General features: G+C 39.5%; 1 protein-coding gene across 7 annotated transcripts; it reads left to right on the top strand.

The window, feature by feature from the left end:
- Positions 1-18,018: 18,018 nt before the first annotated feature.
- Positions 18,019-118,117, top strand: FLRT2 (fibronectin leucine rich transmembrane protein 2). Of its 7 annotated transcripts, none has more exons than XM_078335564.1 (3): positions 18,714-19,104; positions 86,909-87,375; positions 111,346-118,117. In XM_078335564.1, exon 3 carries the CDS (start codon positions 111,720-111,722, stop codon positions 113,700-113,702), a length of 1,983 nt encoding a protein of 660 aa, XP_078191690.1. In that variant the 5' UTR covers positions 18,714-19,104; positions 86,909-87,375; positions 111,346-111,719; the 3' UTR covers positions 113,703-118,117. The 7 variants fall into 7 exon arrangements, with proteins under 7 accessions (XP_054096219.1, XP_078191690.1, XP_035117109.1 ...); XM_035261216.3 differs by lacking the exon at positions 18,714-19,104 and adding an exon at positions 21,727-22,528; XM_054240244.2 differs by lacking the exons at positions 18,714-19,104; positions 86,909-87,375 and adding an exon at positions 18,019-18,131.
- Positions 118,118-144,179: the final 26,062 nt, after the last annotated feature.

Below are 144,179 nucleotides of genomic sequence, written 5' to 3' on the forward strand. Positions count from 1 at the left end.
GGTTGTCTACTCTAGCACTTCCTGGAAACTTTGCTTAGCTATTTGCACATTGTGACCCTTCACATTGCAAGTATATTTGCTTAAAGAAATTTTTCATGGCTCATACACAGAAATGTGTTCCAAAGAACACTTCATAAGAAATGTAAGGTAAGATTTAGGGGGAAAAATGACAATGGGTTAATCTAAGCGCTATTGGAAAGATAGAATTAGCTTTTAGACTTTCAGCTGAGACAATGAACAGACAGTGATACACAGGGAAAATCCTTAGGGATCAAGATGTTCTTGTCACATCAATATAGGCCTGGAGGTAGGAAGTAAAGAACTCTAACAAAGTGCCAGAAGAAGGATGATGCTTAACGCATTTGCCAATCTAACCAATTATTATAACTGGATGAAATGCTGGATAGAGAAAGATTCCAAAGTTTCACCAAGAGTCAATGTGAGCTTACATGAATCTAGTTATACCGTATTATTCTGTTCTCACACTACTTTAAAGAAATACCGCAGACTGAGTAATGTATAAAGGAAAGGGATTTAACTGACTAACAGTTCCCCATGGCTGGTGAAACCTCAGGAACCTTACAATCATGGCAGAAGGGGAAGCAGACACCTTCTTCACAAGGCAGTGAGAGAGAGAGAAGTGCCAGTGAAGCATGCAGAGCCCCTTATAAAACCATGAGATCTCGTGAAAACTCACTCACGATCACTAGAACAGCATGAGGGAACCGCCCCAGGATCCAATCACCTATGTTTCTCCACTTGTGGGGATTACAGATCGCTCCGTTGACACATTGGAGATTACAGTTCAGGATGAGATTTGGGTGGGGACACAAAGCCAAGCTGTAACAGAAACCTTCCATGGAGGCAAGGAAAATAACAAGTAGTGCACCTGTCATATGTTTGTCACATATGGACCAGAGGTACCCAGTCCAGGTAGTTTGTGTAGTGGTTTAAAACATTCTTAGCTCATGAAAACTTTCTTCAAAAGAAACTTCACCTAGAAAGGTAAATAGAATAGATAAAAGTGAAACTGCCTATGTAATGTCTAGTCTGGATACTCCACCTGCTCTATTACTTCTTTCTGCTTTCCTCCCCACTGACATTACTATTCATGATAGCTTCTGCAGTTAATTAACTAGTTGAGAAAGATAAGGTTAGCAGATGCTCAGGAAAGCTAGATAGGACCAACACACACATTTCTACCTTATCAGGGGAAATACTTCTGTTTTTCTTTTCTTTTCTAGCATTTAGTTCCCCTTTGTTCTTTATTAATATTCAGTAAAGATTTGGGGAATTTCCAGAGTAATTCAGTTTTACCAATAGACAATTAAAGGGAGGGATTTTGGTTTCACATGTGGACATCAAGATAATAGATTGGAGTGTACAGCTAAGGGACCCAAGTAATGCTGAGCAGTAGGTTGGCTGCAGTAACTGAAAGTAGGAAAACCCTGAGAGGAAGACGTATCTGTGGTAAGCAGAATCAGGGATCTCCTCTCTCTCCCTCTGGCAATTACCCTCGCTCAATCTTAGAGGTTTTGTGATGTATTTAGTTACTAGAAAATTATTTCTTAACATTATCATCTGTCCTATAAATTCACAGTGAAGTACAAAGCACAGGCTTAACATGTATTAAAATCATATTTTGTCTCGGAATCAACCAAGATATACTGTAAGAATAATTTGTCACTTTGACAAGCTTCCGATAGCTAATGAAACTGGCAGACACCTGGTTTTTAAAAAAAGATTAGCTCTAGAACAAAAGCAAGCCAATAATTTGGAGTAGGACAATAATTGACAGGCGTTATCTGATACATTCTTGTCAAGTGAAGCAACTTAATATTCTCTTCTCTAGTGGCAACCAAGTAAATTCTGAAGGCTCACAGCTAGGACAGCTTCCCCTTCAGTTTTGCATCTTCGACACCTAGCATAGATGCTCAGCACACATGTAGTAGGTTCTCAGGTTATTATTTGCTGATGAGAAGTTACTGTTTTCTGAGTATGTAGACAATGTGCAACAGCTATCTTACTTCTGAGAGATTTAAACAATAAGGAGGATGGAAAACTCTAGTCCTCTTCTTGGAGGCCTTGTAGAAACATCTGAGAGTATAAAATCTGTGTTCAGGTAGCTGCGAAGTCCAGAAAGCATGCAAACTCTGCCTTCTGACAGTTTTTGAGCAATGGAACTAGAAATGTTACTCTCAATGCATTTCTATCCATGGATTGGTGTGATTAACAAAGAAGATGGGGTAGTTTTTGCTAAATTATAACTTCCAACTTATTATAATACAGATTAATAAGCATATTTTAGGAAGTGATCTCTGAAGATTTTCCACAGGACTTGGGTAGTTATTTGCTGAGAGATGACTTTTTAAAATAGGTTTTTTTTAAGCATTGATTTTTTTTTTGTTTCACATTATCTAAAATGTATTCTGTGCACTGTGGCTATGAAATTTTGAGGAGGTACAATTTTGATTACTTACTCTGGATTTGTTTTGGCCAAAGCAATAATTAAAAAAAAACTAATTGTAAATATCACCTTTCAGTGGTTTTAATGAACCTAATAAAAAGATATAGCTTGTCTGCTCTATACAAACATTTAGCTATGAAAACATTAAGAATGAAGCCATATTAACCCTCATTACTAAGTCAAACTCGGTATGTATTTGTATAACTTAAGACAATAAAACAATGTTATATATGAATCTTCATATTTTTTGAAATGAACATGTGATAGCCTTTACAGTTATATTTTAGATGCAATAGATGGGATTGTTCCTTATACTTTGAATAGGATGAACCATCTGCAGGGACATTTGGACTTGAACCTGGTTAGACCCAGCTTTATTCTAACAATATACTAGGTAAGAAGCAGACACTCTTTCCTTCCTTTGTGTGTGTATGTATGCCCTGTTTTATTACAATGAACCCTGTCATTAAAGAAAAAATTCAAGAATATGTTGTTAAACCTGTGTAGTTGTGTCTACATGACAGACAGTATAACAGGATCTTTTAAAGTTGTCACAATAATTTTTAAAAACTAGTGAACCCTAGGTTCCAAAAGGCAGAACCTAGGGTTCACTAGTTTTTAAAAATTGTTTTTGCTCTCTGGACAATGGATCCCTCTGAAAATATAAATCACTATACACACACACACACATCACTACACACACAAACAAACTCTCCAAATAAATAGCCTTCAACTGTATGCCTCCACGTTCTTTTCTGGACACACTAAATGAAGCCTTATTCATACACATCTGGACATACTCAGGGCTTGTCATGTTGAAATTAAGAACTCAAGATGGCATCAACCCTGCTGTCACTGGGTTTTGACATTTGTATCAGTGTCCTCCCTTTAAAATAGGGACATTTAGACAGATCCTGGAGGGGTTCTGGAGATCTAAAGCACATGGATGTGACTCCATCTACTTGAGAAGGAAATGTTTCATTGTTTGGTGGTGGTTTCCATGCCAAAAGTTTCCAGACACTGAAGATATTAACACCACGTTTTCAGATAATAGGAACTGGTAGAGTGGCAGGGAATGGGGATATGGGCAGAATCTCTGGATTTTGGATGTTAAAACCAGTGAAAGCTTGAAGTTCCAAGTTGTATTTGCCAGAAATTTAAAAGCTGCATCTTCTCCATTTGATGGGCTCTGATGGCCCACAGAGAAGGATGCCAAAAAGGAGGAGCAAAGAAATTTCCTTCCCTTGTAGCATAAAATCTCTCCCAAATGTCTTGCAGAACCCAGTAATTACGAGTTGCCAAAACATTTTAACATCGCATTTGGCACATTGTGGCACAACCTCACTGACTTCATGTTCATCTGTAGAAAATGAAAGATGGAAGCAAAAATGGAGACAGAAAGAATAAGAAAAAATAGCATAAGCATACCAGGTCATCAAGGCAACAGCAGTGATATTATCTGGGAAACTGGAAGAAATCCAATTGTGGATAAAGATAAATTACAGATGAAAAGAGTGCAAAAAAAAAAAAAAAAAAGGAAGTGGAATAGAAACTATCAGGTATGTAACTTTTAAAGGAGAAAAGGCAGATTCTTCACTCATCTTATCTTTTAAGAATGAGATATTGCACCATCTGCTCCCCAAACCATTATTTCATTTAACTCTGGATTTCTCCTCGGTCTCCTCCCTGTGTTCCCTGAATTTTCAGATTGGCTTTCTTCCTGTGAGTCACATCCTTTCTTTAAATGTTTCCATATTTCCCCCTGTCTCTGCAGCTTATGTATGACTCTTTGTTAAGCATTTCAAAATATTACATGTTACTGCGTTGTAATACTTTGCTTGTATCTAGCACCTTTTATTTTTAGGACTTGGTGTTTAAACAAACACTGTCTAACTACTGTGTTAAAAATGCCTATACATTTTATAGGTGTAAAGTTACATCATAATTTTTAAAATGATAGAATGGCTAGCTCACACTTTCATACTACAATGCTTAATCTAACTTTGTGTTTTCATGGGCATTTCACGATACCCTCCAAATTATAATTACTTCTATTATTGCATCATTGCCTTTTTCTGTAACATTCTACATGGTATATTAACACATATGCCTTAGGATTACTCGTTGGTAATTATCTGCTACACATTGTCTAAGCCAGAAACTTACCATCTCGTCTCCCTCACTTCTAGCAGGTGACCAAACCCTTGCAATTTACCTTGTCAGCAGCTTTCTAGGTTTTGCAAACGGACCTGTGGGTCAGTTGCAGCCACCCACCTTGTTTTGTAAATAAAGTTTTATTGGAATACGCCAACACTCATTTGTTTACATATTGTCTATGACAGAGTTGAGTAGCCAAAGTACAAATTGGATGTTATTACTCTTCTGTTTAAAAACCTTCAGTGCTGCCTATTTCCCTCAATATAAAGTTTGCTCTTCTAAATTTAATCTGCAGGGCCTGTTAACTACCTCTGACTCTTCTTTTATCCCCTTCTTCCACATAGATATTCCATGCAAAGTGTGAATGACGTTAAATCAGTTTCTGCAGTATTCCATGCCATACCAGAAAAAGCTCCTGGCTCCAAAAGAATATGTTACGTGCCTCTTTTACTCTCTTACATAAAACCTTATGTTTCTGCTAATCTAGTCTTTACTAGAATTGCACTGTGATTGTATTATTTGTCGGAATCTTCTGCAATAATCTGCTGCAGAGCTGGCATCCTTGCTGCCACATTTAATAGCCTCAGATACAACACCTGACACATACTAGGCTGTGTCAGAAATATTTAATAACTTAAGTAATAAAGTGTGGATACCATTCATATACTAAATTTAAAAAAGAAAAATCTATAATATCAAGGTGAAGTTTTACTCTGGAAAAGTGCAAACAAAACAATCGTTAGGGAGAAGTACACAAGGCCCAAGAGTGGTAGCATGAACATGGATCTTGGTTGGGACATCAGGGAAATCTGAGAAAGTGATGGTATCGCCAAGAGAGATAATGCAGTAATAACTAGACATATTTATGAATTATAATATACAAGGACCAGGAAACAATTCCATAGCTGTATTTCACGCTGCTTCATCCATCATTATAAGCAGGTGGATGTCTCCACATCCCCATTATCTTGGTATTAATAATTCTAACTTACCCACTGCAATTATTTGGATATGCATTTCGATTAGTTCTTCTTCTAGATAATTGCGTAGTTCAAATCTCACTGTTTTGGATGTGTTAAAAATAGTAACATGAAATTGGTAAACTTCTAGAAGGTAGAAGAAGAGACATTATCGAACATGATGTCATGAAACCCTTCATGATATTTATGAATCATGTAGGGTTGCTGATGAATCTGAAGAAGCATAGGAAATATATGCTTTATTTTCCATAAACACATTTTACTGATGGTGACCCATTGCGAGCATATCCTATATCTTGACTAGTTTATCCACACATGGTAATGAATTGCCTCAGATCTGGCTGTATGTCTTTTGCACATATATCAGTATCATCCTGTGAGACATATGAATTTTTCTTTTTTTTTTTTTGAAACAGTACCTCACTCTTTTGCCCATGCTGGAGTGCAATGGTGTAATTTCGGCTCACTGCAACCTCCGACTCCTGGGTTCAGGCGATTCTTTTGCCTCAGCTTCCTGAGTAGCTGGGATTACAGGTGTGAGCCACTGTGTGCACCAAATTGTGTATTTTAGCAAAGACAGGGATTTCACCATATTGGTCAGGCTGGTCTTGAACTCCTGATCTCAAGTGATCCACCTGCTTAAGTCTCCCAAAGTGCTAGGTTTACAGGCATGAGTCACCGGCTCCTGGCCTGAAGTTTTCTATGTTACCTAAATGGAAGGACGATACCTTGCCTATCACATTAACTCCGCTTGCCTCATTAGACCAATCTCTAACCACCATAGCCATCAGTTTACCTGGAGTAAAATGAATGGAGGCATTCACAGGCAAGATAAGCAGCCCGGAAATTAATGTTTTAATTCAGCTTAGTATATTCGGCCCTCCCAAAACAACTTGGAAATTGGGACTGAATATATTCTTCTTCAAAAATATTGTAAAATTAATTATTTTATTTTAAAATTAATTATTAATTATTTAAAATATTCATTTATATGTTCTTTACAAATTTCACACACACAATTATTTAAATGGTCTTGTTAACATTAATCCTTTTGGAATCTTTGCTTGCATGACTAACAACAAAACAAAACTATGCTCCAACTAATAGATGTGCTTTGAAATATTTCTAGGAAGGAAAACATAAATAAAAATATCAGAAAATAAATAACAAAACATTTGGCTGGGTTCAGTGGCTCACTGCTTTAATCCCAGCACTTTGGGAGGTCGAGGTGGGAGGATCACCTGAGGTCAGTAGTTCAAAACTAGTCTGGTCAAAACCCCGTCTCTGCCAAAAACCCTGTCTCTACCAAAGATACAAAACTCAGCCAGGCAGGGTGGTGGGCACCTGTAATCCCAGCAACTCAGGGAGGCTGAGGCATGAGAATCATTTGAACCCAGGAGGCAGAAGGCAGAAGTTGCAGTGAGCTGAGATTGCACCACTGCACTCTAGCCTGGGTGACAGGGGGGAACTCTGTCTCAACATAAATAAATAAATAAATAAAAATGAAACATTTACAAATGAAAGAATTTTAGAGGGTTTGGAAAGAAAGTGTAACCAAAATATAAAAAGGCACCCTGTGTAAATGAGTCCCAGTGAATAAAGAATGGACCCAGACCTTTAGTCCCAAAGGTGGCCTGGCTGTTACTTGTCTCAAAGTAGCCTCTTCCTACATAAAAGGCTTTGCCAATAGAATTTATGAATCATGTAGAAATAACACTTGCCTTTTAATCTTAAAATATCCATAGAAAGGATTGTCGACATTCTTTTCTAACTATAACTTTATAGCACTGGTTTCCAAATGCAAATAAATGTGGAATATTATCTGATTCACAATAAACGACTTGACTTACCCCAAGAAAGGACAGCCCTCCTACTGTTCTTAATGGTTATGTGACGGGGACAAGCCATGTTTGAACTGTTTGAATACATATCCCCTTACTTCTGCCTGGTGGGATTCATAGTCACCCACTAGGCAGGGTTAACTAATGACTGAAATGAAATCCAGTCATTTAAAGAAATCTCAAAGGCTTCCTGGAGTTAGGCTGGAAAGATGTCACTAAGAGAAGGCTGTACTTTATGCTTTTGCAGTGTTTACAGAACCTGTAACACAATGGAGCATGATTAATGAGCCTCTTCAAACCCTAGCACAAGCATAGGACTTTGTACTTGTCATGTCTAAAGATCAGCCTTTATCACCCCTGTAACATAAGAAATGTAAACCAGAACCTAATCATTTCCTAAAGGGGTTACCTTGGCTTTTATCCTCAAGTAAACTTAGGGGTTAAAGAGGAGCCGTTCTCATTTTTTAATAAGAATGGCACCTTTGCTTTGGGAAATGTTTTTCCCTTAAATGTTTTTGCATTTATCATTTTGTCCTATACCTACAAAATGGTGTAAAGCATGTTTGCCAGAAATTATTATCACCTGTGACAGATGAGACATCTGGGGCATAAGGAGATTAAGTGACTTTCCTAAACACCCAGCTAGTTAGTTTGAAACGTATTTGACACTAAAACTCAGCCTGATTCTATTCCAAATAGACTGCAACATGCTATTATACTTAAACACACCCTATTAGACATTAGCAAAAGAACGTAGGCAATTAGCAAATTTTCTCAGTGTCTTTGATTCTACTTTCTATTCTTTTCCTAAAGTCTGAGTAATGTAAAGAATTTTTTTAATAAGGTAATTTGTATCCACAATAAAATATTTTCCATTGTGTCAACTCAAGAAGTTGATCTCAAAAGCTTCACAATTGTGTTTTTTTGTAACCATTCAAACTCACACCCCATTAAATGTGCTCACCCTCATCTCATCTCTCTTCCATTCGGGATACTGTTGTAAATGGGTGATGGATGGCTCACAGATTCAGTAGATCCAGTCACAATTCTAATCTCCTTAATTCTATCAACAGTTTCCTGAGACCTGACAAACAAGATCTTCCTGCCTGTAAAAAGGCAAAAAAGAGCATACAGACTCAATTTTACCAAACTTCTTTTGGAAAAAAAATAAACCTGGAATACCAACCAGGGTCTGTTTTCAACTGAGAGCAACTGTGTCCATTGTCCTGAAGGTTCTCGTGTCAGAGTCACACATGGGTGCTTTGGATCCCTTTATATTGTTGAAAGGGTTGTGGATTATTCTTCCTGGACATTTCCATCAGTCGCACCCAGAAAAGTATGATAACTGTCTGTCTACCCAGATGTAATAGACATGATATGACCTTATGCAGTTTTCTTCCTTTTTTCTTTTATACTTAAGTACTTTTTTGGGGGGTAATCTTTCCAGTAAAATGACATGTTTGTCTGTTCCAGATATTGCAGTGGAAACTGTGGAGAAGCACTTTTGGTGGTTGTGCTTATTTATTTTCTGGTTGCTCACAGCTCTGGAGCTGTCATCATTTGAGAAAAGAAAGAGCCTTTATCTGAGTTCCTTGATGGACAGGATGTTGTCTTTATTCGTTTTCCCCCCTTCGGCAACTGATACTGTGTCTGACTTTCTTCTTAACCCATCTGTCTTATGCTTTCTTGTTTTGCCAGAAAAAAGAAAAATTTGACATCCTCACAAAATGGTGTTTATATTGCCCTCACTGGACAGAGTAAAAAACACATGATTGATGAATATCTGAAGGAATTAAACCATTCTGTGAATATGTTAAAATACTTCTTAACTTCATTATGAAAGATTTTTATTAAGAAACAATCATGTTAACTTGGGCCATAGTGAACAAACATACCACGGGTTGTAAAAATAGAAGAATCTTTTGGCAGAGGAGCCTGGTGAGCAGAGAATTTAATACAAATACAGAAAATTTGTTTGCTCTAGGTGATTCATAAACTTTTTTAAAATGTTAACTTTCTTGTAATCCCAGCACTTTGGGAGGCCGAGGTGGGTGGATCACGAGGTCAAGAGATCGAGACCATGCTGGTCAACGTGGTGAAACCCCGTCTCTACTAAAAATACAAAAAATTAGCTGGGCATGGTGGCGCGTGCCTGTAATCCCAGCTACTAGGGAGGCTGAGGCAGGAGAATTGCCTGAACCCAGGAGGCGGAGGTTGCGGTGAGCCGAGATCGCGCCATTGCACTCCAGCCTGGGTAACAAGAGCGAAACTCCGTCTCAAAAAAAAAAAAAAATGTTAACTTTCTTTTTAAAGGAAATAGAATAAAAGGGATATGTCACTTTGTATTTCGCTTATTTTATTTGTGAATTTTATAGATCACAAAAGTATATCAATCAGACTGGAAATTGGATTTGAAATTTTACTGTTTTGAAAAGTTAGGGAACCATAGGAAAACTTGTTTAGACTTAAATACTTGTTTACTATTTCTGATACATTTCATATTCTTTATCCTCTAAGATAAATCAAGTCCTATTTATTGATGATGTATGATGATCTAACAATAATTTTACCAAGATTAAATATTTGTAGGTATTCACACCTTCCATCCCAGTTATTTAGATATATTTTGCATATCATCAAAGTTGGCATTTTTGTGTGTATAGTTCAATACATATTCTTAGTAAATTTTTTTTTTAGACGGAATCTTGCTCTGTCACCCAGGTTGGAGTGTAATGGCACAATCTCGACTCACTGTAACCTCCATCTCCTGGGCTCAAGTAATTCTCCTCCCTCAGCCTCCCAAGTAGCTTGGATTACAGGCATGTGTTACCATGCCTAGCTGATTTTTGTATTTTCAGTAGTGATGGGGTTTAGCCATGTAGGCGAGGCTGGTCTCAAACTCCTGACTTCAGGTGATCCACCCATCTTGGCCTCCCAAAGTGCTGAGATTAGAGGTGCGAGCCACTGTGTCAGGCCTCTTAGTAAATTTACCAAGTTATACATCCCTCATCTTTAATCAATTTTAGAACCTTTTCAACACAACTTTATGATCCCACATGTACAATTACTGTTAACCCCTATTCCCTCTTCTCTACCCCAAATCCCACTCCTCTGACAACCAATAATCTGCTTTCTCTCTCCATAGTTTTGACCTTTCTGTAGATTTCTAGAAATTACATTATACAATATGTGGTCTCTTGCATACATCTTCTTTCATCCAACATAAATGTTTTTAAGGTCCTATGTTATGGCTATATCCAGAATTTGTTCCTTTTTTTGCCAAAGAGTATTCCATTATATGGATATGCCACATTTTGTCTAACTCTCCACCAGTTGAAGGATGTTTAGGTAGTTTCTAATTTTTAACTATTATAAATAATGCTACTAGGAACATTCATGTGAAAGTATTCGTGTGAACATAATTTCATCTCTCTTGAGTAGACACCTAAGAGTGGAATTGCCGGATCATATGGTAAATTTATGTTTTAACTTTTAAAGAAACCATCATGTCAAACTTTTTTCAAAATAGCTGCACTATTTGACATTCCTATCAGGAATGATTGAGGGGTTCGATTTCTCTACTTTCTTGCCAAGTCTTGTTATGTCTTTCTTATTATAGCCTTCCTAATGCATATGAGTGGTGTCTCATTGTGGGTTGGGTTTGCATTTCTTTAATGATGCTGAGGCCCCTTTAGCTATTACTGGCTTACTTCTATGATTTTTAAAGCCCCTTGCTTAAAACAGACCTATGAAGTAGATATTGTCTTTTTAGGGAATCTGGCTTTTAGTTCAGAGATAGTTTGAAAGTTTTGAAAGTACCTTTGGTTGACAGGAACAAATTTTCTTGCTGATGAGAGAATAAGATGCACAATAGGGCACTGGTCTCAACTCTGGACACGTTTCTGGAGACCTAGCATTCACTACTAACTGCCTCACTCTGACCTTGGATAAGGAGCTGTCACTTAACTCGTAATAGCAAGTCTTGGTGGGTGGGAGGTAGAAGGCTCTCATGTAAAAGGATTCATTTAGGAATACTCTGAGGGATAAAGGCTCCACAAACAGGCATTTTAATGTCATTGCTTGACTTTCTATCAACCCTGATCTATAATCCATGTTTTTGTATCTACTGAACTTTAATCTAACACTATATTATTTATAAGGCATTAAAGGAAAAGGAAGAAGGAATCCCAGTATATAAACATGCAAATGCAGCAGAATTACTGGAAGGAAAAAATAAATAAATAATTCGAAAACCTAACAATGCTGACTTTTCTGTGATTTGATATTGTGCTTGGGATTGACTAGACAGACGTCTCTTCAAAACACCAGGGGAAAGAAGTAGAACTTTCAAAATCTAGCTCTTTGTCATAGAAAAGAGCCCCTCGGCCTTTGTCAGCCTACAAAGCAGGCAGTTGGTCTAGACTAGCTCTTCGGAGTTTAAGAAGAGTTTAACCACTTTCCCTAGAATATTAATAAAATGCAAAAATCTAATGCTGATCAACTCACTTCTATTCACGGTAAGTGGCTGTCCAGCCTATTTATAAAATATTGTACTAATGGAAACTTTCAAAGGTAAGACAGAGACAGAGAAACAGACACTATTTGTGAGGAACTGTTTAATTTTATTGTCAAGTTTTAGTGTTTATTTTTCCAAGATGTTTTATGTAGAGAAAAAGAAAACATGAAATCTGAGTGTTCCAACCACGTAAGTAAATGAAATGACTAAATCCAGAAAACTCAAGCATTAAAATAATTCAAGAATAAAATTAAAAAGCAAAATAAAAGAACCACTTGAAAAACTTTACAGTTACCTCTATTAGCTAAGAAAAAGAAGGGTGAAAGAAAATTGGCTAAGCAATTTATATGAATTTTTAAGTAACATATATAGTGCAAAGAAAAGCTCAGAATTCTCTGGTTTGAGGAAGTTTATTTCTCGGGTAGCAAAGGGTGGTACCTGAAGGCACTACAGAGTAACTGTGCAGGGACTAAGCAGCTCTGTATCTTACAAGCTCTCAGAGGTTATAATGGAACAAGGTTGCTTCCAGCAAAGCAGGAAGTAGCAACAAAATGAAAACTCCGTAAAGTGGCTTAAGGTTAGATGGACTAACTCACATTAATGTTCTGTAAAACACATTAATTATATAGCTTATTCTTATTTTGAGTTTTGGAACACCTCCTTTTACTTGATCTGTTCATACCTACCCTAAATGATGCTCTTCATTACACTTTTCTTATTTGATGGAAGGGATGCTGAGGCTCAGAGAAGTTACGTGATTTCCCTGATAAGACGTAGACATGAAGTAAGATCTTCCAAGACCATGCCCAGAGCTCTTTGTAACTGCATAAAGTTTGACTGGGGATATTCATTGTTTTTTTGTTTTTGTTTTTTGTAAAAAAAAACAAAAAAAAAGCACTCAAAAATTTTCTTTGTCCTTCCCAAGAAGGCAATTGTATTTTTCTAGCATGTTGATAGCAAGAGAAAGTACATATCAATTTTAATTCAGAATCTCATATGCATGTTTAATCAGGCGTGTTTTCCAAGATTAAAACATCACTGCCCTCTTTATAAGAACTATAGTTGGTACTATAAGGACACATGCACACGAAGGTTCATTACAGCAGAGTTTACAATAGCAAAGACCTAGAAGCAACCCAAATGCCCATTGATGACAGATTGGACAGGGAAAATGTGGCACCTATACACCATGGAATATTATACAGCCACCAAAACCAATGAGTTCATGTCCTTTGTAGGGACATGGATGAACCTGGAAACCATCATTCTCAGTAAACTGATACAAGAACAGAAAATTAAACACCGCATATTCTCACTCATAGGCAGGTGTTGAACAATGAGAACATGTGGACACAGGGAGGGGAGCATCACACACTGGGGTCTTTTTGGGGGAAATAGCAGAGGGACAGTGAGAAGTGGGGAGTTGGGGAGAGATAGCATCAGGAGAAATGCCAGATATAGGTGAAGGGGATGAAGGCAGCAAATCACACTTCCACATGTGTACCTATGCAACAATCTTGCATGTTCTTCACATGTACCCCAAAACCTAAAATGCAAAAAAAAAAAAAAAAGAACTATAGTTGGATGTAGGTAGACTCAATACCCTTTTCTACAACGGTAGCATCTAGGTTTGTATAAGTCCCTAGGTAGATCTTTTATCTCTTGGTATGCCCTCTTTAAAAAGGTGTTACCTTCACTTATTCCTCCCAGTACAGTTGGAGAATGTTTGATGGAGTTTTTGCCAGCTTCCCTGTGGAACAGAGAGCAACTGCTTCACAAATGGCAGGTTTATGCAAGAGGAAATCTCCACGGTTTAACATGCTTTTGTTTCCTGCCAGTATGTACCTTCTGTTTTTGTTCACGCATAATCATCATGTAACCTGTTCAGAAAGGCAAAGAAACCAAGGCTTGAGGAAACGGCTATTCAAGCAATTACTTCCACACTGATGTTCCAATTCTTGGCCCAAAAGACTTTCCATGAGACTGGGGACTCCAGTAGCTGGGGCTGCTGTATGCAGAAAGCTGGATATAAAATAATGCCACAAAGTCCCTGGTAAAATCCGTACCTAGTTAAAAGAGCCTCATCATCATTTGAATGAAGCCTTTTCTCTAGAGAGAACCTGTTTCAGTGGCACAGAAGTACTTTGCACATATCTAAATTGTTATATTTCCCTAAAGAGAGGATAATTATTTTTCTATGGTCGGTTCTACAGCTCGAGGTTTGACAGATAGGGACTGAAACTGAATCTATTCATCAAGGTCCTGCTACAGATGTTTTCTACAGAAAGGTCTGTTGGATAAGTAGATGAGCCATTTACTGTAGAGTGGTGTTTCAAAATCAGAAGGGGATGCATTTCAGTGTCACAGATTCATGTGAATCAAGTCACACTCACAAAAGGATAGCATATATTGCTTTATTTATTTATTTATTCATTTATTTTGAGATGGCGTCTCGCTCTTCTTGCTCAGGCTGAGTGCAATGGCATTATCTTGGCTCACTGCAACCTCCACCTCCTGAGTTCAAGCAATTCTCTTGCCTCAGCCTCCTAAGTATCTGGGACTACAGGCAAGCGCCACCATGCCTGGCTAATTCCTTTTATTATTATTTTTAATAGAAATGGGATTTCGCAATACTGGCCAGGCTGGTCTCACTCACCTCGGCCTCCCAAACTGCTGGGATTACAGGCATGAGCCACCTCGCCCACCCAGACTGAGTATTTTATACTAATGAGAGAAAAGAAAAGCCACTTCTCCATAGTGTGGTAGGCATGGATTTCCTTACACTGGTCCACATCTTGGAGAAAAAGATGCTGTCTACCTAACAGCAGCGCTCATTTGTTCATTGAACAACCATGCATTGAGCATCAACCAGGTGAAAGTACTATACTGAACACTAAGAGAACAGTGAAACCAACTTAATTATTTGAGTCAATAAGATCTAATCAAGAGATTAAACATGTAGATTGCTAATATAACTTTAAGGGAGAATAAAATGAGTACCATAATGGTTGAAAAATGTAAGAGAGAAGGTTGGGATGTAATGGATATTATCTTCTCATAGAGATGTTGGAATTTTGAACCATCCAGAAATGTGGCAATCGGACTAGAAAAAAGGGAGCATTAAAAAAAAATCTATAAGAAGATTTGGAGAATGACTGGGTTTGGGAATTGTAAAACACAGATTAATTAAAAATGGCTTCAAAATAGGTAGCTAGAGGAGATTGTTGAGCAACTATTTTCCTAGGAAAATACAGGAGGACGTCCCCAAATTGAATACAGGAAAAATTTTGTGGGAGATTATTCCTGAGTAAATTTGATATTTGAGATGTTTACAAGTCATACTAAATGCTTATTTTGTTCATTTAACAACTCTAAATTCAGGCCGGGCACGTACGGTGGCTTACACCTGCAATTCCAGAGGCAGGCAGATCACCGAGGTCAGGTGTGTGAGACCAGCCTGACCAACATGGAGAAACCCTGTCTCTATTAAAAATACAAAAATTTAGTCAGGCATGGTGGCACATGCCTGTAATCATAGCTACTCTGGACGCTGAGGCAGGAGAATTGCTTGAATCCAGGAGGTGGAGGTTGCAGTGAGCCGAAATCACGCTATTGCACTCCAGCCTGGGTGACAAGAGCAAAACTCCATCTCAAAAAAATAAATTATAAATTCATGAGGGTGCGCCAGATTTAGTGACTCACTTTAAAACAACAGAGTATTGAAAGGACAAATAATTTTACAAAAGAGAAACCTGGTATGAAATATCTTGGAGAATGTTAATGTCATCAGTGACATAATGCTGATATCATGTGCCAGCTGACATGATGTGACCAGTAAGGCATTCCATCTCTGACATATTTTACCAAGAACTGTAACTAGAGTCTAATCATGAGAAAACTTTAGATGATCCCAAAGTGATAGACATTCCACAAAATACCTATCAATTCTCAGAACTGTCAGGGTAATACAAAACAAGAAAAGACTGAAGAACTACGCAGAGCACGGGAGATGGGGTGTTTAAAGGTAATGTGGTATTCCAGACAAGATCCTCAAACAGGAAAAAGACTTAGTAGAAAAACTCATGAAATATGAATGGAGTTTAAGTTTTAGTTAATAGCAAAGTAGCAATCCTGGTTTCCTAGTTTTGATAAGTGTTCTAAGGAAATGTACCATGATAACATTAGGGGAAACTGACAATGTTTACACTCATATAATTGGTTAATATTTTGAAAGCTGATACGGTGTGATGTGATGATAATATCATTAACAATAACAGCAAGTCAAATTTCTAGAGCACTTTCACATATGCTGACTCATGGTGGGACAATGTTAGCAAGCTGGCAGAGCAGGGATTTTTTTATGTCCATTTTATAAATGAAGAGGCTGCTCAGAGTTGATCAAAACCGAACTTAAATTATGATCTTATTATACTGTGTTGTTTTTATTTTCACAAAGTATTAGTAAAGACAGACCAATGTACATATGTGTGCATCGATGGTGAATGATGTAAGAAGCATGAGGGTGGGGGAATAAAGAATTTGAGATGACAATCAAATTTCAAGTGAAAGGAAAACTATTGAGGACTGAAGTCTTAAGAATAGTGAGCTGAGGTTCTTTCTGTTTTTGAAGCTCTCAGATTTGCTTTTTTCTTTCACCTACTTCTCTTATGTTATCAGAGAATTTCCTAATAAAAATAAAGTAACCTAATTATTACAGCTTTGTGAGTCTGCAAAATTATTGCTCTTTGGAATCCCTGAACCACATTTCCTATTCTTTAGCTTCCTCTGGCTCTGTCATCACAGGAATCTAAAGCTGACTCATAGGTCATGAGCATAAGAAATTTGTTACAATGATTCTGCTTGTACTTCCCTGTGATATATTTTTCTTACTTAATTTCCTTGTCCTGATTACAAGAGCTGTACCAATAGCTTTGAATAGGTGGCACACACTCAATGCGCTTTGCTCATAGTTTAGAAACAGCAATACATTAAAAATATAAATTTTCTGTACATCTGCAACAAGCCCTCCCCCATTTTGGATCTCATTCATTTTTCTAGCAGCATAAATCAGAAAGCAAAACCTTTGTTGCTTGAAAGGTCCTGCTTTGCCTTTTCTAAATGATGTTCTTAAAGATGAAATAATTATGCTGCTTTCTTGGATCCAGCTTTCAAAGGAAGAATCTCCTGCGGACACTTGTGTACACTTACATACGAAAATGGATGTTTAAACGCAGGTAGATGAGTATTTGTCCTAAAATGTGATCTTCCTTGTTGATGCTGGAGCTTGAGGAGCTATCCCTATGCTCTGCTGCCACCTTGGCAACACAGAAGGATTTACAACGGAGTTCTGCACAGGGAGAGCTGGAAGCAGCATTCCCACAGCCTCTTGTAGGGCTGGCAGCGCTCAGAGAGGCATTTGAAACCGATATTACTGATACCCATAGACTTGGGTATATTGCTGAGAGAAATTATAGTATGTTTCTGGTGGGAAGACACACTTTCTCCTCTGTTTTTAAATAACTCAGTTTCAGCAAGATCTATGTGTCTACCCTCCTAAATGCTCTATAAAGGCTCCGTATTTCTTTCTTTCTTTCCTTAGTCCGGAATGGAGACAGAAGAAGGATTCAGTTGAAGATGTCCGTGTGTGAATCTGAGTTTGCGCTCTGAGCGACGTCCTGGCTCATTTGGGTGTGACGGTGACAGCATAGGCACTCTACTGACAGTTTCTTCTTGTCTAAGCTTCCCTTCCGCGTCCACGATATGACTCGCTTCCACTCCAGTTAACTTCTTGGAAGTCCAGAGCACTTAGTCAAAGCTGTTTACAAAATTCAAAGCATCTGGGCTGCCAAGGCAGAGTCTTCTGTATTCTCTATACAACCGCTTCCAAAAAAGAGCTGGGAAATCTGGCGGATCAAAATGTAGGAGCTTAAAGCTGACCCAATGCTGTGATGTTGGGACTGAGATGCACTTTTGCATCGTCATTCTTGTGTGTGTTTCCCGTTTATTCCATTCGAAGGCTCAGGCTCGCACTGTCTCTCTCTCGCGCGCTCTTCCCTCAGTCTCCATTTCCCATTCACACATCAAACTCCGTCCTGCGCACCCCCATCTTCCGGTGTCTTCGTCTGAGTTCTGTGAGTGTGTGTCATTAGGCTTACGCGGACACTGGATGGGTGAGTGGGAGGCGGCTTTCCTTGCGGTTTCATTTACACTTGGCATGGGTGGGTGGGCGCCCTCCACAACTCGTCTCTCACAAGGAACACAGTTAAGATAAAATCTATAGCTAGAACCAGCGAAGAGTTCTGAATCTTCAAAGTGCAGCTAGTACAGGAAATAATACAAGGTCGGGTGTGTGTAGGGGGGAGGGGGCGGAGAGCAGAGAAGTAAAGGAATAAAACCAACTTCCCTGGCAACTTCAATAAATCCGGTAACTGGAGGCAAAAAATAGACTCCAAGGGCTGGGTCTGATCCGGATGAAACGCTAGGGCTCCTTCCCATCGTTGAGTCTGGGCGCTGGAAGCCAGCCACGGGCGTCTTGCCACGCGAGTGCCCCTAGACAGCAACACACCCACTGGAAACGCACGTGAACAAAGCTCTCGCCCTCGGGAGCAGCCGCCTGAGGTTTCCTGGTTGATCCCAGCTTCTCTAGGGAGCGTCAGGCGCACATAGGGTTAAGTTAGCTCCCTCCCTCGTCGGAGGGAGAGGAGGGGGAAGGGAAAAGCAGCACACTGTCTCAGCCTGGGTACCTAGTAGTTAGTTGTACGTTCGAAACCTGTCGCCGTCACTTGCGCATTTGGCATTATCCATTGTCACGGCGGAGGAACCGGCACTCGAGATAACATTAGTGCCCGCAAATCTCCGCGCCAAGGCGCTGCGCTACTCCCTTCCGAGGTGCGCCTCTGCTCCTCCGTCCCGGGTGCCCAGCAGCGGCGACGCGGCACCTCCGCTGCCGCCGCCGTGTCCACCGAGCCTCGGGACCAGGGTGGCAGTTCTCAACGATGGGCAGGAGGGACCTCGGCGGCGACCCCTAAAACAATACCATGCCCCGGGAGCCCAGCTGCTGCCGCGCCAGCGTCTTCCCTTTCCACCTCCCTGACCCTGTCGGATTTGGATGAGTCCACTGCGAGAAGAAGACGCAGCCGTCAGGTAAAAGGGGCTGCGGTGCCAGGTGAAGTTTCCAGTAACCCGCCGAGCTGCTGCTAAGCTGGCACCACGCTGTCTCTTTGGGGAATTTTTTTTTTTTTAAACAGCGGGGGGGGGGGGTGGTCATCTTAAGTGGGGTGTTCTAGACTTTGTCTTTCACCTGGAGAGAAAACAGGCAGCTTAGCTCTCTCTCGACTTTAGAGGAGGTCGAATTCACCTCCTCTAAGGAGCTTCACAACTGAGTTCTGTGTCAAAATGCAAATTTGCTTGCCTTGTAGATTCATGGATGCTAAATTGAGGTTCCCAGAGCCCCTAACCTTGCCAGAGTCCAGCCTCTTACTTCCCCTATTGAATCGCTTAACTTTCATGAGTAACAAGCCTCTCCCCTCCACAAGCTGTTGTTAATGTCACCAGCGTTATCAAGCGGTTGTATCTAAAGACACCAGCCTGCTACCGGCTCGTAATCTGGGATCGATTAGTACTTAAACAGATGCGGTGGATACGAATTCCTTTTCCTTCGAGTTAGGAGGGAGGGGGATGGTTTTTCCAAACCAAATCCCTTCCAGCCCTGCTTTTCCTCTTCGGGCTGGCGGGCACTGAGCTGGGGCCATCGCGCCTTTCTAGAGCTTCTGCGGAGGTGGTGACGACTCGGGGAGCACAGGAGGAGGAATCGGGATTGAGTTCCTTGAGCCGCGTGCGTGGGACGCAGGGAGAGGGCGAATAACGCCCCCAGGCCCTAAACGCAGGGGCAAGGAGCCAGCAAGGGTGGCTGGAGCCAGCTGCCACCGAGTCTGCACCAGCTTCGGGGCTTAGGGCCTCCTGAAAAGATCCCTCCGCCGCGCTGACCGCTACGGGGCTCGCCCCCGCACTTTGAGCGCCGGCGTGGTCTTTCTCATTTGTAATCAAGCTCAAGATCAAGGTTGCAAGTTGAGGTCGGGGAAAGGAATCCCCAGGGAAAGGAAGCAATAGAGGAACAGGGTGACTGGTACGGGCTGGATCCACACTTGACACCAGGGAAACTCCTACAGCGTGTGGGGCTCCGGTCAGCGGCAGTTACTGGTGGAGCTGAGGCCACCGCTACTGTCGTCGTTGGCGCTTAGCTCCTGGAACCTCCCAGCAAGATGGCACTCACTGTCTGTTCCCTCCCGATTAGCGCCCCCAGCCGCGCCCCCTCCTCCCCGGGTTGTGTCACACAGTGTGGGGAGAAGACGGGCTAAGTAAATGTAAGTCTACGCGCTTTCCTAGCCACCTTTGCTAATGCAACAGGAATAGCGACCCGCGAGCACCAACCGGGTAGTGTGCGCGCGTGTGTGCGCGCGTGTGCCAGCGTGCGTCTCCGCGCGGGCGTGCGTCTGGGTGGATCCTTGCGTGGCTTCAGAGGCAAATCGGGCGTTTCTCCAAATCTTCTTAACATGATTTAGGCTCTCAGATACGTGAAGGCGGTAGACACAACAGGGATGCGAAGGAAATAAAAAACAATTGGGGAAGTAGTGCCAAGTTACTCAGGCTTTGAACAGAGGACGAGGAGTGCGGTCGCGCCTGGGGCGCGTCCGGAAATCATCTTCTGCCAGTGGCGGCCAACGCCCCAGTTCAACTCTTCTTCGGGGAGAGCTGAGAGGATCCCTGGGGGGATTGGTCCCGGGCCAGTTTAAAACTCTCGGGTTGCATCTCGCGTGGCCCCACAGACGGAGCGTCTCGGCGTAGTTCTTGGCGCGGGCTGGTTCTCCCTCTTCTGTTCACATTGAGCCTCACCGGACTTGTTACAACATGACAGCAACTTACTGGAGGCAGGAGGAGCGGCATGAAATGAGACGAGAAAACCAAAAGCATCTCTTCTTCCCGAAAAAGAGACGTGCACCTGTTTTTGTTTGTTTGTTTGTTTTTTACATTACACTTTAATCTTTGGATAGAGATTGCGAAGTGGAACGCTGCCTGTACACAAATCAGGCTGCTTAGCTGTCAAGACTGATTCCTAATTTTTAGGCTGAATCTCTGGTTGTCCGCTGCAGTCCATGGGGAAATTTAACAGCGCTCTTGCCAGAAGCAGCCCGGGTGAAGGAGGAAAGTGGGGGTATTTAAAATAATCCTATTAAATTCTGGATTATTCCCCCAGTTAAAGTCGTTTAAGAAGGTCCAGGATGAGGGAACTAGTGATGGGGTGAGGAGTGGGGAGCATATCACCAAGGTTGCCTGCATTTGTAATAACGCCATTTTGGTTGAGAGGTTTGCTAGATTTTACCCTCTAATCTCACGTTTCCATCATTTCTCAGTGTCTAAGTCATAGATTCTACCGCTTGGCAGTACAACATTGAGCAGGCATGGGGAAAAGCGCCTTTCAGGGTTCAGATGGTGGCATTATCCCTAAGGGCTGGTGGTAGGGACGGCCTGTGCAGGGTGGAGAGAGAGAGAAGGTCAGGGTGGCATCTGCCCTGTTAGCCCGGCGCTCTGCAACTCTTTTCAGAGAGGACAGGGTTAAAAGCCAAGTCTGACTTCGCCTCTTGGAAATCGCTGGGTAGCAGCCGCGCCTCCCAAGCATTCTTTAAACCAGAAAAGTGGGAGGGACTCCGGGAGAGAGGGAGGGAATGAGGGAGGGAGAGAAAGAGGGCTCTAGGAGCCGAGCGCGCCAGAGCGCGAGGGACGGAGGGAGAGGAGGAGCGCGGGAGCTGTGGAGGCGATCCCGCGAATTCATTACTGTAAACATCTCCGGGGGTGTCAGGAGGGGTGGGGGTGGGGGCCGCGGCGCCTACATTAGCCCGGCCGCGTCAGATTGAGGCAGCAGTGTGGTCGGAGCAGCCTCGAGACCCACGCCGGGCGGGCGCCGCACTTGGAGCGAGCCCCGCGCCCGCCCCCGCGCCGCGCCGCGCCGCACGCCCGGCTCCGCGCTCTCCTCACTCACGCGTCGGAGGAGCGCCCGCCTCCCTCTCACGCCGAGTCCCGGGATCCTCCAAATCCGAGGAGCTCCGGCGCCGCGGGGCCGCTTTCCGTCGCCTTCCCCACTCGCCGTACTTCTTTTGGGGTTCTCGGTCTCGGCGCAGCGGAGAGGGGGAGGCGGAGGAGGAGAGAAGGCGGGGGCCGCGGCGGCTGGAGCCGAGAGAAAGTGGCATGCCCGAACCCTGGAGGCGGAGGTGGCGGAGGACGGGGGAAGACGATGCCGCAGCTCCGTAGGGGACGTAGACGAGAGCGAGCGAGGAGAGCCGGGCGCCCCGGCGCCTGCCCGCTGCGGGGAGGCGCGCGCCGCTCTGAGACTCCGGCCTCCGCAACCCCGCGCCTCGACGCTGCGGGCGACAGGGCTCGGCTCCAGCAGCCGCCGCCGTCGCCGCCGCCGCCGCCACCCGGAGGACCCAGCAAAAGTTTGGATCTGGGGGAGGGCGCGGCGCTGAGCGGGATTACCACCCGGGCTGGAAGGAGACCTCGAGAACCTTCGCAGGTAAAGCGCGCCCCCACCCTCTCCTTCAAAGCCCGGCGGCTGGGCTCCCTCTTCCTCCCAGAACCTTTCCTGCCCTCGCGCGTTTGGCGGAAAGTAAGAGGGAGGCGAAGTTCAAGGTCCCGGGGATGGGCACGGAGCGCTGGCAGATCTCTAGTCACGTTAGAGAGGCAGCTGTACGGACAGGCAGATCCCCCCCCCCGCCCCCCGGAGTGGATGAGAACCCTCGGTCCCAGCTGATGCCACATCTTGTAGCTCTTTGGAAATTTGGAATGTGAATTCAGGGGCTTTTAGTATTCTTCAGTCCAGAGAAATGGTTCATGGCGTTCGCTTACCTCACCGCCCCCGCGTTCACACTCTCACCCCTTTAGAATTTTTAAAAAATGATTTGAGCCCATTCCCTACTCGCCTGCTTCGTTTAGCTGGACAGCAAATTTCAGGGGTGAAAAAAGCTGCAAGCAAAGGGGAAAAAATGTCCTTTCCCCTTTTGACATCCCTGGAGTCCTCCTTCTCTCCCTTCAGCTTCTGGGGTCTTAAAATAGGAACTTTAGAAGTTACATTTTCATTGAGGGGTGAAGTGAAACGTGTTAGCTGTTGGTGATATGAATTTGCCACGATTGTCCGGGTGTGTGTTTGTGTTTGTGCGTGTGTTTGGGGGAGGGGGTTGGTGGTGTTGCAGAGAGGTGGAATTTTTCTTGGTGGCCTGACGCGCAATCGTCCCAGGGTAGTGAGTGGCCGCGTGTGTGCATTGAGGCGGGGGCCGCGGAGAGAAGACCGTCACGTTTCCCGAACAGCAGCATTACTTAAGCTAAGAAAATAGCTGCAGCTCACTCCAAAAGCAAAAAGATTCCAGCCCCAACTCCCGGACGCCCCCTTTCCCCCAACTGAGTTTTTAGTTTCAAAGCTGCTCTCAGCCTTTGCTGCTGCTATCTTTATTATGATCATTATTTATTCACCTGGAAACTCATCCTGTCTTCCCTTGTGAATGGGAATCAGTCTTAAAGAACTGTTGATTAATTTTAGTAAGGGAATCTCTTGTAAAGCTTACAGTTAGCCAACCAAGTGCAAGGCACAAATCCGTGTAGCTCTCGCAAGAGTGCAAGGTGCTGATTAGATTTCTTTACATGCTGTATTTGCTATGCAAAGCCTCTTCCAAATGGGAGCTATTGCTCCCCACTTAGCTGGGAGGCTCCTTAATCACACTGGGTTTCAGGGCGCTTTGGAGCATGTCCACTTGCTCACAGGCTTATTGCTAAATTTATTATGTCTCACTTCTCACAGCCAAAAGCTAATACGAAGGCTGGCTTCTATATCAGACCGATATCATCTGTAGACTACTGATATGACCTTACTAAATATCCAATGAGAAGGCCCCCTCAAACATTTTTGAGGTAAATAGAATGCAGATTGGCGTTTGTCCAGGGATCTATTAGGCTGTTGCAGTGTGAATGTAAAATTTTAGGTCAGTATTTGATGTGTTAGGACTAGATTCTTATTTATTTTCATTACTGAACAACATGGGCCAGCTACCTATGATGGGAAGGCCACCAGCCACCATATTAGCAGATAATCAATCTGTGGGTAATACGCATACCATGAAAAGTTGCTGCTTTCTCCACAGCGATATTGCTTCTGGGTTATTGCCCCCTCCTTGAAAGCCCGAAACAGTATAGGGTTAAACCATTTAAGGATGTTTGATAATCACCGAACACAGTGCAACACCATACTGTCATGTTGAGTTGCAAATACCTTTGACTGGAGGAGGTTGGAAGATGAAATTTCAAACATATATTCCATGTCTCTGCCGGTAGATACAAGAAATTGTAAAAAAGACTTGGGCTAGCTGTACTGTAGCAGAACCTATTACAAACCTAACATGGAAGGAATGCTGTTTTCTTGTTGTTGTTTTTTTAAAGCCTAACTAAGTCTTAACACTTCAGTAGTTTCACTGCAGTTTTAGAAATTCCAGGGGATGCTTTTAGCAGAAGAAAGTAGATTCCCAAATGACACCATGCTGGGCTACCCTGGAGTCCCCAAAGCAGTCCTGGCTTTTCCTGTATGCTGGGTTTCAGATGATGTGATCATATCTGAGTTTGACTTTAACCGGCTGGATCTAATTTGAACCTTCTCTGATGCCCGTTACATTTATATTCTGGCCTGCTGAAGAGTTTGATTTAGGATTTAGACGTATCTCCCTAGAGCAACTTTATATTTTCCCATTTTGAAGCTGTGGTTTCAAGAAAGGCTCAAGTATGTACAATCCAGGAGCTTTATTCTGTAGAGACCCAGTGTGAACATCTGATCTAGTTTGACTCAAGCTTTGTACTTTACAAGGAACAATTCCTGCTTCTGCGATCTGAAGCCTATGAAGTTAAAAAACAGCAAAGGTGCCGGGCGGCTTTTGGTTTTGCTCTCTGTTTGGAAGATTCAAAAAAGGTCAAGGTGATGTAATATTTGTATTCAGGTCAGACTTTTCTGGATAATCATCTTTTGATAAATTTAATTTCAATTCAAGCTCCTTTTTCACAAGATTACTTTAATAACTTTGTGGTTTCTGCCACCGTGATTCAAATTCAGCCCATTAGTGACCTCTATCTGTGAGAAGTGAATACTCGTTTTTTTTCCTTCTCATCGGAGTCTGCAGATGATGTAGGGCGTGCTGGGGGTGAATCCCAACAGCTCTGTAGTTCTTTCTGGATATTTCAGTTTACCTGATTTGATTTTTCTAATATGGAGTTCAATATGGATAATGATATTTAATTACAGTAATAAAAATGTTATGGGCTAATAGAGAGGCAACTAAATGGTTATTCCATATAGCATTGACAATGTGCTCAACATCAATAAAACACCAGAGCTATCCACTGCCAATGAAGGAATTGTACAGTCAGGCTGACTATTGTTTTGGGATTCACAAGGCTGCTGAATGTAAGTGAAATTTTATTGCTCCTAAGTGCTTACATAACAAGGGAAACTTGAGACCAGCTCAGAATATGTATGTGGTAACTAGACTTCATGGTAGCTGTGTGTATATGTCTTTAAATTCAGCTGTGCTTGTACTCTGAACTTATGGAACAGATCAAAGGGTGTGAGAAGAGTATTTATAAACAGATGGTCCTTTTAAGGAGACTTTAAAAATTGGATTCCTAATCCAGGTTTGTCTTGTGAGGGTTTTCAAATAGAAATTTCAATTTTAGTCGATTATTTTAAATGCTAATTGAAGACAAAGTTTACTGAATTTCTTGGGTGGATACCATTATCTGACATTTTCCAGATGGTTTTTGATCTAGTGGTGTTTGGGGATATGGAATTTTTAGGAGGTTTTCTTTCTTTTCCCGTGGGCAATTTTTACACAAAAGATTTTTTTAAGACTAGCTATTATTATTATTTAAGTTAAACAATCACTATCATACTTCAGCCAACTTTCTTACCTTTTCTACTCCCCAGATTGCTTTTGTGCAATTATATCTTTCCTTTAAAATACATGTCCCGAGTGAAGTATCAGTATGCTTTTACATTTTTCAGTAATAAAGGACCTCCAATTAAGTATCTGTTTGTAATAAAACATACATACACACACACACCCCTCAATAACCATTTTCAGACAGAGATTCTTTTCAAGGTTTTAAGTATGTTCCATTTTTAAAGGCTATGAAACAAATATTGTAATAAAAATATCCTGTGTTCTGATGAATACAGAGACTTATTTCAGTCTCACGGAACAGTAAAACACTGTATTAGTAAAATAATCAGTGGTATTTTGAGTACATGGTCAAAATCTGTTAGAACCTTCATGTTTTTTTCTTTTTTTCTTCCTTGGCAAATTTCACATCTACTGGTCTTTTTGGTTTTCTTTGATTCCTTCGACTGTGGCTCTTTGAAGTGATTCAAAATTAAACAGTAGCTACTTTTTCAGGGAAATTCATCATGCTATGTTCAGGATTCCAGAAGAGTTAATGATGCAGAAAAAGTCCTGTAAAATATCTTTCTAAAAGAAGTCCTTCTCTTGCAAGCTTCCCACTTACTGGCCTCCTGTACCATTTGCAGTGAATTGGAACTTCGTTATTTATTTATTTTTCAAATACCACCTCTAACTTAATTTAATGTAGGATGTGTTTCTGCAAAAGTGTGCAGTGCCATGTGTCTTGAATTGCCCAAACAAAGCAGTGTCGTTGTTACATACGGATCTGTTAATAAGGGAAGGTCAGAAAATATATCTTTATATAATTTGGGAAGTCAAAAGGCATGTTCATGATTCTCAAATGCTGGTCAGTTATTCTACTAATACTTAATAAGGACATACTTTTTCTGCAAGTTTACTGGTTAAAGACCTCAGCCATTTTTGAAGCATTCGCAAAATAAATCTCTGGAGCTAATACTAATCATTAGTTGCTCATTAGAACCGAGCAGTTCCCCCCCTCCCTTTGTTCCCAGGTTGGTTTTAAGGGAATGTGCAAGAACCTTGGAAAACGGTCTTCTGTTCCCTTCAGTTCACAAGTCATATTGTTACATTTCAGTTCTCTTTATTAGAGCTTTCAAGACACAGATAAAAGAATCTTCCATCTGAATCCTTTAAGAACCTGAGGGCTTTTGGATTTAAACCCGCTGAAAAAATAGCAGGTCCCAAAGTTTATAGATGATATTAGGCCTCAGAACAATTGAAACCACCTTCAGCAGGAAGCAAAAGAACAGCAGCTCCTAAAATTGGTTCACAAATATACTGTCCATTGAAGTGAACAGAGGTCATATGGCTGAATGGAAAACATTAGACACATATCAGTCCTGAAATAAGTTCACATGCTGGTGTCACTCTTAGCCCCAGCTGCCTCTACATGTCGCTTCAATCAGAATCCAGCATCTAATACTTTCCACTCCCATTTTGCCCCCAAAATTGTACTCAAGTACTTAGGAAATAATGCAATAAATTGTAATATTCCTTATATCTATTAGACAAAGTGGACGTCAGAGGTTAGCGGAATAGTTTGGGTGCATATGGGCCATAGAGGTTCCAGGGAGCTCTTTTTAAGATTGATTTTGAAAACACATTCATACCCACCCTCATCACTCCTGGCCCTTACATTTTCAAGTTCTCACGTCCAGAATTTCATTTATTTCTCACAACTGCCTCTGAATTGATACAGAAAAATCCTGCCTGCCTCACTTCTGATTGGATAACTGGAGCCACAAAGAAGTTAAGGGCTACTAAGGCTGTGCATTTTACATTTGATTATATAGATGTAGAATTCTGCAGATACAGTTGAGAAGTTCCATTCTTTATGCAACCACCCAAAATGATGAGATTTGTTTGTTTTGTTTGTTCATATTAGAACAGTTTAAAAAAAATCACAAGCCTGCAAGTATTTAGATTTAAAATAATAGCATTTCACTCTTCAGCGTTAGACTGGACTTCAAGTTTGCCTGTTCTGAATGAGGTTAATCCTATGATGTAGGTATTTGGCACTTTAACTGTGGTGGGGAGTGAGAAATAAATGAGATTGCTTTGGGGGAAAAAAAGAAAACCTGCATTCTCATGTCAACATACTTCTTTCTACATTCAACCTTGAATGAATTACTTAACCTCCTGGAGACTTAATTTCCTCTCCAAAGAGTTCAACAGAGTTGTTGAGAGGTCACATAAGATTAATGTGCGTGAAAATACCTTGATAACAATACAGTGTTATATTCCCATAAAGAGGCATTATTCAAATTGATAACATTTATCACTGCATGCCTGTCTTGTGCTGTGATAGACTAGGTTTTGTATAAATAAGATGATAACCAAGACAGAGTCCTGCCTTTCAGAGCTTTTGCTTTTATGGGTTCAAGGGATATCATCTAACCAGTACAGTGTCTGGCGGCTCCTGCATCATTTCTTCCATTCAGTTAATGATAGATTATCTCCTTGTCTGGGTTTGCGCTATTTTGATGAAAGTATCCATTTTAAGGATAAAGGACAATTAGGGCGAGTTGAGTTCGAGCGTCAAACTTTGACAGCTTGGCTTGATTTGGAAATAGAATTTTGAGGATTTTTTTGGGGAAAAAATATCATCAGTCTTTCCTGAAATGAGGTTGTTTCTCTTTTTGGCTGGATTCACACTTTAGCCATCCACATTACCTGTTGCAAACACACACCAATAGAAACATAATGATTTTTTAAAAAATTCTCTTTTGCAAAATAAGGCAGGCTAGTGCAAAGAGTCTTTTTAGTAGTTTGGCAAACCTTCTCAACCCATTCCCAGTGAATAGAAAGACGATTTATTATGAAACCAACATATATTCCAAAGCTTGGCTTTATTTTGTGGTTGTTAGTGTCATTAAACCCTGTGGAGCAGTTCCTGCAGTGTATTTCTGCATGTTTTGTTCATTTCTGTATTTACTATTGTCAAATCTGAGACACTTACTTTTAAATGTTCCAAGAGTGAGCATGTTTATTTCATTTTGCTGAGTCGTTTACATTTAGGCCTTGGTAAAGGTTAATTCTTAATTGTTTTTGTGTTGCATAGTTGAAGACTTCAGAAAACACATGCCTTTGTGAAATCTATATTTATAAAATATGTGGTTGGATCCTGATTCTTGGCCAAAATGAATATTTCTTTCAGTGATTTGAGGCATGAAGTCCATATCCAAAAACATTCTTTTCAATCTCTGATTTGCTATTGTCAGAGTTCTGACACTTGCTTTTTAAATTTTTTTTTTTAAAGTTGATTAGAATTTAGCAGTGTATTATAAAGTATGTGGCCACAGAACTGTATTTTAACATGGAAAATTACTTTCATAGTTTGGCAAAATTAATCTAAATACTTTTTTGTATTGGCAGTGCTGAATGATATAATATTTTAAAGAAGAAAATATTTACTAGTACTTTGAAGAGGTCTACTAATAAAATGAGAAGCATCTGTAGGTATATATATGGGGAATTAGTATGTGTTTATGTCTCTGAAATGCGCCAACAAATATAAGTCTTATGTACTATGGGGAGGAAGTACTGTTACACCCTGAAGCTAGGTGGTACCAGTTTAGCCTGTAGGTCCTTAATGTGATAGAAATAATGACATAACCCAATTAGTTCTTAATTGGTGACTTTCTTTTCCAAATAGGTCTTAGGGAAACTGTAAATGAAGAAAAGCTACAAAATACAATCAGAAAAGATATTTAAGTATGACTGGCCTGATCTTCATGAAGGAGATAGTCTTGTGGAGGCTTCACCAAGTGGTGACGAAAACTTGTTTATTCATTCAGGAGAGGATTTTTGGCATTAACCGTGTGCCAGGCGTAGAGTAAGAAGGCACAGGCCAAAAGTGGGTAAGGCATGATCCCTCCACTTGAGGCCAGCCAGGCTGGTGAGCAGAAAGGTAGACGCAAAACCTAATTGCATTGCAGTTTTATACAAGATTGAAAGAGAGTGCAGTCAACACTACGTGTGCCACAAATGCATAGTGTTAGTGAAAAGTACTCTTCATTTGGAGATGGACAGTCCTGGGCTCTAGTGCTAGTTCAGTAACTTGTTAATTTTGTAAACTTGGCCAAATTTTTAAATGTCTTTTATTGTCTTCTCAAGTAGAAAATGGAGGAAAATACTAGAGCTATTATCATCTTAGAATTGAGATAATTATTTAAAATGTCTACCTGTTCTGGCACATGGTAGAGGCCTAATGAATTTTGACTGCAGGTAGGTCCTTCTGTCTCCAAAATAATAATGATTTCATTGTGTTACCCTTAATTTCCACTGACCTGTCTCAGTTTGGGGAATCAGCTGGGTCCTTAGTCGACCCATCTCAGTTTGAGGAATCCTGCCTAAGTTGGACTTTATTTGTTCATTGAAAGCATAGCCTTTGAGGCAATTAAGAGGTTTATAACCACCCCCATGCTTTCTACCTCACAGCCATGTATCCTTCTACCAATGACCAGTGCCTGCAGCTTCCAAGAAGTCCCATATCTAGACTACGACACTGAGCTCAGTGAGCTGTGGTTATTATGCCTTTGCCACAGTACAGAGATTTTTATCAAAATGAATTTTAAAAACTTGTCTCACACAATTCACTTTATACATGACTCTTGGCAGAGCCATGAAAATATTTTATTGTAGAAGATTAACATGTAAATTATTGTTACGCTTGCTTAAGGCTTATTCTATTCTTGTAGAATGATTATACCTTGCTGTGGACGTTAGCATCAGAATGATACTCCTGGGCTATCAGTTCAGTGTGGAACTATTTCTTTGAGAAGATAATTTTCAATTAAGTAAAGGAACTTCTTACTGTTTCTACTGCAGGTACTTCTGAACAAATAGCAGTGCTCAGATGTCCTGGTAAAAATACATGGTACTGGGGTTTTTTTCATTTATCATTCTAATTGCATGTATGTATAGTACAATTTCTGTGTTCCGCTCAACATTTAAGATTTGCTCCCGTTTTTTCAACACTATGAATCCATAAATTTATGGATGTAGGAAAGCTATATTTAACAAGATGTTAAACATGCCCCAGACCTCCAAGCTAGGAAACACATAGGCTTTTTCTGTTAAGATCACATAATATATAACGTAATATATACATATAATTAATCAAATTGGACCTGAGAGAAGCAGGCACTAGAGTATATTTTGTAAGCTGTTAACATCTTAGTAAGTAGCTTCTGAACCAACATTCAACCCAACATAAAACAAAAAGACCTTGTTTTGCTACTTTAGGAAATGTAAGAGAGATTAAAATTCTTTGAGAAATGGTTTTAAAAAGTGTTTTTGTACCCGGATAGGTAAAGAACAAGTCCAATGGTGCTGACAGCAATGGAATTTAAAACTGGATTCTAATAATGTCTGACTCCTGAAGGAATGCCACGCAGACATCCGTTTGAGTCACGAGCCTGTAACTGAGGATTTGACAAAGACTCAGTCCTCACTGTGTGCCAGGCACCATGCTAAGGTCCTCACATGTGCGAGGCCCTTGGGATACTCTTTCAGACAAGACTTTGTCCCTCCTCACAGAGAAATCTGATAGGTTGGCCTATAGTGATTCTTCTCTAAGCTTGAATTAACTGAAGGAGCTGGTTAGAAACACAGATTCCTGGGCCAAGAAGAAGAACCTAGAGTCCAACTTCCTGTAACCATCAACACATTAAGCCATATACACTTAGAATTTATTGTAATCTTCTCATGGTCTTTGCTGTACTCAGTGTGTAAATCGTGAAGACTAAGGTGAATCCTGTTTTGGTGGCGATTCTGAAATGAATCTGAGATGAAACCTGGGAATGCGTGTTCTTGAAAACTCCCATTATTGGAAATCACTGAGCCAGTTTTTAGAATTATTTTCTGACCTGAAGAATCAGTGGTTTTTATAGTTGTCTGATTTTTAGTTACTCAGGTGTTTCTGAGCATTTTTCTGTGTGTTTTGCCACATAGAAAACACTGCTCAATTTAAGTCCGTCTTTTAGAAAAGTACCTTCAGAGAGGGCAGAAATCAGGGCTGGCTTCCCTCTTGGTAGTAGCAGTCTCCTGTATATTCCTTCCCACTATCAGCATCCCCTAAACCATTGTACAGTTTTTGGTGTCCCCAGAGTTAATTTCCTAAAAAAATTAATAAATCATGTCATACTCCTTTGGAAACCTACCTGTTGTATCCCCTATACCTCTGGATAAAGCCCATCAAAACTTAACATGCCATGCAAGGTCCATGACAATCTGGATCTCAAACCACTCCTCAGACCTCATTGTTCAACCCCCATTTCCTGCACCCTCATGTTAAAGATGGTGAGGCATGGGCCTCTTGAAACTTTACCTTTCCCATTCTGTGTACCATTTTCCTAGACCATGATCGCTTACTCTCCATTTGGCAAACTCTTCCTTTAAGATGCATGTGGATGACACTTTCCTTCCCGGTCACTCCTTCCTCTGGGCTTCTACAGTGTTTTGTTTGAACCTTAATTGGTTCCCTGTTTGTGTTGTATTATAAAATGTGTCTGCTTACATGTCTATCTCTCTCATTAGGCTCCAGGAACGTTGGCTCATTCATTTCCTCTCCGTGGTGCTAACAAAGTTGTCCAATGTACCACATTCTGAGAAAATGTAACTGAGTTAGGAAATGGAATAGCACTGGCCAATGGAGCACAAGATCTTTGTAATCTAGTGAGAATGACTGCTTCCTCAGAAGTCCTTTTTTGTTTCTATAGGTTGATTGCCCAGTGGAGGGGGAAATACAGCCACCATCTTTCTGCCTTACTCTGAGCAGGTTTGTCAGACGAAGGTTGGCTGGCTAACCCAGCCCTGATCAACAGCAAGCTTTCCAAACCACACATGAGGCAATTCAGATGCCACACTGGATAGATCTGTTTAAAGAAATAATAATTTCACTTGATGCTACGCCTTTCTTGGCACTGAGTAAAACTGTTGGTTAAGTAAATGTTCACGCAGATGTGGCTGAAAGAGAAAGAGAAATTAAACTCATAGCATTAACTTTGTGTATCTGTCTTGGTGTAATGAATGAGAGCAAAGCAAAGCACTTGTGAAACTTCTTGCATTTGCTCTCTTTTTGTATTTTTTCTTGTTATTATATTGTTTATTTCATCCTAGGCACATCGTTTTCTGATGGAGGCCTCTGAGGACTCAGGGCTCTCCAGAGAAGGGAAAAGAAGACTAGAAATCACAACTCCTTAATTTGGCTCCACAAAACAAGATCCCTCTAAGTCTTCATGATTTGAACATGGAGCACAGTAAAGAGCATGGGAAGGTTACAATAAATTGTAAATTTTTACTGTTTAATGTGTTGATGGTTACAGGAAGGTGGACTTTAGGTTCTGCTTGTTTGCCAAAAGAAAATTTTAACAATACTTTGCTAAGTTTCCTGGTAGATTGTCATCTGATGGACAAAGGTGACTTGCATGCAAGTGATGTGTTTGCAAACACACATTAAACACACTGCAATCCCTTCCTCCCCTTTTTGCAACAAAACTTTCAGTGGCGGAAAAAAGTAGAAGAGTATAGAGCATAGTTTGATATGCCCATATAGTTTGATATGCCTTTGCTTCCAACTGGGCTGTCTGCATGTTGGCAGTACTTTCCAAGCCAGTGGGAAACACACGTAAAAAGTACCTGAGATGATCTTTGATAATACACTACCCCTTAATACTAGAGGCTTACAACACCACCCCAGATCTTTTCATGTGAATTTATGAGACTGTTTACAAACAATGTGCTCTTCTGATTTCTTGAATCACAATGAGTATTGGCAAGGCCACATTTCTCATCCAGAAGTCCAGCAATAACAACAGCAGTAACAATATTAACGATATTGATCATACGGTTTAAGACTGCTGCTTATGCAGTTCATGTATATTATCTCCTTTAAATCTTGTAAAGTAGGTGCTGTTGATTAAAGTTGTGAATAGCCTCATTTTACACAAAGGGAGACGGAGGTAGAGAGAGTTGCCTCAGATTGCTCATCTTACTTTAGAGTTCTTATATGACTTGTCTTCATAGGATCGGTGAACACTGGATATTTTCGAAAATCAACTCTAAATTTATTTGTCCATGGCTTGAAAATCAAACTCAGAAGTGATTACTCATTGTCCGGGGGTATAAATGATGAGGTGCTAACCAGTGGTCCAACTTTCTATATTTGACTTTTCTAATAGATAACTACCTAAGATATCATTAGTTAGTCTTTGCCACTTTTGAGTGAGAGACTCATGAGTCTCTCAATGTATTTCTGTAACATGGAAATAGGGAGGAATCATTAATTTGAAAACAAAGCATGACAATTTCTAGCACATTTTCAGTACTAAGGAAAGTTTGTGGGTACATACTTAATGATTACAGGCTATATTTGCTGTAGAGAATATTCTCCATTTCTTTCCCCTTACCCTTTTAGCAGCACTGCTAATAAATAGGTAAATGGATTGATTTGAGATTTGCCTCTTTTTCCCTGTGGAGGTGATAATGGACAATGGAATGACCAGAGGGAAGATAATAGCATGAAGTGTGTGGCCTCTGAGAGGGCCTAGGAAAAATGAAGAAGTGACTGTGTTATTAACAGGTCCGCTTCACTGCTTTTCTAAATCTATGTAATTGCTCAGGCGGTAGACTTTTATTGGGTGAAAAAATGACCAGAAATGGGCTGGGAAAGGCTTGTTCCACATTGATAAATGGAAAATAAACATAGTATGTGCTTGCAGGTCTCTGCACTCTTGAGTTAGATTTTTCTCCATCCCTTCCTTTCTGCACTTTCTGTGGTTGTGCTCATTTTTCTACATGTGTGAAAGTTGTTTTTTTTTTGAATTCTAGTGTTGTAATTAAGACCCATTTTTCTGTAGTATTTCTATGTAAATACTATTAATACTGTCTACATTATGTGATCCTTTCCTTAATTTCTTCACTTCCCTTGAAGCAGCTAGACTACGGCTTCTGACATTTCTGTGTTCTTTTGTCACCATCTGCTCATTATCTGTCAAGAGGCAACTGTGGATTATTTCTGCCCTGGGCCAGTCTAACGGACTCCTTGATGGTGCTGACGAGGAAAGTAGGTCCTACCTAGCTCTGGTAGCAGTTAGGTGAAAGGCTCCGCAGCCTGCCAGCACCATTACCACATGAAAGCACCAGAGCCATTCAGCTTCCTGGTGAATTCTGTAGTGTTTCTTCTGTCTATGGAAGTGCAAATTCAGCTGAATTGGGTGGAACCAAAACACTTGCCCTCTGCAATTTGCTACTGAGAAATGGTGATGCCCTATAAAAGAAACTTTAACATACCAGTATCCCGCTGCTAGAAATGGCTGCCTGGTTTGTCTGGACTACATACATCTGTAAAGAATCAGCCTATGGCGTGGTGTTCCTCTTCCTTCCAAGTGCTGAACTCACTTGGATTTTCCACTGGACTTCAGTGTCAGTGTGTTTTAGAATGAATTAAACATTCCCAATAAAGTCCTACTTGTGCCAAACATTTCTTTATTAAATGAAATATGCTGCCTAGGATCAGTAGTTTGACTCTATGTCGATTAGTCTCTTTTGTTCATCTTCATGTATTCTGTCACTAGTCATAGGCACTTAAAAAAATTCTGTTTTGGTTCTACTGGGGCCATTGTAATTAAACCCGTATTTCTCCCTCTCTTCCATCTTTCCTTTACTGACCTGCACACCGATTACATTATTCTTCCTCATTCTTGTGCTGACAGAATTACTCTCCATTGTTTAGAGGGTCAGGTCTAAACTCCCAGTTTGACTTTCAAGGTCCCTGTTTCTCAGATTTTCCCTAATCTTTCTAGAGAAAGTTATTCTTCCCTTCTGACCTAAATGTAGGGTTTGCCCTCATTTTTATCTTCATAGTAGCCCCAATATGGTATAAAATTTCACCAAATGCTTTGTCTTTCTTTTCTTTTCTTTCTCTCTTCCTTCCTTCCTTCTTTTCTTTTTTTTTTTTTTTTTTTTGGTGGAGTTTCACTCTGTTGCCCAGGCTAGAGTGCAGTGGTGTGATCTTGGCTCACTGCTGCAACCTCCACCTTCTGGTTTCAAGCGATTCTCCTGCCTCAGCCTCCCGAGTAGCTGGGATTACAGGGGCCCATCACCACACATGGCTAATGTTTGTATTTTTAGTAGAGATGGGGTGTCACCATGTTGACCAGGCTGGTCTTGAACTCCTGACCTCGTAATCTCCCCGCCTCAGTCTCCCAAAGTGCTGGGATTACAGGTGAGAGCCATCATGCCCAGCCTCTTTGACTTTATTTTCTGAGAGTGAACTCATCTAGGGAATGAACCCCCAAAATCTGAGACAGGTCTCAGTTAATTTAGAAAGTTTATTTTGCCAAGGTTGAGGATGCACACCCATGACACAGCCTCAGGAGGTCCTGGCGACATGGGTCCAGGGTGGTAGGTACACAGCTTGGTTTCATACATTTTAGGGAGATATGAGGCATCAGTCAGTATGTGTAAGCTGTACATTGGTTTAGTCAGGAAAGGTGGGACAACTTGAAGCGGGGAGGGGGCTTCCAGGTCACAGGCAGATGAGAGAAAAATGGTTGCATTATTTTGAGTTTCTAATGAGCCTTTCCAAATGAGTCAGTGAGATACTCCTTTATCTCAGTAAGCAGAGGGGTGACTGGATAATATGGGAGGCAGGTTTGCCCTAAACAGTTCCTAGCTTGATGTTTCCCTTTAGCTTAGTGATTTTGGGGCCCTAGGATTTATTTTCCTTTCACAAGGGCAAAAATAATGCTGAATAAATATTTGAGGAGCTGAATTGAACCCAGGTGTGTGGTTCCAACCTACTTCTGTGAAACTTCCATAGAGTGCCCCTCTGTCGACCCCATGTATGCTACTTCCCATTAGATTTAAATATTGGGTAAATTAATGTTTACCAAGTTTGCACAAATAACTCTGATATATATGAATTTTAAAATTATCTAATAGAAGAAGCTTCCTTTGTTCCCTCCATGGAATCCTTTCCAAAGCAATGCAGCCTCTTGCTTTGAAAACAGGAAGGTGGAACATTCCACCAGCATTGTGAATCCTCTGTTTGTATTTCTAAAACCTGTACTCTTTCCAAGCCTCCAGGCAAGAACAAATAGAAATAATCAGAGGCATTAGAACTTGATTATGTTGAATTGGATTCTTATAACTGAGGCTTGATAGCCAAAATTAATTGTGCTATAGTTTATATTGAAAGAGATGCTTGTGATATTGCAAAACCATAGACTAGCTTGCTGGAATCTTCTAAGACATCTGGATTTTTTGGAAAATACAAAAATCACATGCTTTTTATTATCTCCATAATTGTATTCTTTTTAAAAGAGAGCTGTGTACATGGTACAAACAGGAGGCAGGAAAATGCTGGGTAGAAGAAGGTGGTCCCCAGCGAGGGCCACACATTCAAGCCTGGACCCGTGGCCCAAAGTGAGAACATGCATTCCTGTTTTCCCTGCCCAAATGCTGCCTTTTCTAAAACCATCCTGGCCTGCCCTGTCCCCTATCCTGTACCCATAAAAACCCAGGCCCCACCGGCAGGACAGCAGAAGAGAGAAGAAAATTAAGTAGATGGACGTTGGAGAGAAGCAGCTTGACTTCAGAGGAACAACTTGACAGTGGGACCTCAGAGAAGAGTTTGGCTGGGGATGGCCGAACTCCAGCAGAAGACCACCTTCCAGTGCATCCTCTTTCCAGCTACCCATTGCGATGAGAGCCGCTTTCATTGGCAATAAAATCCTCTGCATTTACCATCTTCAATTCGTTTGTGCAACCTGAATCCCCCCGGATGCCAGACAACGACCCAGTTGCCGGTGCAAGAAACTGTCTGACCCTTCACTGAGCTGTCTAACACTTATAGACATGGATGGCAAAACTAAAGGAGCACACTGTAACATATGCCTTCACAGGCAACTCCTAGATGTTGCCATGGGCCTGCACAAAGGTTTGCTTCTGCCAGTTGCCCAGAAGCTCTAGTCCTGGTCTCTGCACCTGCTCACCTTTGTGCTCCCCTGTCTGTGGGGTGTTGGGAGCTGTGGGCTCAATGAGCAAACTAACCCCTTTGCAAGTCTTGCGAAGGGGTCAAGGGAAATCATATCTCATTTTATAAAGATACAGAGTGGATGTAAAGAGAAGGTCATGGAGTTTGGAATCAGACAGACTGGATTTGAATCCTGTTTCTGTCTCAAGCAGCTAGGATGACTTCAGCATGTTTCTTGGTGCTTGTTTTTGTGTCTACTTCCTCAGTTTTTCAGTAGAGAAAAAAATAATACTCATAGGACCATTCTGGTGTATTGGTGAATAGATTGTGTGATATCTGCCACGCTTCAGATACTGGTGTGCATTAACTCCCTATCCCTTTGCCCTCCAGTGTGAAATATAATATGAATTCTGTGGCTTATACATAGCCTTTTTTTTTTTTTTTTTTTGTCCTGCATAGATAAGGCAATTCTCTAAGGCTGTGCTGTCATTCTCCCAAAGGACCTCCCTGTGGGGGCACAGTATATATTGCCCAGTTTCTTTTTAACAATACTTATTTCTGTGATAAAAAAGAAGATAAAGTAGCTTAGAAGTAGTCACTGTTTTATCTCAATTTGGACATGCTTGTTGAAGAACTCTTACAATCACTTATTTCTGGGAAAAAATTTTTTAGCCATCTCATCACCTCAAAAACAGCAGGCATCATGGATTATTGAAAGGGAATTACCCACAGAAATTGCTCTTAAAAACGACTGCCTGTAGAGGAGGCTGGCTTATCAACAGGAAAAAAAAAAGAATTTTTCTACTAAATTTCAGCTTGTCACTATAAACGAGAAAATAGCCATATCCATAATATAGCATATGGGGACAGTGCTGTGAGTGTTTCTACTAGGTGGAATTCTCAAGTAAGAGGTTCTAAGAATGAGCATTTACTCTTCAAAAACGCTAGGGAATGGATATTAGGAGTAAACAAGAAATGAGAGGCTTTTCAAACAGGGAAGCAAAAAAAGGCAGATCAAGTAAATGAATTCACTATGGGCCACACTGTGGAAAATGTGATACGATATGAGACGCATTTCATTTACAAGAATGACCAGTGTAATTATAATCAGCTAACGAGTATTTTTTCTTTTTCTGCATAATATTAACATCATCCAAAGCTAAGAAGGTATTTTTTCATCTGAAAACCCTACAGTCATGCAAAATTATGTAAACTTTTTTTCTGATGCTTGGAGAGAAGTTAGGGTTGTTTTAGCCTTTACTTACATTTCATTTTAAGACTTATCCACAATCTAGAAACTCCATGTTAAGACATAAAGAAGGAACTATAGAACACATTTTTTTTGAACTTAAATCAAATGGATATTAGAATTGATATTTGATTATATTTTTCTTTGTGCTGAAGGATTGATCTCTTTGTATAACATCCTTTAAAAATCTCGAAGGGGTTTCATGTGAAAATTGTAGCACTTCCTTTATTAGGTACTCTAAAAATAATAATAATTAATCTGCTGGTTTAGCTTAAATTTAGTTTTAACGACAGTCACATATGCAAGCTGGCTTGTCATTGCCCCATCCTCCTCCGTATTTCTGTCTTGCGAAATCACAAATGTAATTTCTATGAAAGTATATAGCAAATAGGTTCCTGAAAAAATATTACTATTCAAATAATTCATCATCTTTAAGTGACAGAGATTTGTAAATAATTATATCTAGTGAGAAATATTTAATTTCATTTAGCTAGTAGCTTAGATGTGACTCTGATTCCACCTGTTAACCAGAACTCCTAAAGAGAAAATGAAGGAATTTAAACTTCAAATCCCATTTCCTTTTCTTTCTGAAATTAAAAGCACCTTGCTGATGGGGGAGCAGTGGTTGGTATCTGTGCTAGGTGGTACATAGGACCATTTGATCATAACTGATATTATGTAAGGAATGGGATTGCCTGGAAAAATTAAGAAATAGGAGGGGTGGGAGAGAAATTTGAGAAAGGCACAGGCATGTCACTGCTGGAAATTCCCTTCTAGTATCTGCTTTTCTGTTTACAGTAGCTCTTACCCTTCTCCAAGGGATGTGTATTGAGTCTTCATAAAAAAAGTAAAATGGCTCCAGTGTTACCTCCATTTGTCCTGTTTATTGTTGCGGCTGTGATGTTTTTGACTAATTCTCATTGTATCCTAAGTTCTTTACTAAATGGATGGATGAATGTATGCATACATGGATGGATGAACACATGGAATGGATGAGTATATATAGGGGTTTCACCCTGAAATACCTTAAGATTTATTGTATTTAAGATTTTAATGGACCTGATCGAGATTACTGAAGACTTAATTCAATTATGGCTGGTGAGAAAAGGTAGCCATGCAGTGAGAAACTTGAAGGTGAGAACTATTTTCCATAATCTTTTCCACTTTTGTAACTCACATATTTTTTGTTTCTTAAAGTTTCTGTTTTGGTTATCATTTCACTTCTTTATCTCCTATAGTAAGTAGGTAAGGCATATGTATTTATCCCTGTTTCTAGGTTCTCATAGAGGAAAATGAACTACTGAAGGTCATGTTCCTTTCTGTTTTGTGCATCTGTGTAGCAGATGGACAGCTTATCAACAACTCTTGCCATGAATTGGATTGTACAAGCAATGTGGGATAGTCAAAAGATCAATAAGATGGTGGGCAGGAGCACTAAATTCTAGGTTTGATGCTGCTCCTAAAAAAAAATCTGTGATTTCTGTAAATTTACTGAACCTTGGGGCACAGTTTCTTCATTGATACAAGGCAAGACAGTTCTAGTAATCTCTGATTCTCAGAATCTAGGGAGCTTGCTTTAGTGGTTAGAATGTGGCTCTGGATTTAGTTCTGCGTGGGTTTGTGGCCGTCTTCACTGCTTCATTGCTTTGTTACCTTGGCAAAGTACTTAACCTGTATAAGCCTCCCTTTTTTCATCCGTATAGTGGGGACAGCAGTAATAAAATCCCTTGAAGAGTTGCCATGAGTATTAAGTGAGCTAATCCACAGGAGGCATTTTGCATAGTGCCTGGTGCAATTGAGTGCTCAATAGATTATTAACAGATCTTCTATTGTGGCTTATTCAGAAAAAGTTAAGGTGAGTGTCACTGATGTTTTCAGTAAACAGTTGATGTTAACAGGTTCCTTTATGACTGACCCAACAACCTGAATCACGCCCAAATCAAAATCATTAAAGCTCTCTAAAGGGCAGAGCCATCATAACTAATCCCGCAATGTCCCACAGGCCTCTTCAAAGAGAAAAATCGCTCCTCTATGAGCTCAGCAATTGTTTGAGGATGATAATGTTGATAATTCCATTGCAGCACTGGGTTTTCTGGGGCAGATGTAAGATACGGAGACCTTTGGGTTGTTGGAGGGCTGATTGTGGAGTCTTTGATGTGAGGAGCTATTCCTGCAGTCCTTCCAAGTCACCTAAGCTGCTGTGAGTAATGAGTCTTGTTGCTCATGTATCTGATTCTGCTACCCTGTTAAGTCTCTGAAATATTATCCAGCCTGACACCCAGGATCTAGTTGTAGAGCACTGCAGGGGTAATGGTATTTTTTCATGTGGTGCTCAGCATATGACTCCCATTTTTGTGAATTAAAGACTTTCAAGTAAAACAGTTACAGTGAATAAGGCAGGGAATACCTAAGAGAGCAGCCACCTTTACCTCCTGGCTCTTTGCTTTCGATTTGGTTAAGATTCTGTGAATATCTGCATTCCTTATTGTTATGAAATGCACACCCACCTCTTCGTTGTAGCCTTCAGAAGGAGCAAAATAATTCAGTGTAGTGCAGTGTTAATTTTTATTGACCAAGAAACTCAAATAAGACAAGAGGTGATGATAAAATCTTAGGATGCAAACAGGGAGTTTAACAGTGGCCAACTTTTAAATGCCTGTGCCCAATAATCCACGCGCTCTCTCGCTTAGTGAGACTGCTGCTGGGATCATGTAAAGTAGGGGTGTCCAATCTTTTGTCTTTCTGGGGCCAGATTGGAAGAAGAAGAATTGTTTGGGGCCACACATAAAATACAATGATAGCTGATGAGCTAAGCAAAAATCACAAAAAATTCTTATGTTTTTAGAAAATTTATGAATTTTGTAGGACCTGCATTTAAAGCTGTCCTGGGCCACCTGTAGCCCATGGGCTACGGGTTGGACAAGCTTGATCTAAGGGTTATTTTTTCTTGTTGAATCCTGTGGGGACTACAGACATTAGATTCGTACTTTTATCCCCAGATCCAAGCACCGATTAGTCATCAGGTCAGGCATTAACAAATATTTGTAGAAGGAAAGGGTGTGGAAGGAAAGGGTGAGGACGGAAAGGAAAGATTGAGAGAGAAGAAGAAAGGGAAAAAGATTAGAGCCTACCTCCAGTAGGTGATTAGAAATATTTTGTTGTTGTTTTTAGTTTTCGTTCTGTGTTGTCATTTTGGGGAAGGATAGGGTGTTTTTGTGCCATTGAAAAATAGCATTAACAGGTGAGTTTTCGGGTGTCTTAAAACTCAGCTCTGCCTATATGATGGACACTTGTCCATACTGCTATAAAAACAATAGATTCAGATGTATATTGATTAGCTTACAGGGTAGCATAGTTCTTGTCAAATGTGGTTTTGAGGGTTTACATTGGAAAGAAAAATCTCATCAGAAATAGGAAGCAAGGCCTCTCTTCTCTTTTCACTCTCATTTGGAAGAAAGGAGACAACATCTCATTTTATTCTTTTTTTTTTTAAAAAAAGCATAACTTATTAGAAGGCTTTGTTATACTCTGCAGGATACTACCTGTATTTAAGTTAAAAAAATATTCATGAGTGAGCCAGCAGTCAACAAGTATTTATTGAAGCCTCATATGCCAGAAAGTTCAAAGTGGTAGTTTAAGTGGTCTTCCTGAGGGATTTAACAAAATCGTCTCACAAAATACACTGTAGAAGATAAACATTTATCAGTGAGCCGTCGCAGGCAGCAAGTGTCCTTACAGCAGTGTGGACCTATGTGCTTCGTTCTGTGACATGTTAGTACATCTGAGAAGTGTTGTCCAGGATGCACAGGATGTACAGCATTTTCATTGTTTTTAAGTGCCAGCGGACTACAGGTGGATCACTTCTCTGTGGTTTGTGGACCTATTTGGAATTCTCTAGTCCTTTCATGAATTGAAACCTCACATTCCAATTAAAATTGCTTAGAAATTCAGCTCACCCGATAGGGTTGTGAATACTTTCTTCTCAAGTGGCAGTATTTCTACTTGATCCATTATTTGTAAAATTGAATTCATTGACTTTGATCTAAATAATTAGTGTTGTGAATATTAGTCTAGGTTTTAATCTAATCCAAGGAATGGGTACTTCTCTTTAGTTTTTCCTTTCCGATTATAAAAAATAGAGGGTTGCTGCTATAAATTTCAATAAACACCCTAGTTAGGAGAGCAATTCTGTCTGTCATTACAGGATGCTCATTAAAGGCTGACTCTGAGGTCCCTTTTCACTGTGGCTAAAGGTGGTGGTTTGATGTCCTACAAAGTCAGGGGTGGCATCTGTCACATGCCACTTGGGCAGAATGCACTGATACGGATTAAAGACCTATAACATCGGCTGGGCTCGGTGGCTCATGCCTGTAATCCCAGAACTTTGGGAGGCTGAAGTGGGTGGATCATGAGGTCATGAGATCGAGATGATCCTGGCCAACATGGTGAAACCCTGTCTCCACTAAAAATACAAAAAAAAAAAAAAAATTAGCCAAGTATGGTGGTGCATGTCTGTAGTCCCAGCTACTCAGGAGGCTGAGGCAGGAGAATTGCTTGAAACCAGAAAACGGAGGTTTCAGTGACCTGGGATTGTGCCATTGCACTCCAGCCTGGTGACAGAGCGAGACTCCGTCTCAAAAAAAAAGACCTGTAACATCATCTAATAATGCCTATCTATTGGAGATAGGCATCACTTTGGTAGTGAAACTTTGGTGGTATGCAAGTTAGAAATTTGATTGTATTATTTGTATAAAAGGTGTTTTTAATGGAAAAGAAAGAGCTGAAGTCTAAAGTGGCAGCATACTAAAGGTTAGTTTCTCACTTTAAATATCACAGATAAGTCACAGATCCTGACTTATGAGGCCAAAATGGTTGGCAGTCCTGATAACCCTGCTGTGCATTTAGAAATGAACTAGTCAGTACATGAGAATGTGCCTAGATTCCTAGAAAGTGTTACACATCAGGAGATCAGCAGTGTATTAGTCTGTTTTCATGCTGCTGATTAAGACATACCCGACCTGGGTAATTTATAAAGAAAAAGAGGTTTAATGGACTCTTGGTTCCATGTAGCTGTGGAAGCCTCACAGTCATGGTGGAGGTGAAAGGCGAGTCCTACATGGCAGCAGACAAGAGAGAATGCGAACTAAGCAGAAGGGGTTTCTGCTTATAAAGTCATCAGATCTCCTGAGACTTACTTATTCACTCCAATGGGAACAGTATGGGGGAACCGTCCCCATGATTCAGTTATCTCCCATCAGGTCTCTCCTACAACACATGGGAATTGTGGGAGCTACAGTTCAAGATGAGGTTTGGGTAGGGACACAGCGTAAGCATATCAAGCAGTATAACTATTTCTCCCGTATATGAAATATTTTTTATTTTTTATTTTTATTTTATTCTTTTAGAGATGAGGTCTCATCCTGTTGCCCAGGCTGGTCTCAAACTCCTGGCCTCAAGTGATCCTTTTGCCTCAGCCTCCCGAGTAGTAGGGATTACAGGTATGAGCCCCTGTGCCTGCCTGGCCTCTATCTGAGGTCTTAAAATGAATCTAGTGAGAAAAGAAGAAAATTGGAAGAAAGCCAACTATCAAAAACTAGAAAACACTTTTAAGGATTGAGGAAGAAATAAGCATTAAGATGTATACATATTTCTGTTTTCTAGCAATGAGATGTTAGTATAATATAGATGGAAGGCATATAATTAAGAAATTTAACATTAAGTTGGTAAATCGTATCTCATGAATACAGCTGTTTTAGGCTTGCATAAAACTGCATGGAATATAATCAGTGCAATAATAATAAGCAGTGCTGTCTAGATATTTAAAACTTTAAAAAGTTTTGTATTCTAGACACGACTACATAGATTTTGTCTGCAATATTTGCCGTTGCGAGAAAATGCTCTCTGGGTCTTTGAAAAATAAGCTTATAGGGGTATATGCATGGCACAGTAATTTCATTGGTAAAAGCTTTTTTTTTTTTTTTTTTTTTTTTTTTTTTAAGATTTTTAGCATGCCTTTAATGGATTCTATCCTACATCCCAAATACCTTCCTTTCTTTTCCTCCATTTCACATATAAGTGGTGATCTGTTAATTTCAAAAAGTTAGTGATAAAATACTGTTGCCAAAAATATTTTAGCTTGCCTGAACTTGATCTGGGGAGGACACATGTTCCTGGGAGGGAAGCCACATTCAACCCTGTAATGTTGTGTTTATGCTACTCTGCAGGGCGTACCTAAGCAAGAGGCAGTTGGAGAAAGTTAAGCTGGTTGTGGAGCCAGACTTCCTGTGTTCAAAGTCTAATTTTTCTGCACACTGACTAACTGTAGACAAGCTACTTGTCTCTCTATGCCTTAGTTTTCTCATGTAGCGCCTGGAGATAAGATCAACTTTATAAAGTTGTTGAGAAATTAAATGAGTTGATACATAGAATAGTGCTTGGCATGTGGGATATACACAATACGTATTAGCCGTTGCTATTGGTTGTAAGTAATGCCTTGCTAGCACAGTTTCTGTACCTTTTGTGATTGATCTGGTAAACAACATTATATTAGTCCATTTTCATGCTGCTGATAAAGTCACATCTGAGACCGGAAAGAATAAGAGGTTTAATTGGACTTACAGTTCCACATGGCTGGGGAGGCCTCAGAATCATGGTGGGAGGCAAAAGACACTTCTTACATGGCAGCGGCAAGAGAAAATGAGGAAGATGCAAAAGTGGAAACCCCTGATAAAGCCATCAGATCTCATGAGACTTATTCACTACCACGAGAACCGCATGGGGGAAACTGCCCCCATACTGTTCAATTATGATTCAAATTATCTCCCCCCAGGTCCCTCCCACAACACATGGGAATTACGGGAGTACAATTCAAGATGAGTTTTGGATGGGGACACAGAACCAAACCATATCAGATGTTATGAACAAACATTTAAAACACAGAGACCCTCTTACTAAGGTGGAAACTTAAAAAAACATGGTTAATTTCCAGTGGTTTTCTTTTGGAAGGATTTTTATTAAGTAGCGACTTTACTAGTTTGCAAATACCGTGAGAGCAAGGTTCGGGTGATATTCATCTTGTAATACCTGTGCTGCACATAACCGAGTATCGAAGTGCTGAATAAATAAATCTTCTGGAATTTCTTCTTTCTTCAGTTTACCTTAGGAATATGAAGTATTATGTGTAGAGCACCTAGACTTTCAAAAAGGAGATAGATTGGTGGTGTCTCTACTAGGCCCAGATAGAGTATAAAGACAAAAGCAAATAAAAAGACGCTTCTCAGAGCTACTCTGCTTATGCCACTAGTTCATGGTAGAAGGAAATTGGTGATGGTGGAAATAGTCAACCTGGGATCCTTTTCAGGAAATGAAACACGTAATGTAGACTTCCATAGAAAGCATCCATAGACTTCTGTAGAAAGCACTTAAAATGTTCTACAAACAGACCACAAGGAGAATGAAGCCCTTCATGTATTCCATTTGCCCTTGGAATGTATGTGCCTGTGCATGTGCTTGTGTGTTCATTTTCATTTGGGCATATGTCTGCATTTTTATTTTGTAAGCAGAGTAAGAGGCAGTGGGCTCTCATATGCCCCCAGAGTTATAGTCAGGTTTTTCAGGAATGTTTTTCCTAATCCTTCAGCACTTATCCTTGCATCAAAAATATATATATATTTTAAAAAGTAAATAAGGATAAAAGAAAAACCGAGTAGGTGGGAGGGAAGGAGGAATTCAGAGTTGTGGGAATAGGCAGGTGTTCTGCTGATTTAAAATGAGAAGGAAAGCAATGGCTGATGTTCCTGGATAAATGTCGATATGCATTATTAAATGAAACAGTGGTAAAATATAGACTGTCAGAAGCATTTTTCTTCTAGAGACATGAGGAGAATTGAAATGTGGTCTCTTTCGGTGTTTCTTCAATCATTTTTTTTTGTTTGAAGCTTTAATTACAGTGCTCCTCGCTACCTAATACTTTCAGTTTAAAAATCATATCACAAAAAAGAGGGAAAGATACAATTGCTCTTATGAAGGGCAGCCATCGCAGCAGCACTGAGGTATTTATTCACCAGGGAGTTCCTGCTACATGATTCTTTTCTAGATCAACATTCTGTTTTGGGAATGCTTTTGTATCATGCATATTTGACACAGTTTGTCTTTAGAGTGATTGCTGTGATACTGCCATTGCCAGAGCAGGTAATAACCTTCAGGAAACAATGTATTCTGAAATAGAGGAACTAGTCATTTACATAGTTTTCTTTGGATTGGATAATGTGTACAAGGTGGCTAGTGGCTTCCTAAAGGATTACTATTCTAATCAAATAAACCTGTATTTAAATGCATTAACACGAACAGATAAATGCACATAGAAGCACATGTGTCCACATAAGGGCACATGCGTTCACATAGATAGGTGCACATGCATATGTACACCTACATCACTGTCATCCATGCAGAATACTTTGTTATTCAGACCTATCAACACATACTTTTTGAAAATGTGCTCAGCAGTGGGGTACAAGCATACAAAGGACTCAGACCCCATTCTCAACTACTTCACTGACTGGTGGGGACAGACTTGGGAGCAGAGATGCTATGATGGGGGAGGTGTGTGTAGTGCAGCCTGGAGACAGAGTAGAAGAGAGACTGTTTCTCCTGCGACCCCCTCCTGGAAGACACCAGGATGACTTTGAGCAGGTCCTTGGTGAAGGAACATGGATTAGCTGAGCAGAAAAGAAGAAGGAATACTGGATGCAGTAAGTAACCACTTTGGGACTAAGTTTACTCCAAAATAATATTTATTCCTTTGTTTCCAAATGGTTCAGATGTTCTTTAAAGGCACTGTTCTTACTGCCTGGAGGAAAGAGAGTGAGCTGAACCATACGTGCTTGTAGTAAAGATTATATGTATGTCATATATGTATATATGTGTGTAATATGTCTACCCATGAATATACATGGTCTATAAAACCCTCTTACACTTTCTTTGTTAACCTCATAGAAGCTCAGCAGCTTAGTTGAATATGATCATTATTTTTCTGGTAAGGAAAGGGAGGTGCACGGAGATACATGGCCCAGTTTTCCTCCAGTCATTTCTGGGACTCACTGCTCTTACTCATGTCTGTGCTGCTCATTGCCTCCCTGAGGTTAGACCACAGGTTACAAGTTAGATCTCTGATATCTGGATCTCCTGGTGGCATTAGCAGCGTTTAGTCAGTGACTTTCCTGAGCCTGGATCACTTTATGTGTGATCGTCTGTCTCAGGAAGCCATAAAATTTGAGCAAAAATTCTAACTTCCTGGAGGACCTGTGCCAGGTCCTCCATCTCACTCCCCTCAGGAATTTCAACAAATCTCTTAATGCTGTTTTGTCATTTGTGTACTTCAAAGTGTTTCTGCCAGACGTACCTTGTCTGTCCCAGCTCTTACTCTTTGGAGCTGAGTAGGTTTACTTGTTTATTTTTTGGTTCTTTCTTGTCTCCAACTCCATGTGGATTTACATCCTATTGGGCGAAGTTTTGTTTTTCCTTGTGTCTCTAAGTAAGAAGATGTGAACATACAATAAATTGAATCTAAATCCAGAATCATGAAGCCTGAAGGAGAAACACATCAGAATTAGAAATGACATAACAAAAAAGGGCTGGCTCCTCATAAAGCAGTCTTCACACATAGAACGCATGCTATGTGACCAGGAATTTGTAGCAGCTGAGAAACAATAGTTGTTCATAAGAAAAAAAGAAATCAGAAAGCACAATATGCCAGTGTGGCTAGACTTCCGGCTTTAGGATCTCTGTGATGCTGGTGAGAAACTTAAAAAATACATGAAGAATTTTCTTTTCTTCTTTTTCTACAATTAGATCTTCTTGACTAAGAAAAAAATGCAGATGAGCAATTACTCCGTTACTTTAATTACTCTCCTAATTATAACGACAACCTTGTCACATTATCATAATTCCCCAAACAGAAAAATGCATGCTCCAAATTGTACCAATATTTAGTAATTTTACCTTGTTAACAGCTCACTGTCAGTACGTAGAGCACTATATTTTTCCCCATTACCTTTCTGTTGCACAGTCTATATTTCTTTGCCTCAGAAAATGCTAATACATTCTGTACAACATGTTTGTGTTGCACAAGCCTGTGATTTGAATACAGCTTTTTAACATTGCACAGTTTCAGAAGCTATCTCCTGAGCAGTATGCGATTCTTCCCTGGCTGTTTGATGGTAATGGGAACTGTACATGTATCTGGAGAGAGGAGAACCAGCCTGGGGTAAGAAAGTAGCTATTTATCAAGGTATCTTACAATCTCAGTTGATGCCATTGTAAACTGTTACTGTGCATGTTCTGTGAGATTATATCTACTAGAAATTTGTCAGCAATTGTCAACATACTGTAAGGAATAAGTGTGTGTATTATTCTAGTCAACTTAATTTTATTCTGCATTTCTTTGCTCTCATTTTTAAAGAGACTGACTACTGGGGACACTTACTTAATGGTGCCATCTGTTAGGTTATGAATTGTACAGAATGAGTGTTGGAAATATACTAGAGCACTCACAGCACCCTGGCAGGTAGATGGCAAGGTGTCCTGATGCATGGCTCCTGCCATCGTGGAAATTCTCTCTCCATTATTATAGCAGACGATATTGTTGACATCCAATAAAGTTACAGAATAACTGCCTAGAATACAGTGATCAAGTAGGAACAAGATAAAATAGAATCATACCAGAAGCCTTTCCAACTAGAATATCAAATTGCCCTTATTTTAAAATGTATAACAAAGTAACCTTGAAAACCATTAGTTCTTTAGACAGCCCCAGCCTTTAGTAAAATTATGAAATTCTATTCCTGTCATTGTCTTTGTATTTTGTTGTTGTTATGGTTGTTGTTTGGTTTTAGTGCCCCTAAAATTCCAGAGCTGCTCATCCTCACATCTGTGTGACACTTCCATCATTTCCATGGACATATCCATCCACTTCTCTTCTGTCCTTAAGCTTTCTTACCAATGAAACTAGTCTTAAAGACTCTTTCCCACTACGGGGAATATGACTAACACCAATGCTTAGTGTTCGTTTTCTGACAGTTTTTACACTTTAAAACTATGAGTAAAGCCTTGGACAAAATCAAGTATCTGCTGAGATGAAAGCTAAATGGCAGCTGCTGAGAAAGTAAGTAACAATGCTCATGGAAGAAAAAGCATCACTTGTTCAGTACACATCTGGTCGGCTTCTTTAGTTTGTGGGACTCACTCATGTTTCCAAGAGAATATTTCATTTTCACACAGACATAGACATTTCTGAAAGTTAAAGCCAAAGTAACTGAAATGTTATATAAATTTTTTATATTGCTTTGTTTGTTTCTTGGCTGTGTGGCATTTGGCATTAAGGAGACCTGCGTTTCAATGCAATCTCTACCACATTTTGGCTGTGAAGACCAAATGCAGGTTATTTGACCATGGGAAAACTCAGTCTCCTCCTCTGAGAATTGAGTTTAATAATACCAACTCATGGAGACCCATTCTAACCATCAGATGAGGTAACAGAAATAATCAGAAAGAGTAGGTGGGTCTGTAATGTTAGTCACTTGAAGCTAGTTCCCAAATATCCTCTTAGCTTACTTTTCTTTCTTTCTTTTATTTTTTTTTTTTAATCCAAACTCAAGATATCTAGTTTTTTTTGTCATTGCCTTAAAGACTATGCTTATGGGCATCAATCTTTTTCTGTCCGTTAGGGCATTATTCAGGCCGCATGGTTTAATAACAGGAAAGAATTCTGTCACATGATTGCATCATGTTCTTCAAAATGAAATCTATTGAACAGTATAAACAACAAAGAACGTAATTGGCCAGAATGACCTAGGGGAAATAGCCCAGTGAAACTAAGCAAAGGAAATTTTATACCGTGAGGGAAGATCAATGGATTATAACAGAACCCTGCAAGAAGAGATACAGCTTTCAAGTCCCAGAGACCTAGAGGTGATGGAGAAGCAGGCTGTACCAGAAACTGGGTTTCTTATTCTGCTTATTTAGCACCCTTTCCACAGTGTTATATATGTAAATAAACAAATAATATATATGTTTATTTATTTACATAAAAATAAAGCTATGTGATTTTTAAATCTTCTTTACTTACGTAAAGTTAGACATCCAGGAGCATCCGTTGGGACATCCACTCCTTAAAAGGAACACATACTAAGTTTGAGAATTATGGTTCTCTGGGCACTGCTGCCTAACTCAATTTAATGATTACAAAAGCCTAGGAAAGTAGGGATTATCACAGTTGTTCCCAGGTAATATCACAGCAGTTACCCTTGTCACCAGGGCCTTAGAACCACTTCCTAATGGTGAGATTGGAATGAGACTGGATGTGTCTGACTCTGCGATCTATTTTGTTTAACAAATGCCAGATGCATTGAGTCCTACACACCTTGTATTAGTTTGTTCTCACACTGTTGTAAAGAGCTACTTGAAACTGAGTAATTAATGAAGAAAAGAGGTTTAATTGATTTACAATTCCTCAGGCTGCACAGGAAACATGGCTGGGGAGGGCTCAGGAAACTTACAATCATGGTGGAAGGGCAAAGGGGAAGCAGGCCCCTTCTTCACATGGTGGAGCAGGAGGACGAGAGGGAAGGGGGAAGCGCCACCTTCTTTTAAAAATAACAGATCTCCTGAGAACTCATTCACTGTCATGAGAATAACAAGGAGGAATTCCACCCCCATGATTCAGTCACCTCCCTCCAGGCTCTTTCTCCAATGTAGGGATTACGATTCAACATGAGATTTGAGTGACAACAGAGAATCAAACCATGACATGGCTTAGATCTCTCATCTCCAAACCCTAGTACTTTATGTAATCTTAAAAAAGAAAAACAGACAAACAAACGAAATAGATAACGTGGACTTCTCTCTCAAGAGAAGTGAAATATTCTATTGCCCCTTAGGTGAAAACCATGAGTAGGTCTGTTGTTTGTACATGACTCAATGGATGATAGTTGATCTAAAGTGAAGATATGAGGGTTTAAATGGAGATGCTCACGTAAAAGCCCTAGCATGAGAGGACCTCTATATTTGACACTTAAATGGACAGCCAGAAGTCAGGGCATTTGTCCTCTTCCTATATAGGTGACCTTATTAAGGGAAGGAGAGGGTGGACTGAGGGTTTTGCTTTTCTACGGCTCTGTTTTCAATGTTGACATGGCAGAACACCAAAGTGGCACTTGGCTACCTGCTCTTCTCTGCCTGTATATGGGGAGTATTACAGCCAAATGGCATTGTTTTTTCATAACCCATGAATTGATTTGGCAAGTGACTATGTATTACTTGAATATGTATTGCTTGGATTGGCTTCAATTGCCTATATCAATTTAGAAGCTTTAGCAATGTTTAGCCCATATGTTGAGTAGCAATTTGGGAGTATTAACAGAAACATTGGTTTCCCTCATTTTAGTACAAATGAATCATCTTAGAGAAATAGAAAGTAATCAAAAATTAAACAAGTACATACAATCACCAGTAACCTGGGTTAGAAATATATTTAGGTAATTAAAAGCATAAGTCATTATATTTCCAGTGGATCAACCAAGATCTTTCCAAAAATATTTGTGGAAAATTTATTCAAGGACATTTTGACTTTGGCAAAAGGGCTAGTTTTCTGGTGAGTTATGAGACTCTGAAATAACATCAAAAGACAGTATTTGAAAGTAAGATTCTGTCATGCACACTGTTTTCTACGTCTTTTGAAGACATGGGCAACACTGTTACAGAAAAGTATTATTATACCTAGCATGATTGAAACAAATGATATGTAATTTAATGTAATAGTTCTTAAACTGTGCAGCTCCACATCCTCTGCAAATCCGCTCCTACATCTGGACGATGAGAATTCTAATAGTACTGATCTCAAAGGGTTTTTTGGTTGTGATGTGAGATAGATAAGATATTTGTCATGTGATCACCAGTTTTATCGAGTGAAAGAGATGAGACTTATAAGATCACTAGTTATCTTGCCTCTCTGCCTTACCATTTCTATGATGGCAAGAAAAGAATAGCAGAGTTATGAACTCTGCCAGTCTTGGTACACAATTTGTAAGATAGTATATAGAACAGTCACGGGTACAAAGCCACAGAAATCCCAAAGTTTTATTTTAAACTAGATTTCCATTTTTGTCACCTCTGTTCCTTTCAGGGATCTTGGGAAAGGGAACGAATTACTTTACTTTAAAAAATGTGTTTTTTTTTTTTTCTAACTGAAGATAATGAAAGTCTTCCTGACCCAAATGGCATCCAGCCTGGAGTATTATGTATTGTTTTTGTGAAGGAGCGATATTAATAACCTCAGTTCGTATGGAGTCATAAAAATAGCTTTTGTCGTAACGTCACTTGTGTGCTGCTGTTTTTCTTATAGGTAATCTGTCACATTAATTTTAAGTTTAGTGTGGATATGCGACAAGTGGAATCTACAATTGTAGAAATAATGACCTAGAGATTCCTATTCAGAATATAATGTGGCATCTGGAACCCCAATAGTTTCCCAGTCTTATTAACAGTGGTATTACTAACTCTATTACAGGCATGGTTAGTGATCAAATTTATTTACTTATTTAAATTTTTGAATGATTTCAGAAACCAAATGCATGGAGATGTATTAAGAGCTATATGTGTCTTGTGTTGAGGTTATTGGTGGGTGGATCACGAGGTCAAGAGATCAAGACCATCCTGGTCAACAGGGTGAAACCCCGTCTCTACTAAAAATACAAAAAATTAGCTGGGCATGGTGGCGCGTGCCTGTAATCCCAGCTACTCAGGAGGCTGAGGCAGGAGAATTGCCTGAATCCAGGAGGTGGAGGTTGAGATGAGCCGAGATTGCGCCATTGCACTCCAGCCTGGATAACAAGAGTGAAACTCCGTCTCAAAAAAAAAAAAAAAACACATTGTTTGCTTTTAAAATAACAGTTGCTATTTCAAGTTGTCATTCTTGAAAAGACACTTGGAAGTAGCATTAAAATACCCCTAGATTGAAGGTATGTTAGGTTGTGAGCAGATTAAATGTGCTTGATGTGACACTGATGACTTTATAACGATTGAATCCATGGGGCCTTAGAACCTGAAATGGAATTTATTATAAAATACCTACCATGAGGTGTTATCTTAACAGAGAAAACACATTGCATTGTTAGTCCTCCAGACAGAAACTTCACTGTTTGGGGAATAATTTCAGTAAAGGATGAAAGGACAAATAAGCAAAATACACCCTTTTTTTTCTTGGTAAACTCCCCGCTCCCCACCCCAATGCTTCTAGCAATCATTATAATAAGAAAGATGGATCTTTGTCCTCTGCCAGATTTAGGCCATGCTAACAGGTAAACCTGTCTAGGAAAGTGACAGAATTAGAGAAATCTGCAAGTACTGTTATTCCAGCAGTAGTTTTTTCCATGAAGTAATCTGATGATTTATACATCGGAGATCAGGAGACAAAATAGATTCTACCTGGATAGAGACCCACTTTCACAATGATCCTTGGCCTAATTCATTTTGGTTGAGGGCCTTAAAGAATGCACACAATCTGACAAATAATAGTGCCTGATGAGTTGGGGGAAAAAGTGAAAGTGTTGTCCCCTGATGAGCCACGCACGAATGAGTCAAAGAAGATGCTTTTCACTGGATGCCTGTTAAGTCTGATTGTAGGGAATTTCAAGAAAGGGTTTTATTGACGAAAAAAATAAAAGAAAACAAAACAAAGTATTATTCTGCTTTAGACTGAAATCAGGGAATTTTTTCTGAGAATAAAATGACTTCTGAAAGGAATCAAGAAGATTATCTTGATGTTCAGCCTGTAAGGTAATCATAGGTAAATTCTCAGCTTAAATCCTTAAAGGAACAGTCAGTCCTCTTCACTCCCATTGGTGTGTGCATGTGCATGTGTGTGTGTGCAAGATAGAAATTTCTGCAGCTATTTTGGTGAAAGCACTTTGGAAAATGCAATATTTAGTATTGTTCAGTAGTTGATTCAAATATATATGATAGAATATACAAGGTTTATATTCCTGGCCTAGTTGCAGGGAAAGAAAATGTCATCTCGTGGCTGAAAAATAGTCTCAGTGTTGGGTACTGTGAAATCTTTGGCATGGAAAAAAGGGTACCCCTTCTATGTATCAGCTTCCCAGGAAAGAAGCAAACATAAATATTTTTCAGTTTGGTCATTTGTGAATTAGTCATGATGAAAAAGCAGCTTGTTTCTCCAGATGAAGAGTAATACAGCACAGAACTTTGAGGAAGTATTAATATTTCTGTTGTGACTTAAAAGTAATCGTAGTTTCCATGTGTCACACAAAATTTCTCATGATTGAAACAGTGTCATTGAAAGTTGGAGGAAGGACACATCTGTTAGAACCCATTTAAATGAAAAATGTGTGTATGCTTTCACTTCACGCTAATTTTATCAGAGGGGCTGGGTTTGGGGAAGGTACCTGCAAACACGTGTATAAAGTTTGGGCTTTATGAAAGTGGGTGAAGGCATCATAGTTGAGCTGCCACATTTGACATATCCCCTCAGAATTCTGTGGACACTGGACAGTTTCTTGAATGCTGTGGTTGCCCCATTCCTGGTGGGTACCTGCATATAATAGAAGCTGTAAAGATACTTGGAATCTTGGAGCTTCCTTTAGCATCTTTCTTTATTAGACCAGCTTAAAGCTTTCTAGAAAAGCATACACTCTGTTATGTTTGTAATGTGTGTGTGTGCCCAGTTGCCACATTATCCTGGTTGAGAGCATAGGTTCTGGAACCAGACTACCACTGGCTCATACCTTAGCTCTGCCACTTCTTTTTTCTTTTTCTTTCTTTTTTTTTTTTTTGAGACAGAGTATTGCTCTGTCACCCAGGTTGGAGTGCAATGGCACAATCTTGGCTCACTGCAACCTCTGCCTCCTGGGTTCAAGCGATTCTCTCTGCCTCAGTCTCTTCTTTTTTTTTTTTTTGAGACGGAGTTTCACTCTTGTTACCCAGGCTGGAGTGCAATGGCGCGATCTCGGCTCACCGCAATCTCCGCCTCCTGGGTTCAGGCAATTCTCCTGCCTCAGCCTCCCAAGCAGCTGGGATTACAGGCACGCGCCACCATGCCCAGCTAATTTTTTGTAATTTTAGTAGAGACGGGGTTTCACCATGTTGACCAAGATGGTCTCGATCTGTTGACCTCGTGATCCACCCGCCTCGGCCTCCCAAAGTGCTGGGATTACAGGCTTGAGCCACCATGCCCGGCCTGCCTCAGTCTCTTAAGTATCTGGGATTACAGGAGCCCACTACCATACCCAGCTAATTTTTGTATTTTTAGTAGAGACAGGGTTTCTCCATGTTGACCAGGCTGGTCTCAAACTCGACCTCCCAAAGTGCTGGGATGACAGGGATGAGCCACCACGCCTGGCCAGCTCTGCCACTTCTTTAGGAATGTGGGTAAGTTTCTGCATCACTCTGCCTCAGTATCTCTTTGTACAATGCACACAGTTAAGAGTATCTACTCTTAGGGTGGTTGAGAGGATGGAAAGAGTTACTATCTGTGAAAGGCTTAGAAGAGGGCCTAGCACGCAGGAGGTGACTTATGCGATTTTTGTTTTTCCTATAGAGATCAGGGGAATGTTCCCTTCCCCTAGAAACAGCATGTGAGTTACAGAAGGCCTGTACAGTACCACGAGAAAGAGGCCCAACTACTTATTTGGAAATTAGTTGTCTTTGTTCTCCTTGTGGTGCCTCCTTTGAAAATTTGACCATTTCCTTGTTTTATAAGGAACAAATAAAGACGAGATAGGGTAGTGGGGGTAGGCACTGCCTTTGTTCATAGAACCTTGATGATCTGTGGGAGGAAACTTGCTGGGGGAAGATCATGGGCCCTGGAGGCAGAGCCCATGGTTTTGGCTCTATTCTGCCCTAGGTAAGTCACTCTTGCTTAATGGGCTGAGTTTCGCTTTCCTACTTGTGCGATTGAAAGGCTTACTGTAAGAAGAGTGAACATGGCAATCGTAAAATGATTGGACAGGCTCAAGGACCATGTGTAGAGCCTGAGTACCAAGACAGCAGTCGTTGCTAGGTATGTTCCTGAATAAATTTGATTTTTTTTCTACTATATCATGCAGTTGGGAATTTTCATTAAAACATGTGCTCCCATTCAAGAATCCTGGACCAGGTCTGGACCAAATTGCACAACAGATGGCGTTTGGGCTTCAAATCCAGTTTACCTGCTCCTTTTTCTTTTTCTCTTAGTTTCCATGAACTTCTTTAGGGACTCAATGGTCTGATCCTGTACTCTTCATCCCACAATTAATGAGGCCACTTCACTGTGGAGCCCAACCTTGGCTGCTCGCTCCCCCTAGTTCTGGGATCTCTACCCTTCTCTCACCTACTTAACTTTTGGAAACCCAGTTTTACTATCTATAACCTGGAGATACCATTACCGACTTCAGAAGTTAACATATGTGGTATGTAAAGCATCTAGCACGGTGCCTGATGTATCAGCCGCCTCTCTCTGCCTCTCACTCATTCTGTCTCCCCTTTTCCCTCATCTTCCTTCTCAAGAATTTGCCTGCCAATCCATCTTTTACTTTAGAAATCGCAGCTGTGGTGCTGAGGGATCAGTAGACTCTTTCATGATACTTAGTCGCACTTTCCTAGTGACTGCAACTTTTCAGTGAAACAAAACACACATAGGTGGTGGATTTTTAGGCTTTGTGACAAACTTGTGAGGGCTCTGTGGGGACAAAGGAGGACCCTTTAGCCACTCTCGATTACCATTTTGCCTTTGAGCATTGTTCTTGAATTTCTTCTAGAAAGAAAAGAGGAAATGTATCTGCCTAAAGCAGCTCTGCCATCCCCCCACACCCTTGGCAGCTGAACATCTATTGTCAGGGCCGACACGGGCAATGCGGGTTTTCTTTTGCCAGCCTGGCGTGGAGTGAAGGGGAAGTCTGTGCTCCTCTGGTTCCCTCAGCTGACCAGGAAACAGTACCAGGAGCAGCAGGGAGGGCAGAGTCTTGTGGAGTCCCCTGTGCTGGGACTGTGGGACCAGGACAGGACAAGGACAGTAGGAAGGAAAGACCAGCTTGTGCAGCAAACACCACCCACACTGGATGCATTCAACTTGGTCCTTAGAGATAAATGTTAGAGACAAAGACATCATTAGGAACCAGGACATTGGACGTGTACTTTAAAGTTCTCATACAGTCAGCAGACAGTCACAGTGAGGAATGTGCTGTGAGAATTTCAGATGAGGCTTATTTTGTCCCCTAGTCCTTTGGTTACCACCGTTTGTTTTGGTTTTAACAGAGCTAATAAAAAATGCATTTATCTTGCTACACAGTGATGAGACAATAGCAGAATACCAATCCCGAAATCACACTATTAAAGCATTTTCCTTTTCTGTGCTGTTGGAGGGATTTTGTATTGCCAAAAAAAAAAAAAAAAAATGATCACAAGTGTTGTCATGACCAAATTGTGTTCTTTTAAAACTTTCGGCCAGATTTAATGGTAGGATCATGTTAACGTGACAGTGGGTCTTAGTGGTATTTGTAAGATGTTGGTATGGCCATTTTTGTCTACCACAGAGTTATTTAAACAGCCTTTCTTCAAATGGGCATATCGTCTTTCAGCCTTACAGAAATCAAGAACAGAAAGTGACAAGCTTTCACACCAGGTGAGCCTGTGTATCTCCACCATCCCGTTCTCTAGCTTCTGATATTGACAGCCATCACCCAACAGGATAGAGCTGTTATTTTGAGACATAAATTGTACTTTGGTCACCTTCGAAAATGTTCTCTTGTTTCTTGTCAACTTTGTGTTGAATATTAAAGATGGAAGACCTTGTTTTTTATAGGTATCAAATTCCAACTCCAGATTAGATTCTATGTGAGGATATTGTAAATAACTCAATAAACACTTATGAAAATTGAACATGTAATGATTCAACTTCCTTTTCATTTTAGGCGTTAGAATTTATAGTCTTACTTTCTTACCTTAATCTGAATACAGTAGAAGTATCCAAATGACTTTAGATTTAGCAATCAATTATATTTTATTTTTTTATTTTTTTGAGATGGAGTCTCGCTCTGTCACCAGGCTGGAGTTCAGTGGCACGATCTCGGCTCAAGCAATTCTCCTGCCTCAGCCTCCCGAGTAGCTGGGACTACAGGCATGTGCCACCACGCCCAGCTAATTTTTGTGTTTTTTAGTAGAGACGGGGTTTCACCACGTTGGCCAGGATGGTCTCCATCTCTTGACCTCGTGATCCACCCGCCTTGGCCTCCCAAAGTGCTGGGATTACAGGCGTGAGCCACTGTGCTGGGCCGCGGTCAATTATTTTTTAAAAACATTGCATAGGTGGGTTTCAATTTGTATCGTTAATGAAGGAGCAGAGTGAGGTCCATAGTTTTACAAAAGTTTTTATGTTTGTGTTTCCCTTTAAATTCTAATGTTTTAAAAAAAACAGCTCTGGTAGCTTAATATGTTCCATTATACATTCCATTTCTTTGCAGTTTACTGAGTCAAGAGTTTGATTTTAAAGCCTCTGTTAACTTCAATTTATGGTTTTCAGTAGTGTTGTGTTTGGGTGATGCTAGGCGGTGACAGTAGATTTAGGGTCCTGGTAACATTCTGAAGATTGGGAACTCAGCTTTTCTTCATCTCCTTGGCTCAAGGCTGGGATGGTTTCAATGGATATAGTTTACTTCAGCCCCGGTTGCTATCTGTGCATGTGTTAATGTAGAAAATGATGTCATTTTAAGAATCCCATGGTGTTAACGTAGGGTCTGCTATCAAGATTTTATGTTCTGGAGTTTGTTTCAGAATGGAAATTATCACATTCTTGCATATTAGTTTCAGAAAGCTTAACAAACTGTAAGAAAAGTTGTGGAGTGGGCAGACTATTGAATTATTAGGTGGTCAAATAATGCATAATATGACATTTTCACTTAACTGTTGACAATTGGCAGCATGAAGAGTGCAACCAGTGGGTGGGGTGATTGACGCAGGCATAAGGAAGAAGAAATGGTTTGTATCATCTCTGCTCTTCCCTTCTATTCATGTGCTGAAAGGCTAGCTATACCAAAGATTGATTCCAAGAATTAGAATCAAATGTAATCATTGTTGTCCAGTATTGAATATGTCTTTGACTTCCTTCCATGGTGGAGTGGGGGGAATCTTATTCCTTACTATGTGGAGTGGGAGGTAAGCTATGGTGGTTCAGCACTGGGGCAGAGCCATAAGGAGGCTCAACTTCTGTGACTCCTTGTATATTTGATGTCCGAAGAACACGGTGAGCATTTTTTTCCTTATCAAGTGTCTCATGGTTTGGTGTGTCAAAGTTCTTACTGGCTCCTGTTGCCCACCACAGCGACCTAAACCATCTGTCAAGAGGCAGCGTTGTTTTGCATTCAGTCAAATACAAATGTGAGGATGTGTGTATGTGTTTTGAAGGATTGCTGGCGCAAGTTTACTAGCAATTTTCTGTAATCTGCAACCAGTCTTATCTACACAACCCCAAATGTTTTGGGGTCTAGAGCCTTGAAACTGATCACCATTATTGTCTGACAGCTGCATAGGGGTGAGACAAACCATAAAATGTTGAGAACCCAGAGCCTAGACAGCTGTGGCCTCACTGCTGTGTCTGGCATTCAGTGCTACAGACAACAGAAATCATGCATTGTACGTCTTGAAGTCATCACTTGGCCCCATGCATTCTCATTTCTGTGTCTTTACTTAGATCATAAACCTAGGATTTCCTCTTCTCTGCTTATCTAAATTCTACTCCTCTTTCAAGACCAGTCTTAAGTGGCTTATCTTCCATGAAGAATTCCCAAACTGTTTTAACTCATGGTGGTTCCTTTCTCGGAGATCATAGTCTCTATCAATTATATTCCTTTGGGCTACTCATCAGGAACTGCCTTGTGTACTTTTATGTTCCTTTGTAGTTGTTATTTAACTGTCATTTTCATTAACTGCTCAAGCAGGTATGCATTATCTCCTCAACCCAGACATAGGGAGCAGGACAGCATATCCAAGAAGTGTTTTTGCCTTGTCTGCATAATTATTCAGGTCCCGTATTCATGGCAGGGGTAGTTACTAAGCATGTGTTGGTTAATTGATTATAAGACAGTTATGTGCAGACAGGAGGCCTTGTTATTCTTTTATAGCTCATTTTGTCCTGCGTGTAGCTAGGCACAAAGCAAGTTTTGTGCTTTAGTCCCTATAAGTATATGGTGACTGGCTGACCCATTGGGTCCCAGAAACATGCATTCATGCTTCTCATTCTATACTTTTAGTGTGCCTTGTGCCCTGCTTGTGGAAGATACGTTGAACATATTAATTCGTTTATTCTTCACAGCAGTCCTTTGAGTTAGCTGCTGTTATTCATATTTTACACATGGCTAAGGGACTTAGAGGGTTTGAGTAGCCTGCCCAGGTCTCGTGGCCTGTAGAACCTGGACTTAAACACAAGTCTGAGTCAGTCTCTCAAGAGAGAATTTTTTTTTTTTTTTTTTTTTGAGACGGAGTTTCGCTCTTGTTACCCAGGCTGGAGTGCAATGGCGCGATCTCGGCTCACTGCAACCTCCGCCCCATGAGTTCGGGCAATTCTCCTGCCTCAGCCTCCTGAGTAGCTGGGATTACAGGCACACGCCACCGTGCCCAGCTAATTATTTGTAATTTTTAGTAGAGACGGGGTTTCACCATGTTGACCAGGATGGTCTCGATCTGCCGACCTCGTGATCCATCCGCCTCGGCCTCCCAAAGTGCTGGGATTACAGGCTTGAGCCACCGCGCCCGGCCTCAAGAGAGAATTGTTATCACTCACTACTTTCCACTCTACTGCCATGCTTCTGCCATACAAGCCATGCTTCAGTTTCTTAGTCTTTCTTATCACTGATTAGCCACACTTTTTGTGTGCATACCTTTCCTTGTGAGTCATCATTTTGGGCATAGAACTGGGCTGAAACTCGTAGTCAGCAACCCAGATTTGTCAGTCATATCCTCCATTGTAGAAAAGTTCCTATCAATGTAAATAGAGAGATAGGTGGCGAGTTATTTTAAAAGGCCAATATATCACAGAGAAAAACATCTGCCGATAAGAGGGGGAGACCCTCTCTCTCCCATTCTTTCACCCCTGCCCCACACATCACACTCACACATCACACACATTGCACTCACACATCACACACATCACATATATCACACACATCTCTCTCTCACACACACACACATCCATATCTTTGGGAGCAAAAAGTAATTGAGTTTTACTTTTAGTGCCATGCAATTAGATTTTTTTTTACTCACTTTTAATGCTTATGTTACCTTTTTCCCTGATAAAATGAAAAAGCAGTTTACATCTGTTGAGGTAATTTCTGAATCAGATGTGGGTTTCTTTATGCTCCGTCGTGATTGGACAGTTACTTTGGAGTGAAGGAGTTTTCACTTCAGCTAAGCCTGGAAAAATGTCTCAACTCCTTCTGCTGGGTGTGCCAACCCTTTCAGCTGTTCAAGACACAGGATGTGAGGAGGAATTGTTTTACAGTGACAGCATGGGGTGAATTCTGACATCAGGTGTCAGGGGTTCTATTCTTGGTTTTGCTTCTGGACTGCTAATTTAGGGTGAGGATGATTTTCCTCTCAGCGTCTTCATCTGGGGAATGAAGTGGTCCAGGACAGTATTTTTGCAGCCAGAATTTGGGTTTCCATGATCTCCTTTTGACATTCTCAAGTAAACACTGCTTTAAGATTTAAGGCTTTTATACCACATCTACACGCTTGATGGAGTGAGTTGAGCTGTCAGAGAAATCTAACTTGTTGTGTCTTCCTCATTTCTTTTGATTAGTCTGAGTTACTAGATAAGTTTCAAATGGCTGTGCATCAAGACTCACCTGGGAGCTTATAAACAGTGGTGCTTGGCCTATAAGAGGCTGGAACCACAGGAGAAGGTCCCAGTAGTTCAGATTTTCAGAGCACTTCCCAGGAAACCGTGAAGCATGCTGGTGATAAGGACATCTGCTCTGCACCATTAACCAGCTCAAAAACACTTCATTCAAAATTTCCCCGTGACTATTTCATTATTTTCTTTTTCGAGTTGATAGCTTTAATAAATAAAAACAGAGAATAAATAATGATATTTTAGATATAAATAAAATATATATTTTATATATAAGTATATATTATAGTGTATTTAATACATAAACATAGAAGATAAATAAAAGTACTTATATTTGAATTTATGATAATGCATATTCTTGCATATGTATGTCCCACACAATATTCAAATCTTGTTTTACCTTATTTGGCAATGCTTCATGCCATAGAGCCAGGAAAATCTCCATTCTTTCACAGAAAATAATGCTGAGAGATCACAAAGGACCTTGAGACAGAAAGGTTTGTGGAGGCTTTGGTACTGCCCATTAAAATGTATTCGGAGTCCTTTTGAGAACCATTATATTGAAAATTTGGAGATACCTTTTTAATTTTTAGTTCCTTTTTTCCCTTTCTGTTGCATTTTGCCAGTGCAGCATTCACTTTTATTTCTTAAATAAATAGAAGATTTTTTTCTTTTTAGAGTGAAAAGGAGTTTAGCCACATGGCTCCTATTAAGACATCATTTCATACAAAAATTTGTTACAAATTTTCTCATCTAGACACAACCACTGTCTCCTAAATTGCAGAATATCTTGATGTGAGGTAGATGAGAAATGGAAGACCTCCTCATCCGCCAATTTGTTGTCTTCACAAATAGTTATTCTTTCAAATAGAGTATTTCTTACTGTAGTTAAATTGTACCTCTTTAGGCTCCTTTGGAAAAAATTTATCCAGGACATACCAAGCAAGGTAGGAAACAAAGGCATTGGCCATTGCTCAAGAGCAAACCAGGTCAGCACCAACAAAGCCAGGATTCATTTATACTGAAATTGATCTCTGAGCACCACCCACAGTTATTACAAACTGACTCGGCAAAAAAGGCCTGTGGCCATTCCATAAGCAAATATTTTTGCTTTGACATTTATTTAATAAGTTTTCAAATGTGATTTTCTAGGCCCCTAATAGGCATACTTATCTTGTGAATATGGCAGGTACTAGTACAGAGCCTGCAGTGGGGGTTGTGATTGTCAAGGATCTGGCTTCTGGGTACCTGAGAGCAGAATGTGGGTGGATGGAATAAGGGCTTCTGAGACTGAGAACCACATTCCTATTTTTTCTTTTTTTAGATGGAGTCTCGCTCTGTCACCCAGGCTGGAGTGCAGCGGCACAGTCTCAGCTCACTGCAACCTCCGCCTTCAGGGTTCATGCAATTCTCCTGCCTCAGCCTCCCAAGTAGTTGGGATTACAGACATGGGCCACTGCTTCTGGCTAATTTTTTGTATTTTTAGTAGAGACAGGGATTCACCAGGTTAAGCCAGGATGGTCTCCATCTCCTGACCTCATGATCCACTGGCCTTGGCCTCCCAAAGTGCTGGGATTAACAGGCGTGAGCCACCATGCCCAGCCTACATTCCTCTCTTTCTGCCACTGAGGACAGTTTGATTCGTTCTTGAAATATATTTTTTTAATTCAAAAGTATCTACTAATACCTCTGATTTTCCACCTGAAAATATTGTCGTAGAAGGAATTAAGGGGTTCTGCAGTTCAAAAACCAAGTGTTCCCAGATTACTTACCTTTCTGGTAGGCGCATGTTTGGTTGGACCTGGGAAAACAAAACAGTTCTCTGTGTTGGATCAGGCACAGTGATGGTCCCCGGAGCTCAGTGGGGAAACAAGATGAACAGTTTGCTTAACAGTTTGCTTCCCTGAGGCCCCAAACCACTGTCTGGTACAGCAAGCATTGGAAATCCTTTCCCCAGATGTACTTTCTTTTCCCAGAGGGCGAATGGACTAATGAATAAAGAACAATGGGGAGGAATTGAAACCTCTCTAAGGGCTGCAGAGAGAGTGAAAGGGTTTAGGAGGGAAGACAGGGTGGGCCTGGCTTTGTTGCCCTTCAGCAAGCTTCTGAAGCCGTGTCTACAGCTAAACGCCTTCTCCTCTATGTGTCAAATATTCATCTGTAAAGAAGTGATAATGCCACTTACTTGGCTAGGCTACCGAGAAGATTAAAGCAAGCAATATATGTTAAGTGTCCAGCACAATGCCTGGGAGGGGTGTAGCTTTTAAGGAGTTCAGGAAACCTTAATTCCCTCTTGCCTTTAAAACTCCATTTGTAAGCATATATTCTAGAATTAGAAAGGGTGCTTACTGCACTCACTCGTTAAGAGATTATTCATAGACTTGTTTATTTATATGCTGTGTTTCCTCTGATTAATAACCTACTTTGGAGCTCACCATGACCAAGTATGAGGTAAAATGATCTTTCTTTTACTCAAAATGTGTGCTGTATTTGAAATTCTGGCTGACAGTGGCAGCCTCAGAAACTCATGACCTCAGTTATCCGGGTTTCTTTCAGATCTGGTGCTGTTTTAATTTTACGTGTTTATTTTACTTTTTCTCTCGTGGCAAGAGCTGTGTATTTCCATCACCATGGTTATCTTTTGATGCCGATTTGGCCGTTTTCCTTTATTCAGGCATAAAGGCAGAGACATTTTAATCTGTCCAAAAGTGTTTGCTGTCATCCAAACAGTAGACAGAATGGCGTACATTTATGAAGTGCTAAAACATTACCATCGTTTTGTGTTTGGTGCTTGCAAACTGGGAGATTTACATGTTATTAAGAGTTTTCAACACCTTCTTTTCCTCCTTTGGAAAATAATCAGCATATTGCTTGCCTCCAGCATTCTTTTAAGGAAAGCCAAAGACAGTGTTTTTCAATTTCTGAAAATCTGATTCCAAATGCAATGACAGTACATACTGGTTGGACCTTTTAGGGGGAGGTTAACAAGCTGTTTGTCCTATTTGTTTTCAAACTCATTTCAGATTTGCAGCTCTCCATATTAAAATGAATTGCTTACTTGGTGGTGGAAATGTTTTATTGCACTGGAGAAAAGATATTGTAGACACACCTTGAAAGTATTTCAAAGTTACCTGAGAGCGCATTGACATAGGCCATCAGAGGGGAGCAGACATTCTACTGGCAGACCCAAATCTTTGACATGAAATTCACAAAATGCGCACATGTTTTGTATTTCTATTTTGAAAGAGTGGAAAGCCAGCTCTGCCCATGTGTGCTCCTGATCTTAAATACGGATATTCTTCTAAATATAGTTCAGGACATTTGTCAGTGAACTGTGAAGCTATTGTTAAAAATAAAATGGAAATCAAACCTCAAAATAAATGAAGGGAGATTTGTAACGCATTACCCACTTGAGTTTTCACTTGGGGTTGATGAATCTGAGGGCCATGGAATCCCATTGTGGGGGAACCCCATTTAAATAATATATTTAAAGGCTTTTGAATCTTATAATTCTGGTGGCTACTTTTGCTGTTTGCGTAGAAAACTACAAAGCTGGATTGATTTTTCAAAAACGTATTTTTATATTTTGTCAATATATATAAAAATGGAGGAGAGGAAGTGAAATGATTCATTTAAAATGACAAATGAATCCATTTTCCCTTGCAGTGCTGTTACAAAATTCCTGTTGACATTAAAGTTAAGCATATGCATGAAGAAGAGAATTTTAATCAGAAGCTCACTGCTGCTCTCTCTAAAAGGAGAGGCCTGGATTTTTGTTAATGCCTTGCAACCATGCTCTCTTTCAAGACTCTGCTTTCTAGGTAGGATCGTCTCTTTTAGGCTGATAATTCACCTCTGAGGACTATGTCCTACCTTCAATGTATGTTTCCCCCCCTTTTTTTTTTCGAGACAGGGTCTCCCTGTGTTGCCCAGGCCAGAGTACAGTGCTGCAATCGTAGCTTGCTATAACATAGAACTCCTGGGCACAAGTGTTCCTCCTGCCTCAGTCTCCCAAGTAGCTAGGACTACAAGATTGCAACACTGCACCTAGTTAATTTTTATTTTATTTTTCCCAAATGCCCATCAATGATAGACTGGATAAAGAAAATGTGGCACATATACACCATGGAATACTATGCAACCATAAAAAAGGATGAATTCATGTCCTTTGCAGGGACATGGATGAAACTGGAAACCATCATTCTCAGCAAACTGACACAAAAACAGAAAACCAAACATTGCATGTTCTCACTCATAAGTGGGTGTTGAACAATGAGAACACATGGACACAGGGAGGGGATCATGACACACAGGAGTCTGCCGGGGGCTGGGGAGCTAGGAGAGGGAAAGTAGGGGGTGGGGAGCTGAGGGAGGGATAGCATTAGGAGAAATACCTAATGAAGATGACGGGGTGATGGATGCAGCAAACCGTCGTGGTGCATGTGTACCTAGGTAACAAACCTACACGTTCTGCACATGTACCCCAGAACTTAAAGTATAATAATAAAAAAAATTATAATAATTTTTATTTTTTTAGTAGATACAGAGTCTCACTGTGTTGCCCAGGCTGGCCGGCTGGCCTCAAACTCCTGGCCTCAAGTGATCCTTTGGCCTCAGTCTCCTAAAGCACTGGGATTAAAGGTGTGAGCCACCACACAGGCCTGATTTACTTTTTTTTTTTTTTTCTTAACTGTCAATAGGACTTGTGTGAGAAGGTCATGGACCGACTTTGGCCTTTATTCAGCAAATGGTCATCATGGTCTGTAGAGATTGTGTCAAACTGTGAGTTGATCAGGAAAGGGTCCAGTGGTTTCAGTGTTACATTCAGTGCCACCTTTTGGTTGTCACTTGTCTGCAAAAGGACACGCAGTTTGTTATTTAAAAAAGAATACATCAACACTTGTTTTTTAGCTCCTAGTTCTACATGTAACCGTTTAGAAAGGTGCTCAATATTCCACTGCAACAGATTTTTTGTGACTTGTGCCAGAGCAAAAGAATCACAGCCTCGCTAGATTAACAAGGCAGTGTAAAAGCATATTGCAAACATTATTATCAGAAGAGAACAACTTTATAAGTCTATAATCATTTTGAATACTAATGGCAGCAATAACAATGGTAACCGATGGATGATAAACCGAGGACGGATGGCTAAGTGGCTGTCTCGGAGAAGATAGCTCATAAATCAGAGGCAAAGCAGAGGGAAGGAGGACAGGCCTGGCTTCAGGACAAAGCTTTCAACCACCAGCACAGGCAAAGAAGATAGCCATCATAACATCATGGGGAGATACGGGTTGAGGGATATAATAAACCTCTTTTAAGGAAAGTTCTGATTTTTTTTCATGTATTTACTTATGTAGCTCAACCCAGGAGGCATTCCTTCACAAAAGGAGTATTGCTTCAAATTAAATCAGTTCACTCCAAAAAAAACATCACAGGTAGCTCCATTGGATGGTGAAATACTGCTGCCTTGTCATGGGAAGAGTTAGTTGAGTCCCACTGACACCTGGATGGCCATTCCTGCTCCTCAAACCCAGAAGGCATTCCAAAGGCTGAAGGTGTCTTGCAACCCTGGGAAATAGTTGAGCAGCAGAAACACATCTCTCCCAGTTGGAACTTCACACCTTCTGATCCCCCGTCCCAGCATCCCTGATAGAAATCAGCTTTGGGAAACACTTTGAATTCTTGTTTTGAGATCACTGACGTCTGCAGTGAATCTCTGTTTCTCTCCCACCCTCCCCTATGGATAAGGTCCTCCTTTCTGCCGGCCCTGTTGGACCTTTGTTTCTCCTTCCCCTGGGAGCTGCCTTTGAAGTCAGTGGGAGCTGTTTAGTGGGCTGGTGAGAGTGGGAGGCTGGGGTGGGGGCATCGGGACCAGCTGCAATCCATGCTGCTCAGTGGGATTATGGGTTTCTCCTTCTCCTTTTTTATGTAAGATTTTGAAAGTGTGTCTTCTGTTGGCTAAAATAAACACTGGGGGAATTGGTCTGGCTTTAAAGAACCCTCTGGAGCCAGCTTATTTATGCAGAGTTGACTATGACCGGTAGCTGCCACCAAAGCCATGAGTACTAACCAGGATTTGGAAATTGGACATACACCCATTTTATTTATGCTTAGATTATTTGGGAGGAGTGGGGAAGGGGTGGAAAGCATCAGAAAATTTATAAATGAATCTTGCTGTCCTCTCTTTTCCAGTATCTCGTTTTCCAGCTACTTGGAGCAAATTAATTTACCTCTCAAAACCCCAGTTTTCCTTATCTGTAAAATGCAAATAAAACTCTTAGCTCATGGGGTTGTTTTGAAGATGCAAGGACTGATATTCTTAAGCACTTTGCATAGTTTCTGGTTCATTTTAACTGCTTAATAGCTTGAATTCTTTGTCATTATCAAGACTGTACTTATGAGATGGCAAGTTCCTACTGAATATATAATCAGGGCTTAAAGGGCAAAAATGACAGGGTTCTCTTTAAAAGCATTGCCATTGGAGTAGTAGTGAATACTTCTTTGTGAATATATCCACCACCAATACTCCAGATTGGGTCAGGGGGTAGTCATTCCATGCACAGGGTATTGGAGTTTTTTTTTTAAATAAGTGGTTGTCTAAAGGGTTTGATGCCTGTGTCATTTGGAGATTTGTCCTTGAATATTCTCCAGTCTGGCTTGGGTTGTCTCAATTTTGTCACTCAGATTTGCATCTTGTCTTTCTTTCTGTTTTTAGTTGTTTGGATTTCTCCCAAAGTATTTGTGGCTGAAATTCCTTTTGGACTCTGAGCTGCCTTTTTTACATAAGCTTTGGATTGGAATCAATAGAATGTCAAGATGCCAGGCACATTCAGCCTAATAGCAGGTGGGTGTCTTCTGGACAGTGTGCCTGCTTTGCCTGACAGTAACAGTAGCAAATTTAGGCCAGAATTATCGAGCCAGGGAAGGTGCTGTTGGTACTGCAAGATTTTTGCAGTTTTCAGAAGTAATTTTGTTTTTCTCTTTTAATGGGATTACATTTGCAAAAGAAGTATGTGTTCACATATGTGTGAGTGCAAGCATGCCCTGTTATTAGGATACCTTTATTATGGCATTGAGCCAATTTACTCTTAGAAAATAATATTCACACATACCTAAACATCTGGTTCATACACTGTAATAGAGTTTTGTTAAAGTTAATGGTTTGTCTTAGTCTGTTTAATGTTCAGAGAGAAGAAAACACCCAAAAGTAGAGTGAATTGCTGAAGTTTCTTGTGTACACTTATTAGGACATATTCCTGTACTATGAAGAGCTATCATCAGAAAACAATCAGTCAGCAGAAGCCAGGTCATGGGGGCTGGTGAGTAAAGGAAATGGGTGTAGAGTCAGACATTACTGTATTTCAGTCTTGCCTCTGCTCTTTAGAGGATTGAGAAGAACGCCTGACTTTTGATTTTCTTTTTCCTCTGGGTTTTTACTTACATATCAAGGAGTAAAGAAAGAAAGCCCTCATTTATCTGGGTACTTTTAAAGAATAAATGTGGAAATGTAAGTAAAGTACCTAGTGCACGTCCTCGGCATTCCAAAAATAGTGGCTTTCTGGCTACTCCCAAGAGATAGAAGTCCATAGTGATGATTCAGGTTTCTTTCATGGTTTATGTATTAGCTGGCCTTTTTGTTTTTCTTATTCTCTATCTTGCAACAAGCGTTCTCTTATTTTGGCTTTTAATTTCCAACATAAACTCAATTCTGAAACCGATGCCTTCTAATTGTTGACCACGGATACCCTTGAAATATGCGCGACCTCCCACAGTGGGATGGTATTAAAACATCCTGATCTAGATTTGGGCAGAGGATGAATAAAATGGAAATGAGGCTTATGCAGATTAGCTTCCCATTTGTTTGGAGATGGTTGAGGGCAGCAGCAGTCCTTGAGTCTTCCAGATTTTAGAACAGAGCAAGCAGTGCTCAGAATGACAAGCCCATGGCTTCACGTAGCCCATGACAGGATACCACTTTCCCAGAGAAGCCTGACCTCTATATTTAGTGGTCAAAGAAAGGGAAATGATTGTTTGATGGTTCCATTGAGTCCTAGTTCAAACGGTTTAGAAAACTGCCACATCTCCACTTCTTGGAGCAATTTGGGGGTTGTTCCCTTACCCTGGGTTCATAGCCTGAGTCTTCATGGGCCTTCATAGCACAAGTCAACCAATATTAATGTTAGAAGTTGACTCCAGGAGGAAGACTTCCATTTTCTTCTGGAATAAAAGCTTAAATTCTCTCTATAAAGTAGTAACATTACATACATTATTGCAAAGTTTGTTTTACAGTATTATTTTAAATTTATAGAAATGGATTTTTATATAATGAAGGTATCTATTTTTATTCAGGGAGAATGTGTATTTATTTGTGAGGCCTATAAGATTGGTGCCCAAAAGCTCTTGACCCATGTTTCATTTGAGTAAAACCTGGTGTGATGTTTGGCGTCATTTTGTAGTGTTTCTTAAGATCTTCCCACCCACGCTTAGGGAACGTGACACGTGATTCTATGTCATTTCATTTCAACTTGGGTCTTACTTAGCCTTCGAAAGCATGAAGTCTTGACTGTGGCTGACAGCTGTGTCTGTAAACACGGGTGCAGTTTGGTATTAACTGTTGTCTTTCTGTATAGTGAGGGGCATGGAACAGTACCTCTAGCAATGGGAGGTGCTTACATAATAATAACTACCACTTTACAGTCTGTGATACAGGAGGCTGAATCCATATATAGATCCTGCTCTTAGATCCTGTAGATTGTTGGTAAGGCAAAACAGATGGAGTGTTGATAGAATTCTGTTGAGTAGCCAGATGAGCATTATTTTGATACATATGAAATACAACTTTGTGATTATATGATGTATGTGTTTGTGTATGCACACGGGATATAGTTACAGTTTGTTTCAATTTAGTAACCTCTATGAAAATGACAGAAAGCTTGAATGGAGACCCTAAGGAAGAGGTAGAATTTGTTCAATAACTCTTAGAGGTCTCTTTCAATCCCACTCTCTGATTGTGATTTGAACTTAGTGTTTCTTTTGAGGCATTGTAGCAAAGTGATCAAGAAGTCTAGAATTGGAGCTGGTCAGAGTTTAAATCCTAGCATGTATTAACATAGATTTTCGGTGCATTATGTATCCTTTGTGGGATCAGGTTCTTCATCTGTGTAATGGGAGTAACTGGAGCATTAACTTCATAACCCTACTGTGTGAATTAAATGAAGACATCTCAAATACAGTGCCTGGAATGTAGTTAGGCATCCAGTGAACCATAGCTATTTCCATTAAAATCATTACTATAATATGCACAACGGGAATGATAATTAGTCCATCTTATGGGCTAATACAGTGTTTGTATGGATTACGTGTCTAGCTGTTTTTATTATTAATTTAGGAAGACAGTCCCTAATTTGGACAGTTAAGTAGTGGCTAGCAAAAAGGATCCTATTTTATAGGATTCTGTGTATGTTGGATATTATATATATAATTTTTTTTTACTATATATTTCTGTAATTTTCTGCCCATTGTTTGATTGCACAGTTCTGGATGTTAAAGCTAAGCTACCTCCCCACTTTCCTCTCCCTGCCCTTATCTGAAATAGAAAGCCCTCTGAAAGAAAAGAACCTAGGGAAAATTCCCATGTGAGAAATGAAATTGTCCTTGTGAAGGGTTAGGACTCTAGGAGCTGTGTGTAGAAAATCATTGAAAGATAATCTTCACAGGATACTGAAAATTACTGGCAGGGATCAACTCTGAAGGTTAAATTGTCTCTCCCAGTGCTTCTAATAAGATATACAAGGGGCATTTATTTATTTATAATGTCCACCTTCATTTTGTGTACTGTGTTGTAATAACTTAGAGAAATACAGGTAATGGCAAGGAATATGCAAATTTCATTCATTTTGTTAAATCAGAAATTAAAGAAACACTCTTAACCCATTCAGAAGCCTGGCAGCTGGTGTGCTGGAGTGGCCAGATTTCCCCTAGTTGTAGCTGTCAAGGAGTTAATCCACTGAGCAACTGATGAACACTCTGTCCCATGAACAGAATTCAAATGTGGATTAAAGCAATGAATTTTAGGAGCAGAACGCTCCTATTTTGGCAACAGTTACTTAAGCCTCAAGTACTTCCAGAATTAAGCAGTAGATGCTGCGGAGAGACGCTCCTAGCACATCCCCAGACTCCTATGGGATAAAGTCAGGATCAGAGCTCCTGGTCTGCTTAAAGAATATTCCTTCAAGGCATTGTGCACAGAAGGAGATATAACCTACTTTATGTAACATGGAGTGCTGCATGGTGATTGCCATGCCCTAGAAAGAGCAGAGGCAGGAGCCTCCTGAAAATCAGGCAGAAGGAAGAGAAAATGGGCTCTTCTTAAACTAATCAGAATCTGACAACGGATATATGGATGTTTTAAGAATAGGTGATGGCCAAATGCAAAGGTGTGCCCGTAATCCCAGCTATTTGGGAGCTTGAGCTGAGGGGATACCTTGAACCCAGGAGTTTGAAGCCAGCCTGGGCAATGTAACAAGACAGTGTTGCTTAAAACACACACACAAAAGAATAGTTGGTGATTGGCATTAGATACATCTCTGTGGTGCAATGGACTGTCTTTATTTTTGCAATAGAATTTATTTATCCCTCAGAGAATATGGGCTGCTGCACTTCGTCACCAGTAAGTTTGCAAGCTCAGGAAAGCTCTACAATTAAATTGCTCTGTTGTTTTAACCTCTCTGTTTAAGCACTGGCGAACTAGAGCTCCTTAGCTACTTGCCTAGCAAAATGAACAAGTTGATTAATATTTGCACAGAACTAGAAAATGTCTTTTCTGAATGAGATGTGCACATATGGCTGCATAGTGTTGACTCAGGACATTGCACTTATTTCCTTGTTTAAATAATTAGCAAAACAAATGACATAAAAAATGCTGAAAGGTATAAATGAGAAAAATATGATGGCCAATCAAAGCTGTGAATGCCTTTCTTATGCTGCGTCTTAATTCTTTATTTCTATAAAGCAGATGGCATTGAATACCTGATTCAATACAGTCAGATACTGAGGTTTTTTCTTAGGCATTCTGCAGCTCTTTCTCCCCTTGTTGTCTCTTAGGACATGACAGTGTGCTTCCCAGAGCCACAGAGGATGGACATCCTTCTCTGGGCCTCCATGCCTGCTCCTCTGCACACAGGGCAGGTCCTGCCTAGGCTGAGCAGAGAATCACTTCCTGTGCAGTTGCTGGCGGCCACTGCAGATGCTGGCTGACACAGGGTTCTAAGTGCTGCTGAAAGCTGCTTTATGAGCCTTGCAGAGGCGGTATGCATGTGCACAGCTGCACATCTGCGAGAATACTGGTGGGTTCAGGCGTCGCTGGCCCTACCTTAGCCAGGCCTTCCGCATGAGAGCTATATGAGGCTTTTGTACTCTTACTTATTTTTCATTGCAAATGGAGACGGATCCAAAAGGCATAGAGTTGGTGTGGGAGGCGGGTTGCGGGGAATTGGGGGGGAGGTAGAGATGATGGATAAAGATGTAAGAGGGCTACGGAGAAATCAGAGGCAGTCGAGGGCCTTCGTGGCATGAGGAAAGGATATTAACTTGGCACCAAGAAATCGGGTTGGCATTCTAATGCTGCCCTTGACCTGCTGTGTGACCTTGAGCTTCACTTTCCCTCTTTGTAAAATAGAGGCCCCTGATGACTACCTCAAGTTTGGGATGGGAATAAAGGAGATAACGCATGTCCAGTCATCTGTTATCAACGCTTAAGAAGCCTTTTCCTTTCGTAGCCATCCATCTTCAGGTTAGACAGAAGTGCGGATCTGCCCTCTGGGTTGAAAGTGCAAGACAGTTTGCTCAAATATTGTATTTCTCTTATAAATCTCTTGCAGGCTTGATTCATTCCAGACTATTATTTTTTTAGGGCAGTTTTTATATTGCTCAGGCTGCCTTCCCAATTTGACGGGGCCTAGCAGTGTTCACTTATACTGATAATACCAAAATTATCTTCATTTTGAAAAATGTAAACTTTTTTATTTCTCTTTCTTTTTTTTTTTTTGAGACAGAGGCTGCTCTGTCACCAGGCTAGAGTACAATGACGTGATCTCGGCTCACTGCAACCTCTGCTTCCTGGGTTCAAGTAGTTCTCCAGTCTCAGCCTCCCGAGTAGCTGGGATTACAGAGGCATGCCACCATGCCCAGCTAATTTTTTAAATTTTTAGTAGAGATGGGGTTTCACCATCTTGGCCAGGATGGTTTTGATCTGTTGACCTTGTGATCCGTGTGCCTCAGCCTCCCAAAGTGCTGGGATTACAGGTGTGAGCCACCAAACCCCCCAAAACCTTTTTATTTCTAGTCATTAATGTAAGGCAAATTTATTGTTGATAATTTGGAAAATCCAAAGTTAAAGGGTAAAATTACCATTAATTGTAGTCTCAGCACACAGACACAATTATTTTGAGAGTGTGTATTTCATATGCATGTGTGTGTGTGTGTGTGTGTGTGTGTGTGTGTGTGTGTGTAGAGGGCATTCTGTTTTCATTATATTTCTCAATAGATTAGGGTTGTTGATACTGTAAATTAAAGGGGTTGAGAATGAAGATGGGTGAATCTTGTTTTTTCATATTTAACTGTATCTAAATGACAGGATATTTGGTAAAAAGAGATATAAAGCTGCAAGGGCCCATGTGGCACCTGCCATGAGGTCCATTTAGGTGAAGAGCTGGAGAACCAAAGATGAGCAGCTGCATTTTCTGTTCTTGGTGTTCTGTGGGAGTAGTGATGCACCAGTTGACAATCATAGAAGATATTTTGATAATTTACTTCTTTGGTATTATTTCTACATGCTTTTAATGAAATATATATATTTTTCAGTTAAATGTATATATATTTCATGAAAAGCATATATTTTTAATGAAATATATATTTAGTTTATATATATTACACTTAATTTATATATGCTACATACAGTTTTTATATAGCCAGTGTATACATATTTCTATATGAGTGCATATATATATACATAAACTGATTTTATATAATCATATATAATAATTTACATAATCAGTGTATATATACATTTATATATATTATTTGTATATATTATTTATATATTTTATGCACAAAAATATATGTGAACATATCAAATATACATCATATATATCATATATATTTGTCATGTCAAATATACATCTATATATCATATATATTTATATATCATTTACATAATCAGTTTATCATTTATATAATCAGTGTATACAGTGTGTCTATATATATAATATATATCCATATACATAAACATATATGTATATATATTGCATATTAATATAAATATAAGATTAATTCTAACAACTCCATGACATGTAATTATTCTATCTTCATTTTACAGATGAGGAAAAGAAGGCACTGGGAGGAGGTTAGTGAAGTAACATGCCCACAAGTCACACAGCAGTAAACACGGGAGCCAGTGAACATTGGAATCAGGCTTCAATCTCAGGGCATTCTAGAACCTGAGCTTTCTTATCTATTCTGCTTACTACACTGATTATACTGGAGTAAGAAACCATCTCAATCAATAACATAAATAACATAAAGTTGCAGTTGTGGCAAATGACTAAGTTCCAGAGATTTGCGGTATGACATCATGCCTGTAGTTGACAGTGCCGTATTGAATACTTAATTTGCTAAGAGGGTAGACAGCGTTTTCAATGTGCTTACTATAATAAAATGAACACTTAAAAAAGAATACTTAAAATGAGTGTTTTATAATCCTGATAAAACTCACTTATATTTATGTGCCAATTCTTACACAGTTTAGGAATTGAAAATATGGTATTTTGATACAGATATGTAAATATATGAGGTAAATATATATGTACACACACACACACACACACACACATCTTAAAGTAAAAAGGAAAAAATAAAAACGGTCTTTTTTTAGGTTTTGTTTTAGCAACTGAAATTTTAATGCCAATCAGGCAGATTCTCATGGGCATGGTAGACATGGAATCAATTTAGTAGTGATCCTGTCATTTGTACAGTGGGATCATGATATTTCTCAAAGTCAGAAGAAAGAAGTTCATATCCAAAAAGTTGATGTGGGAAGATAAGCTGGTTCTCATTGAACTTAGGTGGAGCTGGTTTTCCTTTATATATCAATATATATTCCCCTGCTTGGCCATAGGGAAATTATGTGCTATTTTATGCACAATTATATACTATTTTCTACAACCAGTATCTAACTTAATATTTAGCCCTTGGCTACATATTTGACAAAGGTGTTGGAATTGTCCATTTCACCATCAAACGAGGAAGCTTGGTTTTACTTTGTTTTCAAAATGATACTTGAAAACACACACACTAGCGCTTACATTCTTTTAGCATTTCAGGAAGTGGGCATGAATAGGTTTTAGCCTTGAAACTGCGTTGTTATCCAGTTTGTATCTGGCTAAGGAATGGAAAAACAAAAAGAAAAGAAAGCAGAGCCCATCTTGATCACTGTAATTGGCCCTGACAGCAGACACCAGTGTGCCAATAGCACCAAGGAATTCCTACGCAAAAGCTATTTCAGCTGTCCGAGATTTTCCCAATTTGTTTTGTTTGCACATTTGATGTATAATCTTGTGGTTTGGCCCTCTTCACCACCTAAAACAGAAAAAACATTCAATTCCTAGGTCATTTCAACTGGAACTTGCTCTTCAAATTCCAACTATGTCAACAAATTAAAGGACTTGACTATGGAAATTCTTTTTCTAAGTGAACACTTTGCCGTTCCTCAAACCCTGCCGCAGGTTCAGCAGACACATGCAAACAGCCTCTTCAGATGTGGTCACCACTGACAGCTCCAAAGAACAAAATGAAAACCCTGAAGGCTTCACATAAAAACTCAGCTTTGGAAGAAGAGCTCGCGTTTCAAAGACGATATTAATATGAGAATATTTTTTCCCATCCGCTTCAGCTTAAATTTCTTGTGAATAAATATTACCCACAATGCTGTATTATCTAATCACCCAGTGAGTGAGGTGTCTGGAACTTTGATGGTGAACGATGAGGAAATGTTCTGGGGGACTGCGTTTATTTCATTTTCCTTTCTTATTGATGATGATGAGATTAGAGTAAAATATTGTGGAATGAACCAAGTATGACTATTCGAGTACTGAATTTTATTTTCTTAATGCTTAATACTATTATCCGCTTAAAATAGGCACCTGTTTTTGTGGCCTCGTATAGTTTCTTTCTTTTCCTCATAGCTTGTTACGTGAAAGATAGATGGGCATTAATATTACTAAGAATAATAAAAATACTTCCAATTCAATAAGCATTTCAGTAACTGGATGAAGGGCTTTGCTTGGATTGTCCCTTGTGGTGCCCTCACCTACACTTCGAGGTAGGTATGCTGTGTTATTGATAGTGTTACTCAAAAAAGACCTGGCCTTCTAGAAATTCAGTGACTTGATCCAGGTCCTATCACTAGCTCAGCTTTTTAAATTTTATTTTCGTGGGTACATAGCACGTCTATATATTTATGAGGTACATGAGCTGTTTTGATACAGGCATGCAATGTGAAATAACCACATCATGAAAATGGGTATCCATCCTCTTAAGGACTTATCTTTTGTGTTACAAACAATCCAGTTATACCCTTTGAGTTATTTTAAAGTGTGCAATTATTATTCACCATAGTCACCCTGTGCTGTCAAATAGGTCTTAGTCCTTCTATTTTTTTTCTACCCATAAAGCATACTCACGTTTTCCCCACCCCAGCCCCCCACTACACTTCCCAGCCTCTGATTACCATCCCTCTATTCTTTTTTTTTTGTTTTTGAGACAGAGTTTTGCTCTTGTTTCCCAGGCTGGAGTGCAATGGCACGATCTCGGCTCACCGCAACCTCCGCTTCCTGGGTTCAGGCAATTCTCCTGCCTCAGCCTCCTGAGTAGCTGGGATTATAGGCATGCGCCACCATGCCCAGCTAATTTTTTTTATATTTTTAGTAGAGACAGGGTTTCACTATGTTGACCAGGATGTTCTCCATCTCTTGACCTCGTGATCCACCCACCTTGGCCTCCCAAAGTGCTGGGATTACAGGCTTGAGCCACTGCACCCAGCCCATCCCTCTATTCTATATGTCCATGAATTCCATTGTTTTGATTTTTAGATTTCACAAACAAATGAGAATGTGATGTTTGTTTTTCTGTGCCTGCTTTATTTCACTTAACATAGTGATCTCTAGTTCCATTCATGCTGTTGGATGGATGACAGGATCTTATTCTTTTTTGTGGCTGAATAGTACTCCATTTTTTTTTTTAATCCATTCAACTAAGCGTTGAGGGACGCTTAGTTTGTTTCCAAATCTTGGCTATTGTGAACAATGCTGCCACAAACATGGGGGTGTGGATATCTCTTAGATATACAAATGGCAAACATTTTCTTTCTTTGGCGTGTATACCCAATAGTGCAATTGCTGGACTGTATGGTAGCTTAATTTTTAATATTTCGAGGAACCTCCAAACTGTTCTCCATTGCAGCTGTGCTAATACACATTCCCACCAACAGTGTACAGACGTTCCCTTTTCTTCACATCCTTGCCAGCATTTTTTATTGCCTCTCTTCTGCATAGAAGATACTTTAACTGGGGTGTGATGATATCTCAATGTAGTTTTGATTTGCATTTCTCTATTGATCAGGTGTTGAGCACATTTTCATATGCCTGTTTGCCATTTGTATGTCTTCTTTTGAGAATTGTCTATCCAGATCTTTTAACCATGTTTTGATTGGATTATTAGCTTTTTTTCTATAGTCGTTTGATCTCTTTATAGAATCTTGTCGTTAAGCCCTGGTCAGATACATAGTTTGCAAATATTTTCTTCCATTCTGTGGGGTGTCTCTTCACTTTGTTGATTGTTTCCTTTGCTGTGCAGAAGCTTTTTGACTTGTGATCTCATTTGTCCATTTTTGCTTTGGTTGCCTGTGCTTGTGGGGTATTGCTCAAGAAATTTTTGCCCAGACCAATGTCCTGGAGATTTTCTCTTTGGTTTTCTGGTAGTAGTTTCATCCTTGAGGTCTTAGATGTAAGTCTTTGATACATTTTGAATTGATTTTTATAGATGGCAAGAGACACAGGTGTATTTTCACTTTTCTGCATATGGATATCCAGTTTGCCCAGCACCATTTATTGAAGAGACTGTCTTTTCTCTAGCATATTTTCTTGGCACTTTTATCAAAAGTGACAAAAGTGTAGGTGTGTGGATTTTTTTTTCTGGATTCTCTATTTGTTCCATTGGTCTGTGTGTCAGTTTTTATGCCAGTACCATACTGTTTTTGTTACTATAGCTCTGTAGTATATTTGAGGGTAATGTGATACTCCAGTTTGTTGTTTTTGCTCAGGTGTTTTTTTTTTTTTTTTCATAACACTATGGACCTTTTGAGCTCTTTGTTATAGGAAGATGTGCTGTGCATCATATGGGATTTTGCAGCATTCATGGTCTCTACCCACCAAATGCCAGTAGCATCCCCAGTCATGACTATCAAAAATGTCTCCAACATTGCCAGTTTCCTTGGGATGCAGGAAAGTGAGGCAAAACTGCTCCTGTTAGGATGTCTTTGCTAGCTGTGTGACAGAGCCTGGGAATGCCCTAGAGGAATTCCCTTCCTCAACGCATGTGCTGTATAATACCTGTCTTCTTGTCCCTTCCCTTTTTTCATCTGAACATAAGAGTTTAGAACTTGAAAAACCAATCACTAATGTCTGCTCGTTCATCTTGATGATAGGTGAAGTGCGTTGATAAATACTTCCTTTTCTCTTTGTGAGTATTGTAAATGAAAGTTGTGTAGAGATCCATGTATTGTGAAAGTAGGATTTGCACAGTATTGTGCATGAAGAGGGACAGAGTAACCTTTTTAAATTTAATTTAATTTTTATTTTTTAAAGATGGAGTCTCATTCTGTCACCAAGGCTGGAGTACAGTGGCATGATCTCGGCTCACTGTAACCTCCGCCTCTGGAGTTCAAGCAATTCTCCTGTCTCAGCCTCCCAAGTAGCTGGGACTACAGATACACACCATCATATCTGGCTAAGTTTTGTATTTTAGTAGAGATGGGGATTCACCATATTGGTCAGGCTGGCCTCAAACTCCTGACCTCAGGTGATCCACCTGCCTCAGCCTCCCAAAGTGCTGAGATGACAGGTGTGAGCCACAGCATTTTTTAAAAATTGCTCACCCCACTTTCCTAATTGTGTGCTTGGGATATGCAGTAGTTACATGTTCACTGAGTCAGACATCTAATTATTATTTCCTTATTTCCTCTGAATTGCTGAGTGGACTTGAATGAGTCACTAAATCATTTGTGCTTCTTTGTTGTCTTTTTTGGGGGAGCAAACACCATCTTCTACTGTAATATATTTACTTTTGACTTTGGAGGGTAGTATTATAGTAACTGCAAAACTCTTTGAAAGGAATTCCAAGATATCCAATTCATTGAAAAGCAAAGACAATTTTTGAAAAAAGAAAACATTGTTCATTGGAATTAATTTTGGAGCTGAAATAGTTCATTTCTCAGCCATCAATATTCAAGACACTATTAGAAGAAGGCCAGGAGGTAGCAACACAACTCCTTTCCAAGCCATTTTCTCAGGGAATTCTCAAGCCTTGGAGTCACTGAGGATTGGGTTAATACAAAACCATTGTAGAAAAACTGAATGAAAGCGTGCATCAATAGTGACTGGATGTTGGTGCCATCCATTCATTTCATAGAAGCGGAGGACATATTTTGCCCTTTTCCAGTTTAGATAGATTTGAAGTACATTATCCTGTGGGAATGCCTTCTCCCAATTAGAAATTCTGCAATGGAAAAAAGTCTTGGCTTTTGAAGTTCTAAAGATTGATAGGCAGTGGACAGACCACAGCCCTGCCTCCTGCTTGAGAAAGTTACAGAGCAGGTCCTTACTAAGCACTTGAAATGTAACTTAGGTGGCTGGGAATCCTATCACCTCAAGCCTGCAAAATAGCCATCAAATTGCTTTTGCCAATTAGTACATGAAACATCTGAGAGTAAAACAAATCTCCATGTAGCTAGGGCAGTAGGCAACTAAATGTTTCTTCTTAACTGCTCTTGATTTATTGAGTGACAGGTGTACGTGGCTACCTAATTTATAAATGAGGTGGTGTTTTGTCTGGTGAACACATAGCATATTTATTGCTTAATAAATATTTCATGAGCTAAGCCCTGACTCTTACGGATGTAGGGAATAAAGAGGCATTATGCTTATATAGAATGTTGTAGAATTTTAATATGCATTTATGTCATTGTTTTAAACACATAAGCAGTCAAGAAATGAATAACTCACTCAACAAAGTTGAAATTAGCAAAGTAAATTACAAATTGAGTTTAAAAGTGTCACATTAAATATTTTTTTACATAGGCGCTGATTTCACTCTGCCTGCAGTGGGTCATTAAAACAGATATAACAGGAAGAAAACAAAAAACATTTCATAAATTTTTTTTAAGAAAACAAGTAATAGGATAAAGATGGCTTTTTTTTTGTGATGACAGAAGAGAAAATAGAAAAACAAGAAAATGACCCCAGAAAAGGAATGAAGTAGCTTCTTTCTTGTGCTCTTTACATCCCAGAAACAACATCCTAGTTTTTCTCCTAATCTGATAGCAATTGGGCGCAAATTGTGGGACACCCGGTAAATGGGAGCCTCCACTGTCTCTTCTGATTTTTATCAGGTGGGTAGAACTTGTAGACCATCCTGAATGGTGATAAAAGTACATCAACTCTAAGGACAAATGGGGTCTAGTAGTGCAAAGAAGTACCAGCATTACTTGCCTGATAAAAACCTGGAGTCGGCCAGGTGCTCACACCTGTAATCCCAGCACTTTGGGAGGCGGATCACCTGAGGTCAGGAGTTTGAGAGCAGTCTGGCCAACATGGTGAAACCCTGTCTCTACTAAAAACACAAAAATCAGCTAGCAGTGGTGGTGGGCACCTGTAATCTCAGCTACTCAGGAGGCTCCAGAGAATCGCCTGAACCAGGAGGCAGAAGTTGCAGTGAGCCAAGATTGTGCCACTGCCCTCCAGCCTGGGCAACAAGAGCAAAACTCCATCTCAAAAAAAAAAAAAAAAAAAAAAAAAGAAAAAGAAAAAGAAAACCTGAAACCATATGATTTCTATACCTGTTCATATAGGATACCATGCAGAGTATAATGGGATATCCGGAGCTGGAGAACATTCTACATTGTTGGATCCATAAGTACTTGGCCTTCTTTGTAGTCAATCTATAGTATTTTCAGATTACATAAATGTGTAACAATATTTTCAAGTAATATTTTCAAATCAGTGGATTGATGAAAATACAGAAGAGATATCTTCATCTACTCCACACTAAGTCTCAATTAACATTTGGATATGGCTCAGATTTTCTTTTCTTCTTAGGCTAAGTAATTGCCACCAGGTTAAACTGTTTCTTTAAGACCATTTAGGTCAACCACAAAATGAAAAAGGAAAAGGACACTTTGCTAGATGTTTATATAATATTTTCTAGATTCACTTTTACTTTTTTTGAAGCATAGGTGGCTTTCAAAAGGTTAATTTTATACTTTTCCGAAAATTTTCAAATTTTTCTACGTCTTTGTGTCCAGTTCTGTATGACTTTTGAAATTCCATGAAATTAACTGCTATCTCTTGCACATAATGTTTAAATTCTTTTTCTCAGACCTCAGCTTCTGACTGCAGGGCCAGTAGGGTTAATTTAGAGCTTGTCATACCTTTCATATGACTCTTCCTTACATATGATTGAAACTCTGTTTATTCGATAATATTGAAAATGTGTTGAGCCCAAATCTATAAGTGCCAGTAGGGTTTTGAATGTCATGTACTTTCCCAGGATAAGAACCAAGGTATTGTTGGGTATTTATAGTTTACATCAGAGCCAGTGAATAATGTTTCACAAATTCTTGACTCTTTACATCATTACCAACCTTCAACTATTCATTTTGGCTATTTAGCATTGTTCATTGTCTTTTAATTACCTGGGCATTTTTTATCCTTTAATTGAAATAATTGTATACCTGGCTCTGAGCATTACAGGTACTTAACATCTGATTTCTTAAAATTACACTTTTATGCAATCGCAGCATTTTGGGAAGCCAAGGTGGGCAGATCACTTGAGGTCAGGTGTTCGAGACCAGCCTGGCAAACATGGTAAAGCCCCGTTTCTACAAAAGAATATAAAAATTAGCCAGGCATGGTGGTATGTGACTGTAATCCCTGCTACTCCAGAGGCTGAGGCAAGAGAATTGCTTGAGCCCAGGAGGCAGAGGTTGCAGTGAGCCAAGATCATGCCACTGTACTCCAGCCTAGGTGACAGAGTGAGACTCCATCTCAAAATATATGTGTGTATGTATGTGTATATATATATATATATATATATATATATATATTTGGTAATTGTTTTCAAATCCATTAAAATACGTATTATTTAATATTAAACATACACAAAGCATATAATGTTTAACTGTTATTTCTTAAATATTAAATGCTCTTAGTTAAGGGACAGGAGGAAAAATTGTGTAGGCCTTAGTCACTACGGCTAGGAAGGCCTGGAGGTTTGTGTTGTGTGTGGAATGTGTGTACACGTATCTTTGAGCTTGATTTTGTGTGAGTGAGTAGAACTTTAACAAATAGCTCCTCACAGATATGTGTGTTTACGGCTCCCTCATGCCTGTAAGTCTCAACTCACATACCCTAGGTAAGGCTTAGCTTGACCAGCTATTGAAACCTTGGCCCTTCATCACAAGCCCTAAATTTCTCTTACCCCAGTAGGTACTCAGTAAACATTTGAGAAGTTTCTCCCTGAGCTATTAAAGAATGAGTGTCTTCGGAGTTGTTTTAATCTCACTGCTTTGCAGTTGAGAAACACATGTTTTGGTACTTTTGAATCTGAACCCTTCTCTTACTCAATTTGTCTATAATCCTGGTAAAAACTAAAGTTTACTTAATGGAGCCAACTGTTGAAAAATGCAGGGGTTAGGAACGCCAACCTCTGCACGGTTGAAAAATCTGCCCTTACGTTTGACTTCCCCAAACTTAACTATTTTTTTTTTTTTTTAAGAGACAGAGTTTTGCTCTCATTACCCAGGCTGGAGTGCAATGGCGTGATCTCGGCTCACCGCAACCTCCGCCTCCTGGGTTCAAGCAATTCTCCTGCCTCAGCCTCCTGATTAGCTGGGACTACAGGCATGCGCCACCATGCCCAGCTAATTTTTGTATTTTTAGTAGAGATGAGGTTTCACCATGTTGACCAGGATGCTCGATCTCTTGACCTCGTGATCCACCCTCCTCGGCCTCCCAATGTGCTGGGATTATAGGCGTGACCCACCACGCCCGGCCCAAAACTGAACTATGAATAGACTATTGTTGAGTGGAATCCTCATCGATAACATAAATAGCTGATTAACACATTATTTTATATTTTATATGTATTATTGACTGTATTCTTGGGTTACAATAAACTAGACAAAAGAAAATATTATTAAGCAAATTATAAGGAAAATACATTTACTATCCATTAAGTGGAAATGGATCATGATAAAGTTCCTCATCCTCATCATCTTCACATTATAGGCTGAGGAGGAGGAGGAAGAGGAGGGGTTGGTCTTGCTGTCTCAGGGTGGCAGAGGTGGAAGAGGAAGGATGTAGAAGGGGAGGCAGGAGAGGCAGCTACATTGTAGAAAAACTTCTTCAAATTTTATTTGAAGAAATCCACATATAAGTGGATCTGGATGGTTCAAACCATGTTGTTCTATTACCAGCTATACTTCCTTACATGCCCAAAGTAATTAACTAACAAGAGATGTGTGTTAAAAGTTAGAAAGACCCTGAGCTTTGGGAGTCACATAATCCCAGGATCAAGTGCCGATGTTTACCGTCTGTATAAATTTAAGCAAATTTATTTACTTTTCATAACTTTAGTTTTAAAATAAATCTCACAAATTGGTTAGTAATAATGACCTACAAGAATTTTATGACGATTAGCAGTAAGATGTAAAAAAATGCCCGACAAGGTGGTTGGCATTGAGGAGGCGCCTAGTAACTGATAATGTGTACATTTCAAGTATATATGTGTGCTTGTTTGTTACGTATGTGTATACGCACACAGCTATGAGAAACCATGCATTCCTTTCACAGATGTGGAAGAAAGAACCTTTTGAAGTCTGTATGTAAAGAGCTTAGGAATTAATGTCCTGCCTTTATCCAAGGTATAACTGCGTACCATGTTCAGAGGCATTGAGAAGATTAATATTCAAACTTTTCTTTGAAGCCCTGATACAGAAGAACCTCGAAGTAAAACCCATAGCTCATTCTATAGGGGAATAAGTCCTTAACATCGAGTAACAGGCTCAGTGGGAAAACTAGGCCATTTCTGGTTTGCTTTGTTTTCTTGACTTCACATATATATATTTTCTTGGTTCTGTGAGGATTTGGAAGGGTTCAGTTGACGGGTAAGAAGTGATCGTGTTTCTTGGTCTCTTGCTTGGAGTTGAGCTGTACAAGTCCCCTGGAGCAGTTCTGGAGGTCTTTGAGATTTCTGCAGTTGGAATTGGGCTGGTTTTCATTCCGATTCAGACAGGCTGTGGCTGCATCTCTCAGGAAATTACAGTTCATTTTTTGACCGTCCAGGAAGAGCCTTTTAAAATACTGATGCCCAAAAAACAAACAACGACTCCCTGCATAGGGCAAGGAGGCCGCATCTCACCCAAGGGCCAGGAAACAGGCGCCCCTGAACCTTTGCCATTGTTTGTTTTCACATGTTATCTTCTCTTCCAGATCTGGAGACTGACACAGAAACTGCCCTCACGGATTTAGGTGCGGTCCATTAAATTACCACCAGGACTCATCTTCACAAGAATCTTAAATAGAATCAGACATTTCTGTAAATATTCAAACAACTGGACACACACTTTCATGCCACTGTTTTCTTTTCTGAGGAGCTCCAGCATATTTGTTAGCTATTTGTCATGTTACACCTTCTGCAATCATGGACCAAACCAGAGATTAGACATTAACGTAAGGCAGGTTTTTTTATTTTTGAATGTGGAAAAGGATTTTAATGTGGAAATTTATTTTCCAGAATTGTCCAATATACAAATAGATAATATAATTTCAGAGGTAGAGATTCTAAAGTAATTGAGCCCATCATTTTGCTAAGGACTTTTTTTTTTTCCCAACATTTTCGTTGTTTGAACTTTTTTGCCTATCAAGATGGTACCTGGGAGAAATCAGATTTTTCACAGGTAAGCAGTTACCATGCAACTGGCAGAGATGAGAACATGCTAGTTGTGCCTCATTATGGAGTGTGTTGATTTTCCATTGATTTTAACCATACTTTAAATGGTAATGAGAATACTGAGCTGGGAGAGAGCATACGGCCTTAACAATTTGATTCTCAGAAAGCAAGCAAATATTTAAAAATGATAGAGTTTCCTGAGCATCAAAGTCAAGGTGAAAGCCGGGTGTTTGAATGACAGAAACGATTTCTTCTTTGTTATTTTTAGCTATGCCTTTATTATATTTTATTGCGTTGAGATGAAAAAAATAAAGAGAAACACCAGCGTTTGCTATCTGAGTTCGGATGAAATTAAATAGGACATGAGGCTTTGCTCAAAAGATATGACAACTTTGCTGCTTTTGAACTCAAATCATCCTTTCAAGCAAAATTTAATATGAAAAAGTCAATTAAAATATAATAAGGAAAAATGTAGCTCAAGGAGCTGGAAAATGAGAGAATATGTATCAAGGCATGAGAGAAAGATGAAGAGAGGTATAAGCTGTTTGGGCATGAACTACATTTATCTATACAATACTCCATACGTATTCTCTTATTAACTAAGAGGTATGTGAGTAAAGGAGATGGGCAATTTAGAGAGCATTGATTTCTTTACGAGAAAATACATCAGATAGGTGTCATTATAAGTCCGTCTTTTTATTTGTTCTACCTGATTTTGCTGGCTGCCATTCCCAGCTAAATGGCAAAGTCTGTGAGCTTATTTTTTTCTTAAGTTGCTCTATTTTCTTGATTAGAAGCTTGATACTGGAAGTAACAAGATGTGGTCAATTTTTTTTTTTTTTTGAGATGGAGTTTCACTCTTGTTGCCCAAGCTGGAGTGCAATGGTGCGATCTCGGCTCACTGCATCCTCCGCCTCTTGGGTTCAAGCAATTCTCCTGCCTCAGCCTCCCAAGTAGCTGGGATTACAGGTGCCTGCCACCACACTCAGCTAAGGATATAGTCAACTTTAAGATATTTATTGGGTTTAAACAACTTGTGAGGAGTCCTGTCTGTTCAGAGACACAATTATTTCTACTGTGGAAATCTACAAATATAAGTGAATTATGTAGAAACGTGTGGCTTAAAATTGTATACTGATAGACGTTACAGCTGAGTGGGACTGCTGAGATGATGTATTCTGCTGGCATTCCTTTACACCAGCGAAGTGATTTATTTACAGTCATAAACCTAATTGTCTGCAGTTGGGAACTCAGCTGATCTAAGTTTCAGACTCTTTTCTAATGGCTTGTCTATACTTGTCACTGTTCCCTTTAGTTGTTTCACTCAAAACTGTCAATCTAGTCATTCACATAGACACATCCTAAGTCTAATGATGAAAATAATGATTACCATTTACTGAGCAATTACTCCATTTAGGCCATTTACTAAGTACAAACTTTGCGTGAGTAGCCTCATTTAATCTTTACAACCTTGTTGCAAAGAGATTTTGGATCAGAGTAGTTACATGATTTGCTGCATATTTGCCCACAGCTCATTAATGGCAGAGAAAGTGTTCGGACATACAAGTCTGTCTGACTACATTTCAGAGAAAAGGGAACAATGGAGTGGGAGTTGGGTGAATTGTGTTTCATTCATCCAGGAATTAAACAGATTTCTTAACTGAATAAAGGCTTTCTACTGGAATTCTGAACTTAGATTTTCAAGAGATTTTCGGGTGCAGTGCACCTGTGATATCAGATACCGGGAGCAGATTGAGACAACCAAGTCTTCACTCTCAGCCTTATCAGCACTTCATGTCCACTGAATTCATCGTAGCACTTGTCTTCTGATGGTGACATTCTGATGCTCTGAAAAGTTCTTTAGAAGTTTTTGTGACCATAGAACTACTTCTCAGTTGGACCTCATAGGATTTTCAAGCTGAAAGAAACCCTAGACATTATAAAATTCCTCTTCTTCCTTTTACGGTTTTAATACACAGCCTAGATAAGTGAAGTGACCACACATACAGTTAGTGACAGAACTAAGACAAAGATGTAGGTCTTTGGAATTCAAGGGTTTACCTCTTTCTACTATTCAGACAGACTCTTTAAAAAGCTGTGTCGTGTGGTAGTTTGAATGGTATACAACATATTTTATATAGCTGTGCATTAGGACGAAATAAGACAAATGGGATTTTAAGATGACAAGTGCTGCAAACAGCTTTTGGTCCTATGGAATACTCTTAACTCAATAGGCTAAAGGCCATATTTTGGCTTCTGCCTCTCTAAACCACTCTCAAGAACAGTCTTGTAAGGACTATGGGGTAGGGGGATACCAACGATACAACACATTACTCTTCCTATTCCTTAAAGCAACCTTGTAAAGTAGGTATTGTTGTTAATATTTACTGGGAGAAAACTGTGGCCCAGTGAAAGTTAAATTACTTTCCACAGTATCACAGAGCGACTCACTAGAATGTTCAGAAATTGAACACTGGTTTCTTTAATGTGTTACCCTCCATACCACATTGGATTGATGAAAGAAGCTTTAAGTTAGTCTAATAGTGCCATGTACAACTAAACAAACTGTGGTATCTTAGCCATTAATTAATCTTTAATAAGTTTAATTTATGATTCTCTTTCTTTCTTTCCTCCCTCCCTCCTTCCTTCTTTCCTCCTTTCCTTTCTTCCCTTTATCAGTTGATTAACAAATTATATGTGTATTTTACAGGTGATGAAACCAGGCCACGGGAAAATGAAGTAATTTCTCCAGGGTCACATAGCTAGGGAGGGTTAGGTCTGGGATTTAAATACAAGATACAAATAAAAAGGCTGCATACAGCCATGGAAATGTTAAACATTATTGTCATAGGAAGTAGAAATAAAAGTTGCTAATAGGACTGTATATGATGGGCACAATGATACTTTCAGAATATCATCTGTAACTAATTGATGATGACTTAGAGACTGGAGACAAAGAGATGTAAGGCAAGTGCAGTTCAGCTCGTTTATGGGGGTAGCTATAAATCAAGGAGGAGAGGCATGTGAGTGATGTTGTAAAAGAAGAATTAACCTCACTAATGATTCATTTGGGTGATAAGAGGAAGTAGTAGGAACCAGCATTGACCTCTTTACTGTAATAAAAGATGCTGATGCCATTGGTCAAAATGGAGAAGTCAGAAAAGGAGCTTGAAAGATTTGGTTTGAAGTTCCAGATGGATGTGTGGGTGTACCCATGGGTTTGGAAATACAGGGCTAAAATTCTGATCAAAATGTTCTAATTGGGTTAAAGATTTGAGATCCAGTTTTATAAGATTAAAGTGGTAGCATTTAATCATGTACATTTAATTTGTGTACTGAGAAAGAGGTGTTTGGATATAGAACTATGAGGACTGCCCACTTATCTGTGCAGGGAAAGATGTGGTCAGAAAAAGGAAGACACTGACGGGACATCAAAGAAGCTGCTGGAGGTTAGAGCTTGGGGAAAGGAAATGTGGTCAAGAGTATCAATCCTTGCAGAGCCGAAGGAAAATTGAAAGAGACCATTAGACTTTGTATTATGAAATCATATTGTGGACTTTTTTGCAATTTCAAAGGTATTTCAGGATGGTGTAAGCTGGATTACAAGGAGCCAGGGAATAAGAAATAGACACGACATAATTTACATGGAAGCAAAAATAAAGATGGAGTGGGAGCTTGGAGAACTTCCAGTACTGGGAGTTTTTGGAATAGTGAAGACCTGATCCTCTTTCTCATCAGAGAAGACCTGGTTGGGGGTTGAGTCTGTGACTTATGCGTTATGCTGCACAGAGTGTGTTATCCATTCCAACTGCTCAGTAGATGCTTGTTGAATGACAAGCTTAGTCTTTATCAAGCCAGGAGATAGATACTACTTTCATTTTATATATTGTAAAAAATCATAGTGGTAAATAAGCAAATGGAAGTCATGTTCTGCAGTAACAGGAGAGTGAGAGGGAGATTAGATGAGGGGCACAAGCTTAGCCTCAGAAATGAGAAGGTTTAGTTGATGACCAGGTAGGGACTAAAGACAGGAAGCAGTAAAGATGTAGGGATGGAAGCTGACGTGCTGTAGGATGGGATAGAAGGGAGACTCAGTGTGGAAGAAACCAAGTGGAAGAATGTTGTCCTGGGCAGGCCCTAAACTGGCAATCCAAGCCATTAGGGCTGGGTTGGACTCACCATGGACTCATGGACCATTGTCGAGCCATTTTTTAAGCATTGCTTACAAGCCTCTTTGAACTTTAAATGGCACAGCACGATCCTAATAAAAAGGTTCTGGAACACAGCCAGACTTCCAGGACTAAAATTATGCCCAGCATCATCAGTTCCTTGGGGAGACCACAGACCTCTGGATAATGAAAGACAGCAGGCTGTCCTAGCAGCTGGTGAATGGCAAGCTGCAGTGGGTTAATGGTTTAGGGAGCAAAGCCCTGAAGACCTTCCCAGCCCACAGGAAAAAGCACAACACTAGGGTCATAACACTTGGGTTTGAATCCCAGCTCTGCTCCATGCTAACTAGACAAGCTTGAGCAAAGTCCTGCTACTCCGTGAGCCTCGGTTTGGTCACTTATAAAATGAGACTGATGATAATACTTGCCTTAGAGAGATGTGAGGATCAACAAGATGCATTAGTGAAAACTTTGTAAATTCCCTGCAAATATTAGTTTTTAAAATAATTATACTTATTACTAGTAAAGTCACAGAGATGTGGATGGGTATGAAAGAGTCCTAGCAGAAGAGTACTAAGAATACTAAGAAGAAGTACTGGCACACTAGTTGCCCTGTGTCTGATGTACTCTGCTCAAAAATGGGAAATTTTTCCTTGAGGTCACCGTGGAATGTTTGGAATATCAGGTTCTAGAAATCATTGCTCCTGGAAGTCAGGTGGAAGATTACATTGCCTACCACCACCAACAGTGATTTATTGATCTGTAAGAAGGAACAGCTGTTTCCACAGTAGAGAATTGCTTTTTAACCATATCTAAGCCTGTGAATACAATTTGTTATTACTTATTTATAATGAAGGGTAGTAAAGTGTCTGCTTAGATATATAGTGGGTTATAAATGCATTTGCATATTTCTATTTACATATGCACTCTTATAATACGTACAGCCTGTAAATGCATATGTAAATATACATGCATATTACACAAAAAATACACATATAACTACTTGATTTTCTTTGCTGTCTCCTAACAAAGCAATCTATTCAAATTTAGTTTCTCAAAGTAACCATTTTGCTAACACAACCTTAGAATAGTCCCTTTGCTCCGACTTGGAGTTGCCACTGCAGAATTATTCCCTGTACACTACTGGCTTGGCTCCCTGCTCAGCTTCTCAATTGGAAGGCGAGATGGCACTTCCTATTTTATTAAAGCACCCTGGAGCTCAAAGAACAAATTGGAGAAATCAGGATTGATTATATTATGTGCTCTCTTTGTCTTTCTCAGGGTTTGTTCAAAGCCAAGTTAGAGTTTTCAAAGCCAGAGTAGCTGAATGGAGTTCTACGCTCAGCACAGGGAATTATGATTTGGCAAAAGTTCCAATTATGAAGAGTGAAATGGAAAGAGTGGGCGTAGTTCTGCTTTAGGAACTGCGCCTTCACATCAGTGACTTTTGCTCTGTTAACTGGATGGATCTGGCAACTTATAATAAGTTGCTTGAATGTCATAGATGGATGGTGTACCCTTTGATGCATGTGAATTCTTTGTGTAGGGACCCTTCATTTCTGTTTAAAATGGAACAAATAAACCATTTGGAAGAGGTACTGCAGAGAAATCTACCATAACCCCTGAATAATGATTACCTCTGTTTTAGGGTTTGTGTTTTTTTGTTGTTGTTCTGTTTTGTTTTTTGTTTTTGGAGGATAATTGGGGATAATTTCCTTGTCTACAACTGAGGGGGAATAATGTGAAAAGTATCAATGAAGTTTATCTCAAATGCCCTGTTCTCTTCAAGTTTTTCAGATATTCCACTTAAATAGGATCTCTCTTTTTGTACCTGGCTATAATTTTATTGATACCTCTATGGCATGTATGACCTCTGCATCAAATTATTAGTTGAGCCATCATCCTTGTCTTCCTCTCTCCTAAATAATGTGCAAGCAAGGACTTGAACTGATTTATTTCTGAATTCCCTGAAGGTACTTGGTACAAGCTGCGACAGAGAACAATGCCTACAGAGCTATCTACAGAGAACAGTAGATAGAGGGCCCTTTGTTTCTATGGGAAAGAGGAAAGTTGAGGTTCTGGGCATCGATTATGAAGGGGAGAAAAAGATGTGTCATGAGGCTTTCTAGAATAATGGGATTGACTGAATAACTGATAGTTTCAAAACCAGCATATAAAGAATAGCCCTGTCTCACTGCTTATTGCTGAGTGAGGCTTTCTGATCAGGACCAGATAAGGTCACATAAATAACTTCTGATAGTAGATGATGAGATTTCCTCTTCATTCTTTTCTCTTTTCTTTTCTTTTTTCTGTCACATCTTGTTAGGTAATTAAGAATTACCCGGGATTGAGGCCGGGCTTGGTGGCTCACTCCTGTAACCCCAGCATTTTGGAAGGCTAGGTGGGTGGATCACCTGAGGTCAAGAGTTTGAGATTAGCCTGGCCAGCATGGCAAAACCCCATCTCTACCAAAAATACAAAAATCTGGCAGGCATAGTGGCGTGTGCTTGTAGTCCCTGCTACTTGGGAGGCTGAGCCTCAGGAATCGCTTCAACCCGGGAGGTGGAGGTTGCAGCAAGCCGGGGTCTCTTGCAACTTCACTCCAGCCTGGGTGACAGAGCAAGACTCTGTCTCAAAAAAAAAAAAAAAAAAAAAGACCTAGATTGAGAATGGGGAACAGATCAGAGATTAAATGTTTACATATTTCTGGGTAACATAAGGTAGCTTTTCTTTGTGTCTTGATGGTGCCATTTTTACTGTGTTAAAACATGACTGCTTTCATGGAAGCCCATTTCTGTTGCTTTCTTCAGTAGCCTTTTGATGTGCTGAAGAACTTCAGGAAGCCATCCTACTTAAATCAATCAGTCCCAACCTGTCTTACCAGTTAGTAAAGACATTTTCTTGGAGTGTTGTTACTTATGGGGTCGGAAATTGTCACGTATTTTAAGATCGGAAATGTGCTTAACTGTAATCAGCTTTGTCTCCTTTCATGCTGGTGGGTGGCATGACGCCCAGGAAAGGTAAGTGATGTGTTTGCATCAGTGGAACATTGAGGAGTAAAATCTTGACTTCCTCACTCTTATCCAGATCTTCCTTTACTTATACCTATTTCCTCTGTTTTCCACATTTATATATTGCCTGGTAATCTCCAATATCCTCATTTTACTTACGTGACTAGATTGCAAATTTACTGAGGACTCAAATAATATATTTGACTTCTTTTGAGCGTTCACCATCTAGCCCAAGTCTTTGAACATTATAATTCACAGGAGTATTGTTCACTTTAAGGATTGATGATTGCCGTGGGCTGCATTTGTTTTCATAAATTGCTCTGGGTGAAGAAATTGAGAGAGAGAGTTGGAAAACTCCACCAAAAAAGAAAAAAAAATATCAGAAGCAAAATAAATAAGCCTAGGACTGTTTTTAAAACTGAGAAGATTTTCTTTTTGTTCTTATTGTTTTTGAAATTGGACTAATGGTAGAGGGAATAAAAGGATGCAGATAAACTAAATTGCTCTAAATAGCTGTAGTTCAGAGCAGTGCTAAAGAAATACCTTCAAAGAGCGCTTAGAAATGGGGAAGAAATTAGTCTTTCCTGCTGCGTGTGTTGGCAGAGGGGTGAAGCGGGTGGGGGTTAGGAGGGAAAATAGGAAGACATTTGGTCCTCCCAGCCTAATCTGGCTGTCACTCCTTTTAGTGCTGACATGGTTCTTTGACACGAAGAGTTCAGAATCATCATAGGTCACAGAGAAGATGCCAGTAAGAATTCATAGCCCTTCTGGGACCTAACTGCAGTGAACCTGATAAATAATTCAGGGAGTCAGAAGTGCCTGCCTGTGGAAGACTTTAACTGAGCGATTTTTATCTTTTCTTTTAATATCATCTCAGGCCTTTCCAGCTAATTTGATTGAAACCTACATTTCCCCACACCCACTCTTTTCTATTGTCACGAAAGACCACTTAGGGAGCCCAGAGTTCTGTTTCCTCTCAGGTACGTTGTGCTTTCAATAACATGGAAATATAGTTGGAGATTAGGAGCAGAATTAAGCCAGTAATGGCAGCTTCCTCCTGTGAGTGGTATTCAACACTTTTGCTTGCGTTTTTGCCTCAAAAAGTCACAGATTTTCCAAGATTTTAAGGCTGATAGAACCATGATATACCTTTGAGAACTTACATAGTATACAAGTTACCTAATATCAGACATAATTGGGACAGTTACTTCAGTTAAATTAAGAAATCGTAAAGATATTTAATAATAACGTGTACACAGAAACATTAAATTGGACATTAATGGGCCAATCTTTTGACATAGAGCTCAGTTTTCTTCTGCATACTTCCATAGCACTGATTGAATTCATATTATTTTCTCCCCCAGAAACGTCAACTCTGACTTCGTTTGCTTTCTTATGTTACTAAAGACTCTGTTTTCCCCCTTCCTTCTCCCACCCCTCTCCAAATAACTAGCAACTTTAACTAACTTGCATTCATGATTGTTTCTGAACCACTGAAGGAAGTTTTCATATTATGAGTAACTACTTTTTGTACCCTTTATACTGCTTGACCAAATATTTATTTATATTATATAATTACAGTTAAAAGGTATAGGTGGCATCATATACTTAGGATCTCTTGGTGAGCACAGAGCTCAATGCTGAAGACAACTGTTTGGGGGTAGTAGAATAATATTGTATCAACCGTGAACATGCAGTGTGTCATGGGCCAGTGTATTTTGCTGAGGGTGTGAGAACACAGTGTTTTCTATGATTAAGTGGCATATTGGTAGGAAATTTTTGGCTACATATATCCCACCTACCTTTATTTTGGGAAAGTCACTTAAACACTTGATGCCTCAATTTCTACATCCCTAAAATGGCAATGTGATATTTACTACAGAGTATAGCCATGAGAATTAAATTAGGTAGCAAATCTCAAGCACATGGCATGATGCATTGCATGTGGTACTCTGCACGTTAGCTCTTTCTTATTTTTATTCTTTTGTTTGTTTTTGAGACGGAGTCTCGCTGTGTCACCAGGCCGAAGTACAGTGGTGCCATCTCGGCTCACTGCAACCTCCAACTCTCTGGTTCAAGCGATTCTCCTTCCTCAGTCTCCCGAGTAGCTGGGATTACAGGCACTCGCCACCACGCTCAGCTAATTTTTGTATTTTTAGTAGAACCGGGGTTTCACCATGTTGTCCAGGTTGGTCTTGATCTCCTGACCTCATGATTCGCCAGCCTCTGCCTCCCAAAGTGTTGGGATTACAGGTGTGAGCATTTGTGCCCAGCCGTTAGTTGTTCTTCTTATTTCCATGCTTGGTAGTCTATGACAGTGTCTCTCAAACTTTTTGCATTATCGCACCCACCCCACCCCCACCACCATCCAAAGGAGATTGCCTAGATTTTTTTTTCCTAAATGTTGCCTTCCCTCATGACGTTTTAATACTACAGAACTTCTGTATATCTGTAGATGTACTGTAGCCACCTGGAGGGACACAATTCTCATAACAGCTAAGATTTTTTTTTTAATCTCCTTTTTCCAAGAACCACCTTTTATCCCACTGGGGAAGACACCATATGCTCACCGGGAATGCACTATCTATGGGGTTACAGATGATTGTGTTCTTCCTCAACCCAAGGCATCAGAGCACCATGTTAGAGGAGGGTTGGCTTTATAATGTGGGATTGAGCAAGTTTTGACCCGAGAGTCATGCTCCCTTCTCCCCTGGAACTTTTCCTGCCGAGATGGAAGCTTAGATTTGGGAGCCATTGGTGCAGAGGGTACAGGAAAGTATTGATGCATATCAGTGATTTTTAGAGTCTGAGAAAAAGCAGTAAGAGGTAGGTGATATACTTTTCTTACTGACCACTTAGGGGCAGTTTTCGTTTTTGTTAATGGATTGTCATTGAAGATTTGAAGTCATTATTCATTGAACAGAAAAGTAGGGAGTGAATGGATTCTTGGAACAACAGCCAAGGGTGGGATCACAGTCTCTGGGAAAAGAGAGTTTGCAGCTCAAAGAAGAAGAAATGCTTTTGGGGAGGCCTGGAAGCTGAGATTAAATTCAAAGTGAATGTGTGGAAGGAGGACTTGCCTTCAGTTTACAAACAAATTTGCTTTGCAGTCCTGCTATGAGAGTTGGGTATGAGTGAGCTCTTTCTTAATCACCTTGTGTTGTAATTAGTTGTGGCATGCTCATCTTATGTGCTATGAATTTTATGTGCTTCTACTGTATTAGGAAATCAAGCGTCTCTGTATGAATCAGCTCAGATGCCTGAACAAAATACCACAGCCTGTACAGACTGGGTGACTTGAACACGAGAAATGTGTTTTCTCTCCATTCTGGGGGTTAGAACAAGTTGACAGCAGGGTCAGTTTCTTCTTAAGCTTTTATCCTTAGATTGTATTAGTAGATAGCTGTCTTCTCTTCTCTTGGGTCCTCTCATGGTCTTCACTCTGTCTATATCTGTGTCCTGACCTCTTCCTGTACAGACACTAGTCATATTGGATTAGCCCCCACCCTAAAGACTTTATTTTAACTCAATGCTCTCCTTAAAGGCTCTATCTCCAAATATAGTCATATTCTGAGATACTGGAGTTAGGACTTCAACATATGAATTTGAGGTAGGAACAGTTTATTTCTTAACAGTCCATTGCCTGTCATGTAGTGTTTGACTGATAAATTGTTTTTTTTTTAGACAGAGTTTTGCTCTGTCACCCAGGCTGGAGTGCAGTGATGTGATTGTGATCTCGGTTCACTGCAACCTCTACCTCCCAGATTCAAGGAATTCTCCTGCCTCAGCCTCCCAAAGCATCTGGGATTACAGGAGCCTGCCACCATGCCTGGCTAACTTTGTATTTTTAGTAGAGATGGGGTTTCACCACGTTGGCTAGGCTGGTCTCGAACTTCGAACTTCTTACCTCAGGTGATCCGCCTGCCTCGGCCTCCCAAAGTGCTGGGATTACAAGCATGAGCCATGGTGTCCAGCTGGTAAATGATTATTGAATGAGTGAATACACAGATGAATGGATGGATGGATTTTTATTTAATCGTGGTAAATTTGTGGAATTCGTAATTTTAGCAACATTAGTTAAGTCATAACGTTTCTTAAAGTTTTTATGTTTCTTCGTCCCTGAAGATACATTTAAGAGAGAACATTCTTCAGCGTTGTTTCTGTTTATTCAGGAAGTGTGCATGACTCTTCTCTCCTTGGAAGCAGGTCCCCTCCTCATGTGACAAGCCGCTGCTCTCAGTAGGCCCACCCAAACATTTGCTAGGGTCTTGAGCAAGAAGAAGGGGAGAGGCCTGCTTTAGATCTGTTTTTTCAAAAGTTACAAATCTTATTAGCAAGTTGTTTAAAAAGTGTAGGCACTTTGCCTATTGTGACCCATTTACCTTTCAGAATGTCCCAGAGGCCAGGCAGATTTGACTTTAGAATTCTCAAACTCCTCCAGGTACAGAACGGAAAGTGGCAGTGCAGAGAAAACTGGTCCCAAGTCTCTTACCTTCTCACTGAGGTTCTGTCCTGAACCCTAAGAGGCTTTGCACACACACCCCAGCTCTGCACTCCTGCTTCCTCATCTAAACAAGCTCAGAGGTGTCAGTGGAGAGGCCCTCCAGGGCGCTGTGAGAAAGTGTGAGCCAGGAAATTCTGGAACCTGGGTACTCAAGATAGAGCCTAGGAGGAGTGTCGGCTTTGGATGGTCATAGCTCTGTGCGTTCCTTGCCCTGATAGGAGGAGTGTGGGTTGTAGGTCTAAGGATGGTACTGTGGTCAATTTCAGCTTTTTCAGGAACTCTCACTGGTTTTAAGATTATTTCCATATTCTGATTTCCCTGAAGAATGGTCAAGAGAGTTGGGGAGGTAGAACATTCAGAGAAAACACCAGAGTCAGAGCTGAGCCACATCCAAAAGTTCATGGAAGTGGCTGTGTCACTGGGAATTTGTTTCATTTAATCTTGACCCTAAATGCCTGGTTTCTGCACCTGTGAGTTCCCCCAAAAGACCATGTAACTCCTGTAGGAGACTTGGTTCTAGAAACATACGAGGAGATTTCAGGAAGAAGCAGAGCTTGAGTGAGCACCTGTATTCCTTGAATGGGGCCTGCCCTCTGCAGTGAGCCATGAGCTGGGGTAGAAGCCCCACACCTCTATTCTCGGGTGAGACAGCTGTCGCCTCTCATGAATGATGCAGCCCAGGCAGCCTTCTAGAAACACGTCAAACTCTATTGCACTAGTAACTTTTTTATTGCTAGGGTCACTAAAAGCCACTTTTTCAAATTATCGAAGCTTGTTTGCCAGGCTGTGCACAGAACCTCAGAAAAAGGAAAAAGCCAATGGTTTTCTTCACCACACATAGAATAATTTATAGGCAGGGACCAATTTACTTGCTAGAGAACAGCGGGTGGCCTGTGCCTTCCCCAGTGGAAAGGACATTATGCTAAGCGGGGTGGCAGGCTTCAGTGCTCATGATAGAAGTCAAGAGACCCTTCTAATTAATTACATGGCTGTCTTTTCCCAGCATGGGTTCCTCACTTTCTCATCAAAGTTCTTGTTTAGTCAAAGCTGTATTTATTTTATTTATTTATTATTTACACTTCCTCCCTTTCCAAAGAGAATTTGAGACAGCTGGAAAAAAAAATATGCGTGGGACTGTTTGCAAGAAGAGACTCTGAAATGGGACATTTGAAGAAAGAATTCTAACAGAAGTTCAGAGCGTACATTTTCTCTCAGCTCTTGTTCTTAATAAAATTTCCTGTTTTATTTCATCATTACTTGTCAAGAACTTCTTTCCACTCTTGGTTGGGTAGATCTAGGTAGCGTGTTTGATCTTTGCCTTCTCACCAGACTCTTCCTGCAGGCTTTTCATTGCCATGAGAATAGAAGCTAAATGGCTTACCAAAGCCATAAAGGTTTGCCTGTTCAAGTCCATTAAAACTCCCTGTCCTGTTTCTGCAGCTTCCCTTCTCCCCATTTCTCATAAAATTTCCCAGACACACTGGTCTTTCAGTTCCTGCCAGAGCTAAGGCTCTCCCTTCCGTGTATCCTTGTGCCTGCTCTTGCCTGGACTTACTTATTGCCCTCTTTTCTCCCGTGCACCATCATTCTGCACCCCAGATCCTCCATTGTTAGCAACTCCTCATTCTTTAGGAATCTCATTTCTAAGATGCCTTCTGTGACCACCATATTAAATCTACCTGACACTCACCGTATCATCCTCTATGACACTTCTTTATTGCCTTTATTACTTTACTTTGAATTTGATCATTTCTAATATCAAGTTTTGTCATTTTAATTAATTATTATTGTTATTATTTTGACACAGAGTTTTACTCTGTTGCCCAGGCTGGAGGGCAGTGGTGCAATCTCAGCTCACTGCATCCACCACCTACAGAGTTCATGGTATTCTCCTGCCTCAGCCTCCCAAGTAGCTGGGATTACAGGCACCTGGAACCACACCCAGCTAGTTTTTGTACTTTTAGTAGAAACAAGGTTTCACCATGTTGGCCAGGCAGGTCTCGAACCCCTGACCTCATGTGATCCACTGCCTTGGCCTCCCAGAGTGCTGGGATGACAAGCCATCTTGCTTTCTAAACATAGCACCTTTCTGACTGTAGGGACGTCATCTGTCTTGCTCACCTGTGCATCACACAGGCCTCCTGCTGCATCAGACACACAGTGGCCACTCAACAATTGTCTCATAAATAAATGCATAAGAAATATTAGTTTTAAAGGAAAGGTCTGATATGCTTCACTTGGTTTGGAATGTTTACCAAAAAAAAAATTGCTTTTCTGGAGAGGGTTACCTGCTGATCCAAAAACATTGGTTTATAATTATGAAATTTGAAGCATTGGAGAAACAGCAAGGAAAGATTTTTGAGGAAATGGAGGCTCATCAGGAAAGCAGGTGCTGCCTGCTCACATGTTTTTTTCCTTGACCTGTTCTAGAATGCGTTGTCTCAGACAGCCAGCCTGTCTTGGAGGTGTAGTACTTTATGAGACGAACCAAGTGGAATCCTCCCAAGGACCTGGGCCTGCAGTGCAGTTAAGCGTGGGAGTGTAGCTAAGGAAGGAGTGAGTAACCCACTCTCCTTTCAAGCATAGGATTCTCTTATCACTCTCACTGTTTTAAATCTTCATCATCACGGACTTCACATTATTCCCTTATGTATGAATTATTTTTATTTACCATTGAAGATTGGAACCCGTATCTGGACAAACAACACGTGGTTGAGACAAGGATGAAAAGTCAATCAAAACTATCTTCTCGTGAAGAGAGGGAGAGCGAGCGAGAGAGAGAGAGAGAGAGAGAGACAGAGTGTGTGTGTGTGTGTGTGTGTGTGTGTGTGTGTGTGTGTGTGTGTGTTGGGACCACCTTTCAGCTGTATTGCCTCCCTCTGGTGGCCATTATATGCACATGGCTTTGGTGACATAGACTGAGTCAGAATGTAACTCGCTTTTCAGAAAAAAAACAAAGTCATTATCTGCTCCAGACATTTTAAAATTATTATTGGTGGGAGCTCTTCCAAAAAAAAAAAAAAAACAGTTAAGTGGTTGAAATTGATTGGCACTAAGAAAATACAAGCTTTTTGCCTTTGATGTAAAGTTCGAAATCTGCCATGGCCCTCAGTGAAAGCAGCATTTTGATTTTGTGTAAACCTGTAAAAGGATCTGCCAGTATGTTGAAATTCTTCTGTGTTTGGAGAATGTAGCTCAGAATTCATTCGCATGATCAAGGCCACCAGTATAGATTATTTTGAAGGTAGCTTTTAAAATCTGCTGTGTATTTTCAATATTCTGCTTCGAATTATTCCTTATGAGTGTTGTGCAACTACCCTGGATATGATACCAAGACAGCTTGTCTAGGGTTTTATTTTAAGCTTTAGAAATGACTTGATTTGATCTTAACCCATTTCTAGTCATGTCCAGGGGCAAGGGGGCGGGAATGTCCTTGAGAGAACAAGAGGGTCAAGGATAATAAGCAATACTAATTTTTCTTCTGTTTCTTATCCCGTCTTGTTTCCCAAATCCAGAAATAGTCTCCTGAACATAGCCTGACACCTCAGCATGACAGGTGTGCTGAAGATGAGAGGGTGCATTGTAAAAACCTATTTATTCAGTGAGGAAATTTTATACCATTTACATGCAGAGCCATCTCTATGATACCAAAATAGGCTTAAGCAATGAATTTTTCATTTTTTAGATTCAAAACCAGATAACTCACCTGGAAAGACACACTATGTAATTTCATTTCATGCCCCTAATCAATATCGTCGACGGAAATCTGTATTCCTCTTGTGAAGCAGACATAAGATTCTCTGTTTTGTTATGTATATTACATATGTGCAACATTAGGGTAGAGAAGTAGGCCATGTTTATATTTTTGGTTTCAGTTTATTTTTTTCATAAGCTTTTTTATAGCTCTCAAAGATACCATCCTATTTTATGTTGATTCTCACTGTGTGGAACAGTAAAGTCATACGCAATTAAAGTTTGGTTGAACTGTCAGGTTGAATTTATATAAATATCTAAAATAGATTGATACTATATAAGAAGAAATTCATGTTTTTTGTGGTAGATCACAAAGACTTAGTTGATTTCAGATCACAACCATCATAGAACTGAACTGTTAGGTACGGACGTGCCTCTCAACAAACCCAATATGTTATAACATTTCTGACTGACCCTATTTCAGCAGTACTACAAGTCAGTAAGAGCATGGAATTTTGATGTCATTTTGTAAAACAAATATAGGGCTGTATTAATTGCAACTATTTCCTAGCTGTACGTTCTATGCCTTTTACGAAGGTCATCGAGTTTCTTTATGCTCAGGGACTGTTCCTCCATCGCTCTATCTATCCTTCCATCTTTCCAGATGGCTTAAGGTAGCTTAGAACCCTTGAAAGCTACTCTGAAATATTGTCTCACTGATTCCTTGTGGGACCTCAGATTGAAGACGTCAAAGAATTTTTGCAGACTGACTTTTTCAAACAAAGTAATCATCTGAAGGTCGTTCTTTGATTCGTTCATTTCTTCTACAACCAGTTATTGAATGGCTGCCATGGGTTGCTGTGGGCTCTGGGGAAATAATGGTGAGATAAAGCAGACCAGCCTGTCTGCCTAGAGCTTGCAGAGAGGCAGGACAGAGGTTAGGAGCAGGCCCTGCAGCCCCTGCCTGAGTTCAAGTCCTAACCCTGTCACGTACTCACTGACCAACTTTATAAATGTCTGCACATATGTGCAGGGTGGATAGACAGAGGATGTATATGTATATTACCAAAAGAAAGAACTGTGATCAGTGAATGAACGAGGAAAGTGAAAGTTGATGGATTCAGTACAACCAACTCTCTACCAGATTAGGGAGAAATGCTGCCCGGCACAGGAGCTTCTGTTGTTTAAAGCTGATATGAGGAACGACCAACCTAATGAGTGTGTGTTTTCCACATTAGGTAATGTTGTAAGTAATTTACAGCCCTCTAACAACTGTGAAATATTAATACTGTTATTTTCTCCATTTTATGTGAACTAACTGGGACACAGAAAAGTGATGTAGTGTGCCCAAGTTAACACAACTGCTAAGTGGAAAAGCTGTTCGGGTCCTGTCTCCAGAGCCCAGCTCCCATTCATAACACCTTTTCTACCTCTCTAAAACCAATTTATTGAGTGCCTAATTGATACTCTTAGTCACTTTCTATGATTTACATCTAATCCTTCCAAGGACTTCATAAGCACAGCTGATTATCCCCTTTGAGATTAAAAAAAGATACAGAGAAGTTAAGTCAGGTGCCCTTCATCAGACTGTTAGTGAGTGGAAGCATTGAGATAAAAAACTAAATTCTGGCTCCAAACCCTCAACTCCTTCCACAATACCAAATCCGACCCAGAAGACAGAAGGACCAGTTGTTTCAATTCCCTGAAAGCAATTCCTGGTAGGGAGTGGCTGGGTGGTCAAACAAAGTGACTGATCATCAGCCCCACTTGGGAAAGTTGGCAAATTGCACATGTCCCGCCTCCTTTGCAGACCTATTAAACCACCATCTGCAGGGGTGGGGCCTAGAAACCTTCATTTGTCATCACTTTCCCTAGTGTGTTTGATGACCCTTGGATTTGGGGAACCACTGTACCAAGTGAGGAGGGGGAAAAAATTCTTCCCAAAGGTAAGAGTCTAAGAAATCAGTTATTTTCTAAGAAACGTAAGATGGTTGGAATCTGTTTGAGCAAATGAATGAATGTTATTAATGAACTGAATTACATCCCTTTGAAATGGATGTAAAGCATATAGACATCCACTATAGACGATCCATCTGTTATGGACCATATACTTTTATATCTTATTAGTACTCTCTCAACTCATTTTCCGCTCTGAAATTCTCTTCTACCAGCTTCCCTTCACTACTGGGAACCACGTAACCAACAGGTTGCTATCAGGAGTTGCTTTCAGAGCATCGAGACAGTGGGCTATTCTCCTGGAACCAACCACCACGCAGGCAGTGGTTGACGTGGAAAGAGGCCACCCAGTCCTGCAGTTCCAGATTTTAAAGGGAGCGAGGGATGATCAGTGGGAACTCCCTCCTAGTGGGCTCAGAGAGGTGTGTAGCAGTAGTGAAAGTGACCTCAAGTTCACGGATTTGAATTTATAACATTGGTTATTTGTTCTCAATGTACCCCCATTACTTGAACCAATTGGAAACCATATGAGAACAACACTTCAAATGTTTTAGAATATTTTGTGTTGTCCAAGAGCATAGCTTTTCCTTTTCAGTCTGATTTTAATGTTTTCAATTTTAGACTGACTGGAGCCTGGAAATGGTCAACTGTTTAAACAAAGTGTTTTCTTTCTTTTCTTCACCCCTTCCTCTCTCTTTAGCTTTCTCCTTGTTTCTCTCTCTTTGTCTCAGTAAAGAGAAATATCTGTCTAATGAGCATCTTCCAGGGGCTTGGATGAAGTTTAGTGGATCAGATACAAAAATGGTTTCAGGTTAGGGAATGGCTATTGATAAATGTTTCTTCAAATTCCTTTGCTAATAATCCCCAAACCGTGGTCAGCTAACTATAGGACTCTCTTGATTATTGTGCGAACAGTATTTATAACCTGGAGTCAAGAATGTGGAAATGTACATAAGATCTATAAATTGCTTTCATGTTTCCAGATTTGTAGTGTAGTTAGGCCTGTGGATTATGCACCTGCATGTGTCTGATTGTCAGCACGAACGCCTTGACTCCAGAAGCTGTATGTCGGATATGACCCTGGGAAACTTTTCTAGGAGAATTCCTCTTTAGTTCAACTTTCTCATTTGTATCACCTCATGAGCTATGCTGCCTTGTCACAATTCAGCCAGTGCTGAAACAATTAAGATTTTATTAGGTTTGTCCTTGTCATTCTATTACGCGATTGGCATTGCTTATTGACAATTCTTATTTTCTGTACTATGATTTTTATAGTCCTAGTTTATTAAGCGCTCCTGAGATACAGGCTCCTGGAATTAATTAGAAAAAGAAAAAAGCCTTCTTAGGCAGCACTGGGAGAGGAACACTGTGAAGAAAGCTTTTGCATGACTTACATGGTTGGAGTCTCAGTTCCTATGAAAATCGTTAAAGTAGCCTGGAAAAGTCACTGCTTTCACTGTTATCTTTAAGAGACTGGCAAGGCCAGGTCCTTGCTGTCCCCAAAGAGCATTTTCGCATGTTGATTTATGCTCAAGGTTTTGAAACTGTGATCTCCTTTAAATGAAAATTTCTGCTTTTACCTAGCACCTGCCAATAAGCCTTTCTTTATAATCTCTAGTTTCCTGGAATGGAAGCAACATCTTCAATACAGTATTCACACAAACAGGGAAAAATTTAAAAGACAAAAAATGCCCTTTCTCTTTTGATATTTAAAATGTATCTTGCAAAGCAATTTTTATCACTGACGTTTAGACTTATAAGTGAAATACCCAGTGATTTTGAAACACGAGTTTGTTTATTATCTTCCAGAAGCAGGAGTACCTCAATGAGAAGCAGACGGAGTTGGGAGAAAGTATTGTGCAATTAACATTTTGTTCCTTCTCTCCGCTGAGCTGGGATTCATCTCTAGCTTCACATTATAAGCAGCTTGGATCTGAATGCAGAACTTACATTTCTTCCCAGGCCTGGGTCTGGTCTCTCTGTAGAGCCATCCTTTCCCTGCAGAGTTTTTCCTGATACTTCATGGGCTAGGGTGGACCTCTTCCACAGGATCACAATTGCCTGATGTTCTAGTGTTAGAACTCTTTCCATAGAACCCTAATTTCCCACCTACTCATTTTTCTCCCCTCACTTAACTTCTAAGCCTCGTGAGACCAAAACCCACATCAGCTCTGTATACAGCTGTATCCTCATTCTAGGGCTCCGTATATACTGGTTCAATAAAGGATTGGAAAGTATGTTACATTTTTGTGCTTTTTGATGTCCGTGGGTGAAGCATTTTTAGGTTATGATTATTAGAAATTTATCTAAATTTCCTCCAGGAAATTGTGGCAATAATGCCAAATTTATCAAGCACTTGTAAGAAGGTGTGTGTAGATTATTGGTTCTCAACAGGGGGCAATTTTTCCACTCCAGGGGACTTGTATATGACCACATCTGGAGACATTTTTGGATTCATGCCACAGCCCCACAGCACAGAATTATCTGACACAAAGTGTCAATAATGCTTAGGCTGCGAAACTGGGGTAGTTGGAAGTGCGTAGATTTTTGCAGGTAAAGGCTGAATTTATTTCGTTCTGCATGGTGGAGTTCACCTCTTTGGATATCATTAATAATGGCAATTACATAGAGAATAATCAGCATTATTATGTTCTTGCCATGTACAGACATACGCTTTTCATGAGTACTATTTTATTTAACCCTATCAACTGTGCTGTGAGTTAGGAACTATTATCATCATTTTTCAGATGAGGAGACTAAGACTTGAAAAAAATGCGTACTCAGGATCTTGCTGCTACTTGGTGATAGAAGCAGGATGGGAACTCAGAATCTATGCCTGTTGAGCATTGTACTTTCTCCGTAAATATGGTTCCCAGCTTAAAGTCTAGAAGGATCTCTACCTTCATTATTCAGTAGGAACCACAGCTGGAAATGCAAAGAAAATTTAAATTTAAAACATCATTATGGCCTAGGTGTTTGTAATTTTACTAGTATTTGCACTGATTGAACCGAAAATACAGTACATTCACTGATAGGTATAAGGGGTTGTTGATACAGGAACAGAACAAATCTGCTATAAGCTGATACTTTGTGGGATTCCCAAGAAGCTCAAAGAAAGATCTGAGAGTTTGTTTTCATTCAAAATTGAACTTGTCATAGTCTATCAACACATTGTGGTCTAGATGGGACTCCTCTCCTATTAAGGTGTATAGAGAGAGACAGTTTGCCCCATGTCATCTATTAGGTGCTTTCTTCAGAACCACATCATCTCCTTATATAATTTTGAAAGAGCCACTCATGAGTAAAATATGCCTGCAAGAGAGCAAGGCCCGAGGGCGAAGGGTTGGCTGATGGGGACCTATTCTCTCCTTGCAGAGGACATAGTTCAGGCAAGTGGAAAATCTACAATTTGGATGCATGATAATAGTTTCTAGGCAATTCCCTGCATACTTGGTTTACTCCTGGTGTTAATGTCCTCTAGCTGTTAGCTGATGAACTCTAAGTAAACTCCATCATCCTCAAGTACTGATTTGCTTCATAGCCCCTAATACTTGGCCTAAAAGACAAACAAGAAGCATCTATTCTTTTTACATAGAAACTTAGAGACCCTGGTGCTACTGTTTTTCTCCCTTAGGACATTCTCTTCAGTGGTTGCCTCTATCACACTTTGAAGATTCCAGTAGAATACTCAAAAACATATTACCTGATCAACATGGTGAAACCGCATCTCTAGTAAAAATATAAAAATTAGCCAGGTGTGATGGAGGGCGCCTATAATCCCAGCTACTCAGGAGGCTGAGTCAGGAGAATCGTTTGAACCCAGGAGGGGGAGGTTTCAGTGAGCAGAAATCGCGCCACTACATTCCAGCCTGGGCAACAGAGTGAGACTCTGTATCAAAAAACAAAACAAACTATATTATATTTTATTCTTTAGTCTTACTTTCCTAGCTCTTGTGGAAGTAATTGTTAATAGCATCAGTTTTTATTCTCGAATGTTTTACAAAAGTGGGCTTCTGTGATGACAAGTAACTCTTTAAGGTCCTACTAGACTTTGGTACTTGTCATTCAGATCCTCGTTTTTTGTTAAGGCCAACTGACATATATAGTCATTGCACTGCTCCACCCAGAAGATGTAATTTACATAGAAGATGTTATTTGAGACTCTCTCCTGGGGACAAAAGTAATTAGTATGCCTTATGCCGAAACTCTTCTCAAAAGAGTCATGTGGCATGCTCCTGCATCTATTTTACATTTAATAAATTAAAACATGAATGATTAAATAAGATATTTATGGTGCTCCACAAATTTGAATGTGTCCACCCCAGACTCTCGCTAACAGGCAAATTCTGGGCCTGAGGTTTAGCTTTTCTACCTTCTCACCAGGTCAGGCTCATGCTGCTGAACCAAGGACCACACTTGAGTACCCAGATGTGAGGGAACATTAAGATGGTTTGAAATCTAAGCTAAGGATGGCATCAGACTGATAGCATTAAATGCATTTTTTGGATGCCCCCTCAGTTATATGAATTATTTTTTAAGTTTATAGAGATGTTTCTTTTAAAGACATTATATTATGTCTTGTAAAAAATTAAATAATGCTTTACCTTTTTTTTCTTTCTGAGATAGGGTCTTGCTCTGTCACCCAGGCTGGAGTGCAGCAGCATGATCTTGGCCCACCTGTGACTCCAAGGCTCAGGAGAGTCTCCCACCTCACCCTTCTGAGCGGCAGAGACTACAGGTTCCTCCAACCACACCTGGCCAATTCTTCTAATTTTTAGTAGAGATGGGGTTTCACCATGTTGCCCAAGCTGGTCTCCATCCTCTGGGCTTAAGCTATATGCCTGCCTCAGCCTACCAAAGTACTGGGATTACAGGTGTAAGCCACCATGTGAAATCAAGCCCCGCCATGCTTGAATTTAATAAAGCATCACATCTCTCTGTTTTTACCTGAAAAAAGATCCCCACCCACACACCTTATATTTCCTAAACAATAAAAAGTGAATTTTACCATTTCTGACCATTGAAGGCGTTTTTTTTTTTTTTTTTTGGCTTCCAATCTTTTAAATTATAGAACACATTTACAATATCCTTGACACTTAACTAACACTTCCAGTGTTCTTTTTTTCTTTTTTAATTATATTTCTAAAGATAGCTAAGGGAGCAATTTCAAATAGTTCCTCTGTGCTTTTAAATGTAAGTTGTTTCAATCTCCGTGTATTGGTGAGAATTAAGAGACTCGCAACTTGCCATGTTCTGTCTTGTTAGCTTATTTTGTAGGGAAATCAAATCTGGCACCTTTCAATTAACTTCTTTACCTCTCTAATCTAAAAACAGATGGAATACATTCTGGAGCAAGAAGGCATGTTACTGTCTGTGGATTGCCTTGACTTCCTCAACTGTGTCTTCTGTCATTTCAAAATTTGCTAAAAGACCTCTTATAAAAGCAGGAAAGCACAGTCGGAAGGAAGGTGGTAGTGTTGAAAAATAACTTACCCCTAGTCGTGAGCTTGGCAACGCTTCAAGGGATCACAATGGTGTATCTCATCTGGACCTAGAGGTCTCAAAGGAGGAGAGAAGTGGAAATGTTTTGTGGGCTGGAGCTTGGTCATTCTCCTCGGTGGCTTGAGTGTGAGCTATTTTGGAAGAAGATAAAGAGGAAGGGAGACAAGAAGTGGGAAAGAAAAAAGTCTCTCTGCCTTCATACATGTTTCTGTTTACTACGTTTATACTATGTTTTTTTAAATAATTTTTTTCTTTGAATAATTTTTTAAATTATGTGGAAATGTGGTTCTGACATGTTAAGTAACAAAGAGAAAAGTAAATAATGATTCCAATTTTGTTAAATATATGTATAGAAAAAAAGGAAGTAAGCATGCAAATTGGACCAGTTACCTCTGGTGATAATATAATGAATAATCTTTATCATCATTATACTGTATTCCTTATATTTTATTTTCTAAAATTTTCCAGTAGGCATGAATAAGCTTTTGTATCAGAGTTTTAAAATACATTTTAAAGGTAAATAGCAACTTATTCAGCTACAGTTATTTAATAGCTAGTATAGGAAAGTTCACATATAGTAAATGTATTTGGAAATATCCACTTGGAATAATTTTTCAGTAAGGATGCATCTTTTTAAGTGACTTTATTAGTCTTCATTTTGCATTTGTAAAATACATAACTTTGCAGGGCTTCCCATTTTGCCCTTCACTTTTGCTAGCTGTCAGTCGTCACCTCCACCTTGAAATAAGACTACGACCAGTAGGATTTGTAGATAATTGTCATTAACTGATTGAGTGGATTGAGCAGTGTGCCTGCGACAATTAAGTATTTGGATATGCAAATAGGTAAAGATTAGATGAAAAGAGAAGGTACTGATTGGGATATAAAATTCATAATACGATTGTTGATAGTGACAGGTAACAGCATGATATTCTTTTGAAGATACTATATTATTTCCTGAATACCTTTTTAACTAAATTACTGTTATTTGAAACCCCACTTAATACCACCCCCTGCCTCTTAACATTTTGTCCCAATCTCATTGTTTATGAAAGGCTCGGGGTCATACTGGCACTTTTTTCATTACTACCCTTAACTGACCATTTCTTCTTCTTCTTTTTTTTTTTTTTTTCCTACTACAGATTGCAGATTGAGCTTAACCAAGAAGTTTGTAGGCTAATCAAGCCTGGCTTGACCTACAAAAGAAGAAGAGAGCTTTGCCTGCCCACTTGGGCTTGTGTTGACTCGGCTGATAACTTACCATCACCTGTTGCCAGTGTGGAAAATTCTCCCTGTTGAATTTTTTTTGCACATGGAGGACAGCAGCAAAGAGGGAAACACAGGCTGATAAGACCAGGGACAGCAGGGAGATTATTTTACCATACGCCCTCAGGACGTTCTCTCTAGCTGGAGTTCTGGACTTTGACAGAACCCCATCCAGTCATCTTGATTTTGCTGTTTATTTTTTTCTTTTTATTTTCCCCACCACTTTATATTTTATTTCTGTACTTCAGAAATGGGCCTACAGACCACAAAGTGGCCCAGCCATGGGGCATTTTTCCTGAAGTCTTGGCTTATCATTTCCCTGGGGCTCTACTCACAGGTGTCCAAACTCCTGGCCTGCCCTAGTGTGTGCCGCTGCGACAGGAACTTTGTCTACTGTAATGAGCGAAGCTTGACCTCAGTGCCTCTTGGGATCCCGGAGGGCGTAACCGTACTCTACCTCCACAACAACCAAATTAATAATGCTGGATTTCCTGCGGAACTGCACAATGTACAGTCGGTGCACACAGTCTACCTGTACGGCAACCAACTGGACGAATTCCCCATGAACCTTCCCAAGAATGTCAGAGTTCTCCATTTGCAGGAAAACAATATTCAGACCATTTCACGGGCCGCTCTTGCCCAGCTCTTGAAGCTCGAAGAGCTGCACCTGGATGACAACTCCATATCCACAGTGGGGGTGGAAGACGGGGCCTTCCGGGAGGCTATCAGCCTCAAATTGTTGTTTTTGTCTAAGAATCACCTGAGCAGTGTACCTGTTGGGCTTCCAGTGGACTTGCAAGAGCTGAGAGTAGATGAAAATCGAATTGCTGTCATATCAGACATGGCCTTCCAGAATCTCACGAGCTTGGAGCGTCTTATTGTGGACGGGAACCTCCTGACCAACAAGGGTATCGCTGAGGGCACCTTCAGCCATCTCACCAAGCTCAAGGAATTTTCAATAGTACGTAATTCGCTGTCTCACCCTCCTCCCGATCTCCCAGGTACACATCTGATCAGGCTCTATCTGCAGGACAACCAGATAAACCACATCCCTTTGACAGCCTTCTCAAATCTCCGCAAGCTGGAACGGCTGGATATATCCAACAACCAACTGCGGATGCTGACTCAAGGGGTTTTTGATAATCTCTCCAACCTGAAGCAGCTCACTGCTCGGAATAACCCTTGGTTTTGTGACTGCAGTATTAAATGGGTCACGGAATGGCTCAAATATATTCCTTCATCTCTCAATGTGCGGGGTTTCATGTGCCAAGGTCCTGAACAAGTCCGGGGAATGGCCGTCAGGGAATTAAATATGAATCTTTTGTCATGTCCCACCACGACCCCCGGCCTGCCTCTCTTCACCCCAGCCCCAAGTACAGCTTCTCCGACCACTCAGCCTCCCACCCTCTCCATTCCAAACCCTAGCAGAAGCTACACGCCTCCAACTCCTACCACGTCGAAATTTCCCACGATTCCTGACTGGGATGGCAGAGAAAGAGTGACCCCACCTATTTCTGAACGGATCCAGCTCTCTATCCATTTTGTGAATGATACTTCCATTCAAGTCAGCTGGCTCTCTCTCTTCACCGTGATGGCATACAAACTCACCTGGGTGAAAATGGGCCACAGTTTAGTAGGGGGCATCGTTCAGGAGCGCATAGTCAGTGGTGAGAAGCAACACCTGAGCCTGGTTAATCTAGAGCCCCGATCCACCTACCGGATTTGTTTAGTGCCACTGGATGCTTTTAACTACCGCGCAGTAGAAGACACCATTTGTTCAGAGGCCACCACCCATGCCTCCTATCTGAACAATGGCAGCAACACAGCGTCCAGCCATGAGCAGACGACATCCCACAGCATGGGCTCCCCCTTTCTGCTGGCGGGCTTGATCGGGGGCGCTGTGATATTTGTGCTCGTGGTCTTGCTCAGCGTCTTTTGCTGGCACATGCACAAAAAGGGGCGCTACACCTCCCAGAAGTGGAAATACAACCGGGGCCGGCGGAAAGATGATTATTGCGAGGCAGGCACCAAGAAGGACAACTCCATCCTGGAGATGACAGAAACCAGTTTTCAGATCGTCTCCTTAAATAATGATCAGCTCCTTAAAGGAGATTTCAGACTGCAGCCCATTTACACCCCAAATGGGGGCATTAATTACACAGACTGCCATATCCCCAACAACATGCGATACTGCAACAGCAGCGTGCCAGACCTGGAGCACTGCCATACGTGACAGCCAGAGGCCCAGCGTTATCAACGAGGACAATTAGACTCTTGAGAACACACTCGTGTGTGCATATAAAGACACGCAGATTACATTTGATAAATGTTACACAGATGCATTTGTGCATTTGAATACTCTGTAATTTATACGGTGTACTATATAATGGGATTTAAAAAAAGTGCTATCTTTTCTATTTCAAGTTAATTACAAACAGTTTTGTAACTCTTTGCTTTTTAAATCTTAAAAAAAAAAATAGTTGCTGAAGTACTGTACAGGGTTGTACGATGAGAACCCAATGCCAAGGCAAAAGAACGAGTGATTCTTCCTTAGGATGCACATCAACCACTTTGCTGTTGAAGCTGTCAGAATAAATTCCTGGTGGTTAGATGAAAGGGCAGATTAAATGGACTCATCAGGGTAAGAGGAATAATATGGGTAAAACAAGAAATGGCCCAGATATTTTCACACGATTTCTATGCCTCCGGGTCTGGAAGACAGGTAAAACAATTCTAGCATGTAAGAATGGAGGTAGTTACCCTGATTTGACCCAGTGTGGGAAATGCTGAAAGCACCAGGATGAAGTCAGTTCCCATGAGATAAGTTAACCCGGCCTGACAGAATCAAGAAAATTGAGATGAAATTTGGAAAAAACCTGTAAACACAGGGGTTGGCTTTCTGACTGGGAACTTAAAAATCACTCTTCGTGCTTTCCTGCCCCTCCCTATGTGATAACAGAGTTACGAGACTTGAGTCTGATTTCAGTCATCTTCAGGGACAGGTCTGATGTTGTAGAAAGAAAACTCCCTTTAAAAGTGTTACTATTCAAATCATATGCCAGGTTGAATCACATTCAACAGAGATATATTCTAGAATACTTTTTTAGAAGAGGCTAATAAAATAAAGGGAAGAATTATATTGAATGGAATTATTTTTGATAACGAGAATTATTTGGCTAGATTAATTGAGGCTATGTCAACATGATATTTAGACCAACAGGTGATCAAGGTTTGGAAAATACAACGACTTATTTAAAAATTACCCTAACTGCTATTTAGACAAAAACAACTGATCAGTGGTTCCATTACATCAGCTGACTTTGTCAGTATCATGTTGAAATAGCTTGAAGTAATATCTTTTATCCCCTGGCAAACTCTTGTCTTCCAATCATCTCCCATATATTTTCATAATTAGTTGTTTGTGCTACCTTTGTTTTTCTCCCTCTGCTCAGTATTTCAAGGAAAATTATGGATGCCAGTCTTGGCTGCACAAAATATCCATATGTACTTATACATTTTAAAATGCATACTAATTTTTACTGCTAATAATTCTGTAAGGACGCATCAAAGATGGCCAAAATAATGATGCTTTTTGAAAGCAATACCTGATTTTCACCTTGGACTGACTTCGATCCTGTTCTAGTTTTGAAATTTCATTTGTTCCTTTTCCATCATGGATGTTCCTCTACTTTGAGAACTGTGGAGGGATAATCAATCTTATGTTAGCAGGACAACCCATGAAAAACAAGTCAGAGAGTGAAGGCTTGTTCCCCTAATCCTCGCAGAGTAGGGTGCAGAAAAGAGAGGGATGTCCATGCTTAATTCTAGAGATTTTCAGGCAGCATCTTCAGAAAACATATAATTTAATCTTTTCCATCCTTAGATATAGAAGGGCTATGGATCACATACATTATCAAAAACGACTCCCTTAAGAAAAAAAGTCTTTTAAAAATCATATTTAAACATTTCACTCTGTGCTTCATATTTCTTTCACCACTGGCCATTATTATAGAGACCCATGAAGAAAATGTCACAATCATCTTACTTGCTCTCTCTCTCTCTGTCTCTCAGCAAAATAAAACTGTGATGTGTCTTCTTTGTAAAAGTTTAGGTATAAAATGCTATGCAACTTTTTCTTTAATAGTAAGAGCTTTATTCTCTCATAATATACCCCAACTTAATATGTTTTAATCTCCCTTGTCCCTCTAAATAAGCAGAAGATACAACTGCAGCTGTATGTCGTAGACACGAGAATTGAAACTGTGCAGTCAGTAGAGCTGAACTTAGCTATGAATTAATTTAAATTAATTCTAAAGTGACTCTGGTTTCCATTTTAGTCTATTAGCTAGAGGGTTTTGGCTATTTTTTTTTAACGTTAGGCCCACACAGGGAAGGGAAAAGAGTCTGTGAAGGTGATCAGTGTAGCAGTAAGACATTGAAAATCAAGACAATGATATGGGGGTTTTGTGTACTTAGCTGGATAATTCCTCTTCCCCTTGGCTGTGTAGATAAAACTGTGCATTCAAATGATGGTACTTTGACTTTCGAGGGTTTTTATTTTTGTTATTCACAAAATAATCATTCTCATTTATTTGTATTGTATGTTTAACCCCCAGTGGGATTTTTGGCTGCTGAAACTGCTTTGGGCCAGGAAGAACAAGGATGAAGAGGTTCCTGTCATTTCTTATGAGGCTTACAGAATTATTTGGGGCTTCAGTGGTACAATGGAGAGACAGTCATGTGGAATGCTTTAAGATGGTCTGACAGGGTCCCTTTGCTGGAGGTGTTCCTGAAGAGATTGAATCTAGAAATAGGCTTTATTTTCATCTTGTGCACAACATGACAAAGACTGCTAAGATTGAAATCTGTCTCCCATTGGTTACAGCCTCACCTGCACCAGGATAGAAAGCATGTGATGGAATCTGTGATGTCTAATGTGTCTTATGAAAATTGCTGAACCACTGTCCCTGGGGGATTCTGCTTTGATTGGCATTTGTAGTCACGGGAATGTATTTTTGCTGATATATCTGCTCTGTGTTTGGGCCTCTCTTGCTGTCATTATGATGTATTTTGAGATGATTAGCCAAGAGTCAGGTTGAGAATGCAGGCCAAGACCATGGAATAAAAGCTATGCTCACTGGCTGATAAACAGCTTAATGCTGCCTGACCAAATGAGGTGATTCAGATAGAATCTGGTCACTTTCACAGCTTGGTAACTGTCACTGACAGAAGACACTGAAAAGGAAGAGGCAGAGTCATGATCACAAGGATATATTGACAGTTGTCTATAGCCGGGGTGGCTATTAATACCTGCTTGTTTAGGGAGGTATGTTTGATTATAGAAAGACTCTGGGCTACCCTCCAACACTGTCAGACGTGTTACCAGCCCACTGCTAGGACAGTCACAGGCAGATACAAGGAATGTATCCCCTGCCTATTTTCCTTGTGTATCAAATGAAAAACATTCTCCCCTGTGAGAAATAATGCAATTTCTAATTATCTGGATGTTCACTGAAAATATATTAGACATTTTCCCTGAGGTTGAACAAAAAGTATAATGTGACCAGTCTGATAAAAAGTATTAATGAAGTAGCTAATATTACAGCTCCATTTTCTACTAGCACCTATCATAATGGTCTTAGTCATTTTACACAAATCAGAACTTCCTTCCCCAGCGGGGAGGACAACTTCTTCATGCTGTGAGCAAAGCATCCATTCTGCACACGAGGCAATATTGTAGTCTACAGGGAGTAGATGCTTCACTTGATCGGCAGATCTCAGCTGCAGAGGTCATCACAGCTTTGGAAAAGTGAAGTGGTTAATTTCCATTGGCATCTTTGCTTATAGCATTTTTCTCTAACCTATAAGAAGGAGACATGACATTTTAACTTTTAGAACATGAGAATAGCAGTTTTGTTCACAACTTACCATTCCAGCTGCATAGGAAAGCAAAGCAGAAAACAGTTCCCCAAAGCGAAAAATATACACAGGACAGAACAGTTCTTGGTCTTGTCAAACCTTGCCTGATGCTCTTTTTAAAGTAAAATATGAATGCTAAGAAGGTATAACTTACATATTTCTCTGTTTTCTTCAGCAGGGGCAAAAGACAGTTTCTAGCAGTGGGGAATGCTTGTCACTGTGGAGAAAGAGTTTTGTACATGTCTGATACCGTTGTTATAACAAATCAGATTTTTTTACTATAGTTTTTTTTTCTAGCTGCATACCCACCAGAAGAGCACAAAGCAAGACCATTGCAACAGGCATTTTAAAATTAATATCAAACATGCACGTGCGTGTACACACACACACACACACACACACATACACGGGGGTGTTTGTAAAGGTGTCCCTGGAATGTAAGATTTACAACTGCTAAAGGCAAGATGAAGGCATCGCCAGCTGAGTGTCCTTCACAGGACTACTATATATTCACTGAAAGTTAACCTGATGATTTGTTATTGTCTGAACCAAATGCTGATTTGCTTCTGGTTTCTGTTTAGTGTGTTCTCTCTGACAAGGGGCTGGAAGATTCTGCATCACACATCCTCTGAGACCTACCATGTCGCACACTTTGTTAACGACAAACTTCACTCTACACTATACAGTACCTTGTTGATATATTCAGTAAAGTCTTATTTTAAAAGAAAACCACATTGTGTTTATCTGAGTAAGTTCATTGGGATACAGTCAATACTTATGCTGTTAATGTAAAAGAAATGAGGGCTGCTTCTTGATGCAGGAGGGCAGGAATAAAGGAGGTAATAGGATTTTCGTATTCTCCTACCATGAAGCTGACTTGCATTTCTAAAGTCCATTTGATCCTTTTTGTGTGAGGAGTTTATATGCAATCCTCACGTTCTTTTAAATTTCCCAATTAAATTGTGTGTTCCTATGCATATCTTTTAGGTACATACATACATACACAGAGCATCTTATTTTATGTTGGTGAAATCTATATTGTTTAGGATACAGATAATGCCATTGTACTTGTCCAATCAGAATAGTCTTTTTCCCTATTTCATAAAAGATGCTATTGGTTTTATTTTTTAATTTTTTTAAACAGGGTCTCAACATGTTGCCCAGGCTGGTCTTGAACTCCTGGACCCAAGCAATCATCCTGCCTCAGCCTCCCAAAGCGCTGGGATTACAGGCATGGGACACCATGCTCAGCCACACTATTGGTTTTAAATGTCAGTTTTCTTTAAGAATTCTCATAGTACTTTTCTTCATCAGAATTGTTTACAGCACATCCATCCATCCTTTCAATAGGCACTCATGGAAATGTATCTATTCATATCCTCAAGTTCAATTCTGATTAGTCTCATATGATTTTTCAGGACTCCTTTTCCTAGCCTCTCTTGGCCATTTCATTAATAATATATTTGACAGAGATTGAATCAAGATATAAATGTATAAGATTGCAGTTAGCTAGTATTACTTGTTTGTAAAATCTCTGTTGGAACACTGACTGTGAAAGACACTGTTAACACGTAACGCATATTACATTTGGGGGATTTTATCTAAAGTGACGTCCATGTTATTCTAGGGTACTTTGCCACAAGTTACAGACCTTATCCTATGCAGACTAAACCATTAGTCAAAAAAGACCAACATTAATTCAGAATAATTCATTAGCGTCCGCCTACTCTGCTCCAAACACTAAGCCTAATGACTGGCTGAGTTCAGAGGCCTCACAGAATAATGAAATGTGTTCTTAGCCAAATCAAGCATATCTTCTCCCTCACTATGTCCCTGAAGAAACCTCTTCATCTGATACATTTACTATTTATCTACTTTCTACAGCACTATGTTAGGGTCTCCCAGGGATTCAGAGGAAAAAAGTCTGTGAGCCATTAAGGAACTCACAGATCAGGTAATAAACACTAATGCATTCCAGTGTTTCAGAGCCCGTGTAATCACTTTACATCATTGAATTAACAGGACATCTAAGGTGACAAAGGAGATGTTTCTACCTGTTAGTAAAATTGACACATCTGTCGTATATTACGTTTTTGCTTTTTAATAGATGCAGCAATGAGAGAGTACATCGATAAAGTCAGAATTAATTTGAATTAAATTTTCAGATTTCCACCAAGTATTTGAAGACTTAGAAATTGTATTTGATAATTACACATGCAGCCTCTTATATTTTTATTAAGTCTCACAATGGAAATCAATCTGAAAGAGTAATAATGGCACCTGACAATTACTAACAACCTATGTTTATATAATAAGATCACATGTATATTTTTATTAAGTCTCACAATGGAAATCAATCTAAAAGAGTAATAATGGCACCTGACAATTACTAACAACCTATGTTTATATAATAAGATCACATGCAAACTGTGTGATACATATGTTTGGACTTTGTCTCTAAAATAACCCTGTAAGGTGCATTATTTTAATTTATAGATTTTAAAACATAGCTTCAAGAGAAATTTAGTGATTAGACCATAGCTACAAATCCTGTCAATTGCAGAGTTGGGAATTACCCCTTAGCATGACTCCATGGACTCTTAATTGTTTTTCTGCCTTTTAATAAATTGAGTATCCCTGAGATGGAGTAGCCTTCAGATTTTTCATGATGGAGCTATCACAACTTCTCATTGGATGCATATATTATTATTTATGGCAAATCAAGGGAACATTTTAGAAACCTTAAATTTTCTGTCCTTGGTAATTCATTACTACTTTTTATAAAACTTCTGTTTGTGATTATTTTATGGCTGCACTTTTATCTGATTTGAAAGTTTCAGATGAAATCAAGTTATGTCTATACCCATAGGGTGAGCTGAGAGAACTATTAAAGGGTCTTGAGTTATTTTTAGTAACAAATTGGTTTCCTACTTGAGATGTTGCTCTAAGTATTTTGTAGATTCTGCTGAAAAAGCACATATGTCACAATCTATTAGGGCATTAGAAAATGGGCTTCTGAATTTATGCTCTTATTTTTTTTCCATAGCCTAGATAAAGTCTGTGCTTTAGGGGATATTATATAAGCTTTCTTTTCTTTTCTTTTTTTCCTTAGGAAGACTAAAAAGGGCAATTCTGTATTTTTCTCCTTTTTTTTTTATAAGCTTTATTTTCATTGGCTCTACTGAAAGTTTAGGATACAAAAGCTTTTCATGGTAATACCCCAAACTACATGCCATTTTAGCACACACATACCAACTGGTAATCATATCTGTCCATTTTTTTTTTTTTTTTTTTGGTATGAAGTCTAAACCTCAATATGTCCTTAGGGTAATTCTCATTATTTCAATGACATAATAAACCTCCATATTGGGTCACTCTTTTCCTAATATAAAATTATGCTGGCTCAGAAAGTCTTCTAAACTCCCTGGTTGGGATAGGATAGGCCTGTGTTGGTTTAGTTTTGATTTCATTCAACAAATATGTACTGAGGCCTGGTAAATTCTGGTGCTGAATAAGAATGTTTTCCAGGGGAGTTAAATTTTGCCTGTCAAAAATCCTTGGAAGCTGCTGGTTCTTAACACCGGCCTGGGCTATCTCTGCCTCTGCTTTCTTTGAGCACTCACACTGCTGCATTTAAATAATCAGCCTAGGATTCTGCTAGTTCCAGCACTAGAAGGGTGTCTCAACTGTGGTTTCTCTTCTCCGTTACGACTCTGACTTGATTAAGACCCTTCCTTGAGTCTTTTTCTGCGTTAGCCTTTCCAAAGCATTGAATGACAAAGGGTAATAATAATCTATAAAGAATGCCTGAGTATGATACTGTAGTGCTTTCAAAACCTGCATCTGTAGTGCTTGCAAGACAGAATTCAAACTCTTGGTGTGACGGATGTATCCTACTATACATTGCCCCTGACATCCCTTTCCGGTATTGCCTCCTCCTCCATTACATACTCTGGATTAGATATTTGATATGAGCAAACAAAATCCTTTCAGTTTATCTTCCTGGAATCTCAAGCTCCTTCAAACCACTGTATATTTGCTCAAGGTCTTTCATCCTATGACACTCTCTTCTGCCTGATGACATATTTTTCCTTTAAGATGCAAGTCAAACGCCCCTCTTCTAAAGCTGCTGGAATCACACCGGACCCCATCGTGCAGTTGATATAACTTTAAAATACTTTTATTTTTAGCACCTATGTACTGTCATTTTTTGTGAGTCTCCTTCATGCCTATACACTGGGGCCCCTGGAGAAAGAGAACATCTTCTGTAAATTGTTGTACCTTGTCCAGTGCTGAGAGCCATGCCCAGGCCCTGGTAGGTACCCAGCTAGGGGGGAAGAGCCACACTGTCAGTCTCTCATTGCCAGATAGCTTTAAAAAAAAAAAGAATCAGAAAGAGCTATGGAGTTCTGAATTATGCAAAATTAGCCTTGCTCAAACACCACAGTATGCATTGTATAAAAAACCCAAACATACGTATTTTCTTAAAAATCTCTTGATTACCCATCAATATTTTTAAGAGAAATTTTGTTTTTCTGATTATTTGGTAGGCACACATCTGATTTGAAAGCTTTGGATGGAATCAGGATATATCTACGTTCACAAGGTGTGCTGAGAGAACAATTATTATGACTTGAAGAACATCCTTTTTTCTTTTCTTTTCTTTTTTTGAGATAGAGTTTCACTCTGTCACCCAGGCTGGAATGCAGTGGCATAATCTCAGCTCACTGCAACCTCCATCTCCCAGGTTCAAGCCTCCACTTCCCTAGTAGCTGAGATTACAAGAGTCCACCACCACGTGGGCTAGTGTTTTGTATTTTTAGTAGAGACGGGGTTTCCACCATGTTGACTCTGCTAGTCTCCCGACCTCAGGTGATCCTCCCCCTTTGGCCACCCAAAGTTCTGGGATAACAGGTGTGAGCCACCACACCCAGCCAAGAACATCCTTGTTGTAAATTAGAGACAATCTCAAAACTGAACCAGGTTGCAGAAAAGCATACAAAGAGATATCTTTAAAAATCACCTTGCAACAAAATATCACCATAGTGAAAAGGTCACAAAGCACAAGCAGACACAGTTAAACATTTTGACAGTTTGCCAGTCAAAATGAATTCTTCACATGTGGAAAGCTGAGAGAAATTCTTTTTTTCATTTTCATCAGCAAAATCAAAAGAGACAGTCATTATTCACTATGTCATGTCCCATATAAAAATATAGCAAATATCATTTAAAGGTTTACATTATGTTATCTTGGTTATTGCCATGAGAATAAATAGTCTTTCCTAGAAATCATATGCCCATAAAGAAGAAGGGAGTGGAGAGCGGTAGTTACTAAAAAATCAGTTGGAAATCAAGGTGACTGACTTTGGAGTCCTGCTTCAGCCACTGACCTGCCAATTGGCCTTGGCAATAGCTTTCACTTTATGGTTATTAGTGTACATCTCCTCAAATGGGGACAATGATGTCTAACTCAGATGCTGGTTGTCAAAATTAAAGTCATGTATAGTAGTTGACACAGTATCTGGCACCGCATATACATTGAATAAATGACATTAAGCACCATGTATTTTTCATGCAGATGTAATTCACAAGCACATGGTGACAAATTGCCACCTTTTTATGATAAACACCAGATTTCCTATGTATTAAGGTCAGAATTGCAGGAAGAGATGATCTATTTAAAGGTAATTAGCATACAGAATTCCTCATAACACTCAATCATTTACACAGCCATTATCAAGACAAGTCTGTCAGAAAGTGTTTCATTATTTTCTATTCTTTTTGGGGGAAAAGCTAGGGAAGATGAGGTGCCATGGGATAGATAACACACACTATGGCAGGGCTTTTGTCTCATGGCAAGTGGGATTATCGAAAAACATTGTTGAACAGAAAGAGAACAGACTTCTTTATAATGTAGCATATATTCTATCCGGTCAGTAGAGTATAGGTGTGGTTATTGCTGAAAATTAGTTCAGAATAGGTGGGCATTCGGAATGAGCATTCAGAAGACATTGGAAATCAAAATGCTAAAAACAAAATCAAGATAAGCAGAAGGCAGTGCCCCATGCCTATAATCACAGCACTTTGGGAGGCCAAGGAGGGAGGACTGCTTGAAGTCGGGATTTCCAGACCAGCCTGGGCAGTGCAGTCAGACCCCAGATCACATCTCTTTCTAAAAAAAAAAAACACCCAGGTATGGTGGCATGTGCCTATAGTCCCAGATACTTGGGAGGCTGAAGCAGAAGGATCACCTGAGCCCGGAAGACCAAGGTTGCATTGAGCTCTGATTGTGCCACTGCACTTCAGCTTGGGCAATCAAGCAAGATCCTGTCTCAAAAAAAAAAGTAACACATTTCTGATATTCTGTTTCAGAAATCTATAATTTTAAGTAAGGCACAGTTTTATTTTATTTTAGTACACCACCAAGAATGGCATCTAAATCCACACGTGGTTTGCTGAGAGTGGGGATGGTAACAGTCAAATGGAAGAACATTTTAATGTCGCTGCAATGCAGATGCAATAGTCATGCCACCTGTCATGCAGTTACGTTTTGCAATCAACATCATTACTAACTTTGTAATCTGGTTGTTATTAAGAGGCATGCACCCCCTTCAGCTGGGTTATGTTGTTTGCTTTCTGTACACTTTGTCGTAGTTAATAGTCTCAAAGCAATTCACTCATTATGGTCTGTATTAGCATTATTTTCCTTTCTACTTATGTCTTTTCCTTGCTCAATAAATGCAGAAGTTCAGATATTTGATGATGGAGAAAAAATACTTTCTCAGTCCTTGATTGCATGATTTAATTGGTTTCAGGACAGCTATTTGGCAAGTATCAGTGGGTACTGGCATTCCTGTGGTCTACTGTCAATCTCTACTCTATTTGGACTAGTGTCTGTCTTGATTGGTTGGCCTCAACTGTCCTGTTTTTAAATATTTTACATATTTGCCCTCATTAGTTGAACACAGCTTGCTTGCTAGTGTATCTGAAGTAAGATGATCCAGGAAGTGAACTGTTTTGTAATGGAAGACAATTATATCTACTAGAGAGCAACAGTGTCTATTAAGACTGTAGCCTATTGGATGGGAAGCTATAGTATGCAAATGACTCCCAAAATTGTGAGTACAATGCTGTCTACAGCTAAACTCAAATCTGGGCTCATACTAACCTTGGTCCTTGGGCATGTTTATGCTTCAGTTTTCTCATCTGTACATGGGTTAATAACAATACTCACCTCAACAGTAACCATACTGCACAGTGCCTGACACATATAAAGTGCTCAATAAATGTCAGCTACCTTCTGAAAATACATGGAATTAGTGTGCAAAAAACTGGGCTACATAATTCAAATCTTCTTTCTATCTTCTCTCTCTGGCTTGTCTCTTCTAGTCAAAAGCACAGACATTCAGTTGATCTCCCAAGTTATTCTGGACCTTAAATTCTGTTTTATGCTTTTTCATTTTCTATGTAGTTTTGATTTAGCTCATTGGACTGATTTATATTCTGTGTTCTTTTAAAATTCAGGAAGATGTGTATAGGTTAGATAGAGCAAATATGTAAACACTCAGTTTCATTGACTCTAATATAAAGGCTAACATGTTTCTCATTAGTTATAATAACCTTAAGCTTGATATGTTTGGGAAGCAACCTGCATAATCATTAAAAGCAGGACTTACAGAATAACAAAGAACTGTGACTTTGTAACTGTGTGATATTATTTTATGTCCCCAAGCTGTCGGTTTCCTCATACACGAAATGAGGTACTAATACTTTTAAGGATTTAGTGACATAACTTATGTAGTCTTCACTGCAGTGGTTGGCATATATTCCAACCCATTATGGCTGAAAGGTTACAAATGAATAGAAAGAGAAGCAAGTGAAAACAAAACTCATTAGTTCAATCACCTCTCCCTCTAAACTATATATAAATATAGAAAATGCAAACTATATTACTAAATAGAATATTTATAAAATACTTTATTTCAGTAAAAATTATCAAAGATGGATTTTTCTATAATAAAAATTGTTTCTGAAAATATTGAATATATTTTTATTTTTTCAGGCTACTGAACCCCAATATTTGACAGAAAAGGAATATAAAAAGTACAGCTAGAAAAATAATAAATAATAAATGTAGTTTATTTTTGATGGAATAGAACAGATTTTAACCCTGCTTTCTGCCACTTTTATCTGAACTTTGAACAAATGTACAACTATGGTTTAAAAAAAGAAAGGCAACAAGTTTTTAGAATAATTAGGAAATTCTTCTTTCCAGGACCTTCAATACATTTGTAAAACCACTATTTAGCAGGTAACAATGGAATGTTAATTTCAAAATGTTTAGTGTCTAAAGTGGTTGCCTAAGAATACCTGCCAGTGACACTAGCTTTGTATGATCACAGCAGACACCTGAATATAATCAGCATTGCTTTATTAAGATATTTATATACTACACATTTCCAGTAATTGATAATAGTCTAATGATTGATATTTTAAATTAATGGCTTGTAATTGTGTAATTGGAAAGTGGTCCTTGGGACTCAGATTGAGGTATCATTATTCTTTTATAAGCTGTTTTTTATGCTTCTCATTAGTTAGCTCTTTGTTATGAAATCTTTAAAAGTTTATTAATTCTGTAAGAGGAACTTAATAAAATGCAATCAAATTAATAAAATAATTTTTTAAAGCTAGTTTTAAATATTATGCTACCCCTTTAGAGGACCAAAGTGATATTTTAAAAGGAATTTATAAAAGTAAATATAATAAAATATTTGGTGGTATTTGTATTGCAAACATTAAAATTCTACCTGGCATTTCAAAGAACATCACTAACATTGCTTAAATGTAGGAAAATCAAAGGCGAAGTCACCTGTGAGAAACACACACACACACACACACACACATTCGTATTAATCTCAACTAATTATAGTGACAGAAATTCAAAATTTCAGAGATGTATTTGAAACAGTCTATTTAAGCAAAGTAGCTGTCATTATTGAAAGAATTACTCTAAAGGAAATCTATTCTAAAAAGCCAGCATAAACTGAAGAGCAAGCCACAAACCATCTTAAGGAAAAGAAAAAGAAAGACAAATAAAATGTTTATACAAAATTACAAACATTCTGGGCCAGGCGCGGTGGCTCACGCCTATAATCCCAGCACTTTGGGAGGTCAAGGTGGGTGAATCATTTGAGGTCAGGAGTTTGAGAGCAGCCTGGAAAACATGGTGAAATACAAAATGTACAACATGGTGAAATACTAAAAATAGAATAATTAGCTGGGCGTGGCAGGCACCTGTAATCCCAGCTACTCAGAAGGCTGAGGCAGGAGACTCGCTTGAACCTGGGAGGCAGAGGTTGCAGTGAGCTGAGATCACACCACTGTACTCCAGCCTGAGCCACAGAGTGAGATTCTGTTTAAAAAAAAAAAAATACTGACATTCTAACAGGCAAAACAAATCATGTTTTACAAAACAATAAAGTGGGCAAGTAAATAGTGGTGTGACATACATTTTTAGGGAAGAATAAGCAACATGTTTTGTGTAGATATATGGAAACACATTTTGAACACACAAATCATTTCTGGCATAGGTACAAGTTTAACTAATCAAGCGTAATCTATAAACTATAAAAAATTTTCATCTAGACCAAGAAGTTATTAAAAGCATTAACAAGTAGTTGAAAATATTATCCCTCCAAGTATTAGAAAGTTGAATTGAGGTAATTAAAAGTCACTTAAGAATCACCACAGCATAGACATTGTAGGAATGGCATTAGCTTTGGCGTTCAAATGTTGACTCGTTCACTTACCAGATGTGTCCTCCAGTCAAATAACTTCACCTCTTCAATGTCTAGTTTCATATTTTTAAAAGGTATAACAAAAGCATGTACCTCAGTGTTGGTGGGACAATTCCTTTAAAGTTACTAGCACAGTGTCTAGTAAATACAGTTGCTTTGTTATGTGGACTCCATCCAACATTCTTTCTTTCCTGTTCTGTCACTCCTGGTAGAACTAAGTGCTTTTCCATGCTCCTGTAATGACAGCAAACATCCCCAGTCTGCCCTTCCATGAAAATCTCAGACAGAGAAGGGTGCCTTCTCATGTGACCAGGAGTGAAGTCACTTTGAGGCTGGTTACACCATTCCTGCCATATTCCTTGGGTGGGCTCATTTATCCCTTGTCTTAAAGGAAGATTTGAAACAATAGGTTCCTTTGGAGCTTCTGTGGATGTCTCTGGAAGAGCTGGTAGAGCACACACTCTTGCAAATTTTTCACATTATAATCACCCACCAGTGGTAATAAAAGGGTTAATTATACGCACCCATATGGTGGTGTCATTTAAAGGGAATTTAAATTCTCTCCTCCACCATCCTCCACTATGCTTGAAATGCCTATCATTATCCTCATTCTTTTCATACAGGCATCACTACCAAAATGTATAGACATTAATTACTTAGATTTTCAAGAAGTGAAGTATTTAGTAACCCTTATGATGGAAACTGGGACTAGGTGGCGTATCCACATGTAACAATTACAGGATAAAGGACAACCGAGTATGAGAGAAAGGAGAAATGCAAGAGTCTGACACATGGGCCATTAGGATGGACAGACACCACCGTGGAGAACAAGGTTTGCCTGTGTGGTTGGCATTCTTGGAAGTGCTCTGGTTCTATTGGCGGGGAGCCTTGCTGTTAGCTCCTTGCTTGTTGCCCAGCTTGAAGAGAGAGTGCTTTGCCATGGTTCTGTTCTTTTCTCCAGGCAATACTTACTGATGACTGATAGATACTGGGGTAGGAAGTCTTAGACATCTTACTCTAGCTCAGATCAGCTCTGATGTGTTGCAGGCTCAGTTTAGACTTCCCTTGAGATTTCACAATGGCTGTTGTTCTCCCTCTACCAGTTCTGTTTTTTTTTTTTTTCTATGCTTTCCACAGGTGTCAGTTGCAAAAACCCTGCCAGGTAAGCTTCTAGTATGCTACTCTGTCTGGAGAGTCTGCTTCCTTGCCAACCCAACCTGCTACACACAGTCTCCTTCACACTGCTTCTCAAGGCTCTCTTGAATTCCTCCAACAACAGAGTCATAATTATGTGAAGGTGTAAGGCTGGGCCCAAAGGACTTTTTTTTACTTATGAGCAGAGCAAGGTAACATCAATTCATGTTATAACCACTGACTGTTCAAATTCCATGAATTTAAATGATGCACCTGACCATATATACAGCTCAGATTTTGCTGCAAGTTTTCAAACCTATTTTGATTTTTAATCAGGACTGAATTTTTCCCCTTCTCTTATGATGGTCAAATAACCTTGGTATAGTTAAAAATAAAAGATTAAAAAACACACAGTGCAAAAAAAGCAAACAAAAGTTAGCTAACAATTAATTCTTTGAATGAAGCCCATGAACCTAAGTGTATCAACTCTATCTGAAAATTAAAATATCCAAGAAAATGACAATCAAAACCATTGGTGCATTAGGATAAGTGTCTCCTGTAGACAGATAAAAACTAAACTGAAACTAAAAAAAAACTCCATAGCAGGCAGTCTCTATTCTGTAACAATAGAGACTCATGGTCCAGGTATATTAAGGATACCTGCAGGTTCCCACAGACTTTCTCGGTGATTGGCTGGAGGCTGGGAAAGGGGTGACTCTCATTCACTGTTGCCCTGTTTCCTCCTTGACAAATTCAGCTAACCAGATGGCAAATTACTTATGGGCATGCCTTCTCGTTGACAAAATCTTGATAGGAATGAAAGAGAATTGAGTTCTCTTTGGGAAATGATTTATGGTTTTAAAATAAGCAGCTTTTCTTGAAAGTAGTTTACTGGGATGGGCAAAAAGTGGATGAGTTTTAGAGGCCATTAGGCATTCAAGGCAACACATTTACTTTCTATAGTACAAGTAGAGGAAGGGGCCCCACCAGTCATTTTGAGATTTGTTTCCACTTTCTACTACTTGTTAATGAGCCCAAATGATGGTAGCAATGCATGATTTATCTCAATCTTCTTGGGTAGCAGCTGAATTTTCTCTTAGGAGTTTGGCTAAAATTAGCCCCCAGAAAGGACTGGCTAAGATCTCCCAATAAGTGCTGGAGAGAGCTTTGAAATCCAGAGCTTGGGATTTCAAGTCAGGCTGTTTTCCTCCCCACACCATACTGCTTCACTGGTAGAAAATCCTGACAGTTTTTTTTTTATTGCATTTTAGGTTTTGGGGTACATGTGAAGAACATGCAAGATTGTTACATAGGTACACACGTGGCAGTGTGATTTGCTGCCTTCCTCTCCTTCACCTACATCTGGCTTTTCGACAGTTGTTATCTAACTACTTGACTAGTGTGGACTCTGCTGTGAGCTTGTGGTGGTTCCTTCTGCAGATAAAGCAAAGGAAATCTGGAAATGGCCAGCCTGAATGCTTTATTTCCAAAACTGTATTTTATCGGCACAGTAAGGCAGTCAGTGGAGTAATGACCCTTCCAAACTGCTGACTACATTTAGAATCATGCAATTATTAGTTTTTAATGCAGATCATGACCAAGCTTCCCTTGGGAAGTAAAATTTGGTCACCACGATATATATGGCAAGTATTAAATATGTTGAGAGGTTTTCTTTAATTATTTAATTCATAGGAAAGCCACTGGGAGCCTTCTTGGAGCCAGAAGCAAATTAGGAGACATTGAATTATTTAATAATAATAATAATGATGACAAATTCCTCTCATCAATGTCTCTGCCATGATAGAACCACTTACTGCCATATTTTTTTTACTATTTAATAAACATGCTTTGTGAATATTCCATAAGTGCTAGATTCTCACTGGTCTGGCTCAGTCTTTTCTAGAGATTTGAGCCCCTTGACTAGAACATAGGAAACTACTCCAAAAGTGAGACAAACAAACCATTAGAAACAACCTCCTATTCACCCTCTTAAATAGCTTGAGACAATTGATATGCTAACATTTCTAAAATTCAGGTCCTACCTTAGGCTTTCCGGCAGCACAGCTAATTGCCTACGTGGAATTCCTGACCTCGCTTTCTTCCGGCCGTTCTTCCCTGTGACTTCGGGCAAGTTGCTTAAACTGTAGCCATAATTTCCTCGAAGATTTGGTATAAGTACGCAATGAGTTAAAATGCATAGAAAGCATGTACTACATGTAGAGCAGTTCTCCATAATGTGGGTGGCAATTATCCTAATCCCTTCCACAAAGTATTTAGTCTATGACTTATTTCTGCTAAAACCCACGGAAGTGGAAACTAACAATAGAGAAGCCTTTTAAAAAACCGAACAGCCTCCAAAGACTGAGGAAGAGAACATGCTGGGATAGGAAGCTGTTGAGAGTCAGCTTATTTAATGCTGGGATGGGAAGCTGTCAGCTTTTTCCCCACATATGGCTTATTCATTATTCCCAGTTCCTCCTACATACCCTTGTTTCTGGATGGAACTGATCCCATTTGCTGGACTCCTTTATGTTTGGATTCTACATATAAACTAGGTTCTGCCAATTACGGGCACAGGTGCAAAATTTTAAAGGTAGAAGTGAGTGGAGGCTCTCTTCTTATTAATGTCAGTTTTGGACCCAAGAGGCAGTCAGGCAGGGAGGCCATAATCAGTGTTTTAGTGTCTGGTCACTACCTTCAGTGGAGTCAAGTGATATTAATAGCAGGAGAGACCTGATTTCTGGATAAGGGCTACAGTAGTATGTCCTTGGACCCAACAGTTTAAGAGGTAGTTCCTGATTTATCCCCACTCCCCCCACCCCCCAATTGATTCACTGATTTTCTGCACACTTAATACTTATATTAAATACCTCTCCTGCTTTAAATAACTGGAATAGGCCAGGCGCGGTGGCTCACGCCTGTAATCCCAGCACTTTGGGAGACTAAGGCAGGCGGATCATGAGGTCAAGAGATCGAGACCATCCTGGCCAACATGGTGTTTCTTTAAGGCATTTATTAATGCATTGGTGAGGACCCTTCTCTCTTAGATAGAGATGAAAGCATAGATGCTGCCCTCAAAATGTGTTTGCTGTTAAGTGGGGATGATGGAATCCTGAAGTGACAGAGAACAAATGACAACATTTACTTCAGGTGCAGCAGAATGGATGTGGTTTTTGTAATAAGCCTCAAGGGTATAGTATTAGGAAACTGGGTTTAAACTGTTTTCTAAGAATGGAAATTGCTCATTACAGCTTAATGAATAATATAGATGTTCAGTCAACTTAACTTGTATCTGAATTGTACAAAGGAAGGAAACACACAGGTTTGGCCAATTGAAGCCAGACTAATTATCACAATGGAGTATCATTAACAGCCACACAATTCCCAGACTCAAGGTGCAGCAGTGGATATTCCTGAGATATCCTTGTTTAACTTGCTTTTCTTTTTTTTTTTAACCTGTGAAGGGTTGGCTATATTTTGCAGAATATACAATTTATGTAAGTTTGCCCGGGTGGTAATTTCAGTTGCTGCTGTTGTGGAAGATATGGTCTCTACTGAAACAGATTCAACTGAGCTATGGCATCTCCGGTGCAACCATCAATCTAGAAATTCCTTTCTTTTTATCTCAATATGCAAAGAACGCTAAAGTAGTCTGCTTTTACTTTCATTAAGAGGCCCCATGGAGATATCATGAATTACTCCCAGGGCCTTGATTGTTGTATCATACCAGAGCATGTCACATATAGGTCTAAGGCTTAATAACATCATGTGGCTGACGTGGAAGAACTGGAAGGAAAAGGTATCCCAGAAAGCTCAGTAATTCACATGCATTCAAGAAGGTAGGAGAAAATTCTTACTAAAACTCAGGGATGTGCCACCTTTTACACATTTCTGGGAGTTCAGTGGGGCACATCTGGAAATCCCTTCCAAAGACATTGGCCCTGTTCTTGATGGGCTTCCTGGATGTTTGATGGCAACATGTACTAGTTTTAGATGTGCTGCTTTGATGCTTTTGCTTCAATACTTAGTAGTCACTAAAGCTGTGAATTTTGAGTTTGTTCTTGAGGGAGAGTAGGCTCTCTAGCTTTTCCAGCCTCTGGTGTAAACTGCTGTCTTTGCTACTTGGTTGCAATGATTTAGCAAATTCAATGGTGCGTAAAGTGTTTAAGGGAGATAGTCATGCAGTTTGTAAAACCTTGCCAATCTGGTAGGAGATTAACTGTATAGACCTCTGCGGTTCTGAAACACAATCATGCCTTCTTTCTTAGATTATTAATCTTGTGAGGAACAGTTCTTGCCTTGTTAACAGATGCTGAAAAAGACTAAACTGTTGGCCACTGGATCCTGAGGAGTCACACAACTGCAGCTATGATGACGTGTTTTTGATCGACCAACCCTAAAGTTGAGCTTGGGCAGCAGAACTCCTATGTCAAGTAAAAATTATATATATATGACTGGCTGATGCTCCAACTTGTTGCTTGAGCAGGTGTTCACCCTCCCACATAAATTTATCCTGCTGAATTGCCATTTTTTCTTCAAACTGTATCTACTTCTCAGAGAAACTATAAGAGAAGATGAAACTTCCAAGTGGGCAGGTCTTTGAATGGTACATCTATTTGTTCACTCCACATGGAAACAAAGGTTTCACTAAGTATGGATACAATTTGGGTGACTGGTAACAAGGAGACCTGGGGAAGAAGTATGTGTTAAGGACTATTTGCAAGTGGCAGAACCTATGAGAATATTCATGCCCCATGTAATTTCTTTTCAGAAGACCATCCTAGTTGAGGAATCTTTCAGTGATTCAATAGATAAGGTGATCTGTTATATGGATGTCAAGCTGTCTTTTCCCAGCCACCCTCCCCACTTGCTTGCCCAATGACTTCATGAATGAATAGTTTATGATAGCAGAGACGTTGGTAGCATATACATTCAACAACATAGCTCATTTGACAGAGTCAGTACTGAGTAAGTGCCAAACTCAGGGCCAAATTCTGATACCCTCATATTACACCATTCACTAGGAGGCTCAGCCATCTATTTAATGGCAGGTGATGACAGTGCCCCTCTTCTCTTATGGGAAGGACAACTATCCATATTGAAATCGACAATTACTCTGTATATAGATTTGCATTCCTTGTAACCATGCCTTTGCATCTGTTTACTTACTTAATGGGACATTATTATGGTGACCCATAAAACATTGCTTTAAAACAGTGGATTTATTTATGACACAGAGGTTAAGAAAATGAACTCAAGCCAATACGAGTCACTGTTACCATGCACCACAGGTTGCCTGAAGCAATCAGCCTTTTAAGTACTATAATGGACTGTGGAAAAATCAGTTACAGTGCCACGTGGATGAAGCTGTCTTTGGAAGTTGAGGACATTGTCGTTCAGATGTATGATCTGAATTAGTGGCCAATACATGGTCATTTTTGTCTACAGTTAAATGTGATGTGAGGAATTACTTAAACTTATGGTAATCTCAAAGGTCATTGGACAGAGAAGCTCACGGACCAAATTAAGATGCTTAAATCAGATGGCTTCATGAATCAATTTAAAACAAATCCTGAGAAGGAAGGGAGGAAAGGATGAGGTAGGTTTACAGTCCTCTGAGAAGAAAGTAAAAGTGGGAAGAATGGACTCTAGTACTTGAATCTTGAGTTGAGAATATTTGTAGGTTCTGCCTATTGACTTTATCATCCTTCCTCTCTGACAGCATGTTATGTGGGCCAGAACTGAAGTTTAAGGAAGGGCCTTAAGACATGGAAGTTGCCTGGGACCAACATACTCTGTCCAAGAAACACAGTGACACATACATGCACAGCTGGCCAAAGCTATAGCTTTCCAATGACTTGATGAACAGCTATGAATTTTGTTTGTTTTTCTTAGATACAGTGCATATCTGTTCAGGATGCGTATCACTGATGTGCAACTGAGCTACAACCTCATTCCATTTTAGTATCTCATATGCTTCACGCACATTTAGTGTATGAAGGTGCCTGAGATACCCCATGTATATATAGCATATTATGAGTGTTAGGCATCTTTTGGTCTTTCCTTTCTATCTATGTTTAGTATGCACAAGACATACATATTTTACCTATGCTTAATATGCCTTACAGTTTACTAACTTACTTAAATGAGCTTTGTTTCCTTGTTTTCTGCAGCAGAATTGAATGTTGCCCAGCGATATAACATACGTAAATCATACTAAGCTGTATGTGTTTAGAATTCAAGGGACGGAACTGGGAGAGATAACACTCATTTTTCGCTTATGTGTCACTCACAATATTTAGCTCTGCATCCACATGATGTTGGGATATGATGGCTTAGAGGTCTTAGTAGGCAAAAGAAGAATGCTTCCCTTTCAAGAGGATTCAACAGCGATTCCTTTGAACTCTATACTTACCACTGAATAATTTTGTCTCTCCATGCCTGTAAGCAAAGAAGTTACCTGCGTCAACTGGAAAAATTGGTCCTGATTACTAAAGAGAGTAAGTTGCTCCTAGAGACAAGGAGATGTATGTTTGGGACCCAGGGACTTTTACAGTGGCATCTCTAAGAACTTCCATGCTTTTTTTTCTTTCTGTCAAAAGTTAAATGGTCACCTATGACAACCAAATACAGGCAGAACCACTAAGAGTAAAGACCCCTCAGGAATTAGGATTTGTGTCACCTGCTTGGCAGAGACCTACTTAGTTACAGTGCTAGATGAGGTCAAAAGTAATACGAAATGGGAAGAGGATAAACAGTGTTATAAACAACTGTGATTTTATGGCCAGTTGCAGAATAAGAAATTAATATCTACTCCTGTTCTCTTCCTTGCCTTGTTATTCATGTACTAACTTTTCACTTCTTTCTTTTTTCCTACATTTTTATATAAATTGTTACACACTTGTAATTTGTCCCTCAAGTTACAGACTATCAGCTAGAAATTACAACTGGAGTTGAAGGTTAAAGATAACCCGGCTATGGATATAGTAACTAACAAAATTTGGGGCCTGTGTAAGCCTAAATCTAATTGCATAACAAATAGTTACTATATATTAGGCGGGTGTATATTGTTATTGCTACTTTTTACAAGTCTAAGTTATGGATACAAAGTGTACACTGGACTGGATTTAGTATTTGGCATCCTGCATCTATTTTCACATCCTTCTAGGGACCATCCTGTACTAAAGAAGCTGTAAGTCCACACATGCATTTCTCAGAGTCCCTTGTGGCTAGGGGTCTGAATTGGAATGAGGTTTCACCACTGAATATACTCACACATTTTGAAAGGCAAAAATGAGGCAGAGGCCATCTTTGTGTTGCTGATTTCGTTAGGAAGTTCACTAAGACACGAGTGTCAAGGGAAGGTGAGGTGGCGATGGTGGTTATATGGTGCAGTGGTGTTCTCCTAGTTCCCAGAGAGCAATCACTCAGATGTGCTCTTAAACTTAACATTTCCGTTGGCAATCACTTTCCTTTGCTCCTTTTGTTCTTCCTAGAATCTTATAAGCATGTAATTTCCCCTTTTCCCTAAATACCTAGGTAGGTTTTATTTCTTGAACTGGACCTCTTACCAGATACAGATGAGATGTTCTGTCTGCTACCCTAACTGCCCACAGGACTCCACCAAGGATGCCAACTCTAAGTGTGTGTTTAATGCCTGCCTTTCATTAAATGATAAGATTCATGAATTTAAGGATTTATTTTGATAAGAACTTAACACAGTGGTTGGCACATAAGAGGAATTAAATAACATTTTTTTGAATAAATAGATTTTAAATCATGTGTGAATGTGCTAGAATTCGCTGATCTATTATAATTTACTGATTCCTTTGAACTCAGAGCACCCAGGCAAAATATTTGGCCTACAGGCAGTGCTCCAATTTTGATATCCCTGTCAATATGCCTGTTACCTCAATATAATTTAAGATTGACAGGGAGAGTATCAGTATTCTGTAGTCTGACTGCAGAAACATACATGTAAAAATATACCTTTTAGAAATGGTTTTTGAATCTGGAAATTTACAAACTATTGATTTTCTTTTCTACAGTTTATTCCAGAAAGCCCTGACGTATTTATTCTGCATAACAATTTACTTGAGTAGAGATCGCTTGACTCAAATGTTAATGATTTAATAGCCCATTGAATAGCCTGAAGCACATAAAGTCTGTTGCATATGGTGTAATTCTTATTTGCATCTATTGGTCTTTTGGTTTATGTGCTTTAATAATTTGAAAAACAAGAGGATAATCAGGAACCAAGACGGATATGTGCGTCTCGAGGCAAAACCTAATTCAAAATTGTTCAGAGTGTTTTGTCAGATGAACTCCTTAACCACATTTGTTATCAGTAGCACACAATATACTGGATTAAGCTTTTGAATGATGTGCAAAGATGATGCCAGATTGATCCTGACAACCAAAAAGCAAACAAAAAGCTCATAATCAAAACCAGAATGTTGTTTTGATCAGACTAGTTTTAGGCAAAGGATTGGAAGATATAAATTCTTTCATATTGGAATTTGTGATACTAGCTACACTTTTTCTCACTATAAAATTTAATGAATCTTGTAGCATTAATATTTTTGTGTCAACAGTGAGGTCTTTTTTCTTTACCTGAGCTGTGTCAACAGTTTCAAAGAAGAGAGAGTGTTTTGGGTAAAGGCAATAAATTATTTTTATTATTTAATGTACACCTTATTCACATAAGGAATACTTTTTCATATCCTGAAGAAGAATGTAACATTTCTGTCCTAGATGGTTACAAAGTTTGTTGCTATATTATTTCATTATTATTTTCCTTTTATTAGAAAATATTTTAATAACACAAGAAAGAAAGTAATAAAAGGAATACTCATGTACACATCAACCAGATTTGTCTGAACTTAATATCACCCTAATTTGTTTCACAGCTTTTATTCATTAAAAAATTACAAATATGCCAGACGCAGTGGCTCATGCCTGTAATCCCAGCACTTTGGGAGGCTGAGGCGGGAGGATCACGAGGTCAGGAGATCGAGACCATCCTGGCTAACACAGTGAAACCCCATCTCTACTAAAAAAAAAAAAAAAAAAAAAAAAAAATTAGCCAGGTGTGGTGACACGTGCCTGTAGTCCCAGCTACTTGGGAGGCTGAGGCAGGAGAATCGCTTGAATTCAGGAAGCGGAGGTTGCAGTGAGTCGAGATTGTGCCATTGCACTCCAGCCTGGGTGACAGAGTGAGACTCTCTCAAAATAAATAAATAAATAAATAAATAAATAAATAAATAACAAATACAATTGAAACCCTTGAGCCCCTCATCTGTCACCCTGTTCTCTCTGCTTTCTCAAATATTTACTATGTTTATATGTATTGATGCATAGTATAGCCTTATTTTACATGTTTTAAATTTATACATAAACAATTTCAAACTCTATGAATTATTCTACATTTCGCTGTCTTATGCTCAGTATCCTGTGGTCAAAATGTTTCCATGTCCCTTTAATTCATTCATTTTCAATACAGTTAAATATGTTATTGTGTAGATACATATATTAAAACATATAGGTAGTTTAATTTTACTGTATTCTACTGATGAACATTTCCACTGTTTTACATTTTTGGTATCATAAATAATTTTTCAGTGAACCCTCTTTTAATGTCTTCTGGTGTCAGGTATGTGAGTTCCTAAACACACACAGTGTATCTAGACTTTGAATTGCTAAAATTGAACATTCAATTTTCATATTTCACTTTACTAAATATTATAAAATTGTTCTCCAAAGTGTAGAAATTTTCTTTACCACTGGTAAAATATGAGTTTCCATTTTCACATGTTTGCCATTTCCCATATGAAAAACATTTAAGTATTTATGTTAGTGATAAAAATGAAGTCTCATTTTGATTTTAATCTGTACTTCCACAATTCCTGTTGTGTTTAAGTTTCTTATTTATCTGTTCATGATTCTGTTCACTTTTTCTCTTATTGGTTCAAGTTATACATGCTGAGTGGTGTTAGCTAGCTATGTTCTTTACAATGATTATTAATATTGTCTTTTTCTTTGTTTTTTTTTTTTTTTTTTTTTTTTTTTTTTGAGATGGACTCTTGCTGTGATTGCCCGGGCTGGAGTGCAATAGTGCAATCTAGGCTCACTGCAACCTCCACCTCCTGGGTTCAAGTGATTCTCCTGCCTCAACCTCCCGAGTAGCTAGGATTACTGGCACGTGCCACCATGCCCTGCTAATTTTGTATTTTTAGTAGAGATGGGGTTTTTCCATGTTGGCTAGGCTGGTCTCGAACTCCCGACCTCAGGTGATCCGCCCTCTTCAGACTCCCAAAGTGCTGGTATTATAGGTCTGAGCCACCACGCCCAGGGTTTTTCTTTTCTTTTTCTTTTTTTTTTTTGAGACGGAGTTTTGCTCTTGTTACCCAGGCTGGAGTGCAATGGCGCAATCTCGGCTCACCGCAACGTCCGGCTCCTGGGTTCAGGCAGTTCTCCTGACTCAGCCTCCTGAGTAGCTGGGATTACAGGCACGCGCCACCATGCCCAGCTAATTTTTTGTAGTAGAGACGGGGCCTCACCATGTTGACCAGGATGGTCTCGATCTCTTGACCTTGTGATCCATCTGCCTCAGCCTCCCAAAGTGCTGAAATTACAGGCATGAGCCACCGGGCCGGGCCCTTTTTTTCTTTTCCTAAGAGACGGTCTTGCTCTGTCAGCTACTAGAACACAGTAGCACAATCATAACTCACTGCAGCTTCCAGCTCCTGGACTTGTGATACTCTGCTGCCTTGGTTTCCTAAAGTACAGGGATTATAGGTGTGAGGCCCTGTGCCTAGCCTGTTTTGCTTTTCTTAATATATGGCTATTTCCCTCTAAGAACTCATTTAGCTGCCTTCCCCAACCTTTTATATGTAATATTAATTTAATATTCACCTTGAAAACTTTTCTAACTCAATTATGTTTTTTGATTAATCAATTGTTTAGGAAAATGTCTCAATATTTTTTTGGTATACACATACCTTTAATTACATGTTTCTAGATTACTTTCATTTGAGTCAAAGGATATGGCCTGGAAAGTATTTGTGTGTGTGTGTGTGTGTGTGTGTGTGTGTGTGTGTGTATCGTGATTTGTTTTATGTTTTAGTAATTTGGTCAATAGCTTTAAACCAGAGATTTTGCCTAATGGTTATCTATGGAATTTTATGTAGCTCCATTAGATTAAGTTAATATTACCTCATTTTATCTCTCATCATATTTTTTTTTGTCTGTTTGTTCTATGGATTATTGAGATAATCAGATAATTAAATAAATGTGCCTGTGTCCATTTATATCAATAATGTCTTGTATCATGACTGTATATTATTAATTGGGAAGATTTTAGAATAGTTGTATGCTTTCTAATAAGCAGTGACTCAATTTCCCAGAGGATATTTTGTTTTATTGCTTTAAACTCTATTTTGATTGTTATTAATATTATCATATAGGCTATTATTTTGGCTTTTTTGTTACTTTTTTCTTAGTTTTAGCCTTTCAGTATCTTTAATGATTAAATTATGTGTCTTATGAGGAGGTTTCATTTTTTCCCCCTCAATTGACTTGAAAGATATATGTTGCATTTTTATTTCTGTTATTGGTTTCCTGAAAATCTCAGCATACATATTTGACTTAAATTCTAAAATTAACACTTTCTTAATTTCCTGAACAATAAAAGGAATTTCAAACATATTATTGGTAATCATCACCTGCCTCCTTACTTATGCTTTCCCACTAGAGCCAGGAGCTGGTAGAAAATACATCCAAAAAAGTCTTCTGTGTAAAACATGGGATTCAAAACAACACTAGGAAAATAGTGTAGATCAGTTAATTCTCATTAAATCAGCTGTTTATAAAAAGAAGCAATGAGTAAGGAACAACAAAGACTCCTTAGGAGGCAAAACAAAGTATGATTAAAAGTTTGTTTGATGTTGCTGAAGATTCTTTCATAAACATATTATTTAAAGTCAATTAAAATTCTGTTTTTAATGAACTTATTAGCTCAGATGATGTTTTAATTATTTGAGTTGATGTATTATTTGAAGAATCTCCAAATAGCGCTATTAAGTGCTCTGATATGCAGTAACATTTATATTGAGAAGCAACTCTTTTAATTGTTTGGGAAAAGACTTCTGTTTCTTAAGACCTGCTTCCTTTTCATTGAGGAATATTCAAGATACCAAGTTTTATTTCAGAAGCAATTTGCATCTTCCACCTTGAAGTTACATTTGCCTTTTCATTTGTTGCCATAGAAAAAAATTTTTTTTTGGAAATTTTTTTCTTATTACGTTCTTCATCTGATTAAACAAACAAAAAAGCCACCTTTATTTTTAGACCAATAGCCTTTGAATAAAATATTCTACAACTTTAAATATATTTAAGAAGAGATTGTGACTTTTATTAGGCCACAGTTAAATATAAGCTTCATCTATTAGTGAGCCAATCATAAGATTTTCACACGTGGCTTTTGTTCACATTAAGTTATATCAATTAAGTTGCTTAGAATGAACATATAGGTAAACTAATAAGCATAAAATACTTTCACTGATTTGCAAGAATCCAGAAATTGTCAAGAGCTGTCTTTTCTATTATTTAAAAAAGTTTCTGCTTTGCAAATCTTCTCCTCTAGGGGATTAAAGTATTTTTTGGTCATTAATCAATGTAAGAACACCTTACTTTACATTCATTGAACTCTGAGGTTATAGAACTGTTAGCCTTTTGATTTGTCGGGCTTGGGGAATGTTCATGCTGTGAAAAGTTGCCTTTAACCACCTAAACACGAATAAGGGAATGTTCAGGTTTTAACTCAAGTCAGCTGACAAGCAATGCCTGGGATATTGGTGATTACCTACAAGAAAGAAGGCAGAAAAGGTTCCAGACATGTGTGTAATAATGCATCTGAACTCAGAACACCTTTCCTTTTTAAAAATTTTCAATCTGTGATCTACTTGAGGACTTGTGCATAGATAGGCTTAAGATATTTTGAGTTACATATGTAAATGAAATGTTTTGAGCAAAGTTGTAAGCCTACATGCAAAATAGCTTTGCTAGGGAACAGCTGTAACTTGGAGAAGTGCCAATTTTGTCCTTCTAGATGAGAAATCTTCTGGTGCCATCAATGGGATGCCATTTGGCTAGTCACATCGGGGTGACGACTATCCGGAGGTTCTATGTCAAGTCATTGATGATGCTCCATTAAGTCGTTTAAACTAAACTTCCTAACAAGTGATCTCTAGCATCTCAATTTGTCTGTATTTTGGGGGGATTTAAGAAAAATTGACAAAGCTAAAAATAACTCTGCTAGGGGACCTATTAGTATTCTCCACATTGCTACTGAAACTTGCTGCTTTTTCCTAGAAGCACATGAAAGAAACCCCGGTCCAAATAAACTGTTCCCTTCACCAAAGCCACCTTGGAGAGAGCCCACACTGAGACTAGGTGATGTAGACTATTAAGAGCTCAGCCACAGAGCCACTTTGATTGAGTCCCTTAACCTCTGTGGTCTTCTAAGCTCCAGTCCTGGCTTGTGTTGCAGGGATGTTTTGAGGATAAGTTGATGTGTGTGACTCCTTCTCTGTGTGTTGCTATTAGAGACATTAAGGACTCTACTGAGTAACAAACATTCTAAGAAATGAATGAAGAAAACAGAAAAATGATGCCTATTTTTTTAATTGAAGTACAAAGAAGCTGTACCTTCAATTAGCTTTCTTGATACTAACAGTGTGTGGTTCCAAAATGCTGTTGCTTATCTCAAGTCAACGTCACTTTGTATTAATGGATTTAGTATCATTTACGATCTTGTTTTCTGAGGTCATCTGATGATCAGAATGATTTCACTAAGGCAGGGCATACTAAAATAGAAATTGGTAAAGATAATACCTTGATGTTTATGTCTATGCCACATTTGTTCTGTTGAGTTCCTGGTGGAATGAAAAGACTGTCTTTTTTTGATTGTGATTTTCTTATGACTAATAGCATGGATTTGAGACAGCTATGACAATGCCAAGGTATTATTTTGTAAATAACTTACAAAATGTCTATGTAATTGTGGCGTATACTTATCATTGAAAGTTTGAAAAAAGGACACGAAGTACAAAATAAAAGTTACTCATATTCTTATCAGCCAGATCTAACTAATTTTACCGTTTTCATACCTCTGTGTATGCTCTTAATAAAAATCGGTAGAAAACATTTAAGCAGATTTGCATCGTACTTGAGCAATTTATTTTTATAAAATATACTTTTCAAATGTAATATTTTATCTTATTGCTATAACAACATTTATGTAATCAGTGGTCCAATGAAGGATATTTAGATGTCTTTTTATCAGTATCATATATACGGTAATATGCACATTGTTTTGCTTTTGCATTTCAATTAAGTGGAAACATTGGGCAAAGGAATTAATTTGCAAGCTTTTATTTTACATTGTCATATTCTTTCAATGAAATTTGTACTACTGACTTACAGATTTACCTGTGGTGTATGGAAACCCCAATTTTACTACATCCTCAACAAGCATTGTTAATTTAACAAGGTAGGAGATGTTGCTGTCGTCTTCTTGGTAAAATCATAAAACAGACTTCAACCAGATGTTGGTATAACACCTGGCTATCAACAACAGTTAAACAAATTGAAGAAGCATCTTTAAACTCAATCCTGAAAGCTCCTCCTCAACATTTGAAAAGCTTTAGGCAAGAGAAAAAGGAAGAAAGCATAAATTGGAACCCAGGGGTCCATCTGCTGTCTACAAATCAAACCCATTAGCTTTGCTTACCTTATGGTTTGGCTATCACATGGAAACCATCTTAACTGTCAAGAAGAGATAAAAGTGTACATTAAAAATACATTGCACCTTATCTCACGGAAGCAGGTAAAGAAGCTTTCATTGTTTAAGCAGACTGACTGTACCTTTTGTTGCTCGTGTTTAATGGGGACTCAAGACAAATGCTAGCAACATGTGATCTGAGTACGCTGTTCTAGGAGCAGTGCCTGCCATCTGCTTGGGCTAAATGGAACTGGCCCAGCCCTTGCTTCCCTGCCCCCTGAAACTTGACTATTGGAATTTAATTACATGGTTATGTGATTAAATCAGATATATGGAAAGGTTAGAGCTAATGTCCCCAGAGGTGAAGCAGGCCCCAGGCCTCTGAAACAGCTGGCATCGGGGAAGCAAGCTCCCTCCTAGCACATAAGGAAAGGAGAAATAATAAACTCTTCTGAAGGTGATGCTGGTTTGATTTTATTACCTGTAGTTGTTATTGAGAAACAATTTCAAGCTCACAAGTCCAGAAAGTGATTTGAAAACCTTTGTATTTTTAGAGTCAAAACACCCAAATGACATTGTTTCTCCTGATTATGATCTTTGGTCCTTTTTGCTCTATTTGAATAATTTTGAGAGCCTAGAAAATCTGGACATATTTTCTGAAAGATAAAGGAATTAGGGAAGCAAAAGGGAATCTGGGGTTCATTTCTGATAGATGAGTTGTCTATTTCTGATGCCTAACAACTTAATGCAGTGGTGGCGTCAGCATCAAGACAGATATTTCCTGATGGATTTTGACCTGCGAAATTCAGCATATTTTAAAGAAGCTCCATCAGAAATCAGCAAAGGAAAAGAGATATCAGTTGCAAACAGTTTCTTGGATTTTACAATGCAGTGCTGCACAGAGCATAGCAAGAAGTAATAGAGCCCAGACTCAGGAGGCTAGGATTTGCATCAGAGAGATGCTAGGTAGAGCCTAGCTCTGCCACTTCTCAGTGTTAGCAAATTACTTGACTCTCCTCAACTCAATTTTCTTATCTATAAAATGGACTCATAATAATACCTGCCTCATGAAATTGTT

This window comes from Callithrix jacchus, chromosome 8 (assembly GCF_049354715.1).
Source record: "Callithrix jacchus isolate 240 chromosome 8, calJac240_pri, whole genome shotgun sequence".
Taxonomy (NCBI): Eukaryota; Metazoa; Chordata; class Mammalia; order Primates; family Cebidae; genus Callithrix; species Callithrix jacchus.

Bases quoted from the DNA above. Each gene is read 5' to 3' on its own strand.
- FLRT2 (XM_054240244.2), top strand. From the start codon at position 111,720: ATGGGCCTACAGACCACAAAGTGGCCCAGCCATGGGGCATTTTTCCTG.